Source organism: Betta splendens, chromosome 4 (assembly GCF_900634795.4).
Source record: "Betta splendens chromosome 4, fBetSpl5.4, whole genome shotgun sequence".
NCBI classification, from domain to species: domain Eukaryota; kingdom Metazoa; phylum Chordata; class Actinopteri; order Anabantiformes; family Osphronemidae; genus Betta; species Betta splendens.
The window spans coordinates 29,902,147-30,024,042 of NC_040884.2; the positions used below are offsets into that span (position 1 = coordinate 29,902,147).

General features: G+C 39.7%; 6 protein-coding genes across 17 annotated transcripts; 4 read left to right on the forward strand and 2 right to left on the reverse strand.

Moving 5' to 3' along the window:
• Positions 1-5,742: 5,742 nt before the first annotated feature.
• tgfbr3 (transforming growth factor, beta receptor III) lies at positions 5,743-71,553 on the reverse strand. Of its 2 annotated transcripts, none has more exons than XM_029146273.3 (18): positions 71,414-71,553; positions 61,870-62,027; positions 49,641-49,828; positions 41,014-41,151; positions 34,905-35,088; positions 33,079-33,241; positions 32,521-32,668; positions 31,074-31,263; positions 30,669-30,940; positions 29,952-30,107; positions 28,376-28,522; positions 27,728-27,913; positions 25,147-25,437; positions 22,885-22,993; positions 19,060-19,116; positions 18,759-18,803; positions 18,493-18,600; positions 5,743-9,339 (listed from the first exon to the last, which is right to left on the reverse strand). In XM_029146273.3, exons 2-18 carry the CDS (start codon positions 61,928-61,930, stop codon positions 9,221-9,223), a joined length of 2,562 nt encoding a protein of 853 aa, XP_029002106.1. In that variant the 5' UTR covers positions 61,931-62,027; positions 71,414-71,553; the 3' UTR covers positions 5,743-9,220. The 2 variants fall into 2 exon arrangements, with proteins under 2 accessions (XP_029002106.1, XP_029002105.1); XM_029146272.3 differs by lacking the exon at positions 71,414-71,553 and adding an exon at positions 65,048-65,311.
• Positions 65,914-86,328, forward strand: brdt (bromodomain, testis-specific). 5 transcript variants are annotated; one of them, XM_029146270.3, is made up of 20 exons: positions 65,914-65,932; positions 73,717-73,980; positions 74,168-74,305; positions 74,622-74,760; positions 75,005-75,123; positions 75,375-75,710; positions 75,794-75,922; positions 76,809-76,967; positions 77,049-77,227; positions 77,333-77,619; positions 77,727-77,840; positions 77,949-78,086; positions 78,430-78,482; positions 78,574-78,736; positions 78,890-78,960; positions 83,224-83,284; positions 83,376-83,494; positions 84,745-84,935; positions 85,065-85,254; positions 85,344-86,328. In XM_029146270.3, exons 2-20 carry the CDS (start codon positions 73,792-73,794, stop codon positions 85,407-85,409), a joined length of 2,841 nt encoding a protein of 946 aa, XP_029002103.1. In that variant the 5' UTR covers positions 65,914-65,932; positions 73,717-73,791; the 3' UTR covers positions 85,410-86,328. The 5 variants fall into 5 exon arrangements, 4 of the variants coding, with proteins under 4 accessions (XP_029002103.1, XP_029002104.1, XP_029002102.1 ...); XR_008694636.1 differs by lacking the exon at positions 65,914-65,932 and adding an exon at positions 71,687-71,971 and having other exon boundaries at positions 84,745-84,844; XM_029146271.3 differs by lacking the exon at positions 65,914-65,932 and adding an exon at positions 71,798-71,971 and having other exon boundaries at positions 78,926-78,960.
• Positions 86,329-86,750: 422 nt separating this feature from the next.
• Positions 86,751-94,192, forward strand: ephx4 (epoxide hydrolase 4). Its single transcript, XM_029146274.3, has 7 exons — positions 86,751-87,329; positions 88,720-88,805; positions 89,900-90,057; positions 91,527-91,655; positions 91,939-92,042; positions 92,389-92,537; positions 93,284-94,192. The coding sequence occupies exons 1-7, from the start codon at positions 87,087-87,089 to the stop codon at positions 93,522-93,524; spliced, it is 1,110 nt and encodes a 369-aa protein (XP_029002107.1). The 5' UTR covers positions 86,751-87,086; the 3' UTR covers positions 93,525-94,192.
• Positions 94,193-95,245: 1,053 nt separating this feature from the next.
• On the forward strand, positions 95,246-112,721 carry btbd8 (BTB domain containing 8). 6 transcript variants are annotated; one of them, XM_055508623.1, is made up of 19 exons: positions 95,246-95,366; positions 96,223-96,341; positions 97,157-97,336; positions 98,411-98,535; positions 98,868-98,985; positions 99,681-99,770; positions 100,257-100,346; positions 100,450-100,546; positions 100,873-100,961; positions 101,868-101,970; positions 102,442-102,624; positions 102,708-102,875; positions 104,150-104,279; positions 105,086-105,147; positions 105,651-106,152; positions 106,640-106,727; positions 107,669-107,793; positions 107,870-109,747; positions 111,868-112,721. In XM_055508623.1, the coding sequence occupies exons 2-19, from the start codon at positions 96,238-96,240 to the stop codon at positions 112,365-112,367; spliced, it is 4,632 nt and encodes a 1,543-aa protein (XP_055364598.1). In that variant the 5' UTR covers positions 95,246-95,366; positions 96,223-96,237; the 3' UTR covers positions 112,368-112,721. The 6 variants fall into 6 exon arrangements, with proteins under 6 accessions (XP_055364598.1, XP_055364601.1, XP_029002625.1 ...); XM_055508626.1 differs by having other exon boundaries at positions 102,451-102,624; XM_029146792.3 differs by having other exon boundaries at positions 100,266-100,346.
• A 148-nt stretch (positions 112,722-112,869) lies between these two features.
• LOC114853434 (protein SPO16 homolog) lies at positions 112,870-114,353 on the forward strand. 2 transcript variants are annotated; one of them, XM_055508627.1, is made up of 5 exons: positions 112,870-113,135; positions 113,340-113,433; positions 113,603-113,774; positions 113,885-113,963; positions 114,055-114,353. In XM_055508627.1, exons 1-5 carry the CDS (start codon positions 113,070-113,072, stop codon positions 114,181-114,183), a joined length of 540 nt encoding a protein of 179 aa, XP_055364602.1. In that variant the 5' UTR covers positions 112,870-113,069; the 3' UTR covers positions 114,184-114,353. The 2 variants fall into 2 exon arrangements, with proteins under 2 accessions (XP_055364602.1, XP_029002630.1); XM_029146797.3 differs by having other exon boundaries at positions 112,899-113,135; positions 114,076-114,353.
• On the reverse strand, positions 114,315-118,876 carry LOC114853435 (glomulin-like). Its single transcript, XM_029146799.3, has 18 exons — positions 118,680-118,876; positions 118,431-118,556; positions 117,507-117,617; positions 117,304-117,412; positions 116,891-117,140; positions 116,562-116,652; positions 116,310-116,476; positions 116,154-116,207; positions 116,046-116,076; positions 115,884-115,973; positions 115,634-115,675; positions 115,472-115,545; positions 115,291-115,375; positions 115,094-115,203; positions 114,966-115,026; positions 114,743-114,878; positions 114,528-114,616; positions 114,315-114,453 (listed from the first exon to the last, which is right to left on the reverse strand). The coding sequence occupies exons 1-18, from the start codon at positions 118,719-118,721 to the stop codon at positions 114,358-114,360; spliced, it is 1,764 nt and encodes a 587-aa protein (XP_029002632.1). The 5' UTR covers positions 118,722-118,876; the 3' UTR covers positions 114,315-114,357.
• Positions 118,877-121,896: the final 3,020 nt, after the last annotated feature.

Sequence of the window (121,896 nt, forward strand, 5' to 3'; positions counted from 1 at the left end):
TACATTCGCAGCTACAGTGGCTGCGGCCTCTGGCTGTGTGGTGATGCTCTGTGCAGCCACATGCAGCTCACCCTCATGCAAAGACTGTATTTGCTTTACAGTCTGCTCCACAGCAGCAACGCTGAAAAAACAGAATGAGGAAAGAGGAAGAAACATGAGGGAGGTCAATAGAGGAGGAACAAACATACGGTAATAGCAGTGCAGATTTTCCACAAGCTGTGATGCATAGCCGTCACTGACTCTATGACTTGATGGAATAATAAGATTACAACTTGTTTTGATGTGAAATAAATAGATGATAGAAGTTAAAAAGTTGTGTATTGAACCCGGCTGACTTTTAATAATAACCATTGCCAACAGAGAACACCTGATTTATTATTCATATTTATTTATTGATTACAAAAATAACACTCTGACATTCTGTTGACTTTAAGGTTTAATTGAGTCAGAGGAAATAGACCCAATAGAGAACAGGATAGCACTGAAGTTGGTTTTAGGATCAAGAGGAAGTACAAGAGGAAAAGGTTCTACAAAGAAAAAATAAAGCACAATACAGGAACACAATAAATCCACAGCGCCGCCAGCGGGCCGGAGGGGGGACTGTAACATTTATACATACTTCACATACACCACTTCCATTTTCTTCACAATGAATCAATGTACAGTAAATCATATGTATTATATATTTATATGTATTTTATCCTAATGTGGTTTTACTGTTACTGTGATCCGGGTGGGTTCTTTGAGTGTTTGAGTTGTGATTCATTGGCTTCCATCTTACCCACACTCAGCTCATTTGTTCACGTCAGGCTGTCACTCATATAAACAGTTTGCCGTTAATCAGATCTGTTATTTCTGGTAATTCGAAGACAACTTCATTCTAGTCACTTTGTGTCTGCGGGGCTTTAAAAACACTTTCAAAGTATTGCCTTTAGTGGCAGAGTAGGGCAAAACCGCCCAGTGTAACTTTCCTGTCCACTCTGTATTTTACTCTTTTCTTTAATTACACCTCTGCTCCATTCACCGTCCAGTGCTGCCTCGGGCTGTGAGTGTAATTTCTGTGCACATCTGTTTTGTGGATGACTTTCAGCGATCAGCTGGGGCCTGCACCAGACCAGTCATAGAACAGGCAGGTATTTTCTCTTATTATTAGCTCAGGGCAGACATCTGGTTGCGTTTAGGAGCGGGTAGTTGGCCCGGGCTTATTTGGTTTGGTTGCAGTGAAGGTTTGAACTCTGGAGGCCTGGTGAGGTGGTTCTCGATGGAGGATCCTGGCTGAAATAACAAATCCTAATGAACTTTGGCCTTTTCTCCTGTAAACCTGTCAGGCGTGCCACTAGTGGGCCCTGGCAGCGTGGGCAGCAGTGTCCCCCAGGAAAATTTGAGGTAAATTGACCAGAATTAAGTCTCAAAAAGCCATTTAAAATAATCACCCATTCTTCTGCATTTGGGTGATTACTTTTGTATTACATCATTCTTGTTTTCATCCCCAGTGACCAGAGGGAGAAGTGTCAAGTGTAAAAATAGCTGAAATGACTGTAGTTTAAAATGCACATTTATAATATTTATGACAACATTTTGAATTTTCCACAAACAGACTAATCCATTGGCTTCAGTTAATATTAGAATTGTCATGGTTTCGGCAGGAGTACCAAGGTGAGGACTCAAACGCACAACACAAGGCAGGACTTAAGTAAAAACTAAGGCTTTAATGAATACAGCACCAGAACAGCAGGCAACACGATGGTCAGGCAGGCAGTGATCAATAAAACATTTTAAAGCCATTTTAACACACAATTTGGCACCATCCGCTGCATAAATGTCATGTGCGCCACATATGATATGCTTGTCTTGGAAAAACCTTTAATCCAGAGATCCAGCAAAGGTACAGGCAGGGATAAGGCAAAGGCACGGTCAAAATCATGGACTTACTGGAAGGCTGAACAACAGAGTGTGTAACCAAACAATCTGACAAGGAGACACTGTGAGTACTGGACCTTAAATAACCGACCTGATGACTAATTGACAGCAGCTGAGAATCACATGACAAAAAATAAAGCCTGAATTGACTGAAACGGAAACAGCAACTAAATACTGTAGGAAGTTGTCAAAATAAGACTGAAAATGACTAGAAACGAGGAGAAAATGCACAATTCATGACAAGAACACACAACACTTTGCAAACTGCACATTGCTTTGATTCAACAGGACCTGCTCCCTGCAGGGGTGACCTTATACTGGAGTTGGGGTCAAGTCCATGAAGGCCCCTCGAACACAATCCAGCTGTCACACAGTAACTAGATATCTTCTCCTGTGGACGTATTTGCAGTCTCTTATCTGCACTATGAACAAGAATTCAAGTGTGTTTAATTATTTGATGACACACATAATGTTCAAGGTCCGGTGTTTCTTACAGTAGAAAAAATCACAATCATCAGTTTGGCACTTTGGATTCATCTGCCCTCATCACCACATTTTACAAACACCTTCACCTTCATGCAAGTTTGGTAAACCAGAAATGATCTCAGATGAAATATGCATTTTTAAATCTTGTATTATATTCTCAGTAATATCAAGTCATGATTAATAAGTACATTGGTGTTTTAACACAAAATCTGGCACCATCCGCTGCATAAATGTCATGTGCCCCACATATGATATGCTTGTCTTGGCACAGGCCCAGCACAGCGCAGCAAATGCTCCCTCGGTTGAAAGTAAACACAGGCTGACATTCTCTCGACGAGAGGAAAAACAGTCCCTAAACCCCTTACAAAAGTTTAAATGCACTGGTTTTCCCAATGGAAATAGTAGCAGTTGCTCAACTGGGTCACACACCTCTGTGTGACAGAGGTAAGAATATATGTGGATTTATATGCTAATCTGTTCTGGTTAAAAGCTGCCTCCTATTTGAGCATCTGAGCCACTTTGGGACTGACGTTGCAACGTGCAAGTTACTGTTTGACTTGTAAACATGCCCTTTAACCAGACTTAAACAACCTCAAATGAAAGTTGTAATGGTAGTTGTAATGGCCGTGTTGCAGCCAGGCTTCTGCTGTGAGGGGCATGTGACTAGAAATGAATATTATGTGGATGCACACGGCCTAAAAGAAGTAGAAGTAGAAAAGAAGATTTATGTGACAAGTCTGATGAAGTTTTTCCGCAGATCATCCAGTGCACGTTGCGCAGCGGTAACTCTGTGCCGTGCCTGTCGCCGAATTCATTTTGTTGCCTCTATATGAAATGAGCTGCTTTTCAAACGAGACAGTTCGTCCAAACAGGACAGAAAAATGACCTGAGCGAGCTTGGATTTGTGGCTTGGGCTGCAAATCAGGTCGAAAAATGAAGTGCCTAGAGGAAAAAAAAATTGTGCGTGCGTGTGTGTGTTACAGTACATGTGCATGCAACGGCCTAGAAATTAAAGATGAAGAAAAAAAGAACTTAAACATTAATTGGTTAAAACATGATTGTGGTTCTTGTGATTGAGCTTTTGTTCTTTATAAGCTGTTTCATTTTAGGCTTTTTCCTTTTTTCAACTGGAAACACTTGAGTGTTTCCATCGGTAAGTATGGGTTGGCCTCAAATATCTAAAAGAAAGCACACACACATGCTGTACCCATGTGCCACAATCAAAACAGAGAGTGCAATTCAGCAAAATGAGGCAGTCTTATGGATTTTGGCAGCCATATGAAACGCAGAGTAGTTGTATGTCTGCGCAGCGGAGGAACCAGCTGTGATGTGAGGCTAAAGTTAGCCTCCAGTTTCAGAGTTCCCCCAGCAGGAAAACATTGCGATCTGGATCAGATAAACACTTTTATTGCTCGATAGGTTTGACTTATTTAAGCTCTAACTCAGCAGAAATCAGTTGATCAGAGTTATGAGGCGACACAGATTGAGAAACATACCGCAGGACTGAAGGCGTCATGTCTGTGATGGGTAAGTGTCCTGAGCCGATAGTCAGGTCATTACAGCATCGCTGATAAGTGTGGCATTTTTCTTTTTCTCCAAGCAGAATCAAACGTCTGTTGTCTAAGATCAATAAACAAAGCAGCTGGCGCAGGTGATGGTGCCCAAGGACACCAGAAGGGCCTGGGAGTTGACCCTGCACTCAACTGCTCTAACTACAGTAATATAGTCAAACCCTGTACACAATGAACACCCAACAAACACAACGAGAACAGCGAGTCCACCAGCCAGTGACGTCTTATATGATCCATCTGACCTAACTTGATACCAAGAGGGTGGTGGCCAAACTCAAACCACAAAGTCCGAACCCAACCCAAAGCGTTTGAGTTAGTGCAGTGTCGTATGATCCATGTATTCGCCCTCGATGACTCTGAAAACAAGGGAAGGAAGCTTTAGAATTTAGTACATTTAACACTGGATTCTGTCACTGACCAATAGCACATTATAGTTTCACATACTAACTGCAGACTTTCAGGTCCCATATTATGCTGAATTATGTGCTCTTCTTTCTCTTTCTTGTTTTTCGTTTTTTTAGAATCTAGTCTCAGAAAAGTCTATTTAGGGGTTCTCTTTTTTTGTGATGTCACAAATGAAGCAGTCACCCACCTGGCTGTGGCCAAGCCCTGTCCACCACATCTTACAGAGACTCTGTGCCCCTCCTTATCACCAGATGTATCAATATAAAAATACCATAATTACAGTGATACATATTGGGACCATTTTGAAGCATTTTCGGATAAACACGTCGGATCGTGATTCAGGAAAGCTCCATTCCTCTCTCTCTTCATGTCATGTTCCCATCCCAGCTCCTTGGATGTACAGTACTGTTACTCCTCACCACATTAGTGTAGTCACCCCGTGTTAGCGCAGGGACAGTGCACAGCCAGTCACACCCCTCTCTGATCTTGTAAACCAGCCAAAAGTCTCCAGCTCAGATAATCAAGTTTAGGACAGAAGGTCTGTTTAAAATTAGTCTACCCTCCTGAGCATCAGTGCTTGGTGCTCAGTCAGCCCAAAGGAGCCAAAGGCCCCTTTTAATTGGAGCTTGTGTTGGTCATGCACCGTTGTCTGGGACAGACTTAATCAGTGACTAAACGGATTAAGTGCAGAATTAAGTTAAACAACAACTTGGTCTCTCATGCTCCCAAATGTGACAACTCAATATTAAAATACTTACATTACAAAATACAATATGACTCAGGAGGTGGATGAGTATTTGTTTCAAATTTTATTAAATTAGTCATAAGTTGGAAAGGGACTCACAATATGACGAGACATAAGTGATGGCAGCGTTGGAAAAAAGGCAATACAGATACAGAGTATGACATCACAAAGGCCTTAAGGGGGTCAGGAGGATCTGGAACATGTGGACCAATCAGCACAAACCTGTGCTGGCACAGAGAAGCTCTGCCTCACCATCAGGTCTTGGCCTCTTTCTCTCATACTGTAATCACAGACCTTACGTTCTAGTCCAAGACACGCGGCTTCTAGTTCTCTCCAAAGAGCACTAATCAAAAGCAAAGACGCGGGTTGAGAGGGAGAGGAGGTGAGGACTCATGCATTACACTTATCTTAGTGGTCTCCCCCTGAAAGCCTGCAGCCAGCGGTCCACATGGTCTGTATCATTTATGATCTCACCAGAAACCAGTCATGACTTCACCGCAACAGGCCAAAGTCTAAAACATCATTATTCCAGCGTGTTGTTCAAGACTAAGCCCATGAAGGTGGTATCCACAAATGGGTATCCTAAAATGGACTGAAAAACAACATGAAAGATAAAGAGTATAACATGAAGATTTATTGGACATAATAAGTTTACACGGTTCATGCGTATTTCCAGCTATAAAAGTCTTTAAAATCCAAAGGATATAACAGTGAACCAAAGATTTTACACATGTACATGGCCCCAAAAAAATAAATGTTAACATTGTAGGAAGCATTACACTCTTTATTATTAAAATATTAAATGTGAACTGTAATAAAACCACACTGGGACTGTGGCATCATCCACAGACAACAAAGAAGCAGAGAAAATTCTCATGCGCACACACACGCACGCACGCACGCACACACACACAGAATGCACATTCAAAAAACACGAGGTAGTTAAATGGTTAAAAAACACAGTCATTCATGTGATTTATTTGTTCACTCTAATTGGATCAGCATGTCGGCGTAGTGGAACAACGCGGCATTGTTGTGATCATAGCATATACCTGCTTCTTTCTATTTGTGGCACAAGTGAAAAGCGACAGGATGTTTACCCAGAATGCACAGGGGTAACGGAGGCAGAGGAATGTTGATGGCGAATGTTGAACAGCAGCTCTGAATTGTATTGTTGGGTCGAGTGAAAGAAAATGCTCAAATTATCTCAAATGAGAAGATTAGATCCAGATCATAACTCTGGGCTCCAAGTCTTGACACGGAGGGGTGGAGGGGATAATTACACACGGGGAGACGGGATTCGCCACAGTTGATAAGCAAAACCACACAACTACAGGAATGTCAGAAAGCTTTAATCCCACAACGGCCACTAATTATAGGTGGTGGTGCATTTCCACACAGCAAAACATAGATCTTTTATTAAGTGACTCGTGCCTATACAGTGGGATGCAGCACTGTTGGGCACTGCTTGACAACAGCAGCGGTGCCCAACACTGTCACTGTTGCCTCTTTACTGGTTTTAACTGAGTTCTGGCCTGAACACACCTGGAAGGAGGCCCAATAAAACAAACAATATTAATGTTGGTCCTAAACCAAGTGGTTCCAATATGACAATTATTTCTCAAGTGTTATTGAAAACAGTTGAGTTTCCAACAACATAATGAGAGAATTTAGTTTTCTTCCCTCCACCCTAAGTGAGCACATGCGCACTTTTAAAAAAGTTTTCCAAAGTTGGTCAAAGTGCTGTACAATCAGTGGTAGTGGAAGTGGAGGCATCAATACTACAATGATATCAGTTGTTGATTCCAGATTTATTAACTTTATATAACTTTATAAACTTAACTAATTTTTTTGCCAAAATATGATTTATATCAATTGACAACATGTGCAGCAATGAGTCATTATTACCATGTAGGAAAATACAATTTCCACTCAAATAATTATAAAACAAAACACAACAAAAAAATAACCTGCTGGTAATACTTGCAGTACTTAATTAAAAACTCATAGCATGTTGTATGACAACTTGTTCATTATCAAATTAACATTTAAAAATGCATTGTAGTTGGTAAAACCATCCAAAATTTTGATGTAATTTGTAATAATAGATTTGTGATAAATAAAAATAATTAAAAATGTTTTTGAACATGTGTCATAAAACATGTGGTAAAGTTTTTAAAAAAGAATCATCCACAACAAATGGTTATATATGAGGATGTCCACAGTTCACAGTACTTACACACATAGAACAATAAATTTATCTCGGTAAATATATTCCAAAATATAATTTTATACACAAATATATATGTTTTTACTCTGTTTCCTCTGTAGAAAGCTTTATACATGTTTACATATAAAAGAGATTTACATTCTGTTTATCCTACTCTTTACCAGAGACACGGTTGAAATCTAAGCCTCAGCTACTCCCACACAACGCGTACAGGTTAATATGGCAAACATTCACGTCACTCTGAAACGGTGGGGTACGCATGGTGTGTCACAAACATGAGCTTCAGCTACAGCTACAAACACACGCTCAGTGCCAGGATTATTACAGAACAAGTGAAATAAGTAACACCAAACTTTCTTAAACTCTGTAGTAATAAGGAAATAGTGCTCTTTAAGCCAAAGGTATTTTTTTACAGCTACCCCAAACCATAGTGTCAGTCTGAAGCTACTGTACGTCCCTAAGTTTCCATATTCAAAACTTTTAACACACATTTCTGTTGAACATTTGACATTTCTGTTTTATTTAATTTTAAAATGAGAAACTACTTTTTTCTGACCAATGACTAACCCAGAAGTATGAAATAATGAACCTGCTCACACGCTCACAACATCTTTACAATATTTACAAATATACAGGTCTTCAACATATGGACCAACATTTACCGTAGGGGAAAATGTTTGATTCCGGAGGGATAAACCATTTAAAGACTGACGCAACTGCTACGTCTGTGGGATGAAGGGAGGCAATTAGCCTCTGTATATACTACAGTACCATACTGTAAATACTGTAGCCTTAAATGGTACTAATAGCACTAAGCGTCACCAAAATGTCTTTCCTCCTACACTCAACACACAAGATCTACAGAAAGTGTGCTCAACTTAAAGCCAATGAGGGGAAAGAGTCTTGGTTTTGGTTCTTCCTGCTTACAAGCTTTACACTATGCTAAGCTACTTACATCCCATCTAACTTAATTCACAGAAAGGAAGGAATGTAATGTGACAAAGCTGTTTACTTAAAAACATTTAAACATACCGGTAAGTGTTTTTTCAAAGTGCGCGTTTGCACTTAATGCCCTCAAATGAGAGAGAAACCAACTTTTCCATCTATACTTGGGACGGAAACAAACACATCTCCCAAAATGATTTATCATTTCTTTAACAGCTACTAAGGAATCCATAATGCCCCTGTCTACTGTACTACATGAAAATGAGACTTAAGCCTAACAGGTGACATACGTTTGACCGTCTTGTGTGTTAGAATAAATGAAATGAGTATGTTATCGTTCACATTTCAGTTTCACATTGTTTGACATTTACTCTGTATACATTCTTTAATTACACTGCGTTGTCTAGTTCAAGAGTCATTATCTGTCTGACTCCTGTTCATACTGCACATTCATCCCTGCCCTATTAGTGGTTCTATTGCTCCTCTACCATCTTGAGGGTTTGCATGTCATTAAGTAACATGTTACAGTCCAGCCATCAACATCTCACTTAAACTGACTCGCTGCTATTGCTTCTCCTCACTGTTGAGACCACACCTGCTGGTCACAAACATCCCAAATCAAACTGTTTAAGGTCAAAACCAAGGGGTAGGTGGAAATAACAGCATTTGGATTGGAAGTAAGTAAAAGCTAACTAGTGTAGCTTTTGTGCTGCCAAGCTGGGTCTTGCACGCTGAAATATAAGGACAGTACATGCACACACATAGTGGCACGATGGGATTTACAGAATAACAATAGGATACATTGTGTTTTTCTTTCTATCGCAGCCCTAACAATTTCCTTTCATTCAAGGAAGTGATAAAACCAGTCCCTGTGAACCGTCAGGCCCTTTCCTGCACCACGGTACAGCTCATTGGGGGCTACGCTGTGCTGCTGCTGGAGCAGGGGGTGCTTTGGGTGCTGCCGACGCTGTGGGCTGCACTGCTGTTCTCCGAGACAGGTTGGGACTTTTGGACCTGCTGTGCACCAGCTGTTTCACCTAGACAAAGAGCAGGAGAGGAAGGGAAGAGAAAGAGTTGATTAGACCAGATGGAGAGAGAAAATGCATATATAAATTAGAGAAACAGAGGGAGTAAGGAGCAACAGGACAAAACGAGGTTAGATTTAAAGTTAACCTGCCAGTTTAGATGCTGGAGACTGGAGCGTCCTTTGCTTCTCTGTGCTCTTACGCTCTACAGGAAAAAGCCTACTGGAAATCTTCCAGCGTTTACTATAATCGTGAACCCTTGACATAAACCTTAAACTATAAATCTAAAAACTCAACAGGATAAACTTGAACTGCAGCAACATGTTATCTGGTTATTTTCTCTTCAGAACAAAGTAACTGGCAAATGGTCAGTTACACGGGAGGAAGTCTGCACTTGATTTGCCCTAATGTTTACCATCTTCAAGCATAATCTTCCACAGATTTACGTAGTGCTTTTCACTGCTGGACCCCAGAAGATGTCACCTCCAGCAAGCCTAAAACAACTGGTCACGTCCTTCTTGAAAGACACAAGAAGGTTTACTTTACATGGAGTTAATTAGTGGGAGAGCTGAACAGCTCTCACACTATTGATATCTTCGCTCTTTATTAGTGGGAGAGCTGAACAGCTCTCACACTATTGAGATCTTCGCTCTTTATTATTAGTGGGAGAGCTGAACAGCTCTCACACTATTGATATCTTCGCTCTTTATTAGTGGGAGAGCTGAACAGCTCTCACACTATTGATATCTTCGCTCTTTATTAGTGGGAGAGCTGAACAGCTCTCACACTATTGAGATCTTCGCTCTTTATTATTAGTGGGAGAGCTGAACAGCTCTCACACTATTGATATCTTCGCTCTTTATTAGTGGGAGAGCTGAACAGCTCTCACACTATTGATATCTTCGCTCTTTATTAGTGGGAGAGCTGAACAGCTCTCACACTATTGATATCTTCGCTCTTTATTATTATTCTTATTATTTCGCCCCGTTTTTCGGTCGCTATCTACTTCTCAACGCTTCATCGCAGAATCATCGTTCAACGTTCTAAACGTGCGTCATCGTTAGACGATGCAGGCTATTACTTTTCACGTTTTCAAGCTTTTCAACTTTTAACATTATTCAACGTTTTCCGTCGTTTTTTATAATGGTCGTCTATGGAATCATCGTTCAAACTTTCTGTCAACTTCCCTCTTTTCATCAGCGTCTATCATCGTCATACTTGGCGTAGAAACGTCATTTTAACGTCAAAAGCGTCTATCATCTTTCAACGTTCTCCGTGTAAATCAGCATCCTCGTATCTTTTATAGTTTTCGACTTGTGAGCGTTTAAATATCGTGTGGTTTTTGTTAAATTTTCAGCTTTTCCATTAGTGTGTGTTGGCTCTGCTAGAGTGCGTGATGTCACAGCTACAGTGAGAAGGTGCGCTTTTTAAGACAGAACTTCTGTCTCTAACTCGTCACTACAGCCACAATTTTTACTCTAATCAACATAAGTACTTCACTAAATCGTAGTCATACTTGTCTTCTTTCTAATGATGTGTCTGGATATACCCTCAGACCTATACTTTAGTCGCTATCAACCTCAAAGCGCAGAGAGATCCCGAAATTCTCCCATTGACTCTAATGATAATTTTCGGCAGACGTCTGGGGAAAAAAACAGAGGAGACATATTTTGAAATTGCGACTGTGGCTACAAGCTTTTGTCCTTAAACATAAAATTCACACCATTTGCTCATTGAAGCCTTGGGACTCGTAAAATGAAATAATTTTTGTGATAACTATCATGGTTTAGCTGGAACAAGCCTGTTTATACAGGGTGAAACTCTGCTTTTACAGAGCAGAGTGAGCCTGATTTTCCCGCCTTTCATCTCCATGGCGACGGCGCGCTGCAGATTTGACTGACAGGTCAAACTGCTGATGCTCAGTGTAGACAGCAGTTCCATGCTTATTACTGATTACTCAACTACACTATTGGATTGTGTATTAATTAAGCACACACTTCCTCTAAATCCTTTCAAAATAAAAGCACCAAGCCAAATAATTAGCTTTAATAGCATTATTTCAACTTTTAGATGGGTAATTATGACTATTTAAAGATAGATTAACAGTTTAGTAATTACCCACACGTGCTTCCTCTACATCCTTTCAAATAAAAGCACCAATGCCAATTATTAGCTTTAACTGCACTGTTTTTTGCCTTTGAATGGGTAATTAAAGACTAATTGACAGTTACGCTATTACCCCCCACACATTTCCTCTAAATCCTTTCAAAATAAAGCACCAATTACAATTTATTACCTTTAATGGCAAGATTGATTAAAAAAATTTGTGGTTCTGAATACTTACCAAATCGTTAATGGGACTACTTTAGAGTTCAGTAAATAGCCACTCAAACTTATTAGGGTGCTTTTATTCTGAAAGGGCTAAATCTAAATCTTTTGCTTTAATAGGGCTATTCTTGCTATTGAATGATAAATTATGACTATCTAATGACTATTTTATAATTTAGTAATTGCCCACACACAACCTCTAAATCCTTTCAAAATAAAAGCACCAATGTAATTTATTACCTTAAATGGCAAGATTTTTGTTTCTGACTGGTAAATTTCTACTAGTTATTAAAATATTACACAGTTAGGTAATTATTTACCAAATACTTTCTTCAAATCAAAAAGATAGTCAGCTTATTTATGATTGTCAACAATGCCCCTTGGTCAACTTTTAATCTTTGACATCTTTTAACCGTGGTCAACTTTTGAATCATTGTCATCTCTTTAATATTGTCATAGTATGACCTTGGTCATATTTTTAATCATCATTTTTTTAATCGCCATCTTTTGTCATCGTTTTAATCTTTGTCAACGTTTTCTCGTTTTCATCGTTTTCATCGTTTTGCCGTAGTCAACTTTTTGACGTCAGCAGCTTAATCAGCGTTTGTCATCGTTGCGGCAGCAGATCAGCTCTCCCACGTAATTTCTCGAGAAATTACTTTTTCTAGTTATTATTCTTATTATTTCACCCCGTTTTTCGGTCGCTATCTACTTCTCAACGCTTCATCGCAGAATCATCGTTCAACGTTCTAAACGTGCGTCATCGTTAGACGATGCAGGCTATTACTTTTCACGTTTTCAGCTTTTCAACTTTTAACATTATTCAACGTTTTCCGTCGTTTTTTTATAATGGTCGTCTATGGGAATCATCGTTCAACTTTCTGTCAACTTCCCTCTTTTCATCAGCGTCTATCATCGTCATACTTTGGCGTAGAAACGTCATTTTAACGTCAAAAGCGTCTATCATCTTTCAACGTTCTCCGTGTAAATCAGCATCCTCGTATCTTTTATAGTTTTCGACTTGTGAGCGTTTAAAAATATCGTGTGGTTTTTGTTAAATTTTCAGCTTTTTCCATTAGTGTGTATTGGCTCTGTTAGAGTGCGTGATGTCACAGCTACAGTGAGAAGGTGCGCTTTTTTAAGACAGAACTTCTGTCTCTAACTCGTCACTACAGCCACAATTTTTACTCTATCAACATAAGTACTTCACTAAATCGTAGTCATACTTGTCTTCTTTCTAATGATGTGTCTGGAATACCCTCAGACCTATACTTTAGTCGCTATCAACCTCAAAAGCGCAGAGAGATCCCGAAATTCTCCCATTGACTCTAATGATAATTTTCGGCAGACGTCTGGGGAAAAAAAACAGAGGGAGACATATTTTGAAATTGCGACTGTGGCTACAAGCTTTTGTCCTTAAACATAAAATTCACACCATTTGCTCATTGAAGGCCTTGGGACTCGTAAAATGAAATAATTTTTGTGATAACTATCATGGTTTTAGCTGGAACAAGCCTGTTTATACAGGGTGAAACTCTGCTTTTACAGAGCAGAGTGAGCCTGATTTTCCCGCCTTTCGTCTCCATGGCGACGGCGCAGCTGCAGATTTGACTGACAGGTCAAACTGCTGATGCTCAGTGTAGACAGCAGTTCCATGCTTATTACTGATTACTCAACTACACTATTGGATTGTGTATTAATTAAGCACACACTTCCTCTAAATCCTTTCAAAATAAAAGCACCAAGCCAAATAATTAGCTTTAATAGCATTATTTCAACTTTTAGGATGGGTAATTATGACTATTTAAAGATAGATTAACAGTTTAGTAATTACCCACACGTGCTTCCTCTACATCCTTTCAAAATAAAGCACCAATGCCAATTATTAGCTTTAACTGCCACTGTTTTTGCCTTTGAATGGTAATTAAAGACTAATTGACAGTTACGCTATTACCCCCCACACATTTCCTCTAAATCCTTTCAAAATAAAAGCACCAATTACAATTTATTACCTTTAATGGCAAGATTGATTAAAAAAAATTTGTGGTTCTGAATATTACCAATCGTTAATGGGACTACTTTAGAGTTCAGTAAATAGCCACTCAAACTTATTAGGGTGCTTTTATTCTGAAAGGGCTAAATCTAAATCTTTTGCTTTAATAGGGCTATTCTTTGCTATTGAATGATAAATTATGACTATCTAATGACTATTTTATAATTTAGTAATTGCCCACACACAACCTCTAAATCCTTTCAAAATAAAAGCAACCAATGTAATTTATTACCTTAAATGGCAAGACTTTTGTTTCTGACTGGTAAATTTCTACTAGTTATTAAAATATTACACAGTTAGGTAATTATTTACAAATACTTTTCTTCAAATCAAAAAGATAGTCAGCTTATTTATGATTGTCAACAATGCCCCTTGGTCAACTTTTTAATCTTTGACATCTTTTAACCGTGGTCAACTTTTGAATCATTGTCATCTCTTTAATATTGTCATAGTATGACCTTGGTCATATTTTTAATCATCATTTTTTTAATCGCCATCTTTTGTCATCGTTTTAATCTTTGTCAACGTTTTCTCGTTTTCATCGTTTTCATCGTTTTGCCGTAGTCAACTTTTTGACGTCAGCAGCTTAATCAGCGTTTGTCATCGTTGCGGCAGCAGATCAGCTCTCCCACGTAATTTCTCGAGAAATTACTTTTTCTAGTTAGTGGGAGAGCTGAACAGCTCTCACACTATTGATATCTTCGCTCTTTATTATTATTCTTATTATTTCGCCCCGTTTTTCGGTCGCTTTCATCGTCTCAACGCTTCGTCGTAGAATCGCCGTTCAACTTTCTAAACGTGTGTCGTCTTTAGGGGATGGGGGCTATTACTTTTCACATTTTCAGCTTTTCAACTTTTAACGTTATTCAACGTTTTTTCGTCGTTTTTTTATAATGGTCGTCTATGGGAATCATCGTTCAACTTTTTGTCAACTTGCCTCTTTTCGTCAGCTTCTGTCATCGTCATACTTTGGCGTAGAAAACGTCATTTCAACGTCAAAAGCGTCTATCATCTTTCAGCGTTCTCCGTGTAAATCAGCGTCCTCGTATCTTTTATAGTTTTCGACTTGTGAGCGTTTAAATATGGTGTGGTTTTCGTTAAATTTTCAGCTTTTCCATTAGTGTGTATTGCGTTATTTAGAGTGCGTGATGTCACAGCCAGAGTGCGAGGGGACGTTTTTTTAAGATAGAACTTCTGTCTTTAACTCGTCACTACGGACACAATTTTCACTCTATCAACGTAATTATTTCACTAAATCGTAGTCATACTTGTCTTCTTTCTAATGATATGTCTGGCTATACTCTCAGACGTATACTTTAGTCGCTATCAACCTCAAAGCGCAGAGAGATCCTGGATTTCTCCATTAACTCTAATGATAATTTTCGGCAGACGTCTGGGGAGAAAAACAAGAGGAGAAGTATTTTGAAATTGCGACTGCGGCTACAAACATTTGTCCTCAAACATAAAATTCACACCATTTGCTCATTGAAGACTTGGGACTCGTAAAATGAAATAATTTTTGTGATATCTATTATGGTTTAGCTGGAACAAGCCTGTTTATACAGGGTGAAACTCTGCTTTTACAGAGCAGAGTGAGCCTGATTTTCCCGCCTTTCGTCTCCATGGCGACGGCGCAGCTGCAGATTTCACTGACAGGTCAAACTCCTGATGCTCAGTGTAGACAGCAGTTCCATGCTTATTACTGATTACTCAACTACACTATTGGATTGTGTGGTAATTAAGCACACACTTCCTCTAAATCCTTTCAAAATAAAAAGCACCAAGCCAAATAATTAGCTTTAATAGCAATATTTCTGCTTTTAGATGGGTAATTATGACTATTTAAAGATAGATTAACAGTTTAGTAATTACCCACACGTGCTTCCTCTACATCCTTTCAAAATAAAAGCACCAATGCCAATTATTAGCTTTAACTGCACTGTTTTTGCCTTTGAATGGGTAATTATGATTATTAATGGGTAATTAAAGACTAATTGACAGTTATGCTATTACCCCCACACATTTCCTCTAAATCCTTTTCAAAATAAAAGCACCAATTACAATTTATTACCTTTAATGGCAAGATTGATTAAAAATTTGTGGTTCTGAATACTTACCAATCGTTAATGGGGACTACTTTAGAGTTCAGTAAATAGACACTCAAACTTATTAGGGTTGCTTTTATTCTGAAAGGGCTAAATCTAAATCTTTTGCTTTAATAGGGCTATTCTTGCTATTGAATGATAAACTATGACTATCTAATGACTATTTTATAGTTTAGTAATCGCCCACACACAACCTCTAAATCCTTTCAAAATAAAAGCACCAATGTAATTTATTACCTTAAATGGCAAGATCTTTGTTTCTGACTGGTAAATTTCTACTAGTTATTAAACTATTACACAGTTAGGTAATTATTTACAAATACTTTCTTCAAATCAAAAAGATAGTCAGCTTATTTATGATTGTCAACAATGCACCTTGGTCAACTTTTTAATATTTTAAACGTGGTCAACTTTTGAATCATTGTCATCTCTTTAATATTGTCATAGTATGACCTTGGTCATCTTTTTAATCATCATCTTTTTAATCGCCATCTTTTGTCATCGTTTTAATCTTTGTCAACGTTTTCTCGTTTTCATCGTTTTCATCGTTTTGCCGTAGTCAACTTTTTGACGTCAGCAGCTTAATCAGCGTTTGTCATCGTTGCGGCAGCAGATCAGCTCTCCCACGTAATTTCTCGAGAAATTACTTTTTCTAGTTTCTTTTGAGTTCTGGAGTCAATTAGCCTAGCTTTAGTAGATAATGCAGAACAAACACAATACAGGGCCTTCTGACTGGAGCTCAAACCACTGAATGGTTTATTGTTCTATGTCTGTCTAAGCATTTTTATTTTTTTATAATGTCGGGATTTGATAGTTAAATGATGGGGCACATAAAAAAGTGCCTGCATTTGTTTACAATAATATCTATGAAAGACAGAGAACAGCTATTGAAACTGATCCAAGACTCAGTTTAATTTGAATTTTTGGCCACAGCTGCTGAAACCTTCCCTTGGTTGCTTCATACTATAGCTTCATCACTCATGAAAAAGTAGTAAGATGTACCCAGTTCAGTGTGTGCTCGAAGTAGCGTTTGTCTGTGGAAATTCATGCAAGCATGACAGACACTGTAAGTGTCCACAGATTCTGTTTCCCTTCTCTGAGCCCCTGAGTTCTGCTAATGTTTAACCGAGCTGAGCTGCCAGCAGTCCTTTCCTCACAGGACCAAGCACTCCACAAACCAAAGGGACCTGGATCCATCTCATCTGCATTGGGGAATATAAGTCCAATATTATCTTTATTGATAGGGGAGATAAATGGCGCTTTTATGACTCGGAAAAATTCTGTGTATGTAAACTATCAGTTGCTACAGACTTGGAAACAATTTAGTGTATCTTGAACACCAGAACAGTATTTCCAACATTTAATGCTTTAGTGTTTCTAACGTGCGACTTACTTACTCCAGATAGATAGGAAACATTGTTCAGGTTGACACTAAGTGTCTGCTGAGGGCAGTGTGCCCAGTTATGTTTTTAATTTGGGAAAGGAAAGCAGAATTATCAGTGGAAAGTGTTAGTGTTTCCTACTGGTGTGACACACTTGAAAGAAAACCATTGCTTTGACAAAGGTTGTACACTAGCATTTTGAATCTACCAAAGTGAGAAATGTAAATGCTTACTGTCAAAAACATTATAATTAGGTCAATACAAGTTTGGACAAATCAAACCTTTTGAGAGACAATAGATTATCTCTCAAAAAAGACAGATTTGACAGATAGGTACAGAGGCAGAAACTTGTAGTTTTGTAGCATGTTTAGTTTTAAAGACATTTAAAGACAGTTTTTTTAACATTTCACAAATTTGACTAATGGTGACTTCAGCTTGACTACAGGGACTTTCTATAGGGCCGCCAATGGAAATATTGTGACGAAGATAAGGGTACTAAAATCTGACAGCTGATCTTTCCTGCTCAATGAAATTCTGTCCAGTCGACATTTTTAAAGGTAACTTTGTCTGATTTAAACGGTTTCTATATCTAAAACAGTTCAAAAGTATCCAGACTGCTTGAAGCTACCAGCTCTACGACTTTGGCCCAAGTGCCAAATGACCTTCCAAACTGTAAATTGCATGAAGCGAAACACTCACACTGTTTTATTTTCAGAAAGCTAAGCTTCTAACCTCAAACATCCTGACCCCATTAACACAAAGAGCATAGACTAAGAACACATCAGAGATGGTGCAACGGGTCAGTGGCATAGCCAATCACCCTTTGAACACTGAGGGCAAAATGCATACAGGGCAGCTCCATGTGGTGGTGAACTGCTGGGAGTGCACTTCCTCTCAGGGGTGAACTGGGGTCGGCATGCTGGGGATGATGGGGAAGGTCTTGGCATCTAATGAACAGATTGTGTGTCTTTTCCTGTGAGCGCCCACTAAACCCAACAAGGGGAATTTCCAACTGGTCTCCAGTCATTGTACTGAGAATATTTGCTGACCACTCCGCAGCCCCGAAAAACAGTCAAAAGCAGGAAAGAGAGGAGCTCTCGCTGCTCCCCAACAGGATATATTTACAGTAGAGGAGTCAATACGTTATTGTGAACTGGCCTCTGTCAGCAGCAGGATGTCTGGCAATCCAAGAGGCGCATTTCTGGCATAGAGATGATTGAACATTCCATTCCTATCTTTTCATTAACTAACACAGAGAGTTGAGCTGTGTCCGATGAGCCGCAGGTAAAGGACCTACCTGTGTGCGAGTAGATAAACCACAGGGCTCCAGTCAACAGAGCCCCTATAACAAATGCTGCAAAGGCGATTCCCACCACTGTTGGAGTGTCCAGCAAGAACAGTGTTCCTGGAGGAGAAAAAACAGAAAATGTAATAAATATGTCAACTCCACAAATTGACATGTACAAAACATTTTGAAACAACCAAAACAGACTTCTCTCCTGTTAACTGAAGCAGAATATCACACTGTACTGTACAATATGACATTTCAGTAAGACAACTTACGATCATCAGGAAATTTACGTGGATCGATGGGCTCCTTAGGCGTAACTACAAAACAAAACATCATTTACTGTATGTTTGCTTGAAAATCATGTTCTGTGTGTTTTATGATCATTTTGATACACAGACAATAAATTTAGGGCATATGATGAGACCAAAGTCTAAAGCCCAAATTATTTATTTACAAGTTTACCCTATATATAAATACAAAAAAACCTAATAATTCTAATGTTCTTCCTATCTTATTGGAGCAGAGAAATACAATTAGTGAGACTATTACATGACTGACATTACAGTAACTTACTGTAATCAATATTTGGGGGACCATGTGGACCTGGAAGCGGTTTGTATGTAGAAGTGCCTGCAAAAAAAATATGTATCGTTATATACAAACAGTATATGCATTTTTGCTTTTATCGTGTTTATTGATGCAGAGTATAAAACACTTTTTATTTAATGAAGACATATCACAATACATGCTCGGAGTAAGCCTGTCAGCCACAGACCATCCAGTGTCTGTGGATTGCAGTTATTGCAGTGTGTTGATTAGCAATTCTCTGTGGAATGTGATACAGAAACCTGAACCAGGAAAATGCTGAAAGAGCAGCTATTCTGGAAGCTGACATCTTCCTAAAGGATAACCAGTTCTGCTTAGCCATTTATTCCGGGCCCTCCAGAGCTCAAAAAAGCAAAATTAGCTGTAATGATGTCCTAACAAAAAATATAAAGGAGCTTGTGTATGGCCGAAGTGAGCCTGGGATCTGTCTAAGGCTCCAGGACAATGGCCGCTATTCTTGGAAGGAACACCTTTAAATTTTATTCTCTTATAATGTATGCTGACAGGTCATCACAGAGAACTTTAATTTCACAGGGGATGACGGCCAGAGAACGTCCTCTCTGCCATGCTCCACCCCCCAACGCTCCAGTTTTATCTGTCCTTTATGACCTGTTATACTAAGAATGCAGAAAGTGGTTTGACACTTTCAGTGTAACAGACAGAAGAGAGATGAAGAGCTGAACTAAAAAAGATCTCTTTTGAACAAAAATAGTTGTCAACCGTAGTTGTCGAGTAGAAAATTAAATGTACCATTTCAAATAATGCCTTGACGTCTATAGGAAAACACACTTTGCAAAGAGTCTTACAGTAAGTCGCCTACTTCAACATAACCAGCCAGTACTCTGTAACTCTGTACTCTTCCGTAACTGCTGACATCTCAACATCTCATCATTTGTTTACGTAAGGTTGCTTGCGATGGATGACAAAGCACTCCTTTGTAAAAGCTCTTTTGTTTTTGGTTCAACTTTGACATTTCCTCATGGGGAGCTGAGACCTCTGAGGTCATTTATTTAATTAAGTAGAATATTAGAGTATTGCAGGTGAGGGTGAACATATTCACTTGCATGGTACACTTTATTACATAGATGGTGTAATTACATATATAATCTATACTGCCAAGCTCTCAAATAAATGATGCTGTTCAACTTTTCCTGAATGTTACCTGATCTATAAAATCAGAATAAACTTTATTAAGGCCGTGAAGCTATAAATATACATGTGATGGCTGGGCTTATGAGCTGTTATGTTTTTCCATGCTGGCTACAAATGTCCTTCTCTGATTTGTAGATCAGCTTTAGGTCTTTGGGAACCTGTCCAGTGCAGAATTGTGGCCCTTGAAAAGATCTGTTTTGTTTGCCATCCTACCATGAAAGATGCCTTTGTGTTAGAAAGCACAGCCTTTGAAATTTAGTTCCTTTTTTCACGATGTTTATTGCAAATGTGTGTTGACTTAATCTCCTCCATGGAAAATGAACCCAGTGCACTGGGATATTGGTGTGAGCTGTGCATCTCACTGCCCACTTTCAACTAGTTTAGCTTACTCTCACTCATTACTCCACATTTAATGGTCTCAGTACACCAATATTTTCAGCAGGTTCTATAACATCAACACTGGCACTGGTTTAAAGATGACTGCATCTACACAGTCTTCCAATGTCAAAATAAAAGTTAAGAACAAATCCTTTAACTCCTCAGAGTCCAGTATACAGTAATAAAATAGCTGATTATTATGAATGTTAGAAAATAATAAAAAAACTAAATGACAATTTCTTAAAATTCAAACTTATGCTGTATCTGTCTATGTACAATATCTTATAATATTGTGGAAGAGGACAAATATATTTACGGATATATTATTTAAGAATGAAGCAAGTGAGACAGTATGTGAAAACTTACTAACTAAATGCATGTTTTACTGTAGCTCCACCTGTATGGGGTGCCGAATGTAAAAGGAGCACCTACAGTATAACTAGTTTTCTCACATTTAACTAAATGACACATGATTTCTCACATTTAGTTAAATGTGCAAAAGTCTAAATGTAAATGTTAAATGTAAATGTTAAATGTTAAATGTAAATGTTAAATGTAAATGTTAAATGTAAATGTTAAATGTTCGCCGAGTGTAAGCTGAATATTCATGAATGTGCAAGTAGACTCCACCCCTACCCTCAAACAGCGCTGGTCTAAGATCAGACACGCGAACTCAATCACCTCAAACAGTGCGCGCAAACCCCGCCCACTTCTGATCTGGAAAATGTAGTTTTTAGCCTGGACGTAACTTCGGCTAGCTAGTATAGTTAGCCAACTAATTCTCCATCGGCGCCACAGAAATATTCTATTTAAACCTACTTAACTCCCCATTAATGGTCTTTACGACAGAACAGCAGTTTGAAGCGAAGCCTCAGCCCGCACACCTGCCGTTACAGCCCGTTTAATCTCCCCCAATGGGAGGGAGTCGGAGCTGGCGGCCATGATGGCTTCGGCTTCAGGCTTCTCTCCAGTATTTTCGTGCACCGATCCAGAGTCAGATGTGGGCGGAGCTATGCGTACTGTTTGATGTGTTTGAGTCCGCGTCAATGATCTAGGATCATAGGGGGTGGAGACTACTTAAATATTCAGTTCGATCATTTAACATTTACATTTAACATTTACATTTAACATTTAGACTTTTGCACATTTAACTAAATGTGAGAAAACATGTTATGTCATTTAGTTAAATGTGAAAAAACTAGTTATAGGTGCTCCTTTTACATTCGGCACCCCATACACCTGTGTGGAACTAGACAACTCATCAGACATGATTGGCCACGAATCTGCTACTTCAAGAATTTTGTGACATATTACAAGCTTACTGTCGTGAAGGGTGGGTGTTTAGCCCTCAAGTTCCTACAGCAGTGGAGCTTTCAGAACAATCAAGATGTTTTTGACGTGCCAATAAAACCTCAAACTGTCTGCTGATCTTTAGTTGCTGTCATTGCTCAGAGGAACTGTTGCATTGAAAAACAGTCCACTACACTGTACATTAGGTACATGGGCATTAGGTCATAATTAGTAAAATGTGATAGCAGTGACCTCAGGCCCACCTCCAGACTGGTCCTTCCCTCTGATTCAACTCGTAGCCTGGGACTTTGTGATATGCTAAGTAATTGAATGAGTGACTAAACAAGTGATCATCAAGTGGTCTTTAGGCCTTGGCTTTACTCCCAAAGCTGACGAGGGGCCCAACCCTCGCCTCACACACTGTACACTCTCCCAAGACTCTAGTGGGAAGGGACCACAACGAAGGAAACTACAATAAGTGAAAACAACTGTAGCTTGGTGCTGTATGATTCTCCTTTTTCCACTTTTCCCTCAGCATGGACTGAGGTCCAGTCCAGTTCTCTGGACTGGACCTCAGTGTTAGCACACTCCCCCGTACCATATTGAATTATGTGCTAGTGTATACACACCCTGAAACACACACTTGTGTATGTATGATCAGTGTAAACAGACATCTACGCACACTCCACATGTGCATACAAAGGCACCCACATACACAATTAAACCCCAACACAGTCACACACCACAGTTAATGATGACCAGATGTAGGGAAGTGATGTGCACTGCTTTGTGGTGTGCTGTAATCTCTAAAAACTGGACTGGGCTTTCTCTGGCGCCTTCAATTTTAGACCACTTTTTTCCTTTACTGCAGGTTTCATACCACACTCACAGGCATTGGAATCAGGCCTTAAAGGCACAACTAGCACATTTTCTAAGTGGGTGAAATGTGTGTTTTCTTCTGCTCTTACGAACCTGATCCATCAACCACGACCAGCGGCTTTGTAGATACTTTGCTGAACATCATCATCTTCAGTATATTGTCAACAGGAACAGAATCACAGGCCTCAGCAGCTTGTAAGCACTGTGTAGGAAATATTTGAGAATGTAAGAACTCTTTAAATGTACAAATGCTGCATTTACATTGGAGACATTCAACACAAAATAAACGTCTGTGTTGTTCCCTCAACAATTATCTAGAAATAGATAAGAAAAACATTTACATTTTACAGCATCAAGAAAAGGCTCACTGTCATGCTTGACTATAAAAAATATTCAGTAGTTATATATATATATATATATATATATGAATATATATATATATATATATATATATTCATATATATATATATATATATATGATATATATATATATATATATATATATATATATATATATGATATATATATCTATATATATATCTATTATATATATATATATATATATATATCTATATATATATATATATATATATATATATATATATATATATGAATGCTTGGAGCTGTACAACATCAACAGAACTCTAAGGGCCTTCATTGCAAACTCGAGAGGTTGTGGAGAACCACCCTTGAAGCCAATGGGAAGCCACTTGCCCAAGTATTCATCAAATGTGGCATATACCAAGGAGATGCACTGTCCCCACTGCTGTTCTGCATAGGTCTGAACCCCCTCAGCCAAATAATAAACAAGACTGGCTATGGATACCGACTCCGGAATGGGGCCACCATAAGTCACCTCCTTTACATGGATGACATCAAGCTGTACGCCAAGAGTGAGCAAGACATCGACTCGCTGATCCACACCACCAGAATCTACAGCTCGGACATCGGAATGTCATTCAGGCTCGAGAAATGTGGGAGGATGGTGACAAAGAGAGGCAAGGTAATCCACACAGAAGGGGTCTCACTCCCAAAAGGAACAATAGCAGACATTGAGGACAATTACAAGTACCTTGGAATACCACAGGCAAACGGCAACCTTGAACAGGCAACAAGGAATGCGGCAACAGCCAAATACCTCCAACGAGTAAGGCTAGTCCTAAGAAGCCAGCTCAATGGCAGGAACAAATCCCAGGCAATAAACAGCTACGCCCTGCCAGTGATCAGATACCCTGCGGGAATAATAAGGTGGCCAAAGGAAGAGATACAGACCACAGATGTTAAGACACGAAAGCTCCTCACCATGCATGGAGGGTTCCACCCCAAATCCAGCACCCTGAGACTATACGCTAGCCGCAAGGAAGGAGGCCGAGGACTAGTGAGCGTAAGAGCCACTATCCAGGATGAAACATCCAAGATCCATAAGTACATCAAGGATAAGGCTCCGACAGATGACGTGCTGAGTGAATGTCTCAGGCAGTGGAGAACAGAGGATGAGATGCTGGATGAGGGACCATCATGGGAGGACAATCCCTTGCACGGGATGTACCACCGGAACATAACTGGAGTGGCTGATCTCAACAAATCCTACCAATGGCTTGGAAGGGCTGGGCTGAAGGACAGCACAGAGGCACTCATCCTGGCTGCACAGGAGCAGGCACCAGAGCCATAGAGGCCCAGATCTACCACACCAGACAAGACCCAAGGTGTAGACTGTGCAAAGAGGCCCCTGAGACGATCCAGCACATAACTGCAAGGTGTAAGATGCTGGCAGGGAAAGCATACATGGAACGCAATAACCAAGTGGCTGGCATAGTATACAGGAACATCTGCGTGGAGTATGGACTGGAAACCCCAAGGTCAAAGTGGGAAACACCTCCCAAGGTGGTAGAGAATGAGCGAGCCAAGATCCTGTGGGACTTCCAGATACAGACAGACAACAGATCCCTGGAAAAACAACCGAAATCTCAGTCCAGAAAAGTGCAGTCCTAGGAACAGCAAGGATACTGCGCAGAACCCTCAAGCTCGCTGGCCTCTGGTAGAGGACCCAACCTTGGAAAAAGTAGATGAGACCACTCGCGGAGGGTGAGAATAGAGTGGTATATATATGTATAAAAAAAAAAAAAAAAACTCCCTTCTCACCCCACGCGGGTGGTCTCTCCACCCGCGTGGGGTGAGAAGGGAGTTTTTTATATATTTTTATATATATATATATATATATATATATATATATATATATATATATATATCTATATATATATATATATATATATATATATATATATATATATATATATATATATATATATATATGCAAAACATTAGAAGTAACTTGGAGAAGATTATACTGCATACCAGTGGTAACTCTTGGTTGCTGTGAACTGTCTTGGAGCACAGACACATCTTGCAGTGCAGGAAAAGCAGGGACATGTTAAACCTGGAGTTGAAGGTGAAACTGAAACTTTTCGTATTAATTTGTGTGTGAAGGAATCCCTTCTGAGGATAGAATCTGACAGAGTTATCTTTGGGGCAGACAGTCTGAATGAGAGTGTAGTCTGTATCCAAATTGCTAGGGTTGGAGTGGGGTGAAATGAAGCACGACATGATGGTAAGCCCCAGATTTGGATCTGAAGTGGCTGAAGTGACCTGAAAAATATGAGACAAAAAAAATTATTCTTCAAATATAGGGATCATCTAGATAAGTAGGTTTGTAAGATTAGGTCATGAGAATAATGATCAGCGATGTCTTTACAGGAATACTAGAGTTTTTACTTTCACATCCAGACTAATACAAATGTTTACCCCTCTCGCAGTACTCAGAAACATTACATTACAAGCTAGAGTACAACCAGGATACAATACAGCTTAGCTTGGAATTAACATCAGTCAGTGCTTGGGTAGAACCATATTTCACCAAATGTTCCCCAAAATCTGTCAAACTAAAAACTTTTTTTTCCAGTTTTAGTTTTGCTAATAGTAGTAGAAATATGATAACTGATCGCTGGAAGGATGTGCACCACGTTAACCCCATTTCAGTGAACCACTAGTGAAACTGTAGTAGTAAGTGTCTGGAAACCACATAGGTGCATAAGCTGGTTATTGACACAATGCAGGAATTCAAACAAATCTCTACAGTGTATTTCAGTCTCAGTTTAGATGGTACATGTAGTAATATCTTTCCATCCATAACCACAAGTTAGTCCCCTGAATCATTATTCCTCAGCTTTCCTGTGTTTGGCCTGTCAATGGTGGTATCCTCATTAGTGTGAAGCACACACCCAGACACATACAAAGGATGAAACAATTATACAAATTAAAGTTAGCTTTAGTTTTGTTCTTCTTAAAGTGTATTTCCAGAGATATACATTAGCATACCCTACTGTGTGTGCATACAGTAGTTGGTGGTTTTGAAGGAACAAAAAAAACACTCTCTGAGCATCAAAGTACACTTGTGCACCTTTTGGCTATGCCTCAGGTCAAGTCTCAGCACAGTGTGAGTTCTGACGAGAAGGTTACACCACAGTCTTATACACAGAAAACCCTTTGTAAGTTGCTGCCTCTGGGTCCACGCTTTCAGCCGAGGATCCCTACTGATATTAATGGCATGAGGACCATCACTGGCTACAAGTCCAGCAGCCAGGTGACCGAGGGTTCTGTGGACAGGGCCACTGAACTTAATAACTTTTTTAACAGATTCCAGGTTGGGCCCATAAACCCCCCGCTGCCCATGATAGAACCCCTCACATCACCCACAGGGCTCAGTGAGGATCATGTTCTTTTATTTCTCTAGTGCATTTAACACCATCCATGGTGTTATATGCACCCCCCCCCCCCAATCTCATGGCTCATGGACTACCTCACCAACTGCCCCCAGTACGTCCGCCTGCAGAACTGTGTGTCTGACACCGTGGTCTGCAGCACACATGCTCCACAGGGGACAGTCCTGTCTCCCTTCCTCTTCACCCTGTACAACTCAGACTTCAGGTACAACTCAGAGTCCTGTCATCTCCAGAGGTTCTCTGATGACTCTGCTATTGTAGGACGTATCCAGGGTGGTGATGTCACAGAGTACCACGGACTGGTGGGCAGCTTTGTGGACTGGTGTGGACAGAACCACCTCCAACTGAACATCAGTAAAATTAGGGAGCTGGTGATAGACTTTAGAAAATCTGTGAGTGCTGTCACCCCTCTCACTATTAAAAATGAAAAGGTGGAGGTGGTGACCAAGTACAAATACCTGGGAGTGTACTGACAATAAACTGGTCTGGAAAAATAACTCCTCAGCTGTGTACAAGAAGGCTCAGAGCAGAACGTATTTCCTGAGGAAACTCAGGTCCTTTACCGTCTGCAGCACCATGCTGAGGATGTTCTATGAAGTGTGGTGGCCAGTGTTGTTGCTGGCTGGACAGAGGAGCACCTTCAGCCAGAGGCTGATCAGTATTAGGAGCTCCACAGAACGCCACCAAAGATTCTTCCTACTGGTGGCCATCAGTCTGTACAATTCCTCCTCTCTCTGTAAGGGTTGATCTTCATCCATGCAATAACATGTATAATAAAACTTTAGCTAGTAATTAGACGTAATTAGACACTAGTAATTAGACTTGATGTGAGTGTGTGTAGATGTGTTAGCATTCTTATTTTTAATCTCCATCCTTCTTGTGTGTACCTCCATCTTTGACAGCGAACAAAGTGTGTAAAATAATTTCCCTCTGGGATTAATAAATTTTTTTGAATCTTGAATCTTGAGTTAGCCTTTTAGCCCCAAACACACACAACACAATGTGACCTTGTGGATGCTACAGAAAGATCAGGGCAGCAAGGACTGACTTCTCTATCAGAGAACACATGGCACAGTTTGCTCGGTTTTTAAGAACATTTCAATTTAGAGCGTTAAACAGCAGGATATTAATAATTATTAATACAACGCAAAGTGTACCTCAACAAAGACTTGCTGATTCTGTGAGACAGTGTAGAAGGGCTGAAGTGAAGAGCTGTTGTGCGCCAACGTGTTGTACAACTCCATATTGAACGTTATGTTGTCAACCGGTTGCCTAGCTGGTCCCGATACAATCCTGGGGCGTGTACCAGAGGTTTCCTGGTTCTTCCTGTATGTGCAATTGAACTAGAAAAGAACCACACAAACAAATCCAACACAAATATCAGCATGAATCTGACATTAGATTTCAATGCTAAGCTCTCTCTACTGTGCCTGAGTTTGACCCCATTAGGAAAAAACAGAAAACAGGGTAAAAAGCTAGGGGATACCATATGAATTACAATGCCTAGGAGGTTAGAAATAGGTGAAGCAAAGGAAAATAAGTTAGGGAAGATGGAAGAAGATGGAGAAACTTAAAAATGGAAAACATCAAAATTAAAAAAACAGAAAACATGGAAAGATAGTGACATTTTAGGAGCCAGATGAGTTGTGAGTAGCACTAAGAGACTCTGAGAAATGCTGTTTCCTACAGCTGTGTTTGATTAACATAGAGATCTAGATAATCAATGGTCTCAACTTGTCAACTTTCACCCTGCGATAAACTGCAGCTGTCACAGAAAGAGCACCACAATGAGCCCAGTGTCTTACCGATTTTGCCTGTGTCTCTGTAGGTTCTGTCCTTATTACGTCCACTGGATCTGGAGTTCTCTGGAACAGCAAATCTCCAGATTCCAAATCCTCGAAACTAAGCGGGCGGCCACTCCCGTCCCTTGTCTCAGCAGGATTTATAAAAACCTGTGATTCACAGAGCCGGCCATGAGTTAGTACCTTGCACAATTGCTTTCCAGATTTTTTGTTTCAAGTATTCCTGCTAGTAGTATTACTAAAATCCAACGAGGGCTGGAATGTTTGAGGTGAGTCACTAAAATATTCTGGTGGCCAAAGACTTTAAAATATACCCAGATAAAAAAAAGGTTTTTAGAGTTCAGAAGTTATCCCTGCAACCACGTGCAAACACAAAAGACAACCTTTGCAATGTACCACGTTTTCAGTCTCCAACAGATTAAAGTGCTGTTCCCAATATTCCCCATAAAACATTTTAAAAGGTTGGGGAGGATGTGATTCATCTTTGCTTGTTAGAACAAACACAATGATTGAATGCATTGCATAATAATAAAGGTTGCTGGAATTGTCTAATGTGAATGTTGAATCCCTTTAGAAACAAGTGTTCACCACGACATACTGTAACGTTTAGAAATGAGTTCCAGAAAATAGAGAAGCAAAATAAAGTATCTAAAATATCCCTTTCATCTGTTTTAGATGATTCTAAAATGTTTAGGATAAAATGACTGGGTACGAAATAAGCTATTCTGAACCCCAGGCAGCATTGCATGAGAAACTGTCATGCACGTTCAAGTTCTGTTGGCCCCAGCTCCTGTTGGCATGAAACCATTATGATTAAATTCAGTGCTCAGATGAGTTTGTGACAGTTTGTTTTAAGGAAAAATTGATGCCAGATTCTCTGTACTAAAGACACAATCCAGTGATGCTGTATAAAAGCCAGCATCTGTGATAGTTTGGGCACACGACACTGGAGACTTGGATAGAGTGTGTGTAAAGATACTGTGCCATTGTTGCCATGGACAAACTGTACTCTATGCTCTCATCAAGGCAATAGCTCTTCCTGCTAAACAAGAGATATTTCAGCAGGACTAGGTCAGGTCTCATCATGTACATGTACTGTAAGGTACATCAGTGTGGCTTTGTGCAATGCACTGAGTCTCCTTTGTCTCATTTTAAAAATGTATTGTACATTATGAAAATAAAACATGATAGTAGCTGAAGTCTAGTGAATTCGTCAAGATTGAAGGAAATTGCTAGACAACACAGACTACAAATTTAATGGATTTTAGAAAAAGTCCAAACATTTCAGGAAATGTGGTTTGTACTGTAAAGTCACCAGTTCTCAGTCTTTGTGTAAAAATATATAAAACTTAATGACACTAGTCCATGTTTTCTATTTTCCAAAATGAAATTATTATTTTTTTAACATATTTGTGGAGTGAGTATAGACGTCAGAGGTTTGAGTGGATATTTCCTATTGCAGCAGCTAACTTTAGGAACACACACTGTGTTTGCATTAAACTGTAAAATGTCTAAAACTTCGAGGAGTGGTGTCCTGATACAGGCTACAATGTACTGTAATAACAGGTATTATACTCACAGAGTTTATGTGGAGGGCCATCGGGCTGCTCAGCATGGGATATACTGTGGTCCCACAGCCAGTCAGAGGAGTTTCCAGTGTGTAATGGGTGGCATTGACTGTTGCTTTGCATTTTGGATCTTGGAGAGTAAGGTTGACGTGCGTAAACCCATTTGCCTGAGAAGACATCAAAAATGCCACGATTAGACATAACTTTTTTATTGTCTTTATTAACCAGATTTCACAACTTTAAAAGAAAGACAAATGTTAAAGCAGTTGTGTGAGACTTTGAGTTCCCTGGAATAAACAAACCCTACAAGGTGGTCTAGCTTCAACCTCAGCTTCTCCTAATTACAGTTTATGCCAGTTTCCATTCTCTGATGTGGGCTGATGAAGCTGTCCCTGCGTACAGATCCCAAATGTTGGGAACAGTCCTACAGTAGTTGCTGCAGTGGCAGACCTTATAAACCAGGAACCATGGTGAAGAAAATGAAATAATGACAGATTCCAATTCCACCTCCAGTTACATGTATTTCACTTTTGTAGACCTGAAATTTCTATTAATGACCCTCCTAAGTTGATGCCACAGGTGACCAATTGACCTATGTTTAAATGTGTTTTTACTGATTGTCTTTTACCAACCTTTATATGTTTATAAAATTTAAAGACTGTTTTTGTTAGAATAAATAATGTGTCTTGGTTGAGTGCGTGATCAGTAGCATTATGCTATCCACTCACCTGCAGGCTCTCTTTGTCGATGCTGACCACCATCCTCGTGTCCTCACATTGCACACTGAGGCTGACATTCAAAGTGCCCTCTTGATCATCAGGTGCTTCGTTGTCCACCTGCCGGTAGTCAAGGGAGGAGGGCAGGCTTTCAGAAATGAATGGGGGAAAACGGAGGGGCAGATCGAAGCGCCGCAAAGCAGTTCCAGGTCCTGGATGAGGATTAGACTCATGGAAGATGGGGGGCCCTGGAGGGAACATCCTCTCCAGAGTATCCACCATGTCTGGATTTCAAACAAAGTTAGAACATTGTGATGCTGTTTTCACAGGCAGGAAAACTTCACAACACAACAAACAATATTAAGCTTTAAACACAAAGGAGTAGAGACATGTTGTACGCTGTTTGCTTCAGTTTACCTGGCTCTCTGAGTCGAATATTAAAGTGACTGGCCACAGGTGTGCTGGTGTAGGACGTGACTGGACTGTGGACATGCTCTTCTGCCCATTTGATCAAAGCTTGTGACCCTGATGGTAATTGTTGCTTGGGGGATTTTGATACTTGTATTAGTTTCTCTATATCGGAACTAACACTGATGGTGTTAGACGCCTGTGGACATAAAAGCAGAGGTGTAATACTGTAAGTTTCTTCATATAAATATATAGAACTTCCAAATGATTGTGATCCTTATTCACACAAAAGATATAATTTACTGTTCAGGAATTATTACTGATTTTCAACATCAAGTACAGTCCTGCACTCATTCTGTGTCAAGTGTGAGTCATCTGTTTGACTATGATATAATAGGCGTGCTGCAGCTCGATCTATGTAGAGACAGAAATATTTTAGTTCTCTCATGCCCTGATTCATGCCCTGCTCAACAGCATACACCTGCTCTGTGTGATTGGAAACTAACTCTCATAGCAATTTCCCACAAAATCTTTAGAGGCCATCACATCACATGCATAAAGATGAACCATGATTCGCAAGAATCACAGTCCTGCTTGTTTTCCAGCTATCTCTGTCCTGTTAGACCGTGGAGTAGGTCCAACAGATTGTACAGGTTCCCCTTGATCAAGTAAAAAATGACTTTACTGCACAGTACATCAAACATTGCAGCTTTTAGTGCCAGAGCTTAGAGCTACATCAGCTATAGTATGACACACACTGTTTGCTATTTAATGGGCTGCTGAACATGACAACAACTCATTTTTACACATTAAAATGGTGAGTACTGGTTACTCTAGTGATCCAAATAGCATTACATTCAGGAGAAATGCAATGGCTTACATAGGAGTATATGGAATGACTTGAATTTCTGCAGCACCTACAGTTTTAAGATCAAGTGTTTATGTACTGACATTTTGTAAACATTTTTTCTGTAAAACACACTTTATTGCACTAATGAGCTCTTTCGTGTGTGGTAAAGGGTTTCCTGAAGCTTAGTAAAGTACTTGAAACAGGCGCTGCTCATAATTCACTGACGGTAGGCAGCTCAGTTCAGACTCTATCAGACTCTATTTGCAGCAGCCTTGGCCTTGAAAATATGTGATTCCTCACCACTCCTGCTCTTGGCTGTCTGAATGTGATGACAGTCCCTGGAGCTGCTACACTGAAGTTTCACAGTTCTTCTTAACCTGTTATCTCCACCTTCTCCTGTATAGTGGGGCACCAGGCCCAGATTCAACACACATTCAGATGTGACAAATTCTTAGGTCACTCGTGCAAAGTGATGACACTTCTGCCTATGTTGTAACTTGTAATCAACTGTGATGTGTGATAAAACGATGTCAAACCTCAGTGGTGGAGTCTGTGAAGGTAAAAAAAAAACATTTCTAGGTGTCTGCTGTCTCGTGGCCAGCTTACCAGCACACGGAGATTGCCAGTCACACGATGGGCTTCAATGACCCAGTTGACAGACTTGGAACACTTGAGCACTAAGACAACATCACGATGCAGAGGGGCATCATCTTCCAAGGGTCGTAGATTCACTATGACATCCACCTGTAAACCTCTGGATAAAGAAAGAAAAAAATAATTCTAGATGGTTAGATTGACATAGTGCTGTTGTGCTTTCTTTGTCTGGCCAACTAATTAAAAAGCTGGACAAACTCCTAAGAAACACGCAGCCATATGCAATACAAACCAGATAGCACTACATTGAGATACAGATCAGCTACCAACACATTCCAAGATTTGTGGTCTTTTGGGTGTACAGAATACGTACTCCACTGGGGGAGTGAGAAGATTATCTGGCAACCTGAACTTTAAGAACAAGTTATGAAATATCTTTCTCAAAAGAACCCGTGTTCATGTTAGTTCCCATCCAAGACAAACTCTATAGAGATTAGTGAGAGAATTTTGACCTCAGAAATAAACTATGACAACACATATTCTTGACTTTTGACCACTTTAGCTGCTCACCTGCTGGAGTCAGGTGCATGGAGATCAATGATGTGGACTTCTTGGTCTTTGTCAGGTCCAGACAGGACACATCCCTTGGATGCCTGTGGGTCCATGTACCCGCCCAGGTAGTTCAGAGACAGGAAGTTGGTATCAATCTTGCAGGTGTCAGAAAACATTGAATCTGTAAGTGGAGAGATGTTTGTGTTTCTAGTCAGGGGTTCTTTATGGTTACATCTGATCTCCAGGAGGCAAAATACAGATTCTTTTGAATCAGAACTTGAGGTCATCTACAGAACAACACCCCCTGCTTCCTTGAGGAATTTAATGTCAAATTCACAGATACTTCAGTAGGGTGTATGTTTGCTTTGAATAGAACTGTTTTCCTGCCACCATGCACAGTATCTGGTATTTGCATTGAGTCCCATCTAATAATGCAGCACTATCAAGGCCCAGTCTGTTTTAGGATGTGGTGTTCTAGTTGGCATGGTCTGTCTTCCTATCAAACTAACAACACGGAAAAATGTCTGTTCATCTCACGTGGAAAAGCTAAGGCAGAATTCTTACACAATAACAGGACAATGATATTCATAAGCACACTTAATCTACTGCAACCTTCCAGGGTTTTTCTCCTGAAGACTGTTCTGAAATTTGTTAACTAACCCTAGAGAACCTTCAGAATATACAGCATAGTCTAAGTTAGAATCAGGAGAAAGCACAAGACAGACTTTGTTATCGGGTAAACAGAGATTTAGGTAAAATTTAGACTGAAGGTTGGCACCTTCCTCTCCCATAAAAATTGTTAGGATTGACCTTGGCTTCTGACATGAGTGAAAATCTGTCCATCTTCACGAGAACACTACTAATGATATGAGGGAGTAGAAATCTACAGCTCTTTGCTTGAAGTAAACATCATGGCACATTGGTCTTCTGCCAAACCAGTCTCTTTATGACAGAAGCCAAACTCTTGAAGGCTCAACAACTGCATACCTCTAAAGAGCAACTTAAAGAACAGAAGGAGAGAGGGGGAAGAAAACTTAGCGACAATTTATCACAGACAGAAGTGAAGCCATTATTTCTCATGGCATGGGTTTTGCTTTACACATGTGGCAAAGGATGCTCATTAAAAACAAGATGTCCTGTCTAAGAGCTGATGTAAGGAGAATTGGACGTGCTTTCTGTTCACTGCACACCAGAATCCAAGAGTCCTCAACTTAAACATTTGTGAACATTAATCATAGTCTCTCATGAGACCCCAGGTCTTACACACTTTAAAAGCATTATTAAATGTATGTATTCTATTCTAATAAGTAGAATAAAAATTTTAAAAGTATAATTCTATTTTAATAAATATAATACACAGAGTGATGTGAAAGTATAGAAGGAAAATGTTTTTCACTGACATCTGTTCAACCTATGCATGCCCTCTGCAAAAACGTGCAATGTTACAGTTACAACATGTTGATCATTGCAGTGCAGTAGCTTTTTTTAATCAAATTAGTGTTAAAGTGTTCTAAATTTAAGTATTTACTTAAAGTGATTAAGTCTGCTAAAATCATCCAGTGTATTAAATAATATGTCCATAGTGCCATAGTGTCAAAGACATTCGGTGTGTTTTTTTGGTCGAACATGTCTTAATTGTACAACCCAGAATTACCAAGGGTGTTAAATTGTGTAAAAGGGAGAATGTTGGGGGAAGACAATTTGTTCCAGAACAGCACACGTAAACCTTTAGCCATGGCTCAAACACAAAAGCTAAGTAAAGTTATGAAAGCTAAAGGGGAATAGAGAGGAGTGCCTTGCAGAATAAAGCTATGTTTGGGAATTTGGGGGAATCTACTGCACACCTTCTCCAACTTTGATGTAGATGTCTTGGGTCATCCTGAGCTCAGAGAAAGAGGTGACTGCCTTGAACTTCTTCTGGGCCCAGTCGAGCAGATGCATGTTGCCATGGGGAAGGTCCTCCTTCTCAATCTGGCAGGAGAGGGAAAAGTTTCCCGGCTGAAAGTGTACCTCAGAGCCCACAGATACCTTATGGAGAAAAAAAGACAAAGAGACTGTTGTTATTTTAGCTTTATACAAAATTATAGTAAAAGCCAAAATACAAAAGGAGATAACTATACAGTACGTCTTCTGCAGTCCATTCAGCTTTAACAAGGTCAACCATACATTTCTGAAGTACTTAAATAATAGCAGCATGCTATAATCAAAATTCCTAACATCTGTATTGTCGGCTGCGAAATGTACAGTATGCGAGTGCTTTTACTAATGACAGCTAAAATGAAACTAGATTTGACCTGACAACGAGAGCACCAGACCACTATACACAATACTACTGTGGAAATATTTTTGGATTTGGTGAGATTGTGTTTGAATAAAACACACAGCTACAGTAGAGTGCTAAAAATATGGAGGGCAGAGAAGTTCAGATGTGAGTTTTAGGAGGGACCACCTTCTGGCACTTAATAGAGCTCACTCCATGTGCTTTATTTCAGAGAGATAAACATTCACATGTGCTTAAAACCAACTGCCCAAACAATAAGTCCAAGGGCACAGTCTAGACAGCCTACCTCATTTTATTTCCTTGCTTATTTTCCTTTCCTCTAAGGTATCCTATTTGTATGCATGAGCTGAGCCAGTACTAGTAAACTCAATTAAAATTTAAAATCCATTTAAATCCAGGACTTCGACTACATGAAATCTATTCTGTGTGACAATGTTATGAAGTTGTCCCTTAATTGTGATGATGCTTTAATGGCAATACAAAAATATCCCTTTGGGATGTTTAGGTATCTCAGACATAACTATTCAGATCCCCTTATGCGCAGCATCTGTCTGACCTCTGGACGCACCTCTTGATGTTCCTGGCATTGTCACCAGAGGCAGTAAATACTGAGGCAGAGTAGACAGACACTGTCGAAGAATTCAGGTTGATTTTATTTTTAGTATTGTTAGCTACAATAAGAAGGGAAAAGAGAAAGATGGAGAAGAGAAAAGATGTGGTGCCCTAAGCCGCCAAGGAGGGGCTGGTACCTTGCCAAACTCAGCAGAGTTTATCAGCGTAATTGCAGGAATACGAATGTAATTAGTCGCAAAGAATTAGAAGGGAAAGCCTGAAAGCCAAACTAGCTTCAGGCCTGCCAGAGTACGGCAAACCTCAGGAATCTGAAACAGGGAAGTGATAGACCCACTGCAGGCTTTAACAACATCCCCCCTCTCTTTCTTTTTTTCCTCCATTTGCCCAGTTTACTACAGTGACCCTTTTTTTTGTTTGACTGTTAGATAAATTAAATAATTGTAAAAAAAAATTAAAGCCTTGCTAAATTAAACTTTCATAAAAAAAGCCCTTCTTTTGTCATATTAGCCTTTAAATTCAAGACATTGTTTTATTCTTTTATTTTTGTGTTTAATCTTTTACAGAGGAAGAGGAAAAATGTATATGAATATAACTATTTGCATTAGCTGTCAATCAATACACAGCTTTTTGCGAAGTGTGGCTTTAGTTGTAAATTTAAACAAACTACCATCAAAAAGTAATTCTGACAGGGTGCACTGATAAATTAATTTTGTTTGTGCTTATGCCAGTAGTTTCTAGAAGAAACAACAACAACAACTACACATCTTTCCAAGTCTTTCAAATGAGTTTTTTGTGGTTATCGCCAAAAACTGGATGCCCTGACATTAAAACATATAAAACTGTGTTTATGGTATTTAATGTAATATATAACTTGGCTGATGAGGCTAAATAGAAAAATTGTTGAGAAGTCACTGTGAACTCTTTACTATTCATTACAACTGAAGGATATCTGCCAGTGCTGCCTGATTTGAACCAGCAACAACAGGCAGCCCTTCCTCTATATAAGCATCAACATATTACAGCCACATGTGCAGTAAAAGAAAAGGCATGCCTAATGTTTGAGATCAATTATGACTGAGCTGTAATCCTCCACTGCACTAAGCAACGCTCTAACTCAGAGAAGAGATATATGAGAATGCAAAACTCTGTGGTAATATTAGTGTAATAAATGGCTTTGTGGCACATTTTATCTTCTCATTCTTGAAGCGATACAGGGAGCTAATCACGCTGCTCCCTGCAGATGTGCATGTGTTCTTGTGAACTAGCAGGGTCTGTTGTGGAGAAAACAATACCATATGTCTCAGCGCCACTCTGGAGCATTCCTCTCCCATTCCTGTGTCCAAATGAAAACCAAAAACTGGCTACCCTTGTTTTCCATGTAAAAGTACACAGAGAAAAGAACCTGTGAGCAAAAGAACTCTACAGTACTGTATATGATAAGCTTTCAAGTAATGAAAGAAATACAGGAGTAAAAGAGCAAGTTTACATCATCAACAGTAAGTTTTACAGTGTAGCTCCATCAAGAGTCATTAAACATATTCTCCAGATCCACCCATACAAACATGCAGGACAACTCTCCTCCCCTAACCCTCAAATGACCACCAAGTCAACACAGTGCACTTCAAACCTTAATGTCCCTTGGTAAAATAATATTTTGCTTAATTTCATTGTTCACATTGAATGTCATTTTAAGCCCCTAATGAATCCTTCCTGCTGCTCACTGACAAGAACTACTGCCGAGAACATATTTAACAACAAAAAGCCAGAAGAGGCCAGTGGACAACATCCATAGTGTGCTTAACATGTTTGAAGCTCTTCCAGGCAGCCCATCTGTGTCTGCAAAGCCCAAACACTGAGACCAGGAAACAAGGGCTGGCAGAGTTGTGTGGGGAGTCCATTTAGCCCCGGGAAACTGCACCTTCCATGGAAAGTCAGTAAGGGATGTCTGGCAATGTTTCTTTGTTCCTTAGTCTTAATCCCAAAACCATTACTAAATTACAAAATTGTTTTGGGGGTATCATCTGGTGTTCTTTGTTATGTGTTGTGTTGGGGTTATGAGAGTTCCTAAATGTAGAGTGGGAGGAAGAGCCTCTAGCGACCGAGCTCCTCTTAGGCTTAGGCTGCTGGCGAATGTCCTGTCTATACTGAGCTCCTCTGTTTTTCCATCTATTTATTCAATCCACTGACCTGCTACAGTAAGTAAAATTGTTCTAATTTTCACCTGTACAGTAGTTGTACTTCTCCCTCATCTACAGTTATTTTCAGAGTCTGCAGTTACTGGTCCAACCATCCTACCTGTGTGCTGTTGGTGCTTGTTGTTGTTCTTTTCTTTCTATCCCCTCACCCCAACTGGTTAAGAACAACAATTAATAATTTAATCAAAGGTAAAAAGTTATTATTATTTTACTTTGTTGTGATTTGGCGCTATATAAATAAAATTGAATTGAATTGAATTGAATTATTACATATGAATATACAGTATTTGTATATATGTACAGTAGTATATATGTTTTACATTTTATTTATTGGCTACAATTAAACATTTGCTTAAGCAAGATTTGTTGTTACCTTATAAAGTTAACAACAACTTTTGTTATGAACTGGCGCTATATAAATGAAACTGAATTAAAAAAATAAGAAATTTTATAAACTGAGCAGCCAAGCGGTTATATATTTTTCCCTTGTGATACAGTACATTTTACCACTGCAGATTGTTGTTTATTTTCATGCATTCCACATTAAATAACTGGTAAAAGGATACGTGCAACTGTTTTGTGCATATTTGCAATATGGGAACTGAAAACCAGAAAAGAAGGTGAAGGTGAAGTGTCATCTCATCATGGAGAGAACATTAGCAGAAGTGCAGAATCTGGAATTCTTCTGAGTGGTAGCCATTAAAAGGGCCTGCACCACCAGAGGTCTTTGTCCTGTCACTCAGAGACAGAAATACTTACATTAACACCTAATTCAGCAGGCGCCTGAAGTCAATCAAAGCCAATACCTCAGCTTTGTCTCACTGTAGCGAAGTCCTTCATCACTCTTAAAACTCCCTTTTCCCTCCACTTCCCCTTTTTCTCAACTTTAAAACTACACCTTTTGGTCAGATGAGTATGTTTATAGGGGGCCAACAATGGTTCTATATTATTATGAAGACACATGTCTTTTTGTTTGTATGAGAAAAACAAAAGCAGCTACTTTACACATAAAATTAAAAAGCAAAAACTTATTCTGCAAAATCGCTGAAGTTCAACATCATGAGTTACACTGTACAAAAACAGCTCTTTCTTCACTCTTGGTTTTAATGAGGGCTGCCAGCTGTTCTCTATCGGACAGCAGTGACAAGGGGAGACATTTAGAGTGATAATGACCTGATGATCTCTACAGATAAACCCATCTCAACTAGCTTGAAAAAATACAGACGGGCCAGATGCTCTCCATGACGGCCTTTTTGACAGGAGAACACTTCTTTCGCTACAGGAAATAATAATTTAAAAAGCATTTGGCACTCAGGCCTTGTGTTCAAGCTACAGTAATATGCATGTTGCGAAAGACGTTTTTGGTTTGTGCAAGCTCACCGGTTGAGTCGACAATATCATGCTAATACTTTACCCTCTAACTAACTGTTTTCTTGTACAGAAAATATTTTTGATTCAGTGAGGTGATTTTGCTAATAGGTCTGCCTGGTAAAAGTCATAAAGTAATTTTGTCAGGAATAGGCATACTACTGAGGTAGTAATGTCAGATGGGTGATGAACTCAAACCTCCTTTGCCTTGTGAGATTGGTTTTCATGGCGGGATGTTTGGCTCATGAGAACTATGCATGAAAACACTCAACCACATATGGAAATAATCTGTGTACCTGACACTGCAATCTTACAAAATGCTGAATGCAACTGAAAATGATCACTACTGTAAATGATTGCAACGACATAGCAAAGCCTGCAGAACAGAACAGAAGAGAAGCAATGAAGAGGTCAGTAGCATTGTATCATACTATAGTTAAGCTGCAGCTAAGGCCTGAGGGTCCCACTTTGCTGTGATTTTCTCATGTGATCCACAGGTTTTGAACAAGGGCACTGAAGCAATCCATTTTTAAATTTCTTTAGAGTTTCCCAGCGAGGCCCCTTGGTACCTTTACTAAAAATGGCTAGGTCTCAAGGGGATGTGCCTCCAACTATAACCCTCACAAAACATCTTCTCTTCTTCCTCCATGTGCAGCCTGGTGCCAACCACTTTGCAAAGTTACTTTTAGAGATTCTGTTCTGTTAACACAGACTGAAACTAACCAATCTGCTAATTTCATGACTACTTTCTCCCGTCTTGTGCCAGTGATGTTAAACTATATTTTAACGTGTTACCAAACTAAGATGATGAAGATAACCACAAAGATGTCTTTGAAGTTTTTACTGGAGAAAATCATGTTAAAAAAGCAAGCTGATTATGCCCTTTCACTGAATGCAGACTGGGTACCAACTGTAGCAACTCACTGTTCTTAAAGCAAAGTCCAGTAAATGGTAGTAGATATCCATCCAAAGCAAAGCCTCAGTGCTTTACTGTGCTATCACACATTCCTGTTCTAAGTGTTTTGGTGGTGTATGGATACGCCCCGTCTGATCTGAACAGCTGCCAAGCTATCAACAGGAGTACTTAGAGGGAGGGAAGCAGTGAGGTCCTGCGGTTGTGTGAGTGTGAATAAAGCTGACAAAGTACATTTTACAATTTTTTATAAATAAATGTTAAACTGTCATGTAGACAAAGAGTGATAATAGACAAATGCCTTTAAAATATGTATAATTTACATACTAATCAAACTTGTACTACCCTTATATATTGTACTGTACATGTACATTATTTTACAAGCATGCAAAAATGTTGCGAAACAGTTCAAACATTACTTATGTATATGCTGAGGTCATTGGAACATCGCAGACGTGTGCAGTCAAAAAAATGTTAAAATGGGAAGCAACTACTAGAATGTGAAAATTTACATCACTTCAAGAACAGGGCTACTGAAACAAAAATACTGTTTAGCCTGTGAGGAAATGAAAACACGGTTTTGGGAAGTAGGATTTAAATGCATTTAGTGATGCTGGACTCACATGAAAGGTCCGTCTGATGCCCAGGGCCAGGTTCTCTGTCCTGATCTTCCAAATCAGTGGTTGGGGAGAGTTGAGCACAAAGACCAGGGGCTTCTGGTGGCGCATCAGAGACTGGATTGGCTTCAAATGCAGGTCAACCTGGTAACAGAAAAAAAAAACGGAAATCAAATATAAGTCCAACTGACAGGCAACTGACAACTAACCATCAGTATACTGATGGAAGTAGAAGGACCGACAGAGAATTCACTGTGATCAGTCACTGTACAGTACATAGCATGGCTAAAGAGAAAACACTGTCCACCAAAATATAAACACGATTATTAGGCAACAAATAGTTACTATGTGTAAATGTAACTTCAACACTGTGGACGTTTCTTTTTTATCTCACTTTGTGGTTATTTATGTACTGGCTCTGCTGATAAACTCACTAAGGCAATGTGCTGTACTGTCCCTAAAAGGCACTTGCTTAGGTTTGTATTGTACCCTCAGCGGAATCTGAACTTTCACACAATGGTGTCTTTGTTAATAGTGGAAAAAAAACAGAAAGTGTTGCTTCTGTTGCCATCTCTACATCATGCAGCTATGGTTCTCAGGCTGCCATTAAAATAGATTTTCACAGTCTGCTGGTGACACGGCAAAAACAAATGTGCTGTTTTGGCATCTGAGCTGTTTTTTTCCCGTTTTCAGGGTTGGATGTGACTGGCTCAATTTAACCAACTCTAGTGAGGTTAAATGTTACATAGCAACTACGCCTTTTATCTGAACTTCAAAACACAAATGATAGAAGTGACATTTCTAAAAACAAAACCTTGTTAAACTTTTAGTTGTTCCCTAAAGCTTAGTCAGAAACTGCAACTCTTGCGGATGAGCAGATGCGCTTCACATCTGTATTCCCAGGCTAATTATATTAGAACCATCCTGTGTGTCAGCACTTAAAAGCTGTATCTCACTAATTCAACCCACAAGGCTTTGCATTATATAACGATCGGCGCAATAACTCAATCAGTCATGGCTTGCGAAAATATTGGCCTTTGCTTTCAGCGGTAAATATTGTAGAAATATTGCCTTTGTTCTTCGACTGCAGCTAATGGTGGAACAAACGGTCTCTATATTACAGTACCAGCAATGGAGATTGTAAAAAATAGTGACAGTTTAATACCAACAGCATTTAAAGTGTTTGTATGATTTAGACCAATGAATGACAGGAGATTATGTCCATACCTGTTGTTTTGATGTGGTAATGGCATTATGAAGACATATGCAAACCATTACATTTGACAGCGAGTCCGCTGTACTCACATCTTCTTTCTTTGGGCTACTATAAATCACATTACAAACAATACTGTGCATTTTTAGATGATAATTGTATAACCACTAAAACCACATGCAGCCTAGGCTCTCAACCAAACAAAAAATTAATAAATTCAATATATCTTTGATGTGGTAAGGTCGAGCTTTGACAAAAATGTTTTTTAGCAGCTGTTGATTTTTCTGGTTACTGTCACAAGCAAAATGAAAATGAAGTCAGATGCCTTTTATTAGCATTATTCCAGGAATTGAACAGAAATCTACCTTAAGTTCCAATAGGCTGTTTTTCTAAAGGCTAATTAATATGTTCCTCGCATGCTTCTGTCTGCACTACTTTAGTCAAGAAACAAGACAGGCAATTTGCTCTTATAAAGTACAAGACTTGTGATTCTTTACATAAAAAGTATATGTTTACTTTACCAGCTTGTTACCCAAAATTACCAGGAGCTGCAGATAATGAACATTGTTCTGAATTTTCCAGTTGAACTGCAGAGCTTTTAGTTCACAGCCCTAAAAGCTGTGGAGCTGCTCATCCTGTCATTCTGTGAAGTTAATGTGAGCTAAAACAGCTACCCTGCACAGCTGTCAACAGTCTCATTACAGGTCCTCAGCCAGATCCAAGCTGTGACTAACACTGGAAGAGTTGACATACATTACTGTACTATCAATTTCTCTCAATTACGTTTTGTAGGTTTAAGGTGACAACTTTTGAACGTTTCTAAAGATTATTTGATTTTATCTGCATTCAAACTTTATCCTGAAATAGTAGTGTAGCACGTACATAGTTTATGTGCGTGCAGCCATAGAATAAGTGAGAATAAGTTGTTTCCTGTCTCAATTTGTAGAGGATCAACAACCAAGATATAATGATACTGGACTTGGCTTCGAGGACCTGGCTTAGACAGATGGAGAAGGGAGGCAGAAAAAAGGATTAAACTGCGAGAGGGAGTTGTAAAAAAGATGAAGAATTTTAAACCCAGACAGAGACACTTCCAGAAGACGTGAGTCACCTGCAAACACACAAATAAACAGAGTACGGAGGTGAGAAAGTGCCAAGAAGCACTGAAGGAGGAAAAGGGGAACGCTGTGGCAACTGTTACTATTGTTTTTCAAATATTACTAGGTAATCAGCCACAATACCAAAACCAGTACTGCAGAATCCAAGCAACAACAGCTGGTGCACATCTCAGCCCCCGGATTTGCTGTCACGAAGTCTGTTAAGACTGAACATAGCAAAAGACCTTGTCATGCAGCCAGGGTGTGGACAGAGGAGGTGCAGAAACGCCAGGCATCAAAGCAGTTCTAATACTGTTCACAGGAATCAGGTGGTGCTGAGTTGTTCCTGGTGCAGCAGAAGAACCTGCAGAGAGGCTCTGCTAGGGACGCGTGATTGATTATCAGGGGGCTGGCACAGGGATTTGGGGGTCCAGTGTACATTACAGGGGCACATTTGCCAGCACCAGGAGTGAAGGCTTGTCCGAACCTATCATGTTACTGAAATCAAACTCCACACAAGGGACGACAGCTGTAGCAGGATAAGCACATTCACAGAACTTATCATTAGTGGTGGTAGCAAGTGCAACAATTGAAGTATTGAAAAAAACAATACAGCTTCAACTTTAGGCTCAATCAATCAATACTGTACAACAACAATCGCAGCACCAACTGGAATATAACACAAATAATAAATCATGACTTTGTTGTACTTTAAAGCATAGTACACGTCATTTTCAAGTTATTTGTTTGTCCTGCCTTAAGCATGTTATTGCAATTCCATGAACTTTCAAGACAGTACAATGTGATGCTTTCTCTGTCAAATATTGTGCCCACTAATGTAACCAGCGGTGGCCCTGCAGTTAGAGCAGTCAAAGTATCAGTGCAGCAGGAAGAGAGAGTTTCCTTTATTGACAGGGTTAATTAAGTGCTTGATGATCCTTGCGATTCAGAAAAATCAAAACATCCTTTAATTAGCCAAAAAATGAGCCTAATCTGGTAAGACACTCTCCCTCCCCAGGAAATAATAAGACAAAAAAATGCTACGTGTCCCATGATATAAGGTAAAAAACATGCTCAGGTCTGAATACCAACAAACTTTCCCTGCATGCTTTAAAGACAGTAGTATTGAGTGTGGGTAGATTATAGACAAGCTAGTGTGTGCGGAATTCAGGAACACCGCACGTTTTGAAAACAAAGAGAGAAGCCTAAGAACTACAAACACAGGACTGGGGGAGAGGGAGAAAAGCTTGGCGTCTGGGACCCATCATACAGTGTTATCTGATGTGTCTATATATGTGCATGTGTCTTGTCTGTCTGGATCTTGGTTCTTTCTGGATCATAGAGAGTGTATAGGGAAGTGGGAGCTGGGGCAAAGGCGCTCACTGGCAAAGGGGAGACGGGCCAAAATCTGTTGACCGCTGTTATCAGTGCCTCCAACATACTTAGGCATAAAAGGGATGCTACCTGGAGCTTCTCTTGAATGGTGATGACAATCAGTCTGCCTTTAGCTTAGCGCTAAGCTGCAACAAAACAGACCGTAAATACGTAAAAGGCAGACAGGACCCCTGGATAGCAATCTGAGTGATATGGAAGAATGGCGGGACATGCTGGAGAAAAATAACACTCCACTTCAGCAGGGAACAAACCAAGTGCACATTCTGATTAGATTAAATATGATCACTGAAAAAGAATCCAAAAAGAATTCTACACTGATTCATAGTTCTTTGGTTTAAACTGCCTTTGCTGTGTCGTCTATAGAAGTATTTACTGTGTGTCTGCCACTAGCAGTTTAACTGCTGGGGGGTAAACTCTTGACATTGCTCCACGCTGTGATCTGCGACAGCAGGTACATTTACAGGACTACCTTTTGTTCTGTTACCCACAGCTGAACCCATAAACACGATGCAATTAAAATTGGAGTTCCAGTTACCAAAAAGCACTTGTGTTGTGCACCTGCAAGGGCTAGTACAAGTATCGTTTTACTGTATAGTATAGGAACTTTAAGCAATATATTTATTAAAACAATGTCCTTCCAATCTAAAGAGGAAAAGGTTCAATATATTCAAGAACAGTAAAAGAACTGTTTGTCTGGACTCCTGTCTGTCCGTGCTCTCACTAGGGTAGATGCCTGCTGAACACTTCCAGTGAGTCACTCACCCAGTGATAGATATCTGTGAATTCCAGCTGATAAAACAATCATCTGCTCTGCTTCACCCTGATTCAGAGCCAGTGGCTGTGTTTGATGTTTGTCTTCGGTAAACTGAATAGGGAAAGTAGTAACCCTTAGCTGTTTTGGTTTATTTTTCACCTTAGAAACCACATGAATGCCCAGAGGGTGTCTATTTCTGAGTTTTTTTATATTGTGCAGCAACTTAGGAACAAGGTGCCTGTGATAATACAAGCTCTGCCTTAACACAGATGGGGTGGTCACTTATTAGGAGGGAGGAAAATGTCACTTTTGGCATGTAGCAAATGAAACACGTGGAAAAACGTTTGGATTGGATACCAATACTGCTGAACCAGAGCAAGGGAAAAGAAAAAAAACACTACAGATGAGGTCATTGTTTTGGTAGAGCTTAAGTGGCAAAATACCAACACCTACAGGTCAATACTCAACCCACAGAAAGATATTTTACCTTAAAATCCCAAAGGTTTAAAAGCTTGGATGAAATATGAGCAGTAAGTCTGGTCATCCAGCTCACCCTGACTGTAACAAATCGTATATTTGTTAATCTATAGGACTTTATTTTTATAATGAGTTAAATTTGTAAAATTATCATTAGAATTATTTAAAGAACTGAAACACATGAATTCAACCAGGCACCACGTATTTAATGTGAATTGCAGGCCCATCCTACAATCACTTTAGTAAAACCCTAAGACCCATCCAAGCATACTGCCTTTCCAACCTGGCCAGTCTTTCTATAGAGGCCCACATGAGTATTAGGAATAAAAGCTTTGATCAGGACCACTGGAGCTGAAGAAATCATCACTCTCTACTTCAGACAAATGTCAATACCACTTCCGAAGCAAGATAGCATTACCAGTACTAGTCATTTTACAAAAAAAGTCTTTAAAAATAACCTACTCCCTAGAAGAACATCTGTTAATGTCAACATCTATAAAATAAAAGAACATCTATAAAATGTCAATAAAAAACTTTAAAATTCCAAATTAACAGTGTCACTAACCATTCTACACTGTAAACTGACACACTTGTTAATTAGTACACACCTAAAATGAATCACAAGGATTATTAGTGAAAACCTTTGCTTACATTATATACCAATAAACAGGGGCATATCTTTTGGGAACCATGAACACAACAAGCACTGAGAAAGAAAGTGGTACCGTATAACAGGAAACTATTCCTAGACCTACAGTACATCTTAATGTGTAGTTAAAACAGAGGATTACGAAGATCACATTTTATTGTGGCTATATAAAGAGGAATAAAAAAAAAGATATGACATTGATTCATTTTCTTTAAACCACATTTTAATTGAAGACAGACTGGTGAACCATTTTCAGAGCAGCTATAAACACATGACTAGAATACTAAAATATAACTGTGCATGTTTACAGATTTATACTTTAATTAATAATTACCACATTTACTCCTTCTGCTGTGTAATTCCGTGGTGATTACAAGCTCTGTGTGTGAGCATGTCCCAGACAAAGCACTATGCACAGTCACTACTGAGGTGTTCCATCTAATATTGGCCCGCAGCCAAAGTTTGTATTGAGTCAAGTCCAGCTGTGCCTTTCTTTCTGTGGTTAACAGTACATACCCCTCCATTACTACCAATACAGAAAGAGTTTAATGGCGCAGGCAGGAAACAATTCATTTTCTCCTGTGCTGTCTGTAAATATGGACAAGCTGCAAAATGTACCTTGACGTGACGTGACAAAGATGTGAAGCAGACCTCACACACCGCAGCTGCAGAATGTGTGCCTGTCTAGGAGTATGTATGAGAGTCTAAAACTGACCATGTGATCCTCTGTACTTGCCTATGCACACACATGGTCAACAGCAGATTTATTTCTCTACCTGGTCAAGGCCTGTTCCCTGCAGACAGTTACTACAGAGTCACTGGGGCACAGTGACTCTCCAGCAGCACCTGAACATGCAGAGCCAAAGCACAGCCACAGGCACCTCTTGTACAACAGAACATCATCCAGAACATCCAAATACAGTCTGTTCTGTGGGCCAGACACCACTTCCTCCCCCATCAGAGGTGAGAAGGAGAAGTCAGACACTAGACCAAGCGCCTCGCTGCTGACTTAGTAAATAAGCAATGGCTGCATGAGCCATAGAAAACCAGAGGAAATTACTGAGACAAATAAAATGTTGCCTTTCCACATAAAAAAATGTAAATGGATTAAAATACTAAAATGAAGAGGGTGACATCAACCACAAATACAAACTAAAGTTACAGTTAAAAGTTATGACCACCAAACAAGTTATTGTTTATGGTCTATTATCTTTTCCCCATAGATCTATAGTTTTATGATGGAGTTTACAGTATCAAACTACATCAAATAAAGATATAGAAATACAAACATGCTTCAAATATGGAAACTAATGGTTTTTTTAGCCATAGTTTCCAAAAGTATTAAAATATATGTTGCTATATACTGGCAAAACTGTTGTGGGAAAACTGTATGTAGGGAATTGTGACATTATTTTATTTTAAAACTTCCCATATTGGCTTATTTTGCAAAGATATTTTAGTTTTTTCTGCTAGAGTATTACTGTACCTTCATCAAAGACCAAGGGGAGACTGTGTCAGTGAGACTTTCTGAGGCATGCCCTCCAACACAGTCTGGCAGCAGCAAGAGGCTGTTTATGTCTGTTCAGACCAGTCAGTGCCCACATCTCAGGGTGGAAAAGCAATCAAGCACCAATGCATGGTGCATTGTCCTTTAGGTGATCTTATCTAATCACAAGCAAAAATGAGCTTCTACGTGGACACCTAATCTCTGTAGAAGGTAAAATGTCCTTGTGTAGCCAGACTGAAGGCTATAAAACGGTCAGCAGGATTTGTACCCTCTCTGCCCCTCTGACAAGCACTCAGTAGGCCATGGAGGTGAAGGATTACCAGACATTGACGTCAGTAGGTGGATTTCTACCAAATTAAAGGACCATCCAACAGCAGTGAACATGCAGCTCTTCTTATTATTGTAGTTGGGAGAGTCGTATGAGCTTTGTTATTATTTGTATAAGTTGTGTAAAATAATGGGTTTTAAAAAACATACAAACAACTCTGCATTGAAGCTATATGATTGGCACACATGCTGTGTTGCAATGCAAATATTGTACATTAATTAAGATTATGAATGAAAGAAATAGATACTTCATTTCTGATTAACAAAAGTCACAATATTATATGAAAGATGATACCTGAAAATATATGTCACAATTCATTTAGAAAATATATATATTTGAAACATTAATTTATTTATATATTCATTTATTAATTTATCATTCTGTATAATATATTCTATTAGTTATTATCATGCATGTTTAAAATATTGTACTGTACCATGTTATCAGTACCTTTTTGGTATATACTGTATTGTAATGCAAACATCTGACAAATCTCACGTGATGTAACAGCTTCAGCTCCTTATTGTAACATTGTGTAAACAGGACAGACTGAACAAAAAACCCTTCTCACTGTCATGATAACAGAAACCTATCATTCAGTAGCGAAGTCCATGTAGTTACAGTAAGCTTCAGAAAAAGCACAAAGCCACTGAAACCAGAGAGTGAGTCTCGCACACCCACAGACTGTGCATTTGGTCTTGGCAGCTTTTAAGTACCAGCAGAAAAATTGCAATGGCAAGCCTATACATGCTGCTTTGAAACTACTGTGACTGTAGGCGATGGAGATAGTTTGGAATACAGACAGATAGAGAGTTTTAGAGGGTGGTGGGGCCGTGATTCATCTTTAAAGTATGGCTAAGAGTGAGAAGTTCTGCCTTTAAACATGTTGCACTTCACCAGATAATAGGCAGTGGTTTTAAAACTGAGTTTACCTTTAGGAGATGTGCTGAAAGTTTGAACTTAAATGTATAGAAGTAACAAAGGCAGTACATGGAACATATCAATCATACATTATTCACCAGTGACACTGAGGAAGGAAGAAAGCTATTTTTTCAATTAATTTTAAACATTACTAGAGAGGTTCTAGACGACAATTTTAGTGATTCCTTTGAGTGTATTATCATTATTTTGGATCAAAGACCAAACAGATAGTTACAGTAGGTTTGGCTGTAGATACTACATTTAAACTTTTTTTCTTTTAAAGATGACTCACTTCTGCCAGGGTGTCGTCTGGCCTCTCTGGAGCATGTCCTCTGAGGTTGATGATGTGGACCTCCTGAGGGAAGCTGGTGGTGCCCTTGCTTGCACAGCCTGACAGTACAGAGAAGCTCTTCAGCATAGCCTGCACTGGATGTCCCGTCCCCACTGGCAGATGCTCGCATGGGCTACGAAACAAGGGTACTACAACATAGAAAAAAAAACATCAGTTAATACATAAGTTACAGATTCAAATGTCATGTTGCTGACTTATGTCTTGTGGCTATTAAATCTCCACATAGCACAGCACACAGGGAAACAACAAACAAAACACACTAAAATCACATTATCTTTATGGGTACCTCTAAACTGTGCAGAACAAGAGAATTGTTACTACAAAAGAGGTCACCTGCCATATGCAGGGTTTTCCCCATTGCCACTCAACAAACTCTTTACTGTATGTGACTTACACTGACAATCACTCTGTCTCATTACACACTATTATTTAGCTCCATAGAAAATGCATTCTTTATTACTAGAACATATTTATGTACTGTAGGTCCAGTCTGTTTGGAAAGAGCCCTATTTTTATTGGTTATTTATCAGTAAATGTCTACTTAACTTAAAGACAGATTCACAAAATGTCTATATGGTCACACCTAATTAGGTATTGCATGTTATGGAACTTCCTTTCATAAACCAAGAACTTTTATGTGGTCTACAATGTTCACCACAGCCTGAAATCGTCCTATAGAACTTCCTGTACCCGTTACGTCTGTATGACCCAGTTTACATGAAGCGTGCAAGTCAGAATGCCAAAAAAGCGATAGACAGAGTTTGAACAAAGTACCAAGCAGTTCTTTTTTTAATTAGAAAGCCCTGTTACGATATGCTGACGCATGTGGCCAAGTTTTATCTTAAGGTCAGACCTTGTGTTTCACCCCACAGCCTTGTGCCAGCCAAGGCCTGCTCACATTTCAAACACATCACACTAAACACACAGAGGTTGCCAAAAGCAATCAGATTTGGACATTTGGAAAGGATTAAAGTCTTTGTGAAAGACAGTTCGATAACAATTTTAAATTCTCCCCAACTGAGTCTAAAACCACAGTTCCTCACCACAGAGGTTCAGCTAGGGGAAAACATTTATTTGCTCTTAACACATACTGTAGCTATTGTTTCATCTTTGGATCAGCACAAAGCAAGAAATCTTGTATGGAATGGCCTTGTAAAAAAAAGATGCTTCTTTGTTTCCATATTTGTCTCTTGAGACATATTTCGAGCCTTTGACAGAGGTCTCAACCTAGACTTCATCCTGTCTCTTTACTTTACTACAAGTTCTGATAGATTAAGTATGACGCTCTTATTGAGGGCACACATTCATATATTAAAACACAAAGCATGGGCCATAATGTCAAAACCCTGTGGTGCATCTGTATTTCAACCCCAGTTCAGGCCCCCCACCTCCTTTTTCCTCCCAAAGGACCAAAGCCTTTTCCCTTTCTAACCATGTCATCATGTTTTACTCCCACAAACACGTCTGAGGGCACTCCAGCTCACTTTTTCCCCTCACACATGGAGAATAACAAATAAACGCCAGACAGACAAAGAGAAATGCAGTTTTTTCTGGTAGACTGCCAAAACATTACAATACTACTCCAAGATCTGATCTCGTAAATGCAACAGAGACAGAACAAGGAGACATATACTGAAAAAAACGTATTTAAAAAAAGTAGGACACTACTACAGTAGGATGCATTTCATGGTCGTTTTATTGCTGGGCCTAAAAGCTGCCAGCCAGTCAGTGTGTGATACTATTTTCCAAAAGCAAAAAATATATTTTTAAATTTTTATATTTTTATTAGAATTTGAAATAGAAATGCTGTGTATCTGGCTAGTTGTTCTCAACAGCACATTTGGTGACACTACTGTATATCTGCAGAATGCACATCTTTACCAAAATCTAAACTAGCTGTGTTTCTGGGGCCCTTGAGGGCTGCAGAAAGTATGGAAGCACAGCATTATTTCATATATTATTTAAAAAGTTCAGTTTTATGCTTTTTCGTAAACAACATATTGATGTGCCACACTACATTCACATGTACAGTATGTCATCTTCATAAAGTTACTAGGCAAGAGTGAAGGGGAGGTTTTTCTGACCAAATACTTGTTTATGGGTTAAGATGATCAAATGGAAATAAACTCCAACATACTATATACTGTAGGACCCCTAATGAATCAGCTGACTTTACCCAAAACCATTTCTTTTAATCACAATGAATGACCTCTGAGGACAAAAATTAATAATATAAATGAAATACAGCTTGCATCTGTTGGTGTCCTCTGTCACGTTGTCTGCCTGCCCATTTCAGTCTCCCATCTTCTCCAGCCATCTTTTCTGTTTCCTCTGTCATCAGATGAGTACAGAGTACGTCCTGTCCAGCTGCCACTAGTGCCTTTTAGCTGGCCGGGCCAAACGCCCACAGCAAAGGAATGAGAGAAGCTGTTGTTCACTCTCCCTGAAAAACAAGTCTAGCTTGAGCCCTCAAGACATTCTGCAAACTATATCAAGTATTTCCTTAAGTTATAGCTAAATCTGATGCTGATATTTTAGTAGTAGCACAAATTCCACATTTTTTAAAACCGTTTAAATGAGATACAACTACATGTGTGTGTTTGTGTGTGTGTTATACTGTAGGTAAGATTTAGTAGTACTGCAGCAATATGATATATATATATATATATATATATATATATATATATGAAAATGAAAAGCTGTAACTGCAAAAAAAACAAATGTTTCAGGTACAAATTGGAAAGCTTTGAAAGTGTCAAATATAAGAAACACAGAGGCCAAAAAAATACTACTTCACCACCTACTGATCCACCACAACTTGTTATATCCTGTGGTTCACTTCATAGTAAGTAACATTTTTTAAAAGCTAACACACCTGAAGCAGAAAAACAGTTATAGCATCCTGAGACATCCCTGCATGACCATGCAAAAAACAATTCTGAGAGTAGTATGTAATATCAAATGTGTTCTCTACATACTTCAGTTAAACATTAGGCCTGCAAAGTGGCAGGTGTCAGAGGTGCCAACAAATGTCACAGGTGCAAGAAACCACATGAGACAAAGAAGAAGCATTGTGGTTTATATTAACAAACAAGAAACTAAAGGGTAGCTTACTGGAAAAAATGACAGACATATTCATTTCATAAACTTTCACTGCCAAACCTCAGGCTGCAGGTTGGTGTATTCAGGCACTTGCTGTGATAAACTATGATATCATATACTCTGACTAAAGCACCTGTACCAAAGTATGTATAATATTTATAACCATGCACGTTTGGGAAGACAAATATTTTTTTATAGCGGGAAAATTCCAAAATGTGCAACAGGTTGTTAGGTGGAGGTTTGTGATAAAGTTTTAGAAGTTGATTGATAAAATTTAACTGAATTTTTACTGAAATGTTATCAAAAGAGTCAAAGGAAGAAATATAGGTAATATGAGTTTAAAAGTTGCAGAATGTAGTAGTAGTGCTGCCTGTGGATGGTTCAGATCATAGCTCCCATTGAAAACAAAAGAATGCCTTTAGGACATTGCTAAACTGAGCAGCTACTTCATAAATAACTTGTGATTGTTATTTTATCCAATAATTATCAGTTAGAACAACTTGCAGGTAAAAACTCTTAATTTGGTCGCAATTTGTTTGTTTGCATGTCTTTTGGTCGTTCAAAGCATCCATTCATACTGTAAATGCTATAAAAGTTACGCATTACAAAGCCACGGCTGCCCTGACCACAATCTTCGAAAGTAAGCATGATAAAGACAGGTGAGAGAAAAGGTGCACAGGGTGGAAAGTAGTGTTCATTGCAGTTGTCATGTTGCTCAAGTTATTTTCTAATTAATGCTTTGACTAGCTGTAAACACACAATGTTATGCCACCCGCTTCGGATGTTATCACCCATAACAAATGGGCTAAACAGCCCATTCGTACGGGCCAGTAGGTGCCTGCTTTACCTACTCGCTAACAGCTAGCATCTAGCTAAGTTGCTACGTTTAACGGCTTCAGACGTTAAATTGTGGTTAGGGTTAGGGTTAGATAACAGGTGGGGGGTTCAGGTTACGGTTAGCTAACACAATACAGCTAGCTACTTGCTAAGTTATGCTCGCTAATAAATCAAAATCAAAAACTTTGATCCTCCCGTCTGAACAACAACCGCGCAACAGCGCCCCTACTGACTTTGCTGGTTAAATCATCCGAGCCGTGATCTACCTTACGGATCGATGACGGCGACCTACTGCACCTATTGATAACCACTGATAATGACCATTGAATGGCGTGATAACGTCCGAATGTCCAATTATGCTTTGGCTTATGACATCATAGTCACAATTTTGACTTTGCAGTGAACTAAATATTTAAAATTATTTCAGATTAAGATTTGAAAGGTAAACTCTGGAAGTCCAACTGACATGTTGCATTTACTGCACATCTCACATTGCAGTGCATTTTGTAAGCCTAAATGTAGGACATCATTCATGGAATAGAATTATATACTGTATATTGCATGTATACCACGCAAAAGTAGGTGTGTTTGTATGCAACCAACAATCTGAATGCATGAAGCCAAAAACAAATTATGTTCTCCTATATAAATTACCATAATCACTCTTATTATTTTAATAGGTCTCCATTATAACGTTAAAGCCATTGAAGATGCCCCATTTCCTCCTTAAGTCCATAGTAATTACAGGCTGCTTTATCTTCACCATCCTGTCACACACCAGCTGTAACTGTAGATTACAGTGCACCAGATACCATATCATAAAATATGTTTGGTGCAATGCTTGTATGTTTATGTTAGAAATGAGCAGCATACAGTATACAGAATAAAAATAAAAACACTTAGTTGGCAACGCCCAGGTGACGTGAAGGCCTCACAAACGTCCTGCAGAGGAAATGCTGTTATGTTTGACTGATATACTGTATAGTAAATGTATAAATACAAATACTCACTTTTTATACAGTGTATTTGAATTTGTGTGTGTGGTTGTCTTTTGGTATATGTATCAGATCTCTTTATAATATAGTACTCCCATCTGCCAAAGGCTACGGTAATTAAGCTAATTTTAGAATCACTTAAAATGGCATTAGATAAATATCTTCAAAATTTGTAGTAGTCTTTCTGTAAGGTGCATATCAGTGCAGTCTCCTCATATCTTGCTAGAGATAAACACTTCTGTTTCCAGAGAATGTACTTTGTTGCTTTCCACGGTGTGGCATCAGACCAAGATTTGGTACAGGAAGTGAGGTCAGGCTGTGTGCCAGTTAGAGACAAATCTGAAATTCCCACAAAGCCATTTCCAAACATAAACAAATAGAGCCTTCCCCTTGTGTGTGTACTGTACAAGTACTCACATGTCTAGTTCCTAGTATCCTTTAACAAGCATGACTGTGTTTTTTTAATATACTGTATTCTAAGAAGTGAGGATAATGTCACAATTGGCAACACTTAATTGCAACAATATAATTAGCAAATATAATAAAGTTTAAACTTGCATTTTGACTACGTTAGTCTAAAATATAGAATATCCATCCATCCATCCATGTTCTTAACCGCTTACTCCCTAGTGCGGGGTCACGGGGGTGCTGGAGCCTATCCCAGCTGGCTACGGGCGAGAGGCAGGGTACACCCTGGACAGGTCGCCAGTCCATCGCAGGGCAATATAGAATATAATAAGTCAAATTTAATATACAACTAATGGAGCATAGCACAGCTGGGCCTCAGTGTTTAAATACATCTCTAGCTAAGAAATCCCAGTTCCCATATGAAGTATAGGATTAAATGAATCCTCTGATCTCTTTCTCTTTGCTGCAGGGCATGATTCCCATGGACCATGAATCACACAAACCAGGTTGTGGAACGTAATATTGTGCCCATTTTTGTTTTCCTAACGGGCTTTGGGCTAAAGAACCACTAGTTCTGCATTGTTGACATTAGCACAGCCCTCTTACCCCTGAACCTTAAGCCACTACTACTACAGGAAGTGAGTAAAGTACTTCATAAGGGTAGCAAAAGTTGCCTATGAGAAGGATTTCTCTCTGAACAGTAAAAATGGAAGCAGGACAGGAAGAAGCTGGAAGGGAAATGGGCAGGGATGAGCCCAACCTCTATTAGGAAAGGGAAGCTTTTCCGTCAAAGTGTCAAATCCTGAAACTCAATATTACCCATGTTCTAGTAGTTCAAATTTGTCAGTTGTTTGATGACTGAAGAAGCAATAGATGTTATTTTATCCACTGTATGTGGGGGATGTGAAGCAAATACAAGTGTGCATGTAGGCTAAGCTTAAGTATGTTAACAGGTGGTCTGACAATAAATTAGAGCCCTACAGATGAAAAAACCTCACCAAGAGTAAAGGCTTAGAAAACAAGATGCCAGGAAAGGGCAATTGCCGGATTGCAAATGGTTCTACATGCTACAAAAATTAACAAATAACTTAATTTTACTCAATATATTTCAATAGCACATAATTTAATTATAACATATTGCTAAATATGTAAATATGAAGGGTTGTAGGTTGCCCATGGTGTAAAAGTGTAGAACAAGTGCCATAAAAATTTTAAGTGTCTGAGTGAATAGAGCTTAATGGCAGCTTTATTGAACTGACACAGTAGTAAATGTGGGTACAACAACTCTTATCGCCCTTATTGGTTAACTATTAGCATTAGTTGAAAAACATACATGACCAGTTAGAAGCAGAACATGAAAGTGCACCATAAGGCAGAAGATGGACATGGGTGTATTTCGTCTACCTATAAATGCTGACATAAATCAGAGGACTTTGAAGACATGGTTGACAAGACTAATTCTCAGAGGACCACAGGAGCTACTGTGTAAAGTGAGACAGCTGGGAGAAAACAAGCATGTGTGCATATGACTAAAGACTTTACTGGCTGTGTTACAACTCTATGTCTTTACTGATGGGTGCTGACATGTGCTGTCTGGGCCTATGATATCAAAGAACACAAAGTTGTCAGCATAGACACGAAACAAGACTGTTGTGCATCCTAAAAGCAGTATGTGGACAATGCCGTCTGAGAACAATCTGATCCAATCAATAAAGGCAACCAATATTCACTCTTTTGCACTTAAACAAATCGCATTAGGAACATGACATTATTATTATTTGTTCCTCCAGTATGATTATTATTCGTAATGATAAGGCAATCAAATTAATCACAACACAAGCCAAACCAAATGAGCACATGGCTTTGTTGGCAAAAGTTAATAAAGAATGCACCAAACTTGTAATGGTTTAGATACATAGTGCGTAGTTACATGCAAAGACCTTAACCAGACATGACTTGGTTGAAAAACCATAAAGAGGCATGAAACAGCCATTCACTCAACACAGTGCTGTATTATACTGTATTACTCAGCAGAACTGGCCTTGTTGGTAAACAGGCCAATGCAGACAAATGTCTGTCCTGCTACTATAAGGGCAAATCCCTCATCAATCATAAATGCCTGCAAAAGCCCAGGTCCCTAACAGCAGCCTGCTGGGGGTTGGAGAGCAGCCATTCCTCCAGTCACAAAGACTCAGCCTCAGTAGGGTACGTGCACCCTAGGATTACGTTTCTTATAACACCCGATCATGCCCTTTTCACTCGAGGTGGATGCTGGTCAGATGCTTGGTATTTAATAAAATCCACCTGTACTATGAAAAGCCTGATGGAAAGTTGGGAAACATTTGTTTCATTTGGGGATTTGAGCTGATGACATTTGCAAGTGAAACAATAAACTTCAACCTTGAATTTACCATGTTTGATATTGATATAAGACAGAAATTTAATTGTGAAAGAGGGAAATACCTACAATTGTAATATCCCACATTAAAATATACCACAAAGTATTTTCCTCACTTTGTTTAGAAACATACAGTACATTTTTAGTGTTTCTTATACTGCATTTTACCCTCTGCATGCCTGAACAGGCCTCAATCTACTGTTCCACTGTGAAAATGTAATCTTGATCAAAAGACAATGTGCCTGAGGATCAAAAAAAACAACATAATTAACCATTTGTAAACTCACCTAACATCCGAATTAGGATCTGCAAATACACACACCCTTTAATAGCCAAGAAGCCCCTTATCATTAGTCTTACTGCTTTGCTAGTGGCATGAGGAAGGGATTTAGCTGAATCAAGAAACAAAGCACATTCCTTCTTTAGCATTAAACAGCAGCCTTAATGAGACATCTTTATTTCTGTGCTAAGTTACAAAAACATCACCATTCATATGTGATAATGGGGGCTGTGTTACAAAGCGCCAGGTTGCCATCAACATAGAAAAATGGTGAGTGAAGCAATGCTGTGCCTTTGTGCCAGAGGTGAGAAAGGGCACGGCACTTTCACAAATGCTGCAAAAAACTACATTCCGCAGAGATTCTTCATCTCAGGGAAAGAGAGGGCAAAGAAGAAGAATGGCCTGTCAAATGCTACAGGGTCTTGTGTTTTAACATGTTCAAAAGGACACTAGAAGGTCCTGCACAGTTCAATACATAGTTGTGTTGGAAGGAAAACATGCAACAACACAAACACAGAAGGGTATATTTATAGTACAGTATATTTTTAATAAATACTGTGGTATATTTTTAATAAATACTGTGGTACTAGTGTTTTTTTTGTACATCAGAGAGACCATAATAGGCTGCTAAATTCCTGCTAAAAAGCAATATTGATCTGAAGAATCTCAGAGAATAGGCTTTTGTCATTGGTTGGCCCAGCACTACCAAAAGACCAGCCAAGAATTAGGACATGGTGTTTCGGCACGACTGGAAATGGAGTGGGGAAGGTCGGGAAGCACTGCTCTGGTGAAAGACACCACCTGGAAACCTTAATTTAACATCCCATATTAGGACTCTTATTAATAGATGCACTCCACTGTTCTGCATCATTTCTTTCCAAATGTGCCTACTTTAAACAGATACAAAATTATTCAGCGTTTTACTACGGTGACTGTGATTTTTTGTGGAGACCAATTAAGTGTGGTCCATTCCTCTTATTTATATGTGTAACACACAAAATATGCTGAACAGATAGAGTAACTTATTTTATTATTAGCCTCCTTTTTCTGTCTTCTGCATAATATTTCTTCTCCCAGTCTCCCCAGCTCCCGTTGCTTTTTTTTCACAGGGCTGAAAAACAATGGAAAACGCACGATCACCCCAGCTGTCTCTCATTACTGGCTCTGACCGACATTATTTACACGCCTGCTTACTGGAACTGTAGAGAGAAAGGGAGAGGGAAGGGGCTGGGATTCAGTTTACTCCTTCAGTTTGCGTAAGCGTCCTCTTAACGTGAGGCTAACGAGATATGATGGACCTGGGCAAAGATATGAATTTATCTGTAGAGACCTGCCCGCTGCAGCTTATTCAAGTGCTTTTTCTTGGTCTGAAAGTATGTGAGTACCCTACACTTCAATTCTTGCTGGTAATTAAAAATAGGGACACCAGGCTGAACTTAATTCAATAAACAAAACACACAAGCCAAGGCCAGAATGGTTGTCTCCTCCTTGACAAGATAAAGGCCACACCATCGAAGGGCAACAGACCTGTACTGTAATTAGACACACTATGAACTCCTGTTGCTATGTAAACATCACAACCACTCTACCTAGCAGCGCTGTGCCTCTGTCCTGTGCTGATCCAAACCCTTGCATGAATCAGAGGGCAACATCTGGTTTAGCATGCTGGAAGAGACTTTGTCGGTTTGGCTAGGTGTATGTGTGTTGAGTGTGTCGATTTGGACCAGACGGCCCACGCCTGCGGCTGCCTCTCTCCTCCCCCTGGCCACTCTAACTCTCAGATTACAGCGGTTGCACAATGCTTTTTGGCAGTCCCCCTCTTTTGAGCCCATAGAAAGCATAGTGCATATATAGACTAATATTTTTGCTCATCTGTGGGGATAAAACATTAAAACCACTTTTCATATCACAATGACTCGTGTTTATCAAGAATATACAACTGTGAAAACAAACGAAAGTGGTTTACTTTTCTGTAAGCTAAACATACTGTATAGACTGTGAACACAAGCACAATGCCACCCCTGTTTCCAGTTACTGTTTCTTTCTTTTAAAGTCTCAGTGGGGTTCTACATCAAGCTAAATAAGTAAAATCAGGAAAGGAGAAGGAGAATGGCCTTTCCTTTCAGTAATACTAGTGTGGTTTTCAATGAGATATCAGCAACATTGTTCAGAGTCATAAACGTTGCATAGCTTTAAAATCCTTCTGGAGCTGCAAAACAACTAATTGTGGGAATATAATCACAAAATGACAATATGTATCTGGAAAAAAATAAGAAGGTAATAAACTTATAAGAAGGTAATAAACTTTCAAAACCTAAGTGAAGCAAGTAGAAATTTGATGGACATCAAGGTTCTATTAGTCTGACTCCTAAGAGTTATGGGAGGCCCAGATCCTCGACTGCATTAGGCTGTGAGGAGACTCTTTAAAGACTGATCTAAACATTACTAAAGAGTTTTGACAAGTTTAGAGAACAGATGTGACTGTTTACACAGATCCCACGAGATGATGGAGGAAGAAAGAAAAAGTACCTAAGGGATGAAAGTTGTGATGAAGGAACATTTGCCGCTGGTGGTTAAAAATACAGTAATTACAGTTCAAATATGTTATTTGTCCTGCATTTTCTGAAACATCAAATGCATCTGAAGATAAGTTCATTTGTCACTGAGAAATGACTACCATACATATTATAAGGAAAAAACATTTAGTTGTCTAACTGTAAATATCTGTCCCTAGTGACCACTGAAGAACAATGTGTCTTGGAGTATGAGGAAGAATTTTTGGAAAACTTCATTTGTGACTTCATTGTGTTAGAGATCCTGGCATTGTGGGAGAAATCATGTTTGCTTTGCCCACAGTCCACTGATTGCACTGCTATTGTTTGACTAAAGGTCGTAATTACCTATGGCCGATATGCCAACTAAACTTTTGGAATGCTAGTTATGCTGTCTCCTACTAGGTAATTATTTCTATGCTACCACAGAAACAACATGGGATGCTGGAGTGCTCCAAAGCCACAGGGCATCTCACATACACATCTGCATATTCTAAGCAGATGTGTATACTCTGTGTGTTTGATGCCAGTCCATAGCAAACATGACATATTTTAGAAAAAACTTTTAGAAAACTGAACTATTTGCTCAAGTATATAATCAATGAAAGCTGATGTTCTAACAGTGACAGTTCATTCAATTAGGTCTAGTGAAACATCTACAGAACATCTAGCCTGTATTATTATTATTATTATTATTATTATTATTATTATTATTATTATTATTATTATTATTATTATTATTATTATTATTATTATTATTATTATTATTATTATTATTATTAGACACACTGGTCAAACTAAACTAATGTCTCCAGCTTTTTTCTCATGTCTAATGCCAAAATCTAACAGCTTAACATTTTTCTAAAGGCATTTCATAGCATAGTTATGTCAGTCAGTCATGGCCTGCCAGTATCCATGCAATTTAAGTGACAGTAGAACAATTGCAACAAAAGAGACTGTGACAAAGTAATGTCAGTGGTTAAAACCACATGCATGCACACACGCACGAACACACAGACATACACACACACACACACACACACACACACTTCCTGTTTTCAGCTGTAACAATTGCTCTCCTTTCTCTATCGCTTCTATCTCTTCTTTATGTCAGTTTACTGGCTGTGGTTTACTTGGTATTTGGCAGTGAATAATCATTAATCTGCAAGATAGATGTCTGCTCAGTGTTAGTGTTTTGAGACTTGTCAGCACTTTCCTAAATGTAAATCCCCTTTACTCATGACTATGACATTCATTGTGAAGAAAGGCGTGCACACAGTGTGGAAAATCCCACAGAGTGGGCATAATTGTCACTGTCCAACAACACAACAATAAAATTCTTTCTCTTTTCAAAAGACCAACCTGTGCCCTGAGTCGGCTGAGGAATTCTACTTTAATTCTTAAGAATAAACTGTATGTCATTATACTGCTGATCTTTACTACAGCAGCACCTTAACAATTGGCAAATTAATTGGTAAATCATCATGCTGCAAGTGCTCATGCACTTTCCCCTTTTTCAACATACTACACAGAACTGATTGTGTCATATCACGCATAACAATAATAGATAGAAAGATAAGCAGCAAGAGAAACTTACCTGCAGATGCCAGGCAACATATTTCAAGGAGTAACAAGGCAATGGGGGGTCTTCTAGACATTTTTTCATATATAGCAGCTTCCAACAGGAGAAAGATGGATGAACAACTCTTTCTTCTGATTTGTTTACTGTGAGGTGGTCAACAGGAAGAGCTCTGACTGCAAAATGAACAAAAGTAAAGAAAGTCAACCATAGGATTGCATTTAAGCATGGACAAACAGCAGGGAACTAAGCTCTGCTTTATAGATTTCTTGGAAGCAATGAGATGAGACAGCAGTTAAAACACCAGGGGATTAATCAGACGGGGTTAATTGAGGGTCATGCAAAGACCATGCTGCACACACATGGCCAGTTCGAAGACTGTGGGACAGCTCACTTACTCACTTGGTGCTAAGCAGTTTGAAACACGCCACAGGTTATTAGTGCACTTTAATTGAGAGCGTCAGGAAACACTGGAACCTCCAGTGGTGTCTTGAGTAAACAGCTTAGCACCACAGTAATCAAGGATGACCTCGCCTGAAGACTTAACCTTCTAATTAAGTAATGCAACCCAAACACTGACTGCTACCATGCCATGGCGGGGCCGAAAAATAAAAATGAACAATAAGGACATTTAGCATTATTACATACTTAGAGAATTTTATGTCGTTTTTTGGTACTCAGCCTATTTCTTGTCCAGAATGAACAAAAAGTAACTAAATATAGTTTGTCTTAGCTAGCCTTTTACTTTCACCAATAAAAAGTAAATAGCGTGATGATTCGCACTACATGTTGGCATGTTGGTGTCGGGTGGGCTGGATTAAAATGCTTAACCCAATACAGTTGTTTACTATAACAACTGAAAACAAATACACAACTTAAACAAATATGACACAAGACATTGCTGCCTCTTCAAAAAGCAGTTAATTCTGAGGATCAGACTATGGAGGAGCAGACAATTCCAAGCAGATTAAAGTCATGAAGAGCAGTTGTTATTACATTCTGAAAAGCATAAAAACAATGTAAATGTAAATTTGGGGCCTAATACCTAATAAATACTACAAGTGCACCAGGAACAATGTATACAAATGACTTATTGACTAATTGATGAAGAATATCTTCATCTTTATGGCAACAAAATATAACTAAAGCTTCTGTCTTATCTAATCTCAGATCCATGTGGTGAAGGTGTTGTGAAAGGAAGTGCACACAGTCACAATGTAAAGGTTGAGAGTGTGAAGAGTAAAGTACAGTGTGGAAGAGGCAGATGTGCATCTTTATGACAAGTACTGAACTGTGGAAGGTCTAGGGGAAGTGATGCACAAACCAAAAGGTGCATCGCTCTGCAGTGCAAAGAGCTTGCAGAGGACAAAAGAGCCTTTCACTGTGAGTGCTACAGTGCTTGGGCAGTCATTTTGGAAGATCATGACAAATATTGCACTTTCAGCAAGTAAAGGAAAGCCAGGGTGTTCTATTTGATTTACACCACTCGTTGAATTCCATCTATCTACTGGCTAAATGATGGTAAATTCAACTGCACCCAGTGGAAAATCCAAATAAAAAGACTCTCATGGCACATCACGGATTGGAATATAGTTTAAACTGAGTTTTTTATATGCTGATGGCAGGCCCCAGCCGTTAGCGTCGTGCTCCTGATGCCCAGGTCATGGGTTCAGTCCCCTCAGAGAGGGGTTGCATCAGGAAGGGCATCTGGCGTAAAAACTTGCCAAAATCAATCATGCAAATCATTCGCAGTGGCGACCCCTGACGGGATAAGATGAAAGGAGTTATGTATTTAATACGCTGATGGGACCGTATATCAACCATATATTTTTGGTTTGGTTTGAGTGCAAATAAGGCAAAGCTCTGTGCCATGGTCCTGGTTTTGTTGCAGCAACAACTCAAATCACCTCATGTGACTTCTCTTCAACCCTGACCATCTAAGCTGAACAACTTTTTCACCCATAGTAGATCTGGAAAGTACATCACAGCATGCAGACCCCAGACTGAACATACCACATATAACGGAAACCAAGCTGCATACTCGTGGTCACTTCAACACTAAAGGTGTGGTTTACATGCATCATCAAATATAGATACACAACATTTATGTGTTGTTAAACCCAGAGGGAATATACAACATTATGACAATGACAAATCATATATGTATAGATACAAAAAACACATAAAGGGTTAGAAGATGCAGTGCATTGTGAGGTGCAAGTTGTCCATATGCACTAATCACAAGCCCTACTAAGACCAGTTTGTTTCATGCATTAGGTCCTCTATCTGTCCAGGTCATCAGATAACCTGGTGAGAAACCTTAGCAGACGTCCTCTTCGCTCTTAGTGTGAATGGATGACTAAAATGCTTTCTTACAAAGAGAGACAATCTTTACCACAAAGAAAGATCTTCAGTTTATGATGGGCTACAAACATCCTAATCTGAGTTCATGCCTGTGCAGACTACTGTAAGCATTTGCATGCAAAGTTCTGCATATATTGTCATACTGCAAGTGAGTAAATGGTGGGTAAATTAATCAGTGGGCAGAAAGTTACTACAAATGTTATGATCAACACGCATAAAGCTTTTCATTTCTGATAATGTAATCTAATCTAATCCCATTTAATGTACCTAACGCTAACCTAACCTAACCTAATGCTAATCAGCAACCATCATCCACTCTCTTCTGAACCCAAAACATCATCCCGTTACAGCAACACTGACTGAGAGTATTGGACCCAAATTACTTGCATCTCTCGTATTCGTATTGTCGCGTTTAATGCATGTACTGTACTGACAGTGAATACGTTTACGCTGCCCTCTCAGAGGAGCTCACAGTGTACAGTACGCCTGTAGTACAAACACTCTATACAAGATCGGTTAAACTGTGTTCCGTGTTTATGTTGTGTTTACACATTTAATAAATTGTGACATTAACGGCACGGACGTGTTTATCAGTGTGACGAACCAACAGCTAGCGGCGTGAAGGATAGCTGCGTGTCGACGGGTTTAGCAGCCAGATGTTCAGCTTGACGTAAGGGTGGTTAATCAAACACCGTTAGCTACAAAATCGTTTTACACTCCTTATAGACAACGCGAAGAATGGCAGTAATTTCATGACATACACACACTTCTTTAATAGGAAACCAGTCGGTAACTAGTCATAACGTAAGCGTTTGAAAGCAAGCGGACGTACCATGCACGAGCTCCCGAAAACACCGAAGTTTACTTGGTAGAAGCTGAAGTTGGATGCGATTCGATCTGGAGCGTCACACCATTCCGCTGTTGAGGAAGAAAAACAGCGGCGCGAGACGCTGACGTGATATTTCAGCGATGTTTAGTTTAACAGCCGTTTTCCAAACACAGCCGTAAAGTTTTAAACACTTTACTACTATTTGTCTCTCCTTTTAGTGAGGGCTTTGTCGGGGGGCGGGTTTTGGAGGGAGGAGGCTGAGCTGTGCGCGAGACAGACTGCTGCACAGCTTCCCAACGCGGGGCGCACGGGCCGCTCAGCAGCCCCCGCACGAGCGCGAAGAGGGCCGTCACCTATTTGTTCTTACAAGCCATAAACGGCGTCTATAAAACCGATTCACTTCCGTATTCATTTATCGCTTCTTATTCTTAAGTTATACTAAATATATACAATGCAACATTAGGATGCCTAGGTAATCCACTTTAAAAAGTGGATTAATTAGCCTTTTGAATCCAGAAGCTGTTTTCTGAGGTTTTTCTGAAAAATGGCATAGCTACTCTACCAATCTAAACATATATGAAATTGTTCATTTGTGTCCACCATGTCCAAATCTGTCGCTGTACAGGTCACTAGGGGGGCAGGTGTCTGTACAGCCATATGTCCACCTAGCAACAACTGACTGTAGCCAGTGAAGTGTCTTTTTACTTGTTATAAACTATGGTATTAGCCTAAAAACACCAACAGTGTAGCCAGTAAGAATGGCTGAACACGTTTTATGGCCCTGGTGCAATAAAAAAATGTCACCAAACAAGCTGCCAATAAATCACTTTAGACAAGCTCTGTGGGATTGCTAGAGAGTAACAGAGTGAGTGAGTAGCCTCCCAGAAGGTAGGAATAACAGAGAATGTGATCAGTTTGTCTTTAATATGGACTTTGTGTAATGACATTTGAATGTGTGAATTGTTTATTTTGCTAGCGATTAGCTTAGCATATGTCATATTTTGTCTCATAACTCACCAGATGTGATAGCTAGCATGCTTGGTGCATATCCTTAGATTCCTTTAGATTAGAGCTTTCATTTGAGCCCTTGTGTATGTGTGCTGCATGAAGTATCACAGTGGTAGATCCATAAATGGGTCACAAAGTAGCCAGGGCTAGCTATAATGCTAACTACATGCCAATGATTTATTGTATCATATCTTCATCTGTGTTTGAGGCACATGAACAACACTGTACGTAGCATGTCTGTAGTTATATAGTCAGCCATTTGAACCCCAGGGGCATCGAATTTGGTTACCAACCACATGCTAACCTAATCTGAATAGAATCTAAATTATAGATCAGTATCATATAGAATCTACAGCTTCCCTGCATCACATGCTACTGGTAACAAAAAAGATGCAAAGAAATCTGTAAATTGCCAGAAAACTTACAGTTATCTAAAAGAAAGTTGAGTTGCCTGATGACAGCAAGGACGAACATTTTGGCCATCATATAGAAGTTAAATATGACTAGCATTAACCAAACACTAAACATCATTATAAATGTAAGAAAGCTGCTTATCATCCAAGGAAACGTTCAAAGTGACACAATAAAATTATATTATCAATGAATCAGAGCCAGGTTATCAATGGAGAATGTGTGGCTGGGCTCGAATCATAAACTATCTCGACATACTGTACAGCAGCCTGAGTGTGAGCATTACTACGAAGACAAACCCAATCATGCACAGTATGGAAAGATGTGCTTATAATAAGTAAATACTCATTTGAAATGCAGAATGCCCTTCCATTCAGTTCCAAATTACAGTGAAGACAGATGTGTATTATCATACAAAGACAGTGTATGGGGTTCTTGTAGGTCAGACTTATCACATGGGGGCCCAAAGCAAGATCTTTATCGACATGGGGGACCTTGATGCCAGATTATATAAATGTCTGGCTAGGCAGGAGTCTCTTACTGCAACCAGTCTTGGTTGCACTAAGAGCATCAATATTACATTATTAGTATTCCAGGCATGTTGTGATGATGATACTATCACCTGACTGATATAATAAAATATCAGTAAAAATAAAGCTAATAGCTATGTGCATTCATCCCTCACTTTCTTGCTCTATCATCGGCTTTTTATCAGCAGTATACAACCTGGACAAGTCGTAAAGACATCGCAAGGCCCCGCATAGACAGACTACCATGCTCTCACAAACATACACTCACAAAGACACTCCAATTAACAAACTGCATGTGTTTGGATTGTGGGAGGAATCCAGGGCACCAATGTGCCTACATCTAAATATACCATAATATAAATGCATATAAAAAATATAGTAGAATATTCTATTTTGGTTTATCTGGACACAGGCTCCCCACCTAACTGCTTTTACCCAGATGTGTGAACAGGAGGAATTCAGAACCTTCTCTAAGAATAAAATATGACCTAAAGCAGCTGACTGGTGCACACACCAAACAGGTACATGACATTAAAAAATACAGCATAAACACTGTACTTGAGTACGCGCTGCAGCTTAAGCCCTGGTTAGTAAATAAAAGTTAACTTAATACAATGTTTTTCTCTGATTAGGTTATTAAAGTCAAGTTTAATTATTAAATCGCAATCATCACGTTCATTTGCCAGGTGATTCTTGTGCCAACATAAAAGTGGCAAATGCACTAACTCCCTAAAATAATTGTAGCATTACTGCCACAGAGTAAGCCTTTCCTGTACATAAAAAATTATTATTATTATTATTATTACGTTGTTAATATATTGTATGGCTTCTAATATTAGGACTAATATTTTTTTACAACCCTTACAAGATGTTTTTGACACATCCTCATATTTTACCACCTCACAACACGAAACACAAGCTCTAAACTGTGTGCTGAGGGCTTTGTGTGTGAACGCTCTATTACCCTGCTAAACAAACACTGTGATATGAGGCTTCCTCTGCAAAAGGAGATGGTACACGAGTGGGTACAACATAAATGTCAGCTTAGTGATTTACTACTAATGAGACAGCACCTGTGACAAGAGGGAAGGAAACTTTTGTTGTGGAAAAGACACAAAAACACAGTGATGTGTTGCCTTTGAGCGTTGACAAGAGAATGCTCAAAGGGATCAAATAATGTTACATCTCATACATATGCATGTCTGTGTTAAAGTGCTCCACTTTGTTTATTTACACTGTGTAAGGGTTGCAAATACAGCTGAGATGAAGGGGAATAGAAAGTATAACAGTGCATCTAAGATACCTGCAAGCTGACAAATCTTCAAATTTCATTAATGTAACTCAAGTGCTTCAGTCTCGATTGACCTAGTTGATTGTACTCGCTGTCATACGTGTATCTAACCATGCACTGTCAGAGGTAGCACGTTATTCTCTGTGCAAATGCCACCCAGAGTTTCCACATGCATGTAACAACAAATGAACTCTGCATTGGGTTTCGATTGCTCTGGAATCAATACAAATGCAGCATTTTTAGATGAATCAGGCTTCTGGAAATCACAACGTGCACAAACATACCTTAAATGTCCAGAATAATTTGTAGTAGGAAATAAAACATTAACACTGTGAGGTAAGATCAGTCAGAATGCATTTGGGCTAAAATTCCATTAGACTGAACTCTTGCATGACCCGGTCTATAAAGAATGCAGCAAAAACACATTTAATAATTCTACATTTCCAGCTCATGTTTGCAGTGCTTCCAACTTATAGGGTTAACTGAGCAAAACCTTTCAAAAGATTATCAAAATACTTTACATAAACTATACACGTACAGTAAGTCACAATGAATGGTTAATGTATAAACTGGACTACAGTGTATATTGCAAGAATAAAATTAATAGCTAGAGTCCATACTGACTAGCAGTACACATGTACAGTTTCACTTTAGGAGTTTGATTTACTCATGGAAATTATGAAGGTTACTTAAACGATATAAATTAAAAGTAGCTTCAATAGACCTTTAATAAACTTAATCAAGACACGGACATTAAAAATAAACATAAACATAAGTATTAAATTAAGTAATTAAGTATTAAATATATATTATGCCCATAATCCTAATGATAATGCTGTACATGCTGTACATCACAGCCTCCTAACCCTGAATGTAGCAGCCCTGCTCAGAAAGAGTTTTGATGCATGCTACTTTAAATGCCTCAACATTTCTTTGGACATCCGGCCTTTATATTACATTGAATCAGGTTGATCATTTATAATGAACAGAAGAACTTACAGAAAGATTCCTTCATCGCTTTGCCTCTTTGGGTGTCTTTAAATATTTCATTTGGGTGGGGATTGTTATTACTCTGCTGCTGACTGGAGTTGCAGGGAGTTATCAGATGTCTAGAGCCATGAGGGATCTGCTGCCTCATACTTTCTCAATCACATAAAGGCCACAAAAAAGGCTATCCCAAGATTGAAACCTTCATCCAGCTGGCTCTTTGTACCACATGATGACTTTGTATGGAGCACAACAGTGTCTCATGTGTTCTTACTTTAATTTTAATACATACTGTAGCAGTAGCAGATGGGCTGCTTTTCAATACTGGGGAGGGGCTTTTGTAATACAGGGTTTTATTGCAATACATCAATTCAAAAACACACCTGAAATCTATTAATTTATGGACCTTCCTTATAGAATGACTCCAGACATCTACAGGTATGAACTGATGTCTATGTTTTAATACCAGCACACAGGGGACAAACACATTAAAAGTTAGATAATGTTGGAATCCTTGGCATACTGCGGCTGCCACTTTTTAATAAGTAGGCTCTGAATCAGACATGTCCCTGTCAGCTCTGTACTGTATGCGACTGGTGTAGAAATTAATCATCATAAAAATGAAATACTGAAATAAACGAGTAGCTTTGTCTTAACTTTCCATGTCTCCTACTTGTTTTGATGACTTTACATATACAAATTGAAAAACAAATATCCCATGTTACTCCTCACATTTGAAACATCGGGGGCAGAGTCTTTTCCTCTATGACCTCCTCCCTTCTGAACTAGCTTCCTGCCATTGTCAGAAGAACAGACAATGTGTGAGTATTTATGGTGTGATGCAAAAGTCATTTAAGACCTCTGACAATATGACTTAGCGCCCATTTGTTTCACTTTCCGAACTTCCCTAAACCTCCAGTGTTTATATTTACTGAGCTACTGTTGTACTGTACCACAGAAGGCAAAATTTAATGTCTGTGTTAATGTTTAAATGTCCTTGTTTTTACACAGCATAAAATGAAAAATTGTGTTTAACCATTATATATATCTTATGGTAACATACTGAATTACTAGCAGCAACAATTTACAATATTGACTTAAGATAAGCTATATTTTTCCACCCTCTTCCGCTTTCTCTGGTCTGCTTTCAAGAGTTAAAAAACATTATGTCACATAACAGTGTAAATGTGTGTAAATGAATTTCATCATAGTCTGCACAAAACTGCAAACATTATAGTAAAACATTAATGGGTATTAAAAACATACTTCCATCATATATCCTCCTTCTATTTTTGGAATGAGCACGTTTGACAATGACACCATCTTGTGGGCAAAAGATGCATGATAACCTTTTTTCGTGCTCTCCAGTGGTACGTATTTCAGAACACTGTCGTCCAAGCCACTTTTGCTTATTTATCTTTTTATTATGTTAAAAGAACATAGTACTAATCAGTAGTAGACATCATATATGAATTTATACATACACACGCACACACACACACACACACACACACACACACACACACACACACACACACACACACACACACACACACACACACACACACACACACACACACACACAGAGCTTAACTGTTGTAGATAAAACATTAGAGATGGTTTAATGACAACTAACTAACAAACTAACGAAGTGATTCAACAACCCAAACATATAAGAGCCCTCAAGGAACCATTTAAACTGAGCTTAAAATTTATTTCATGGTACGAATATTACCAATTCCTGCTATGTAATATTTTGCTAAAAATGGAATACTAAATTTGGTTTAAGTTACATAACAAACACAAAAAATGTAATCTCACAAAACTAACAATAAAAATTGAGATTTAGGGTTTTAAATTACTTTTGAGTTCACCGGAAGTAACCAAATGCACACTTCAGGATCTGTTTGTCAATTTCACAATCACATTCCTCAATAAACACTTAAACTCCAATAATAATAAAAAACTCGCATTGAAAATATTTTTAACAAAACGCTCGTAATCATTAAGTGGTTTGCATTTACGGATGTGAAGTCAGTACAAAAAACAACTATCGTTTACAAATGTTCTGCTCTTTAGAGTAATATTACACACGCGCGTTTAAAAAATAACAAAATAACGGAAAACGTCATTTTTACTTACCGTTTAAATAATGACATAGTAGAAAGGACAACAGTCAGATAACTCATGATTAACATCTCACAGTTAATCAATGAAGCCACGTTTTCCGCTTGTGGGGCGAGTATTAAACTCATTGCTCCGCCCAGACTCATGACGCTTTTCAGACACTTGCATGCATGCTGGCTGCCCCAGACCGGCTCAACAGACAGACATAGACTGACATGAAAAGGAGATCTGACTTTTTTTCTCCCAACTACTAGGCAGTACTCTAATCAAGCGACAATATTTTAGTATTATTCCTTGAAACCGAGTCGCCATTTTGTTTGGAAAAACCTGACATTATTTACCTAGTTGTGCTTTAAAACATTAACCTCCGCTAGTAATTTGCAAGGTAAACTGGGGTTCGTATTTTTTGCAAAAACGAAATACTTTCAGGTACCTGTCTGTGCATATAAGCACATCCATACGAGTAAGTAGCGCCTAACCAATCAGTTGTGCAGCCGTGAGCTGAGGGGTATAAAATTGAGGCTGTTGCCGTAGAGACGTCTGCCACAGAAGAGTTGAACACATGAGCGCGAGGTAACTCTTAAGATAAATCTAGCACGGTGTTACATGTCTTGTTTGCTTAATGGACTCGTTAATGTAGTTGTTGTTAGTCAACGATATAAACCTTAAGGTTGGCAACTATCTTGACTATAAATGCAGGCACATTTTAAACGCTAGCCGATTAAGTAGTGTAGCGTTAGCTACGTTAAATGTTCTCGCATTATGTTTTGAAGAAAACCGCAGCTAACGCGTGGACTTTGACTTGGTACAGTAGGCAGCGTTACAACAAAAGCAGACATTAGAAGGTGCACATAGCTAAAGTTGAGAATCTGGGGAAGTCTGCCTGCAGCTAGCTGACAAACGTCTAGCAATGTTAGCATTTTTCAACGTAGATCCCCACAGTAGCTAACGCTTTAATTGTAAATGCGTCCAATGAAAGTGCCAGTTACACACACTAACCAAGCTCGAGAACGACCCACGTTATGAACGATGTGACCTTCCTCCTTTTTAATGTTACAAACATACTCCCTAGTGAAAGCTAAACAGCGAGCTAATATCGTGTTCTAACCGAGTAGCTAGCCGGTGGGCGTGGTGGCAGCGGCTTCACGTGCTTCTCCGAGCGATGTCAACATTGCTGCATGCTGACATGCGTTGTAACTGTGGGGAAAGAAATACGTAAGAAATTGGGATATATTTGGTAAATTTGCATCTAAAACTAAACTATTTTTTTATGGTAGATTTAAACTGATTTTTTTTTCTCAGAAAATGCTATATTAGCTACTGTAGTGTTTTAATTATAGTGTGTGTGTGTGTGTGTGTGTGTGTGTGTGTGTGTGTGTGTGTGTGTGTGTGTGTGTGATTTTTCCAGATTTTTGTTTAACTGTAATCTAATAATCTAACATACATAGTAACTGACCACTCTTACGTTCTAATGCAATACATCCATCAACCATTTATTCTGCTTTTACAAGGTTACCAATGATGAGGTAGCTTGTGGAATGAGGCACAACTAGTAAATAATAGTTTATAGAAATATTTACATTTAATATACATCATATGTGCGAAAGCGCCAATTCTGGCATTTTTATCATCCAAATGTAAAATAATGTGTAATAAAATAATGTGTCATATATATCTTCATTTACCATCATCTATAAATTAAACAAATACTTGGAAATATACATTATTTGGGTTGGGTTGTGCAAGGCAAGAGAACTTCACATTTGTGTTCTTTGCAATGTGACTGGTGTTATTACTGAGAGATACTGCAGGTGTCAGTGTTATCCAGGTTTTTGAAGTTACTAACAGTGGTATTTACAATGTTTTGTCGTTGTATGAAACATTGATAATGTAATCAATATTTAAAAGTTGCAAATAAAACTGGAAACACATCTCCACCTGTTGGTAAAACATAATTTTTTTTAGCCAGACTTGTTTTTTAAAACAGGCAAAGCCAGTAATGATCAAGGGGTGTTAATTTATTTTTGATAGTAAATAAAATATGCACTTGCTCATCTGTCAGTGCTTTACTGTAGAGTACACATGAATATTGAGTTTCAGTCAGTCACTAATTATTCTCTATATTTATCTTAATAGGTTCCTTAAAACTAAAAAATCTAAGGCCTGATGATTTGTCATTTAAAGCATTTTGTGACTTTGCAAGACCATGAATGTTCCTACCCAAGCAGTCGTGCTAACTGTATATGGTTTTCTGTCTATTCTTAATGATGCCAGTACCTTACTGTAACACTGGAAACTACTCTTTACTCTTTGTTCAGGAAAGCGAGTGATGAGCATTAAGTCTCAACTAAACAAACTCTGGCCCTCCTTTCACTTGGCCTTTGGACAGCACAATGTGTGACATGAAGGCCTATCCCACGAGTGGAAATCCACTACCACCAGAGGTCACAAATACCAAAAGGCCTGGACGTGTAACCAACCAGCTACAGTATTTGGAGAAGGTTGTGATCAAAGCTTTATGGAGGCATCATTTTTCATGGCCCTTCCATCAGCCTGTTGATGCAGTTGCACTTCGCCTCCCTGTAAGTTGATCCATTGTTATCATTTCTGTACCAAGTGAGGCTTCACGGCCTACCAGTGAAAGTGTTAAGGTTTTCAATAGTGAATTGTTTTTCCAGGCGCATATTTAATGATGTCTCATTCACTGCTATTACCACTATCATATAAACAAAAGATGATTTACATGCACTTGTCTTTGTTTTCCTTCAGGATTATTATACAATCATTACAAAACCTATGGACCTTGGCACAATTAAGAAGCGTCTTCAGAACAAATATTACTTCCAGGCACTCGAGTGCATACAAGATTTCAACACTATGTTCACTAACTGCTATGTGTACAATCGGGTAAGGCAATACTTGGGTTTGGTGTGAAATGAAGTCTTACCATTTACTGCCCATAAAAATGCAAAACTGTATTTCAACAATAATATAATACGTAAAAAACGTTTGCTATAAACTATATTGTTATGCAAAGGTTTTCGTTGTATTGCTTCTTGTATCATACTGTAATGCACAAAAGTGATTTATGTTCAACCTCTGAGTAGTATTTTAACAGTGTCATAGTATATTGAATTTTTTGGACATATCTCTGCAGTTCAGGCAAGTGTGTATAAGTTGTGAATAGTGCCCTGACAGTAATGGGATGCATTTCTTTCCACAGCCTGGAGATGACATTGTTTTTATGGCTCAGACATTGGAGAAGGTTTTTTTGCACAAAGTGTCTCAAATGCCTAAAGATGAATATGAAGTGGAAAGCGTTACGACAAAAGAACAAGTAAAGGAAAAAAAGACAAACTCAGGTATCTTTTTATGGTAAATAGTAAACTATGCATAAACCAGCTGAAGCAAACAATAAAATGATTATACTGATTCAACAGTTTATTGTGGAAAATATTTAATCTATCCATTTGCACTAGTGTTTAGCCATAATCTGCTGTTGTTGCCACAAATGTTTAGTAATATTGTCTGCATAGGTACTGATGTATTCAACACTAAAAACCTTCTCGATTTCTCATACTGTGTTTGTTTCCTCCTGGCATCCAGGTGCCTTAAATCAGACTCTAGTGTCTGAGGTTGTTCTCCAGCAGACAGTAACAGTCATTCCTCCCGATATGTCTCAGTTCAATCAACCATTACAGCTTTCAGCAACAATTGATGCAACAGTAAGTATCTGAACATGAAAAGTGAAAACATTGATTTTACTTTCTTTAAATGTTGGTTGATTGCTATAATTACATACTTTCAGAAAAATACAAAACCAAAAGTATGTTAATAGTAATCAGTTTCAGATTCACCAAAAGCTAAGGAATGTTTTTATCAATTGTGTTTTTTTTTGTTTTTTTTTTTTGTTTTTTTTTGTCATATTGCATTGTGGTTATTTAGTATTTATAGTGAACTTTCATTAAATATGCAGATAAAAAAAGGTTTTAAGAGGAAAGCCGACTCCACAACCTCAATCACCACAGCAATCATGTCTCCTGTTGAACGTTCGGCGCCTTCTACATTATTATTAAGGAGGGGCAGTGGAAGGCCCATCAACCCTCCTAGGAAAGATTTACCTGCTTTTGACGACAAGAAGGTCAGACTGTCTCATCAGCTCAGGTATTGCAATGACATCCTAAAGGAGATGCTCTCAAAGAGGCACTGTGCATATGCATGGCCCTTTTACACCCCCGTCGATGCAGCGGCTTTGGGCTTACATGACTACCATAATATCATCCAGCAGCCTATGGACCTGAGCACCATCAGGGTATTACAATGATGCCAAGTAGAAGCAGCATGGAACATTATGTACAATACACAGTCAGTTTGATATGAGTGTTGTTTCCCCAGAACAAAATGGATCAACGAGAGTATGCAAATGCCAGAGAATTTGCTGCAGATGTCCGACTGATGTTCTCAAACTGTTACAAATATAATCCACCCGCACATGAAGTGGTCTACATGGCAAGGAAACTCCAGGTATAGATGTATTTATTACCGTATTTTTCGCCATATAAGACGCACCCAATTTTAAAGGAGAAAAATCTAGAAAAAAAAGATTCTGAACCAAATACTGTAGTAAAATATTTTATATCAACTGTATAAAAGTTAACAGCAGTTTAAGAACAATTGTATGCCTAACATGAACAGTCAGTAAACAGTGAAAGAACTCACGGTTCAGATCGTTCCACGGATAAGGAGTCACAGATCGGATCTTTTTCAGATCAGTAAAACAAAAAACAAGACAAACGATATACGTGTTGTCTTTGCCCCCACTCATCACTGTGAAGTCCACTATTGCCCCCCACTCGTCATCACAATCACTGTTCCGCTCCGCGGATCTCTGCATTTGCCGTATAAGACGCCCCAACTCTTCCCTTTCAGTTTTGGGGAAAAAAAGTGCGTCTTATACGGCGAAAAATACGGTATATTGTGCATGTGTTTTTATTTGTATTTAAATAATAAACAAACACATTTTTTGCTCAAATGTTTTTTGTGTTAATGGTGACCATTTATGTGACCCTGTTTGCTATCTGTATTTTAATGTCACTACTTATATAGTTTTTAGTTTATTTTTATGGCACCAGTTCACAACAAAACCTTACATAACACCTTACATACACAAAATGTAAAATACCCTACTTGAACCAGCACTAGGCGCTTCCCTAAAGTGAATTAATTTTCAGCAGAACCATGCTCAGTGTGGGCAGTAAATCTGCCTCCAGCGGTTGAAGTCAGGGAGGGGACAAAGAATTTGAGGTTGTGGTTCCTCATTGTAGATATTTAGCTTGTTCCACAGGATCAGGTTTAGTATCACCATAGTGTACTTTTCTGTTAATACTGCTCTCTGTGTTTGAATTAAAAGGATGTTTTTGAAGCTCGTTATCTTAAGATTCCCCAAGAACCAGAAGGCTGTTCCCTGTCTCACCTGTCAACCTCAGCAAGTTCTAAAAGTGATAGCTCCTCCGAGGCAGAAAACTCATCAGAAGAGGTGGCCAGTCAGCTGGCCAACCTGGAAGAGAGGGTTAGTTTTCTACAGAAAGTGACTGTGCAAACAGATACTCTGTTATCAACCTAATAGTCTCTTTAATGATTGATCTCTCAGTTAAAAGCTGTCCGTGATCAGCTGAAGAAACTCTCCCAGGACCCCTTAAAGAAACCAAAAAAAAAGGACAAGTCAAAAAAGAACAAGTGTAAAATAAAGCATATGGCTCGATCAAAGCAGAAATCGGCAAAATATAAGGCTGTTGTAGAAAAACCCACCAAAGTCACAAGCTCTTCTTTGTAAGTAATGAATACATCATATAATTTAAGATTTTATACTTCATGTAAGCAGTTTTGCACCTTGTGTGCTACAAGTAATATCAAATGTATTTTGTTTACTTTTAGGCATGACAGCCAACATGATTTTCACAAAGTGCCCATAAAATGGAGGGATGAAGGCTCATCAATACCATTGACTTACCAGGAGAAGAAACAGTTGAAACAGGACATTGACAAACTGCCCGGTTACAAACTGGGCAAGTTAGTGAGCATCATTAAAGCCAGGGAGTCTTGTCTGCAAGGTTCTACTCTGGAGGAGGTTGAGGTTGACTTTGAAATACTCAAGACTTCTACACTGAGAATCCTTCAAAGGTTTGTTGTAGCAAGTCTGAAAAAAAGCGGCAAGAGTGACAGTAAGTCAAGCTCAGTCTTGGTTTTGTTTTTTGTTTTTTACCTCTTGTTGTCAAGGATAATGTATATAATGTATATTTGCTTCTATTTTTTTTTCCTCAACCTCCAGAGAAAAAGTTGGTGAAGCCCACAAGAGGAATTCAGGCAGGGTCACTGAAGGTTGCGGGGAAATGTCAGGCTGTCAACAAAGAGCAAAATTTGATTAGGAAAAAAAAGCAAGTTGGTAAGACCTGATTTTTAGGTCTGCTGCTCGCTGTCTTTTTACTTTCAATTAAACACAGAAGTCATTGTGTGTAAGAATTTTTATATAACCTTTTGTCCCTCATTACAGCTAAAGTCAAGGCATCTCCTGACTTTATCTTCCTACCGTGCCCCAGTGAAAGCAGCAGCAGCAGCAGCTGGTCCTCAAGCTCCAAATGCAGCAGTAGCAGTCGTTCCAGATTTTCTGACAGCAGTGGCTCTGAATCAGGTTATCTGTTCAGCTCACATGCCTTGTGTGTAGATTTACCTGTAAGTGAAACTACTGCCTGACAATCCCTACAAGCAAAATGTCTTTAAGACACATCTGTCTTAGTCATTTTGTAAAGTGGGCTGTCTTCAATCACAAAATGATAAGGACTCACTCTGGAGATTCTGCATGTGAAAAGTTAAACTGCTGGAAATCTGCAACATACTGTACAGTAAAGTTGTTAGCTACTATTTGTGTGTTCAAAATGGGTTGGTTCATTTACTGTAATGTTGGGTCATGTTATTATGTAAACTTATGTGAAGTACATAACTTGCCTGGCTGACTTGATGTGTATATTTTTCAGTGCCTACAATAAAAAAGAAAAGTGAAGGCTCGTGCCAGAAAGCAAAGAAAAAGGTAAATTACATATTTGCTTACAGTAATTAAAAGATATAATGATAAGACAGCCTAGCTGGTTACAATTCTAAACATGTTATTTCTTCTGTAGCCACTGGTCAGTCATGCTGAATGTGGAAAGCAGGCATCCGTGAGTAAAGATTTGGTGAAAGCCTCGGTCCAGACTGTTCAACCACCTTCTGCTGCACAGTCCTCAGCTGCACAAACTAAAGACTATCCCGTCCACCAAAATGAGCCAAATTTATCACCTCCAGGTAATGCATATGTTCATTCTTTCAAGTAAATAAGATTTGCTTAAAAAGCACGGCTAATGTTGAATAAACAACTAAATAAAAATCACTTATAGTGCCTTGCCTCACCATCATGTTTTGGTTAAAAATCAGTTTCTGTTGTCTGGTGTTTGACAGATTTGTCTGCTCTATTATCCCCTATGGCCTCTCCAGGAGTTCTGCTGGACTGGGCTACTGCCAGATTTGAGGTAGATCTAATGAAAAGACTTGTGTGTACATTTCCAATACCAATTAGATTTGGATACAGTGTATGTACATAAGAAGGAATTTGTTCATGTGCATTTCATAACAATAGAACATAGAAACTTTGCAACTAAATTAACTACTGTATTTAAGGAAAAAAACATCATATACATATTAAAAACGGTCACAGATGCAAAAAAGTTGGGATGTCAAAATATACAGAATCCAATGATTTCTTTGGGGGAGTGAACCCACATTTTATTCATAGCAGATTAAACAACATGGCAGGTGTTGAAACCGAGACATTTTACTATTAAATGTACTGGCTAGTGATGGGTATATGAGGTGTCATGAAGCGTTTCGACACATTGCAAAACTGTATTGATACTGTGTCACTGAATACTGACACCTGCTGGACCTTTAAAAAACAGACTCAGCTGACACTGATTTGATGACTTAATATGTACAATAATATAATTTAAACCATTGCATTTTATATAGTAGTATTTCATATCTTTATTTAAATTTAAAATTGAAATTTTTATATACAGTCTATAAAGTGGACATATATCATAACGTGAAAATCTAAGAACATGTTGTGAATGAGGATGCCTTTTATTTATTTATTTATTTTTGATCTGCCTGCCCACTGCAATGAGGATCTTGCCAAAGGTTATCTAGAAACAACAAATTGTCATTTTAGTACACACTTTCTAAACAACAAGAAACAAATAATGCTGAGTAACATGCCTGAAGTGGGTGTAGACAGCTGCTGTTCTGACTGCAGTCTACTGATGGCCTCATTGCACTTGGAGGAACTGCGAAACCAGTGATTTAAATCTAGGGTCTAGAAGTATTGCTGGGGTCAACACACTGTGAGGTTGTTTTGTTTAAATAGGAACGTTCTGTCGAACACATGCAACATTTAACCTACATTAAAAAATATGATTAGGAAACTAAGAGTCACTTTGAAATTAATCTGATAAATCAAGTGAAAACGTTTTTAAATATTTATTTTATTAATACACTTTCACTTCATTATAAAATTAAATTTAAAGACACATTATTTTCCGATAGGAGATGAATTATACGAGATGAATAGACAATGAACGGCAAACGCTCAGGGATTCCTTTTGGTAGATGCATCCCGACACATGCATTTCCTTATAAACACAGTTTGGTGCGTCAGACATTGTTGAATTTCCCAACGTAAGATACGCACCGACACAGTGTTTCGCTGTTGCCAGACCTATCACTAGTACTGGCTCATTTTGAATTTGGCAGCAACATGCCTAATGTCTGCAAACATCTGGAAAGTGAGGAGACCAGCTACTTGAGTTTTCCTATAGAAGAGGAATGCTGTGCCATTGTTGTCTAATGCAAGACTACATCAGTCCGATTGAGCACCCAGATTTATGATGGATGTAGTATGTGGTTTAATATTGAAAAATGCCTTTCCTGAAAGAGACATTGTCTGCATGGGTTAATTTGTGCTTTTAACCCTGAATGGAGGTTTTCCAGGTTTGAAAGCTAAAGATATCTACAGATATTTTTGAATTGTCTGCTGATAATCTGATAGTGAGCTGGATGGTTTTTGTCCACTTTATTCCACAGGACATGACTCAATTTTTTTTTTACCTGCTTCACTGAACACATGCAGTGATGTCAAGTAGAGAATCATACCTGTTTTTGATGCAGCATCAGCTAGTGGCCAAAGATCTTGCACACAGATTCTTGATCTTTGTCCTTGTTCCTTGTACACGAAGATTGCTCCTGTTCCTTTTAAAATTTTTGATGAAGATATGAACTGTAGTACTGCTGCCATCACATTCAACATAAGCTCATATTTTCTATTAAAAGAAAAAAACATCTCATGTTTACTTGTGAACAGATCTTGGATTGTTATCTAAATAATTTATTTATATGCAAAATTGTATAATTCCACAGAAAAAAATCAACATGTGTGTTTGTTGGTGGGAAAATCCACAACAAAGTTATTAGTTGATCTAACTACTGTAATGACAAATAAAAATGTACTGAAACTTTTCTAATGAAAATCAGACATTCCAAGAAAGAAATCAGTGTCAAATCAAAACATGCTTTGCTGTTGAAGCCAAGGCCAAAGAGTTCTCTACTTGTGAAAGTACTGTAAAGTACTGAGACAAAATTAGCAAGTCATTTTAGCTTGATGTTCAGAGATGCACAAATAGAACATTGTACCTACTGTAAAATCTGTGTTGGTTATGTTTTGCCGCAGCTTTGCTCAATGTGATTCTTCTCTTGAATCTGTAGAGGTTACAATGAAATCTCAGAATTAAATTCACAATATTTTGAGGCAAAAGTTATGCAACAGGTCATAAGTTCTTCAACAGTGTAATAATCCTAATTACAGTAAATGTCTTAAACGCTCTGTGTGGCTATGTACAAGACATTGAACTGTTCCAAGGTGGACTTCTATGGGCCCTAGTCTAATTCCTGTTGAAAATCTGTGGAAGTAGACTAAACATATAGTCTGAGAAAGAACCTTTCAAACCGGGAGGAGCGGTTTGCTCACAGGGAGTGGGCCAAAGTGTCTGGCTATTAAAGATATCCATTGCACCTTCTTGTGTGACCATGCTAGTACAACCAACAACATTGAACATGAGTGAGTATGTATTACAAATGTATTTAGGTAAAAGTCTTAAAGTATCTGACTTATACTGTTTTACCTTATGGGCCCAATGCCTGTTTTCTGGGTTCTGTCTGAAGAAAATGCACTTTCAGGATGAATGTCTCTATAAATAAATAGCAGTTAAAATAGCAATAAAATTGATCAATATATCCAAATAATGGTTCTTTATACTCTTCTTGACTAAATCTAAACAGTGCACAACTATTGTCTAGCGTGTCTAAATTTGTGACATATGTCCACCAGAGGGCAGGTGATGGGGGGGGCTCATATCGCTGCCGAGCAACAACTGACTGTAGTCATTGAGAAGTCATTTTACTCATTAGAAGCTATGCAATTGGCCTAGAAACGCCAAGCCAGTGAGAGTCACCCAACACGTTTTGACCAGAAAACGTGACAAGTTGGTGGTCCAATAAATGCCTTCAGACAAGCTCTATGGAAAAGCTAGAAAGTAACAGTGATTGGGTAACTTCCAGAATGTAGAAATAACAAATATTGGCATTGGTTCACTAGTATTGTGGACTTTATATGGCAATACTTTTAATATTTGTTATTTATTTAGCTAGCGATTGCTTTGGCACATATCCTTGGATCCTTAGCTTTCATTTGAGCTGCAGATTTTCCAAATCTAATAAAAACCTAATAAAGTATCGTAGTGGTAGCACCACTGAAGCTTTGTGTGGGCTAACCCTGGCAGGGCCTGATGCTGTTGGTTATCGTCTTAAATCTACATTCTGGGGGCTCCAGTTCCCAGTTCCAAAGACGGTCATTAGTGTTCAAATACCTTTTCACTTTATTCATTTGTGCAGCTCATACTCACGACCTTCTTTACTGGGATCACCAGTATCCAGTCTAGTCTCCTACTATTCGCTGATTTCAGATTTCTTACTCATCATCCTATGGTAAATGTGCAGAAAGTTACTACATATGTTAATTTTACTTTGATAATATCGTGTTAAAATGGGGAAGGAGCTGTTGTGCAACAGTACTGTTTACCTACTGTACAACCTGATGTGTGTATGTTTTATTGATTCATGTCTATTTTGTAATGGGCTTTTATATTCTAATTTGTAATTGTCAATTGGTAAAACATATTAGTGTACTACAGTACACTACATATTTTCTTTTTACTGTTTTCTCCTAAGGTGCTTACTATGTGATTTTTAGAACATCGTCAACCTTTGAGTTGTTGGAGTAGAGCTGGCTAGTACATAATGTACAGTAGTAGCTGCCAGGCTGGATGTATTCTGTCTCCATAATCTGGAATATATTATAGGAGAACTGAATGCACTTCTACACTGCTGTGCAAAGGTTACAAAAAGATGATTTTGCATAAACCAGACACATTAAAATGTCATTATTTCATCAATCTCAAGTGTTTTCAGTGACCCTTATGACTTTTGTTTTCTTAAAAGGTTACCACCACACACATAGGTGTGGTACTTCCTTAGTCCATGTTGTACTTAATTTATTTTAGTATAATGATGAGCAATATTCTGCCGTTCAGTTTTTTTAAACATATTAAATATTTAGATTTATATTTTGCATTTCTTTTTCTTGTTTTCATTATTCCAAAAAATCTTGTGTTACATTTTATCAGGGCCCAGTGCTGTCCCCCCTGAGAGACAGTCCACTTCTAAGCAGAGAGGATCTAGAGTCTGGTGAGTTTCTACAAGACTCTTTACTTTGGCATCACATTTGTTTAAAATACTATTATTTTTATCATTTTGTTTGTTTGTTTGTTTCTTACAGTAATTATGCCAGACTTGACATACACTGATGATTTCTTGGATAGTCAGTTGACTGGTGTGCCTCACACTAACCCAGCAAGTAGATCTGCGGAAGAGGAAAGACCACAAGCTCCCAAAACGGTTAGCATTGTTAACACCCTATCTCCCCTGGTAGAGCCCCGCGTGGCTCCAACGAACGTAAGAAAATAGGATTCGGGGTAGTGTGTTTATCATAATATCTACAAAGGTTATGACTATGCCGTTTTACCCTGATTATCAAGAGCTGAGCAGAGCTTGGAAAACTTACTGATTTCCAGTCACATTCTAGCTTTAGCTTAGGTTGCACAGTGTAACTTCAATTTATAGTTAAGGCATAAAGATTAATCTTTTTTATAAATTGCAGTTTAATTGATAAGACTGCCTATACTGCTTTTCATCAAGAATAGACTTTGAGATCTCAATAAAGGTTTTTGTAAGTTGTTGTCTAGCTGAAGCTAATGGCTAAAGTTGAGCTAATGGCTAAAACCACACACAGGTGGTGGCAGGCAATGCGTGAAGCTGTGTCTTATACCAGACAACACTGTGGTCTCTAAGCCGTGGAAGCAACCTTGCAACATGGCAATAGCTCGCTTGGTTCAGTGCCCTGTTAGCTGTTAGCAGTAACTGCACCAGCATGATTAGCTACACTTTAATTAATACCATCTCAGTACATATTAACTGTAAGTACATGCTTTATCCATCAACTAACTACCAAGCATGTATTTACTGTTGGAGGAGCATCTAGTTAGAACAGCCAATCCCTAAGTAGCAGTGAAATGGTTTGTCAGAAGTCCAGTTTTGGTTTGGTGTTATCGTAGGGGGTGGTGTGATCCCTTACAACATAATATGAATGAGGAACCCAGAAACATACGCTCCTCAACCTGGTTGTATGCAATAGAAAAATGTGAAAATGAATCAAGGAATTATAGTCCTACTATGCTAATGTGTGTAAACATGAACCATACAGTGATATGAATGTTCCAGAATGTCAACTTTTAATGCTGCAACCATTCACGATAGTAGTACACACTATACTACACCACCTTTTTGGTAATGCCATATTATGAAACACTAGTATTAGGCAGCATTTTTTCTCTACTTGCCCTAAATTACAGTAACTATCAACCACAGTTTTCTTTGCCTAGCTGATTTCTACCAGCCTGATGATGTCTGTCACATAACCCACTGCTGAAACTACAGCATGCATGCAACCATTGCTGTGCTCCTTATCTGCATTGTTTTACAACATTTGCTCTCTTTTGAAACTTGAGCCATGGTGATGCTGAATAGAATACTTTAAATGAATGGAAGTTAACTTTATCTTATATCTTCTCATGTCTTCGTTTGTTCAGAGCATTGTTTTAAAAAACGCTCAGTCCTGGGCGCGGCTGGTGAGACAATCAGTCAGTGCAACTGCAATCAAGTCGTCAAAAGAGAGCTTCCAGCATTTCCGTAAGGCTGCCATAGAAAAAGAGGAGCGTGAAAAAGCACTGAGACAGAAACAGGAGGAAGAAAACCGACGGGAGCCTCTCCCAATAAACATGTATTCACACAAAATCAGTGCATGCACTAAAATACATACCTCTGAGTTTAAACAATGCCAAAGCTGTGTTTCATCAGTCAAACATTCTTCAAAATCTTGATTTAGTGTTGTTTTCTTTTTTCGTTTCAGCCTGCCAGCCTCATGTAAAACAGAACCAAATGTTATACCAGAGAACCTTCACTCAGAAGCTATGCTGGATGCTTCCAAAGAGCTACAGAATTCCTATGATTACACAGAGCTTCTAACTGCACAGTCGCCACTAGATGGGGAAAGAGAGAAGGCCCGCAAAAAGGAACAGGAGCGTCGCAGGCAACAGGCTGTGAGTACAGTACCTCTGCTTATGATATTGGTGTGACATTGTGCATTAACAGTTAAATAAAGTTTTAACCTTTTTCTGTCTCATTGTAGATGACTGGAATTGACATGACTATGCAACGAGATATAATGGCTATGTTTGAGCGTAACCTGGACTAAAGTCACCTAGGATTTACTGGAATTTGTGCCAATAACTTTTTGCCATAACGTGAGGTGCTGTCTCTTTCTGGGGACACAGAGGTGTTCCTGAGACATTCATGTTATTAGCGACATGCCTTCAAGTCTGAAAAATATCTGCACTCTGTGATTGGGGTGAAGCACTAGTATTTTCACATTTTAATGCTACTACGGCTTCCCATTCTGTCTGTAGCTAACTAGGGCCTACATACGCTGCAGTTGAAATACCTCGTAATTGTATTGTTTGCTGAAATGTGCAGTGTTTTTTTCCTGTGCTTGATATTCCTGGCAATGACCCCACACTTCACAAAATTACTGCACGTAAAAGACCATATAATATTTGAAACAGGGATTGAAGTTCAATTTCACTAACGATTCCAGTGGTGGATTGTATTGTATTAATAATCTCAGTTCTTTGTTAACTCGACAACAGTACTTGAAAATACTAAACCTTGTGTTAACTGAATATGCACTTTGTTGTTCATGCAGTTCTGGCTGTTCCAAAATTATTTTCAGACATTATCAGCATATTTTTGTATGTTACAGTTAGTATGTTTCTTCTTTTTTTACTTAATATTAAAGCTGTTTTCATGACGCAATCTACATCACTTCATCACATGCATGGAGTGCAAGTGCTTCACTCCACTACAACATACTGTACAATTTGCTTTACAGTAGGCCTGTTTGAGTCTGCAGTTTTTCTCTTTTCCACTACTGCCATGCTTTTGTAATACATGTTGAAAACCTTTCCTGAGAAGTGATCATCTGGATTGCAACATATGTTGGGTCAAAGGTTGCTTTTACCTCCAGCCTAGCGGAGGCAGAGCTAATGAGAGGAAACTTGGTTTCCTCTTAAGCTTAGGCTTTTAATAGCCTGCAATAAAATATAATTTCAAAGCTTTATTATATCAGAGTAACTGCTTTACACAGGAGTTAATCTATTTACTGTGTATTTATAGCCTTTTGTCACATCTGGCTCCATATTTGTAGCACAAACGTTAAAGGTATTGATCTGTTACAGTCACCTGAGGTATGATAAGATTATATTTCGTCCACTCTGTATTTTCAAATGTTAAAGGGCATGCATACTCAGTGACGTGACGTGAGGGGTGATTAGATTAAACTTGTACAATGAACGACGCACTAGTCCAGGCACTAATCAAATATCAATGCGCTTCGAAAACGCGTTTAATGATTAAGCTTTGTTTATTTTAATATAGTATGGCTAAAATAACAATTAGCAGGCTTTAGGAGCAGCTGATGGTGCTCTGCTGTTTGTTTGGTGCTTTGCTGCTTCGTAGTGATTTTCGGGGTGTCCGTTCGCATAACAGCGCCTCTCCTCCGCACCGAAGCCGCTCTAAAAGCTGCGGATCGAGCGGCTGCCTGCCTGCCTGCGTTCGGACTTGCCTTGTATAGGCAACAACACCGTCTCCTGCTGAACAACCGCTGCTGTCACACGCAAGCGTGAAATCTGACGTGATGCTCTCGCCACCGTCCCATTCAGCCGTTTGCTGGGATCCTCCCTTCAGACAGTCGTGCGTATGCGCTGGTAACGAAACAACGACATCGCCGGAGCAGTATTTAAACAGAAGCCACCAGTTAACAGAAAGAAATCAATAGGTAACGTGATCCGCATCGATTTCATGCGGCAATGTAAAGATGGCGAGAGTGCTCCACAACTTGCTGTTCTTTCTAATTAGACTTGCGCTGAAAATCAGAGTTTTGGGGTACTGGTCATTGATATACGGTTATTGTGCTGTCTGCACCGTCGTAGCTCTGCTCAAACTTTGGTGGAACATCATCTTGAGGCCGACAACAACCTTTCAATGGGCGATTCGTGAAAGTCCCCCGGCTTGTCTGAATGACACGTCCTTGGGAACCCACTGTTACGTTCGGATCAAGGTAAGACACACGCCCGTGTGCTTGACATGGAAGGTGTCTGGTCCTGTTAGAAGGGAGGTGGGGGGTCCATTGTGTGCGAGCGTGAGTGTACGTGCGACTCCTACTCATCATGCGATGCTTATCAGTGAAACGCAACAACACCTTTGGCGTCGTGAGAAGCCAAACAGGCCTGATGTTCGAACAAATCAAGGGGCGACTGCGTGATTTTAGGCGTTTTCGGTGGAATCACAGTCATACGCTCAGGTTGCGGTGCTGAAAGAACAGCTCCTCCGCCTCTTGTCGCTATGTGCGGGATATTACGGGCGAGAGCAACCAAGGTGTTCAAGATTATGTAATTAAAAAAGCATGCATGTCGATGGCTAATGCAGAGCCTTTCGTGTCAGCGTTGGAACAATGATCCACTTCAAGTGTAAATAAAGGAGCCGCACCATGTACAGTACTTGGGTAAAAGGAGCAGTAGAGCAGCAGCCCTCACTACCCCTTATTCAAGTCCAATTTATTTAAATCCATTAAAAAAGTTTTTATTGTTGCACCAAATATACTTCTGTTAAGTGTAATGTGTATTATACAGTAGAACGTCTCTAAGACATAATATGTAAATGTAAAATGTAAAAGTATTCTCATAGCTTACAAATATATGCAGTAGCAAAAATGACGATATGATGAAGCAGTCAAACTCTCAAAGTAGATTAAATGTATTGGAAATAAAATTGCTAAAATTGAATATTGTCTAAGGGATGAGTAAAGTCAAGTCGAGCTACAACAAAGAGGAGAACAGGGAATCTTTGCTCATACATGCCAATACATATGAGCCCCATCTTTATTGTCTATAGCTAAAACAGAAAGATTCATCAAAGATTAGTTGACATACGCCAGACCTGTCCCATAAATACTGTATAAACAATAAATAAAAATGAGCTATAAGTGCAGCTGCGCTTAGGTCTCATCAATCACCATAAACCTGTAAATCACAGCCAGAGTCAATTTACTCTACAATATTATTTAGGGTTTAAATGCTCAGCGTGACTCAGACAAATTACTGAGTTGTCTACATAGAAGAGGAAGAATGTGCACAGCATTTCCAGTGTCGTCTGAACATATTAGAGGACGTAAAATCATTCTTTCCTAGGACTTTGTCAGGTTTTATTTACGCATCAGTGACCAGCTTTTCTAAAAAAAAACATGCTTGTGGCGTCATGTTATACCTGAAAACCAACGTTTGGAAGCATTCAAATAACACACATACACTAGTAGCTAGTTCTATCAACATGGCTGAGATGTATTCATGCCATTGAACGTTGAACTCAGCAACAGGCCTTTCTATTATATCCACTGAGTGATTTGTGACTTCACTCTAATGTTAATCTGCAAATGTTTTCCTTGCTCGCAGGAGTCTGGCCTCCGGTTTCACTATGTCGCTGCTGGAGAAAGAGGAAAGCCGCTCATGCTATTTCTACATGGCTTCCCTGAGTTCTGGTAGGTTTGAGAGAAATCTGAGTGGCATTTAGCATTTCTGCTGTATTGGTCACCTTCTAGACCCCCCTAGACCCCCCCCCCCCCCCCCCCTAGACACCCCCCCCCCCCCCCCCCCTCCATCATTAGGATTCCTCTGCTCTAATGTTTCATCCAGTCCAGCCCCTGGGTTGCAAAAGCAAATCCTTTTTTCAAAGACACATGACTTGCCACGGGGGGAGAGCGGTCCAAAGCATTCAAGATCTCTCCCTCCTGATATGAAATGAGAACTGGTGATGTGTGCTGCTCCTGGGTTGGTGGCCATAGAGGTTGTCAAGAGCTATAAGCCCACTCATATCTGTATCGGCGCATCTCAGCTGCAGACGGGACAGGGATTAATTAACAGTACAGTGGAGCCCTTTCTGCTTCACCTGTCATATTCCTCACGAGTGATGAACTGTGCTTAGCCTCATGGTGATGGTTGGAGAGAATAGTTACTTAAAATGTTTTACCCCCCCCCCCTTCAGAATAGAGAAAGATAATGTGGCTTGCTTTGCTTTAAACCTCATCCATATTCTAACATCTCTGGGTTCAGTGCTGGGATCTTACCCTGACTCATCAGAAACGCAGCCAGGGCTCTGCATCCTGCTTACTCTCTGCTCTGTGGCAGTGGAGAGGACTGTATGTGTGGGGAGGGATTTACTGCAGAAAAGAAATTCAACTAGGATGCCATCCCAGTCCACAGTCCTTGATCAGTGGGTGATTTCAAATCTAAAACAGCTTCTCTTATACTGCAGTGACCTTCACTCACCTGGAAAAGGGCTTTCAAAAGATTTGCATAGTTGAAAAAGGAACAAACAGACATTTAAACCCATCAGCAGGTTCAGTCTTTTGGCAGATTGAAACTGTGTTATGTGGCTCTGGGTTTAATCTGTTTCAACCCAAATACGCATTAAATGTGAAGATTTACACAGACAGTATTATGGGAAATGCACAAGGCAGCATTTTATTACTTCACTGATTATTCTTGTTGTTCTTTTTCAAATCGGAGACTGTTAAGACTGTGATTTTAATAAATAAAGCATGCACCCATCTTTTCTTCTGCCTGTGTGCCTCAGGTTCTCTTGGCGCTACCAGCTACGTGAGTTTAAGAGTGAATTCCGTGTGGTGGCCGTCGACATGCGGGGATACGGGGAGTCAGACTTTCCCCTCTCCACTGAAAGTTACCGCTTTGAGCACCTGGTTACTGACATCAAGGACATTGTGGAGTATTTAGGTGAGCTTGACTCTACAGTAGCCCAGATGAGTGGGCACAGTCAAAAATAACCAAGTTTCTCAGTCTCAACCGTGCACCGAGAGCCTTTGGGCCTCGCAGCACGATATGACAAACTTCCTGTGACTCATCCCTACTTTGTGCAGTACGAGAGCACCATAGCCTGCTGGCAGGATGCTACTGCTGGCAGGAAGCTGCAGCCCGAGGCTGCCTACACACACCGGCATCTGCTAATGATTTTCTGGCCTAAGTGAAAGAGATTCATGCTTATATTGTTTTAGTAAAGCCTACATAGGCATAAGATCACCTGTCTTATCGTGCGTGGGAGTGAAAATCATGCAGCAACTCAAAGCACAGGCTTGAACTTTGCCCCAACACCTGTCATAGTGTGTATAAATATGTTAAAGCTACTGCTTTGGTGCTGTTTGCAGGAAGCCTGAAGTCATTTATAATGCACCCCAAGTGTTCAGGCTTAGAGGACAAGTTTACTGCGATTGCTTATTTACTGGTACCAGTTCTGCTTTATTACGTACACGCACACATTGCATTTAAAGTCAGACCTGGCCTAAAAAAGCCTCACAGTAGCGCTACTCCTCCCTAATGTAATCTCCTTTACATTAAATATAAAGCTTTGATTAATATGAAGAAGTAGTCAGTGATTTAACCCTTACTCCTGATTGTCTAATCAATGGAGCACATGCCCTGTTCGTGGCATTGTGATGGCATCGTGATGATCAATATAAAGTGTCGTCAAGTGACGTCGTCCACATTACGCTGATTTATTTGCCCTGTTGTAATTGTAACTAGTGTGATGTTGAATTTAGTCGTAAAGGGCATATTCCACAATTTTTACACAGTAAAGGTCCATAGGAGCTGTGATGGTGTGTAAATATTCTCAAGTGTCCTTTGAAAACATTCCTTATAAAAAATTCACATTCCTTTGCAAAGTGCTTTTGAGAAAAGCTGAGTGGTTGATATTTTGCAGTGTCTTCCGTCGCTTTGGCTCTTGCTGTTAATTTCTTAATAGGCTTTGGGGAGCTAAGCACTCAAGAATGTATATTGATGTGTTCTTAATGGTCGTTTCAGTGGAGGAACGAGGCTTTGATCGTGTGGTAACTGCTCTACTGCCATCTGTGATTGACTACTTACGGGTGAAGCCAACGTGGTTCTTGTTCCAGTCCGTGTTCAAACTCAGCCAGTTAGAAGTTTGAGGCGACGCTCCCCTTTCCACGTTTTCACCCAAACGCAGCACATGACCAAACAGTTATGACTGTCTGCAGCGTTGAGATGAGCTTTAGAATAACTGACCTTCATCTGCATTTGGCTAAAGGTCCTCAAAGGCTTGTGTACATAAGAGAGGATGTTACTGTCGTCCTGATTATTAGTTCCTGAACAGCACAACACCAGACATCGGTTATTAGGAGGCTGCCTCACTTATTGCCCCTCTATTTGCATTTACTGTTTCTTTCAAGGTTACAACAGATGCTGTTTAGTCGGCCATGACTGGGGCGGGACCATAGCATGGCTGTTTGCCATTCACTACCCGGAGATGGTGACGAAACTCATCGTGCTGAACTGTCCCCACCCCTCTGTGTTCTCAGGTAAGACGTCTGTTATGAAGGACGTTCAGGTTTACACCTGCTAAACGGAGAGTCTCTGCTTTGGCTCTGGGATTATTACTGTAATTGTTATCGTTAATTAGGAAGTAGCATCGCTTCAGCTCCATGATAGCTTAGTAAATCCTCTTCAGCCAAATGAGGAAAATGATGAGAAGCTAATTGAGAAGCGAATGGAAAGCTGGAACAGTTAGTTTAGCTGCTGCAGATAGAGATACAATTATGTCCACTTTAATTACCAAACTTCTTCCTCCTCTTCTTCCTGCAGACTATGCTCTCCGTCACCCGAGCCAGCTGCTGAAATCCAGCCATTTCTTCTTCTTCCAGCTGCCTCGTTTCCCAGAGCTCATGTTCTCCATCAGTGATTTCAAGGTGGTCTGTTGTGTATGAGCTTGAGCCACTTCAAGGTCAAAGTTGTGTGTGTGTGTGTGTGTGTGTGTGTGTGTGTGTGTGTGTGTGTGTGTGTGTGTGTGTGTGTGTGTGTGTGTGTGTGTGCAGCGGGTGGGTGCATCCTTATGTGCTCATGCAGTGGTGTATATTACTATATGTGAAGGAGGCTAGTTGCAGTTAACAAAATGTACATCTACTGTAAGTGAAATCATGTAATCAAAATATTATTTAGCTGCAAGGCTTTGTTTAATGTCCCTTTTTTGCGCTGGTATTGTGTTGTACTGATAATAAATGTATCACACTAGCTTTTCTGCTGTGTCTGCTTTAGGCTCTGAAGTCTTTATTCACCAGCCGCAGCACAGGGATTGGGAGGAAAGGCCGATGGCTCACTGCAGAGGACTTAGAGGCCTATCTGTATGCAATGTCACAGCCGGGAGCGCTGACCGGAGCCCTCAACTATTACAGGAATGTTTTCAGGTAGGACAGAGTTTCATCACACTCAATCATTACAAGAAACATAACAGATTATTGAAGGGGAAAGAAGATTTTATCATTTATTTTAATATATGTTGGATTGTGTTTTTACGGTGTTTTTCATCCCTACTTCAAATAAACCTGTGTGGTCTTTGCAGCTTCAATCAGACTTACATATTTACTGTGTACTAATATACTTAAACTTATACTTATACGTAAACATGATCATACAGCACATGTTGTCATTTATTAGCGCCATCTACTGTTTGAACTTTTAAAGAGCAGATACAAACAAACAAACAAACCAAGAGCACAACACAAACACGTATTTACATGTGGCTCATATATCAGCTCTTCCAAGTGAGACTGACAAGTCGGCCAAGCGTGACTGACACAAAAGAGATCAAAGAAAATCTGTGTTCATGTATTTTTAACGTGAGCGTTGTGCACGCGTGGCTGCCCACGCCATCTGCTGCCTTCTCAAGCAACGGGTTGTCTCAGAATAGCTTTTATATGCTTATGTAAGAGAAATATCACTGACCCAAGTCCAATTAGTTTTCCCGAAGCTCTGCACCGAAACTCAGGGGGCACACGGCAACAGCCACTTACCCAGTGTAAAGATATATTCAATATTATATACACTGAGTGAGACATGAAGCTACATAGTGTAGGTCATAATGTATTTGACTGGACACACTATTTTATTTTGGAGGAGCTCAAGTCCTTCTCTCTGTCTCGTCTCTATGCAGCTCCCTACCCCTCAGCCAGAACCATGTCAGGTCTCCGGTGTTGCTTCTGTGGGGCGAGCGTGACGCCTTCTTGGAGCAGGAGATGGCCGAAGCCTGCCGCCTCTACATCAGGAACCATTTCCGTCTTAACATCATTTCTGGTGCCAGCCACTGGCTGCAGCAGGACCAGCCCGACATTGTGAACACTCTCATATGGACCTTCCTCAAGGAGGGAGAGGGACGGAAATGCTATAGGAATTAAGCCCACCCTGCAGCCTTCTGCAACACTTCTTGCCCCTTTCACTCACCACCAGGAAGCCTGGAATATGCCTGTGATACCAAGCAGTGTAGTGATAATGCAATCATTCTTTTAACTTTTCACATTTTAAATCGTTTTTTAAAGGAGTGGGCAGTAAAGGATAGAATCAAAGCACACTTCACCAGAGAGGACACTAAGACGTACGTGTGACACATACTCAAGATGTTTTTTGCACATGACATCCGCCTTAAAGTTTGTCAGTTACAGCATTGCAAACGTGTGGCAAAATGTCCTTGTGACTTGTTTTGTGTGGTGCCTTTTAGCGTTCCGAGTTGTTGCAGTGTTAAGATGTCCTGAGAGACTGGGATGTGGCGTCTTCTGCTGTACTTGTGTGTTTCACTAGGTCACTCCACTCTACTGTACCTTGGGCACAGTCCTTTGGGAGACATGACTCTCCCGCTTCCTTTATCAGGTAGTGTCGTCTACAGGAGTTTTTGTACACTCGCTCAAATGTAGAGAATGTTGTGATCTTGATCTTCCTGCATAGAAAATGTCAGTGATGGTTGACTATTGTACTATTTTGTAACTTCCTACACACCGCATTTTAAAATTCACTGAGCCAGGTCTACGCCATCCTATTTTATAAATAAAATACATGTCAATCTGTTGGACCACGCTGACCTGTTTTTAATACAATAATAACAATGATGTGTCTTTGAAGCCATGTGGTGCATTTCACGCCCCGCTGTTTATCTCAGAACACTTGCTCTCTCGCTGCTTTTAGAAGAGATGAAATAACACCAGAAATGCTGCTGGATGGGCTGTTAAATATAGCTGAGAGTGACACAGCACATCGCAGCTGGTTATTTTAAGTCTGTCTGTAGAACAAACCTTTTTGATATTTTTTTAGAATCACATTTATAACTTCACTGCGTGGTCATATTCCAACAGAAACGCTGATGTAAAATTACATCAAAACGTTTATTCATGTGTCAGATACTCAGCCTCGCGTAAATAAGCTTTAGTGCTGTGTTAGTACAAACACGTACAGAGAACACACACAGTCACTTCTGCTCCATCTGAGGATTAGAGCAATCAGGCAACGCATGAATAATTCTGTTGAACACCAACAGACACTTACAGAATTAAAATATTATTGTATTAAAATATGTTATATTTGTGTAAATTTTAAAATGGACATCAGTTATGCAAATGTTGTCTTTACAGGTGACTTATTATTTAATATTCATTAGAAATACTATTACTCCACTCCTTATTCCCAACATTTCCAGTTTTATTTGCCCTCATAGTAGAGGAGCCAACACACAGGAATGGACAATGACATCACCTCAAGTTAAAGGGAACGGTCTTTTACTGCTTTCAGGGGAATCAGTAAAAATAAAACATCACAGTGATGCTATGAACGACCAACAATTTAGACTGAATATTTTTTGTTTTGTAATTACACATTGAAGTGTAAAGAGTTAACATCTTTTATATAACAGCAGGATTGATAATACTTATTGCAACTCTACTTTTTAGCCATTCCTTTTTTCTATAGTACGTAGTTTTGTAGAAGATGTGTCTTTGAATCACCACATATAAATCTAAATATTTAATGGATTATCAATCTACGGGCGCGCTGTATACAATTCACCTTCACGTTTGTCATAGGGACGACAATAATAGGAGAATCACCTGAACGCACCATTTCATCGTACGTCATTCTCTGACAATGCGCATGTGCACCAGCTTCAGGGGCGTGACTACCCCTCCACTCCTTCGATGTTTTGGAAACCGTGTTCTAGTGGTGAACAGCGTGCAGCAGCGATGTCAATAACAGCGGTCAGTGGGTCAGTCCTATTAGCGTTGTAGTAATTGCGAACGAAGCTCACACAAATAACGGTTTGCAGGTCGTTTGTACAGGTTTGTGTTCATCACCCAGTTTGCAGGATTTTAGTTTCAAGCAGACTGCTGGTTAAGTGACGGGAGCTAGGGTTAGCTAGCGCAGTATGCTAACAGTTGCAAAAGGCAAATTATAGCACGATTTTGCCTTAACAGCTACAGCCTGAGATCGGCCCTGCTGCAAAGGGGGAAATGCTTGTGTCTTTGATTTTGCTGTTGTGTTTATTTTAATCAGAGCTGCTTGTGAAGAGATAAAACTCAAGTACGTGATAATCAAGAGAATCTGGATATTCTTGGTAATGTTAGGAGTCGCTTTCTCATGGGAGCCAAAGGGAATCGTCGTTTGTTGCTTGTACTTTTATTCGCACTGTCCAATAGCGTACCTGCGTATATACTAAATGCATTAAGTGATTATCTTCTTGCGCTGTTTTGGTCGAGTTTCCATTTTCATTGATTTACGGTAAACCGGTGAAACAGCGCGACCCTGACTTGCATTGTGAGATAAACGTAAGGCCACGTGTGTGGTGAAACACGGTAGTGCACCCTTGTCATCTGAGGTAATCATATGAAGTAACGAAACTTAAGTTGGCATCTTACGAATTAAAAATAGAAAATATTTGTAATCATAAGCACTTCCGTGGACTAACTGATTTTGAGCCGCACATGTGACCAATTTAATTGCATTTTTACCTTTTAGACAACCTTTGAAATCGTTTTTTGGGTAAAATTGCTACACTACACTGCTGAGTTTTGTCTAGAGCTGCTTCAAGACGATTATTTTTTGTCTTTGCCTTAGACAACATAATAAACTATGATCACCACAGAAGCTGCAAAAGATTTCCACACCAAGCACCGCAAGTACAAGGAACAGCTGAAGAGATGTCTATCATCAGCTTTGTCTGCAGATCTCAGCAGGTGAGGCTTTGCATACTACTGTATGCAGAAGATGGCAAAACCCAGGATTAAGTGTTGACAAATGTCAGTTACAGAGCCTTACAAGGTGGCATGGCTCCATTGCAGTGAAGGCAATAAATGAAATTGTACATCCTGCTGGTTCTGCAGCTTCTTTTACGGAAACCTTATTGATCTGCACCCAGTCAGCTTTCAGTTTTCATCCAAATGCAGAGAAAATTTTAACACTGGAAAAGAAGGACTAACAAAGGCGCATTTTGATTTTGAATGGTTGGAGTTGAATGCCTAGACATTATCTACTTTCCCAAGATTGAAAGACCTAATTTTTGACAGGAAACAGTTTCAATTGGTGGATTCAAGAAATTCACTGAGCAGCTGAACTCCAGCCACCCTAACTATAATGTTGGCTATTTTGTATGTCAATCAGATCAGTCACTGGGACTAGCTGAAACTTAATGATGATGTTGAAGTTGCCTCGAGTCTGGGCCTGTGTTACTCTCAGATGGGAAACTAGGCCATCTGATTAATCTTAGTCTCATGCACTGTAGTTTCTTAAGAAGGTTTAGTAATAGCATTTAAATTTGCAGGTAAAGAAAGTATTCAGACCCCTGCCCTTTATCCTATACAGTATTGTATTATGTATTATTATCATTATACAAATATAAATACAGCTCTGGCATTGGTGTGTGTGTGCTTGAATGTGACACAGTATTAAAGAGCCACTAAGTAAAAAAGATTTGAAAAAAAAGTTGTAAAAATGTAATCTGAAACACACATTTATAAAGTCATGCCTGATGAAATGACATGCGTGTTTGCAGGTTACTGCAGGAGGAGCTGGAAGCCGACGTTTCTCTGTGTGCTGGCTCAGGTTTTCTCCGAGCACACAGATCCGTACTATTGGCCCGAGCTCCTCATCTCCTTCAGGGACAGTTGCACAAAGATCCCACCACCATCCATGTGCCTGGTTATGAGCTGTCTGGGTTGAAGGATTTGCTCAGGTAGGCCGTGGGTTCAAAGGATTCTTCATTTACTGAATATTCTGTGAATTTTCTTTTTTGCATCATTTACACATCAGTTTTTTTGGTTCTCAGTGTTTCATACAAAGCTTTAACGACATATGCCCCCCCCCCTTTTTTTGGTAACATGCAAGACATTATTTGTTTCTCTCGGTAAGCCACCATTTCACCATCTGTCTGACAGGGGGCGCCAAGCACACCATTCATAATATGACCTGCAGGCCTTGCTGGTGTTTGAATGTTGGTTCAAGGAAGCTTTGCAAATGCTGCATCTTTTAAATAATACATTGCACATCACATTTTCCTGTTGAGGCTGACATTCGAATGTTTGATGTGGCATAACGTGTAGCAGTTGTGTATGGTCTCGTTTTCACTTGAAGAGCTGAACGTTCCTGGGTTTAGTTGTCACATAGGTGGAGGTTTTTCACTCTTCCAAGAACCCTTTTACAAAAAGTCATCCATGACATGCTGCTGCATACTGGTGGAGTGTAGCAAAGGGCAGAGGTGTACAACCTATGATACTAGTCATTACAAAGCCCTGATCGTTACTGAATGGTATGCACTAATAACACCTTCTGTTGCTGCATCTAGCTAAATTAAAATCACTTTTGGGTGGTTTTTGCATGATTTGCAGTTTTTCTCTGTGAATTTAGTCTTTTTTCTCTTGTATGGCAATTTTGATAATGAAACTCGAATACGCAGTGCGAGAATGTTGATAATGTAATGTTCAGATCTTATTGATGCACCGGTGCCAGCAATCGGTGTGAAGCAACCAATCTAGGACTTATTTGTGTTTAAGGAGATTAGATCTATCCGACACCCACTTGCACAGAAAGGTAGGGTGCCTGGATTGAAGATAATTTGCATTGTCAAACTGTTTTAGTAAATTGTTATGTTGCCAGTTGGCCAATGACACATCAAAGCAGAAGCAGTTACCATAAGTAAATTTGGTAATTTGGCTTTGCCACTGAATTCACAGCGCATTCAATCAAATTCCAATTTAAATAAGTGCAATAGGTCCCGTTTTAATTAACCTTCAGAGTTCCCCCCCTGCAGGCGGGTGTACACAGCGGAGCAGAGCCTGCGTTCGGGTGTAATAATCTCAGGCGTGGAGGGGTCTGTGCCAGAGAGTGCTCTGACTGTTCCCGACCCAGCAGACCTTCCTAGCTGCACTGACTCAGGTAAACAGATCAACAGGCTTTTCAGTAGCAGGGTTTATTCTAGGATATGTGAGCGTTTGGCTGTCCTCCCCTCCCCTCACATTATGTTACTTCAGCCATAATCCACTTGAGAGCTAATCGCATTTGGATCCCGGTTGTGGGTAATGCTAATAGTAGTTTGTTCATACTGTCATTCAGCTTTGTTTTACCTTACGTTTTTCGGCACTTTTAGTTAAGTGAATTAATAACAGATCCCACAATCACACACATGTAGCCTCCACGTGGTAATGCAGGTGAATGCTTTTAATTTTGTGTCCTTCCTACAGTAATTGCAAATCTCAAATCCTGTCCAGGTGCTGTCGTTCTTGAGCCAGCGTCAGGGCTCGGAGCTGACTTGCTGGATCTGTACCAAAGAGGAGAGCAGTGTGACATCACCATCCAAGTAGGAGAGCAAGTCTTCTCCTGCCACAGGTAGAAGTACCGTATATATGACCTGTTCACATATCTGCTTCTAAAAGCATCGTGGTAATTGGCAGCGTGTAGTCATTAGTACATCACAGCTACATGTACCAGATGTAAAACATTACAGAGGTCTTACAGCTGTTGTTGACACTTGCCAGAGTCGAACAGCAGTGGGTGGTCACTCAACGATGTGACGGTAGTAGCAGCAGCTAGTAACCATGGAGACAGGTTTCTTAGAGCTTGTGCTCAGGGCAGTAGCCAGGCAGTGAATGCTCGTGAGACTGAAGAATCTGGGTTATTCCTTAATTCCTTTGCAGCAGTGATCACAGCTCAGTGTTGGCTGCTGCAGTTCTAACCTACAGTAGAAGCTGATCAGGGCTAATCCAGCCCAACACCCATAATTTACCACATCTATTTTGTTATTCAAATCTCTTAAGATATTGAAGCCCTTTTACACAGTCTGTTATTTACTGATATATTTATGGAGCTAATTGATTGCTCTAAACAGTTGGCTTTTATTGTATTTGCATATCAGCGACAGTACCATCCATTCCAGAGAATACAACACCCACAGTTTAATAGTTTGTCTTTCTCCGTGTCACTTCAAAGCCACATAAGTAAACATGGGGCTGACAGATGACAGGTACAATAATAAAATGGTGGGTGGATCTAACATACTCCTGCCTGCTTTATTGGGTTTCTAGGGCAGTCTTGTGTGCACGATCTGAGTACTTCAGAGCCATGCTGAGCGGTAGTTGGATGGAGAGCTCCAGACAGTGCATCACTCTACAAGGGTAAGACCGGTGAATCAGCATCATCGAGCAGCAGGTCACACCTCCACATCTGGTGTGACCTGCTTTCATCTACGTGTCATTCCAGAAATATATCGCTAAGTTAATGCTCTCGTTGGTCATGCAGTGGCACTGCACAAAATTGGCTTCGCTCACACTGCCATGTACAGTATGGGAACACACACGTAGGCACCCACTTCTAGTGAAATTACTAATTGCTAACCATGTTTACAGCACCCTCACTCACCTCCTTGCTGCCAGCCACCTTCCCTTTTCAGACAAATGACTTACATACTTCCTCTGGGGAGAGATGTGTCACTCACCTCACCAGAATTACTGATGTAAGGGTAACGGGCATATACAGGTTTTATGCTGTATATGGATATGCAGCGTAAGCAAGAAAACAATAATTTACAACCTTCCAGTACCTGCAGTCAAACCCTAATGTTAACATGTTAAATGTGGCTTCTGAGCAACTAACCATATTAGCCCTTCCAGCTTAGGACCAGATGAGATGGACATCTTGCTCCAGTTCATGTATGGGGCCATTTTAGATCTACCCCCTGGAGCCAATGCTAGGTACGTAATGTGAAAAAACATTGTTCAAAATTAGATTGAATATAAACAAAAAAAACAACAAAAAAACAGACCTGTCTTACAATATGTGTCTCCTCCGCTGTAGCCAGGTGGTGCTGGCAGCAGACATGTTGGGTATGGAGGGACTGAAAGATGTGGTGGAGCTGGTTCTGACCAGAGACTACTGTCGCTTCTTCCCTAAGGTCTGTTCTACAAAGTCGATCCTAATTCTGCAGCTTTTGCTCTGACAGCTCCTCAGTCCAATAGAGAAAGGCTGCTACTTTTTGACCCAGAATATTAAATCGTTGCATTTGTGTTTTATAATTAATAACTTATTTGTATCATCACTTAAGTGTCTAAGGTCACAGATTAAAACACCAGTCTACCTGTGTTTATTGTCTTTAAACAATGTTTTCCTCTAAGATATTTTCCTTGCATTATCTTTTTATACATATTATATACATTCCCAGCTCCTAATTTGACTTTAACTGATTATTGTGAGAAATAAAAATGTACCTTTCCTTTGCAGCCATTTGATGGAGTTCAGAGAACAGTTCTTGAGTGCCTCTCACTTACACATGCCTTAGGCCTTCAGAACCTTCACTTGCTGTGTAAGAGGTAAGTGTTGGCCTGTAGGGCTTCTAGGAAGCTAGAGGAAGATGAAAATCAAGTGTGACACATGTGACATCAGCAACAACACCTTGTTACTAGGTAACCAGCACATGTTTAAATTTCAGCTGTGCTTTCAAGTAAAAGGTAATAATATGCATGCACACACACACACACACACACACACACACACACACACACACACACACACACACACACACACACACACACACACACACATGGCTGTGTACCCAGTGACAGGTCCAAGTCCATACAGCTTCAATCCTTTAACTGAAATGGCATATTAAGTTCTCTAGCTGATGCTACAGCAGGCATCGCTCTTGCTCACTGCAGTGAGGAGACATGAAATGTGTAAATGTAGGTCAGGGAAATGGGGTGTGTTGAGCTGGTTATGCGCAGACATGGCACTGTTTTTGCTTAGTAAGTTAGTCACATGAGTGTGATGGTACTGTAAACTGGGTTGAATGCAATAGTGCGTTCATGACCATTTTATTCTATTTGAATTCCTCCTGAGACTCTTAAGGCAGAGTTACACTGCAAACACATGTGGCGCTTCTTTTTTCACATCAATACTTTTACATGCTTCCTTGACTAACCTGAATACTGGGCCAGATATCAATGTCCTCTGACATGAAGACTAACCAGGCACTCCAGTGTGTTCCTTCACTCTGTTTAAGAGAATTGACCATTGAAATGCGATCATCAGTAACTCATTACATTGGTGCAGTGGTATTTGGTTCAAAATAGTTTTCTTTTTCCTTATATTTTCGTCTCTCACTGTAAGGAGCAGACATGATTGAGAAAATTAAGTAAATTTTTATATTAGAAGCACCTGTGAAAAAAGTCTTTAATTTCACTCACACTATAATTTCACTCTACAATGGATGTTTTCAGGTGGGTTGCTGAACATTATGTGAAAACCTGGTGTGAGAGAAACTTTTCCCTCCTGCGTCCCGAGCTCCAAAGAGCCTGTTTTACCGCTGTAACGGACAACATGGTGAGTTTTTTGCTTTGACGATCATTAAGCCCAGTGTATCATGTTGTTGCACAAATATCATTAAGGCATTGCCCAGTGTTTTTTCTCAGGAAGGAAGCTCAAACGTTATCTAATCAAAGATGACCTTTATTAAATTGTCAGTTATTAAAGAAGGCTAATTTAAGAATATAATGTGGATGTAGACAGAAGGGGAGTGATTCAGCCTTGTAATTGCTAATTGAGTCTTGAGTCTGTTTTTCATTGCTACAAACATGGTGCATTCTGTGAAGAAAGCAAAACAAGCTGTAGCGCTCTTCACTCCTGGCAAGCGTTGAGAGCTGGCCAAGAAGCATTACACAATTCAGGGAATACTGCCACTGATCAATAGAGGTTAACAGTGTGAGTTATGAAGGCTTGTGTTCATTCGACTTTGTTTTGTGTTGTCATGTACTGTAGAGAGACTTTCCTTAGTTGATAGCTATTTTCATTCAGACTGTGCAGAACGCAGTGACGATGCTCTGTGGCACTGAGCAGTTGATCGGGAGTCTCCCGGAAGTCAAGTGGGCACAACAGGTGAAGAGTCTTGCCACAGAGTTACAGGAGGAGTGCCTGCATGTCATTGTCCAGCACCTATCTAAAGTCACCCGCACCCAGGCCTTTACGGACCTTCGCAGGGTAAGAATGGGTGGATCCAGTGCGTTTAACGTCTCCCACAGCAAACATCTTCAGATTTTCACATTGATGTCCGACTTTTACAGAGAGAAGAGTTCACCCGAGAACCCACATTGTTGAGGAAGCTGTGTTCAGCCATAAGGGAAGGTGTGACCGTGGACAACTGCTGTGAACTTTTCACTGCTGTGAATTATCTGTGTGGAGATGACATGAAGGACAACACTCACCTTGAGGAAGGGCAAAAACAGGAGGAGGTAACACGTAGCAGATTCCCTTTACTTTCCAGTTTTGTATTTATATATCTTATGTATTTTTATTGTATATCCTGTAACCACAAGGCTGAGCTGATGAAGTGTGAGTGAAAGTAAAATGTCAAACTCATTCAGCCAGAGGTTGTTAGCTGTGCTCTTACTCGGGGACTGATGGGGGAGTCTGGTGCTGCTTAGCTGCTTTCTAAAATTACTATTGAGCTGCTCTATACATTCAACAACTGGATGCGAGCCATGACTCGCTGAGCTAAGCAGTTTTCACCACCCTTTATAAGATGGAACAAAAAAGGTAATTCATATCCGGATGGTAAAGTGTGAACAGACGTTTGTGATCAGTTCTTTTAAGGTGCTGTGCACATGGCAAAAACGGAGAGTACCTTTTAGTACTTCCATCAACAAGTTGTGCAACATGCATTGAAATATTTTTATATTTATATCTTAAATCCAAACCATTGTCTCACAGCACTAAACCTGGGTTTCTGTGGGTTCTCTGGCTTCCTGCCACAGTCCAAAGACATGCAGTCAGGTTAATTGGAGAATCTAAGGTATCTGCAGATGGAAGATCTGAAGATCTGAATGGTTGCCTGTCAATTTGGAGCCCTGTGATAAACTGGCGACTAGTCCAGACTATACCTCACCTTTCACCTAATGACGAATGGGATTGGCTACAGCAACCCATGACCTGCATGAGGAGAAGTAATTTGGATAATGGATGACATAAATCTTTTAATGAATATTAAAGACATGTTTTTATTTTATTTTTAAATTAGTCTATTTTAAAAAAACTGTTGAGATAAAATCACATTTAAAGCAGGTTAAGCTTGTCAGATGACTTCTTGGAGAAATCGACCCATCTGCACAGAACCCTTGTCAACACTATACAGTACGGCAGAATGGATTAGACTGAGGCTGTGACGTACGCCAGTGGCCCTGACTAATCTGACTGTGTATCTGCTGGTATGGTTAGTGCAGCGGAGGAGGTGCAGATAGCTCCTCCCTGCTTTCCAGCTCCATTTTTATAATCGGACGTAGAAACAGGAGCTTCAGCGGCTGACATCACGTTCGCTCAGGGGAGCTCAAGTGGATTCTGCAACAGAGACAGAGTGAGAGAGACAGAGAAAGGGAGGGAGGGAAATCGGGAGGAAGGGAGGGGTAATTGTTGCCATGGTAAAAGGTTCTTAAAGCAGCTGCTGATTCGCTTGTGCTGTAGCTCACCCATTTCCATTCTTCTCCATCTCTCTCCTGTGTGTCTCCGCCAGCCATTCAGGCACGAAATCTGTACACTACGCTGTCGGCTGTGGACCTTCCTGCTTCAGACCTTTTACGCGGTCCGCCACACAGAGGGGTGGGAGACGCTCTCACCCAAACACAGAGAGAAGATCCTCGCAGGTAGGAAAGGATGCGTGCGGCATTAGCCGCCTGTTTTTCAGGCACACAGAGGGCTCACACTGCAGTGTCTGTTTGGATGTATGTTGTTTTTTTCCCTCTAACCCAGCCTAGTGCTGTGACTGAAGCTCTGCATCAGTAGAGATGAACCAAAGCCCTTGTTGGAGCATATTGCCTGTTTTCTGCTTCTCTTTGGAAGCAGCTGCCAGCCACTACTTACTCATTTGTTTGTGTTTGTGTGGGTTTTTTACAGTTTAACTTGATCTTTTTAAATCTGTCTTAATGGATGTGTATACAGTAACAACATATATGCACCATGATTGAGGCTGGATTTTAGTCTTCCTGGGTCAGCACATGATTAAACTCCTCCACAAATACACAGAATATCTTGCTCCCTGTTGAGCCATTAACGTGTGGATGTGCACTACCTTAAAAATGCTGGTTCTGTGTGCCTTATATTGCTAGATTTCATCCCAGAGTATTTGGATTCTAGGTTTCACATAGATGAGTAATGCAGGGATTAAAGTAATAAAATTGAGTGTAGAGTAAATAAATTTGCCAGTGCTTTGTTTAAAATGGTGCTCAGCTGTTCATTCATTTCATTGCTTTCCTGTGGTGAAAGCATAAACACTGGGTGTGGAAACGGCAATTTGTGAATGAAAGTAATAGCTTCTTTGGCTCTTGATGAAGGACTTCCTTAAAGATTGCTGCAGCCCTTGATCTGTGTTATGCCCTCATCTGTGTTTCACAGGCATCTTGCCTGTAGACTTGTGGTGATTTTTGTGTTGTATTTTATCTTGTTTTGACAGATGCTATTGATAAAGGTGACAATAGAAGACTTGGTAAAAAGCCAGTATTCACTAGCTCCCAGGTAATTTAAGTATTTAACTTTTCCTTTTGGTTTTTCCCTTTTTTTATTTAAAAAAATAGTTTGGAAATCCATTTAGTTTATGATTAGACTCTGTGGCCATCACATGCCACATTTCATAAATGGCCTCTCACAACAGTATGCTATGAAATGAGCAGTGAACTATCTCTGAACCGATTTCTAGCAAACACATAAGTCTGGTTGTGCTGACGTAGAGATAGACCGGGAGTATTTAAACTATGAGACCTGAGGAATTGTTAAAGATCTCTGGATAGAATCAGAGCACTTAGTGACTTATTGTAGGAACATACAGTATTCTACAGCCAGTAAAGGGCTATAAGGAATTTTCATGTTGATTTGATTTCATGTTGGTTTACAAGATGACATGGAAAGTAGAAGCAGCCTGCAGATCTTTGAGGTGTTATAGTATATGTGGTGTTTTGTTTAATTGTATTTTTCAAAGATTAATCAAGTCAATTGTGCAACTGGTTATTTTTTCCTTGCAGCAAACGACTGTAAAATGCCCTTCACCTGCACCTGAGCGTCCTCTAGTACAAAGGACCCAGAGGGTGTTTGAACACACGAGCTCCTCCACTCGTAGGGTTGCATCAGCCATGAAGTCTGATGGACTGGGAACAGCTAACAAACCAGGAGATGGTCATCCACCCAAGCCAAAGAACGCAAGAAAGCTGGGAGATCGGAGTGCTACGGCAAAAGGAAAGGCAGCTGATTCACCGGTTGTCAATGGCACAGGAGCTACTGGAATCAGGCGGGATGCAGCTAGTGCCAATGGCCTCGGCAGCGCCACTGGGGCTAAAGAGCAAGACAAAAAGCCAAACCCAGGTGCAAGGCCTAAAACCTCTCCCTCGAGCTGTACAAAGGCTCCAAAAAGCTCAGCAGGAAAAGCTAATAGCACAACCCAAGCTCAGCCCAGTGCATCCACATCAGGCAGCGCCTCGCCAGAGAACAGTGCCAGCAGCCCTCGCAATGACACCCACACCGTTCCAGGTTTACACTCTTTATTGACTACGTTACATTTTATCACTTTGATAGACATTGTTGTACATCACTGCAGTCATCCAGAGCCACCTCCAGGGCATGTTGCTGTGCCTGAAATATATAGCATCTGCAGAATAATTAGTTTGATGAATGCTGTGTTGTGGCCACGGAGGATTTTTGGAAGGCAAGTGCATGTCATGTATTAATGTTGATTTATCAGGAAACAACGTACATCTCTGTCCTTGAAGTCTGCTTCCATCAAACTAACAGCAGAGGTCAAAGTCCTCTGCAGCTGCTGCAGGTAGAGGTGGAGCTGGTCTGTCTTTCTGCCCTACAGATACGGAAACGGCGTTCCTGTAGCCCACCCTGAAATGTGGTGGTTAAGCCCTGTGCTTAAGCTGATACACGTTATTTGGTTCATTTGTTAGTAAATTAAGGGTCGTAGAATATGCTGTGTTTTCACAGTTGGACATGTAGTTTGTGTTTGGTGTTTCAGGAGTAAAGCCTAAATTCCAGGCCAAGGCAGTGAACAAGTCCCCACTGACAAAACCTCCTCAGAAACCAGACACAACAAAGACCAGCAGGTGAGTCGAGGGTAAAACAGCAACAACAACAATAATAATTCTAATCTAAATCTAATTTAACTTGTACAGTGTATAGCAACTTGTATGTCCCTGTATAGCAATAGCTCAACCAGGTAAAACAAGTGGGTGGGTAGAAAATGAAGAACGGATAATGATAATGACTCTCAATGGACAGATCATCAAAGTATTTTGAAAATTAGCTGATTTGCTCAGGCAAATCTATGATTTAGTGTTTATTTCAGAATAGACCAGTCAAAGGAAACATGCAGTAGAACAGAATGTAAAAGTGGGGTGAATTTATGGGTGCTGCAGCCCAGCATCTCTTGTTTAATTTATTTAGGCCACATGTGGCTATCAGCAGGATAAAAGAGCTTGTGTAGAGTTTTCTGACAAGCCTCTTATCTGTCCTTCAAAGATGTTAAAAATATCCGTTTTACTATCAGCATCCAAACCTCGTTTGTCCTGGGAGCACATTAATATTTAATAAGGTCTAAGGAAAATAGCTATGTAAGATAGGCATCTAATAGCTGATAGCCTCTATAAACACAAATCGATTTCATCTGTGGCCTGGTCCCTTTGGGAGAGAAACATTTGGTACAGGTAGTGGATCATTTATGCATTATTCCAGTTCCACTGACCTTGACCACACTACAAATACAAAACATGCTCTTTGGTTATTTGTTTCTAAAGGCAACTTACGTTAAAAAGCACATTCTTTACTGGGACACGAGTACTGTGCAATTTGTTGTACTGTCCTTGAAAAGAATGGGGGGCACTTTGCGTTCTCCTGCTGGTGACAAATTTATGATGTACTTTCTCTCAAGCTGTTCTTGTGAGTAGTTTTATGATGACATGGGCCAGTAGTATTAATTAAAGGGATGTTGTGTAACACATTTCTGGTCACTGTTGTTTTATGGTGTTGCCTGTTTCACTGATTACAGCCCCACCAATAAGTCCAGCGTGAGAGAAAGTGGCAAAATCAAGACAGGTGCAGTGGATAAAGTGCCTACTGGAGTGAAACCTGCATTAGCTGAAAGCAAGGGCAGAGGCACACCAGACAGCCCCGGTAAGATGTCCAAATTTCAATATCAGGGAACATCCTGTAGCAAAGCAATAATGTTCTTTTATTGTGTCTCGTTTAGTTTCCAAACATGGGTCATCTGGAAAAAAGCCAGCTTCCCCCAGAAAAGAGGACAGCAAGGATGGTCTAAGAACCTCAGCACCAAACAAAACAGGCAATGAAGTTTCCAAAAAGATCACCAAACCTGTTTCAGCAAGTGCCACTTCAACTAAATCCACTGCTAAACTGACAAAAGCTTCTTTAGCTCCTTCTAAGCAGTCCTCAGTAGTAACTGCCAAGACTGGACCAAAGCCAAAAAGTTCTTCTGAGTTATCTGCAGAGAAATCCATACCAAAATCTGGGGCAACCTGTAAAACATCAGCTGCAGCTGCCTCCAAGAGGTCAGGAACTAAAGGAAAAGAGGTAGTGAATGATAAAATTTCAGAGAGTAAAGCGGAGCTCGTTACAACTGAAAACAAGGAAGTGGTGAAAGGGCAAAAAGATAATACAGAGGTGGTGGTCACTGACCAGGCTTTAACAAAGGATTTAGGTGGGTTTCAGACAGAATCAGTCTCTAAGCAGAGTCTCCAGAAAATTGAAACACTTTCAGAAAACACACCGTGTAACAGTGTCGCACCAGCAGCTGACCACAACCGTCACACTGAAGGGAGTCAGTCAAAACACTCTCCAAGTGGAGTAATCTCTGCTTATACCACTGCTCACCAGATCAGCGCAACAAATTCCCAGAGAGACCCCGAACGCCCCGTTGACACGCCCTGCAGCATGGGAAGCACTGACACGCCCATAGAGGACTCGTGGAGCAGCATCCACCACCAGATCAGCCCAGAGTCGGAGACGGGCAGCACACACACCACTTCCTCTGATGACATCAAGCCCCGCTCAGAGGACTACGACGCCGGAGGCTCTCAGGACGACGACGGCTCTAACGACCGAGGTGTTTCCAAGTGCGGCACTATGCGCTGTCATGACTTCCTAGGTCGTAGTAGTAGTGATACAAGCACCCCAGAAGAGTTAAAGATGTACGAAGGTGGGGCTGGTTTGAGAGTGGAGGTGCGGCTGCGCGGGAGAGAAGCAGAGACCACCAGCGAAGAAGAGGGACAACGGCGACGTCCTCGCTCTTGGTTGCAAAAAAATGAGCTCCCTGTCGAGGAGGACCACTCGGAAGTTGAGGCCACAGTTACTGTAAAAAGCATCCCTGACCACCAGCTCTTCTCCTCAGAGGAGGAAGATGATGACGAAGATGAGACAGAGGATGAAAAGTCAGAGGTTGAGGTTATTCCAAGCCATGCTCCACCACCACCAACTGAGCCCTCACCTCATTTCCAGGGGATTGTCAACCTAGCTTTTGATGACGATGGCGTGGACCAAGAGAATGAGCAGCCTGATTACCAGTCGACTTCTAACTTCCGTCGCTCAGTGTTGCTCTCTGTGGACGAGTGCGAGGAGTTGGGCTCAGAGGAGGGTAGCGTTCAGACCCCACCTCAGCATCCCAGCAATCCCGTCATCACTCCTTGCGATGTGTTTGAGGCAGACTCTACAGCTCCTCGTGCCAGCTGTTACCCTTCCAGTGAACATCTGAACCACCTGCCGTGCCATCCTAAAATGACAAGTACGAAGCACAACTTAAACGCTGAGGAACAAGAAGATAAATCCTCCATATTCCTTACTGAGCTCCAGGATCCCATGCAGGAAGAGAGTAATCACATCCAGGCCGATGGAGGCAAGTCCAACATTCCTTCTCCTGAGCCCGACACTAGAGACCTGCCCCACCAGGAGCGCCCGTGCCACCTTGATCTGCGGCACACTGAGCAATACAACGGAGGGTCGCGCAAACATCACACCAATCCCTCTGAAAACAAGAAGGCTGATTTACATCTAGACTTAAATGAGCCTCAGCTGACAGGGAACTCTCCTGTACATGCTGCACAATCTCCAGCAGGTAATGTATAACCTACAGTATAGAATCCTTCCTAGACCCTGAACCCAAACCTATGTTCTACCCCAGAACCCTGTTAGTGAAGTTCCAGTCTACTTCTACTGGGTTCATCTGTTCACATTATTCACCTCACAGCACACGTGCCCAACATGTACCTTAGTCCTTCTTCAGAAAAATGCGCATCGTCAGCAGTTAGTAACTAGTTAGATTTACAAGTTCATATTCGAATCAGTAGCTTTGACCTGACAGGTAAATGCTTGCTCTCACCTCAACCTGTAGAATGTGTAGCTATTGTAATTTTGAAAAGTATGCATTCAAAGACAGCCTCGTTTAAACAGCTCAACGGCTACAACTCAACTACCTTTAGTCAGAGGCAAGTAGGCCTGAACTGATCATTGAATTGTATTTGGCAAACATAATTTGCCTGTGACATGGTTCTACCAAATGCACTTTTATGTACAGAAAAATAAGATTTTTCTTATTATTTTTGTCATTTTCATTTTATGCAGTGACAAGGTCTTTGGTCTTTTTGAGCCATAGATAGTTTGACAAAATATAAGGTACTACATATGGCATTTTACAAAATATCACTGGCAAATTAATTGCAATTTGTTGGTATAATTATTATTACAGACAGACCATTGTTGACACCCCTTTGTTTCATGTCACTGATGACAGTATTGATGAAGCTAGTGTTTCTTATAATGGACATATCTCTTCTTTGTTGTAAAAATGTTTATAATATAGTTATATTTTCTTTTTATTTTTGAAGGAGAAATTTGTTTTTCTAAGAAAATCAAGCTTCTAGCTGCGTAAGATTTTCTTTTCTGGTGCCACAAGCCTGGATGGTACAAGGTTTGCTTGGCTTTTCAGCAGTGGTCTTTCTGTTCACGGTAACTACACTAACATCTCTAAATTAATTTGACAAAGGTTTGCTTGTTAAAATGCTGTAGGCAGCACCTTTTTAAGGGTTGTGTTCAGGTAAATAAATAAAAAAAAACATAATTTACTGTATGTTTGTACAAAAAAATAAGACGCTAAACTGCCACAGCTTCTGAGAATAATGCATCACAGGTTACTGGGAAGCATTTCTCTTGCACCTTCTTGCTCTCTTTCCCGTTTCTGGATTTATTTAAGATTTTTTGTTTTGTGTTGTATGTTTTTTATTGCACTGCACATCTGCATGCTACCATATGATTTGATTTATGTCCCTATACCATTCATTATTTAAGTGTATTTTCTTTTGTTGTACCTTTTGTCCATGGCCCTGTACACTTATGTCTGATACAGAGAGTAGATGTCCACTTAAGACAACGTATGTTGTCTGTGTTTTCTAAGGTCTTTTGTTGAGTGAGTTTGTGTAATGTCAGTAGCTCCTCTGTAAAATATGGGATGTGTCTCTAGAGCAGCTGTCATGGTTCTGCCATGTCTCTCTTTTTTCACACAATCAGGAAAAAAAATCTGCTGCACTATAGCTGAGGCTCAATCTCAGTGCAAACATGTTAATTGTTCTGTTTTCAGCATCTAACAGTGACCAGCTACTTTGTTGCTATTTTGAAGTTGTTAAAAATAGAACACATAAAGAATGTCAAAAGTACCTGGTGGTGTGCCATCCTGTGTGACTACTAAGTAAAACACTGTTGCTTGCATTTGTACTTTAGTCTGTTCATTAGGTCCCCCTGTTGAAATACCTGCACGTAAATCTCAACACATCACTGCATCTCACTGATAAATGCAAAGTCGACTGGTGCTGGCGATGTATGGTTCATTTTCTTTGAACAGGTGGACAAAGAGACGCATTCAGACTGCAGTCCTCTGTGCATTACCTTTAAGGCAACTGTTCACTGACATTCAAATCTAATGGTCAAACTGTGACATTTAACATGGTGTGGTGCTTTAATCGGATAACTGTCCTAATAATTATCCATAATGTGACCAGTTCATTACTTTCCTCTCTTGGCATCATTATGGGATATAATTAAAAAGACACAGTTGCATTAAGGGTAACCCTACAGTACAGTAGTGTGTTTTATTGTAGCAGACAGTGGCTAGTCTCTGAAGTGAAGAAATCTGTGTTCAAGTGAATCAGTTTGTCATTCTGCAGTATTGTCAATTGTTTTTAGGGGACAATGGTTGTGACAGATTGGATCAAACCTGCAAACATGATCGACGACCATCCAAAGCCCTCTCTCCCATTTACGAGACGGATGTTGGAGAAGCCTTTGAGCACTGCTTGGACAAGGACAGGAATGTTAAACGACAGGCAGAGGAGGACAAACAATTAAAGGAGGATGACAAAAGCAGTGAGTTTGCAGAGCGGGACTGGAGCCTGCTCAGGCAGCTCCTCTCAGATCATGAGTCCAATCTGGGAGTCATAAACCCTGTGCCTGAGGAGCTCAACTTGGCTCAGTACCTTATCAAGCAGACAATCTCCTTGTCACGTGACTGCCTGGACTCGCAGGCCTTCCTGTCCCCAGAGAAAGAGACCTTCAAGCGTTGGGCAGAACTAATCTCGCCCATGGAGGACTCCTCCACCAGCATCACTGTGACAAGCTTCTCCCCCGAAGATGCTGCATCTCCACAGGGGGAGTGGACCATTGTGGAGCTGGAAACTCATCATTGATTGCACAGGAGTGTCCCTTGAACAATTGATGCCATCTCTTTTAATACCGTTACATCAACTTAGTCTTAAATTTATAATTTAAAGTTTGTACCTGTCTCTTTTTCTGGACTCTGGCACCTTGGACTGTGCAGCTGCTTATTTGCATTCCCCATAATGCCCTTGGTGGATTGTTTATTACTGGGCTGTTAATGCATGTTGTTATTTTTGTATGTTTGATTGTTGTTGCTTTAAAAGCTTTAGAAAAATATTAGAGAAAAAATAGTTGCGCTAAATTTCTTAAAGGAAATATATAATTAGCCTACTGGCTTGCATTTGGTGTCCTAAAAATAAAGGTTTGTCTTTATGAAAAAAAAATGTCCTCATTCTGTCATACTTTTTTTATTATTTTATTAGTTTATTACAATGGCTTATTAAACCATTATACATAATTATATGGTTAAATAATGTTTGTAACCTGATTTAATTGCAGTTTAGAAGCCTTTAATTCTAACGGCACAACTTACTACTTTTGATGTTTTTCATCTACGTGCTTTAACAAGTTACCACAGACACCACAGCGACCCCTCGGGGCATTATGGCGAAAGTAGCGTTGTGTTCAGGTTCAACAAGCTAACAGCTAACGTTAGTCAGTTTGGTGGAGGTGCTAGATATCAGGTAATCCTTTTTTTGCTCTTGCAGCGAGCGGTTGGTACATGTAATGTAATGGCAGCACACAAAGAAACGACCCCTGGGTGGAAAACAACCATTATAATCAGCACATCGCTCCAGGTGCGGGTTAAATCTTCAACCCACGAACATAGTTATCAGCATGTTAGCTTAGTTAAGTTTACTAGGCTAAAAGCTTAATACATACACGTAAGAGAGTGACCTTTTTATTATATTGATATGATATTTTTAACACATTTAACATGCATTCATGATGATCTCCCTATAACAAATATATATTTATCTTTTACTTTTTGGACTAAGTAGAACCATGATACGAACAGGATCCTCCACGCTCAACAGCATAGAATCAGATTTTCAGGCTGTGTTGAGTCTGGATCCTTCATTTTTCCTCTATCAGGTAAATAGACAACAATGAAATGGAGGGTTAGTTCTGTATTACGTTTTAACTCACTTAAAATATAAATTCAGTTTGTAATGTGCTGTAGGTAGTCGTATACTCTATATATGTTGCAATCATAGATGATCTTAATGATCTTAACTGCTCCCTTTTGGCCTTTTTTTGCCAGGTACTGCATTTTTGTTGGTTGACCCTCAAGACCTTCCAGAGCCATTTGAGGAATCGGGACTCATTCAGAGGATAAACACGTTTGTGCAAGTACACCGGAACAGCTTTGTACTTCTATATGCCCTCTTTAATGGAAAGAAGGAACTGGACATTTTGTCAGCAATTCAACACAGGTAGCAACAGTATAACACACGTCAAAGGGCTGTCACTCAAAAGATGATGGTTTGTTTATAAGATTTGTCATTCTTCAATCCATACATCTAAATCTACTTTAATATCTCAGATTCATTAGCAGCAGTCTCAGGATCCTGCCTGTGCGAAACAATGCAGAGCTTGTGAAAGCAATGTTGACAATTGCCAAGGTAAGGAAAAAACAGTATACACGTATTATTCAATTATTCCAGAGATCAGATTTTGCTACTGGTACTGTAATCCTGTTGTGAATGAATTTAGCAAATGCTCCTTCCCCGGCAGGCCACTAGTAAGCCCCATGTAGACAGGATTCGGGACCAGATGACTCTGGCGCGGGCTCATATAATTGAAAACAGTCCTATGTGGGAAATGCTAAAGAACCTAATGTAATTCCAGCAGCTGAGCCAAGATGTTTTCAAACTTTTGTTTTATTTTCTGCTGATTAGTATAGTTCTTTATTTATTATATTGTTAGGTTTATACTTATGTGTTAACTAAGGGGAATTCATTATCTGATAAATGTTTTTGATTAAACAAAGTGAATAAAACAAGAGGAAATTAGTCTTTAGTCTGGCGTCTTCAGTTTCTCCTCTGTGAGCTCTTCTATACGGACTATCAGACTCTCCATTAGGTCAAACGTCACCAAAGCACTCTGCAACACCTAAGACACATAAGACTAGTCAGTTTGCTGATCTTTTAAATTACATGATAATTAAAGAGACATTGCTTCCATACCTGGTGCTGGACCTCCAGAGACGTATTTGATGCCATCTTCGGTTTAATACTTTTTACCAGTGCCATTGCTCTAGCAGCATCTCTGTCCTCTGATGGTGGACAGTAGTGATAGGTTACTGTTTACACATTTAAAACATACTGTGTACCATCGGTTAAAGTCGTTCCATTGCTACTGTGTTGTATGTTAATTGTGGCGATTAGCAATGGATCCTTACCTTTTACTTTTAGCTTTTTATCATTCTTAAGTGTCTGTAATTCAACGGAATAATATGCTCTAGATAAATTGATACAGACACGCAACATTTTTAGGTAATTGTCTTTGATCCTGCACAGCCCTTCCCACAGATCAGTCTAAAGAGAGGAGGAGTAGATCAGCTTTCAACATGAAGTAGCTGAGTTGGCAAAAAGCTGAAAAAATGTTGAAACAGGAAAACTTACACCTCTCAGTTTTACATCCCTGATCAGGAGATAACGTAGAAGATTCAGAGTCTCCATTATTCTGGATAAGGAAAGACAGGTCTGCTAAACTGTAAACTCCGGATGTACAAATGAACAGCTTTCTGTACCTGTCCATACTGTTGAGCAGATCTGTCTCAGCACCTTGTGGCAAACATAACACCGGTTCCAACAGTGAGAGAAACTCTGTTCCCAAGAACCATTTAGTGGCGTTACTGGGCTAGAGGAGAGTTAGAGTTAGAAAAGCTTGCTTAAAAGAAAAAGATTGGTCTGACTTTATCCTTACATCTTTAATCTTTTAATTTACCTTCATGGAGAAATCGACTTGACTTTTGATGTTCTTTATTATAAAGCTTTCAACTCCTGCATGGTGGCTGGTTTTCAACATGCACCTGCAAAATAAAACGATAAAGTTAATTTGGTCACCATAAGGTAAGTGCATACCAATGAATATCAAATTTAGGCTATTTGTGTGTGGTATTTCCTACCTGAAAAACCTGTGCTTTGCTTCAGCATCTAATTTGTTGATGAAGAGCTGGAAAACCCCCAGTCCTGTTTCTCTCTGTATTAGCAGTGTTTACACAGAACAAAAAACTAGTTCCACACTATCACATATTAAATTCCTTTCATCAGAAATGTTGTATACCTACCACATGCTGCATTGGACAGTCAGTAAGAACTTGCCGCAGGTTCTGTGTTTACAAAACACCACACGTTGTTGTTTAATATTTGTTGTTTATCATTTGCTAATGTGTAACAGCTCGTGAAACCTATGTTAAGACAGGTTTGCATGTAACTGTTATTTTGGATGAGTGGTTGTTCATTGTTTTGATTGCACAGATTGATAAATTATTTACTTACTAAAATTGCAAAGAAACAGTAAAGTCCTGCTTTTCTTACCTGGGGTACAGTATAAAAGCTCTGCAGTTCTAGTAGACTCACTGTAAGGCTGTTGTCCTGCACACTCTCCAGACATTTTGCATAAAGCGCCTGATGATAATACTGCAGTTATGGTTAAGAAAAACATCACTTTGTGTTTCATGCATGCTTGCATGCTCTTACCAGTCCTTTGCGCAGGTGTGATTCCTTTTTACTGTTAAAGAAACGCAATCCCAGATTAGTTTGAGAAATTAACAAGTGTAAAGCAATAACATATTTACTTATATTTACCTACTAAGCAGTTCATTGATGTAATCCATATTGCACTGAAGAACAAATACAGGACTAGAACAGAAGGAACTATATGTTTTTAAATGGTTAGGATTGTTTAATGTTTGCACTGAATTGGAATTTTTATCTGTTTGATGAGTTTATTTCTCATTTTACCTGAACACTGCTGGAAAACTATCTATGGTGATGAGCTGGACAAATAGCAGATAAGACAAACATGCTTTTGATTCTTTGGAATGACTGTTGTCTATTTGTACTCTTTTCTTCAAAGAGTCAAAGAACAGAAGGTCAGACAGGGGTTGTTGGACCGCAGGAAGTGTAACCTGTAACATTAGATTGAGAAAATGACAACGGATGAAAAATAACCAACTGTATTAAAACATGGACAAGGGAGGACCTTGATCTTACCAGTATCTGTGTTGCAAAAAACCAAAGAGATGATTTCCTGCCCTGGTTTAATTCAGCTTCTAGCAAAGGCTCCCTTAAGCTCTTTATGCAGCTGCAAGGAGACACTGATCATCAGCAAGCCTTTTCATTTTATATATATTTATTATTCACACACTGTGATCAACTACTAAAAGCAGTTACTGTTTCATGCGTACAAGACAACTTTATGTAACAAAGCATGATTATAGCAGACGCCGGCAAATACTTCTACTGTAGTAACTAAAACATGGAGGGAAATAGAAAAGCCAAACCATATAACCTCACATTAAATAAATATAAAGGAGTCTTACAACTTGAGGAGCTCAGTCTTTAACTCCTCATCCTCAGTGGTGGAACCATAGGTCCCATCTTTCTTGGTCACCTCCTCTACCACAGACTTTGTAAATTCAGCCACGGCGGTGCAGCAGCTGCACAGCCCATACTCATCAGCCTCCTCTTGTTGCTGAGTGTAGGGCACAGGCAGCCGGGCCAAGTGCCTCTGTAGGGCAGACAGAGCCAAGCCCACATAGGTTGCTTTATTATGATCCAGCTGAAATAAAACTAGAAGAAGTAGTTGTTAATATTACTGTACAGCAGGGGGAGCCAAATACCACTGTTATCAACTGAAAGCTTGAAGGTAAAACGACTATGTCTGCATCCATACAGTACATGCTCAGTAACCTTATATATAATATATATTACATTTATTACACAGTTGTTTTACCTGTTTTAAGATGTGGAACAACAGCTGTGATGTTGTCAGAAATGCCACCTGGACCAATGTCCTCAATTAGTGCAAGTAAACTCTGCAGGACTTCCTGTGTCTTGCAAATCTAAACACCAAAACAGGCATTTAATTAAACTACAGCGATACAGTGTCATAGGAAGTATGTCACTTTATGCAAGCGTTGAGCTGTGTGCGCTTACCTCGATCAGATGTGTAGTGGCAGCCTGACAGTTTTCAGCACTCTTCCGTTTTTTAGCTAATTCACTTACAACAGGCACTATGAGAACAAATCCCATAGACTTCAAAATTCCCTGTGTGCGAGAGAAGTGTGTTATATTGATCTCACTATTAAACGTATCAAACCAAACCAGCAACTAGCAAATTTGGCGAAGCCTTGCTTTGTGTTTGCATGCTAAGCAGGTGCATACAACAAGAGCATTTACAGTTTCACATGCAGTTTGCATCAGAACAGATCCAGTGCAGCTTTGAGTGTCTTCTAATGGGCCAAAAATAAAAAACAGGACTATGAGTGATGGGAGGAGTCTTCCAATTTATACAGTGACAAGTCAGGTGTCGATATCTTTATTACTAATTTCTTATAGGAAAATAAATGCATGTTTTGGTTAATTTGAGCTGTAATATTAAATACGCTAAATAACTTGATTGTGTGTCAGGGATTTTTAGCATATATTACTAATTTCCAATCATTCAAACTCAAATAGCCTCTAAAACAGGAAGGAGTAGTAGATAACACATTGGTCTACAAGTTCACTGCTCATAATCACATGAAGTGTGCAGAGATGGGAAGAATGAGGGCACTCAGACAAGTGCAGCACTAAAAATGGTTATCAGTGGAGCGAGAGATCCGAAGGAATACCTATCTGCCTGTTTCCTTCCCACACCTGTAGGTCAGAGGCCTGTTTAGCGTAGCGGCAGAGAAGTGGCTGCTGCTGTTCGCTTCAGTAGGCAGACGGCCACAGTTGCGTTTTCAGTCCCGTACGACACATTAAGAGTCAGTTCATTTATGCAAGGTGACAAATGCTAGTCAGGGTAGAGAATATATCACATCTGTCTGTATTGGTTTTTGTGTTAGTGGCTGTGTAGTGAAGTACAGTCAACTGTACCTGGTTTTTCTCATCCTGAATGCATTGTAGGAGAAGTGCACTGTTGTCCTCAGCCAAACAGGCAAATCCTAAAGTTTTCATCTGCTCATAGTCCTCGGACTTCAAATCTTCCTCTGGAGTGTCTCGCTAAACAGAATGTCATACATCATATTAGTTTTTTCACCTTAGTTGAACCATTTGAGTTACACAAATTTTATAAGATAATTATCTCACAGAATAATTACAGAACCATGAGTATGGCTCACTTACCCATCTCTGGATCACGTCATTCACCTGATCTTCCTTCATCATTGCTGTGTGCTGAGCCTTTTATGAATTTATGTTTATCTCCTTCCACAATAGAGCCTGTGTTCAGCTGTGAGAACCGATGTCAGTGTCAAAATGACCAAATGTGAAGCTTTGCTCTTGCCTCAGGGGAGTGAGAGAGACTTGGCCTGTAAGGAACCTCAACATAAACCTCTTATCTTCTTTTGTGCTCCACATGTAATAGGATTAAACCAGAGCACTTGTGTGTGTGGTCAAACGTGGAACTGTCTGGAAGGACCAAGTAATAACACATAGAGATACACACACATGCACACACACGCACGCACGCACACGCGCACGCACGCACGCACGCACGCACGCACGCACGCACTCTGGTGAAATTCAAATGAATGCCACTCACGCATCCTCTCAGTGAAATACTGTATTTGCCTAATTTCCTGTGCTGTAGGTGGGGATATGCCACCATGCACAGTCTAGTGACTGAAATAGAAGTTCATAATAATGTCACAGTAAAGCGATGATGTTGAAAGTACTGTTTTCTTGCGGCTCAGTCTTCTTACATTGACCAGAAGTATGGGCAATGAAGAAAGTTGTTTAGTGGTGTGCATAAATGAAAGGAAAACATAAGTAAGTAAAGTGACTCATGTAAGTTTATAAATCCTGTCTGCACCAGTGTGACTATAGTAAACGTCCTCAAGTAAAATGATGTCTGTGTTCGGGGCCATTTGATTTGCTGTGTCATGCACGTAATGAGCTTCAGTTCACGAGCTGGATGCAATTTTGTTCATAATTTACATTGTAGATAGATATTTATAATGTACAACCTAATTCCAATCCATAGCTCCATAAAGAATAGCTGGGTGCCCTCATGCTGAGGTGGGGAAGCAGAATGGAGTCATGATAGTCCTAATGCCAGGTTTCAAGGATGGAAAATAGTGTTTGATCAACCATTCACCACAACATCTGACTCTCTTTTACTTCCCTATGAAATGAAGTGACTGGTGCTTAATAGACTTTTGACAATGTATACTAATATGTATAAGGCCACAGCCTTTTGTTTCCCTGTGTAATTATCTTCCATCCAACATTTATTCATCCTAAAAAGGTTATTGTTTAAGACACATCTTTATTTTGTAATGTAAACTTGCTGGTGTTAATTACATTGACAAGGCCCCTAATATTCTAATTTATATCTAAATGTAGGAGAAGTTACAGCTGTGCTCCTTTTTAAATAAACACGACCTGGACTCGTCAGCGCCTCATTGTGACATGACAGTATATTGGATCCACCTGTTTACCGACTTACACCGGGATTAAGAATGCTTTTCATGATTGCTTCATGAAAACATATTGCTCCTCTGTGTAAACACAAAGGCTTCAAAGGCTTGGACCCCCACTCCACGCTCCAATGTGTGTGTGTGTGTGTGTAACACAATAGAATTACAATCACTGACTTCCTGCTCTGACCATGACAGCTTCAGCACAGGAGCAGCTCAAGTACTGATTTTGGATGAATAGGGAGGGGAGCGTGTTGTTTGAACGGTCGGATTTAGCCGACAGCTGCCGCTCAGGTTTGCTCTCTGTATTACAGTGTGATGACAGCCTCAGGCAAAAGCCACTAAGCAAATACAGGACGCCCACTCTGCGCTCGTCCCTGACTGTCATTCTTAATTAGTGGCTGACGAAGTTTTGTTTTGACAGTAAAGTAAAAGTAAATAACATCTAGAATCATTATTAGTTTTATTGCTTATGTTATTGTTTAATACACAGGAGTACTATTATTATTGATATTATTCATTTTTTAAATTAATAAACCTTTTGGGTTTTTTTTTATAAGCTTGAGAGGAAGCTACTGATGATTGATGATTAAGATGATTAATAATTATTACTTTGTATGCAACGGTGTGTTCAAATGTAAGCTCAGGTTCAGATCTTTAGTAGAAAGCTTCTTAAAAACACTTCATATGTGTAACAAATCACTAGTCCAATCATCTAGAAATAGTGTCTTTTTGATTCACTGATTGTTTTTTAGCACATAGAATGTTTATTTTTTGGAGGTGACTGAAAGCAGGTCTGTTTCTAACCTCACGAGATGAAAGCTCATACTGTTTCTATAGCTATCGAATGGACTGTGATGTGTATTATGCATGTTTTATGTTTAATAAACAAAAACTACTAACATCTACAATAATGATATACTACTCCTTGAACTAACAAGACAAATTAAGGATCTTAAGGAGAAAAGAGATATGTACATAGGAGTGTAAATTAATCTAGAATATCTGTATGACATTGCACACTAGTATTTGGGCTGACCTAAAGGTTCTGTTTTATTTTCCCACCTCCTCTTACATTTGTGTTTTGGTTTAATCATTAGTACCAATAGGAGCGGTGTAAGTCTGGCCATCAATGTGTATTGCCTCACTATTATTGAGTCTGAGCTAATTGTTCATCTATCTCACAAAATCTGCAGCTTCACTTTACACCTGCAGTATGTTCATGTGCATGCCTTGGCTGGCAGTACTGTAGATATGCATATATTCTATGATATGATCTGTGTGCTTTCTAGTCATGTGGGCAGTGTTCAGAGATATACCTCAGGTCACTGACATCAGCCATCTATTCATATTTAATCAGCTGGGCTACCAGCACAACAAATATGGGACAGACTTCTTGAAGCTCCAGTATAGTGGAATAAATGCAGTAGATGAGTTGGGAATAGTTATGATCTAGACACAAGTAAAACTGAGTCTGCTTCTTGCGTAAAGAAAAAAGCACAGGAATGAGGCAAGATTGACTCTCATTTCAGCTGTATAGCAGATAGTGCAGTATTTATGGAGCAGTCTAGTATACAAACAGGCAGCGGTCCTATGAGAGATGGATAAAGCCTCTCAACTCTCCCTTTCCATCCCATATTTCCTTGGTGACCTCTTAGAGAGCAAGAGGTTCTAAGTGAACTATTTATCCAGTGGGCTTCCCCGGAGGCCTCCGCAGACTGCTTCAAGCGCTGCTGTCTGCCCAGAACCTCCCCAGGCCCCACTGTGCTTGTCAGGGAAACACCACGCCATGTTTAGGGCCTCTCTCATGGGCCCTGCTGATTTTAAGATATTTTTCAGTCCAGATTTGCTTTTGTGATTGCTGCTTTAGCATTTGATAGAAAGGAAGTCTACAGTATGACCATTAGAAACTATTAGTGAAT

Coding starts and splice junctions, on each gene's coding strand:
- tgfbr3 (XM_029146273.3), bottom strand. CDS start 61,930: ATGTCTAGAAGACCCCCCATTGCCTTGTTACTCCTTGAAATATGTTGC. Junction 19,117..22,884: donor GGTCGTGGTTGATGGATCAG/GTTCGTAAGAGC, acceptor TTTTTTTTGCAG/GCACTTCTACATACAAACCG. Junction 18,804..19,059: donor TCCCCCAAATATTGATTACA/GTAAGTTACTGT, acceptor TTTGTTTTGTAG/TTACGCCTAAGGAGCCCATC.
- brdt (XM_029146270.3), top strand. CDS start 73,792: ATGTGTGACATGAAGGCCTATCCCACGAGTGGAAATCCACTACCACCA. Junction 74,306..74,621: donor ACTGCTATGTGTACAATCGG/GTAAGGCAATAC, acceptor TTCTTTCCACAG/CCTGGAGATGACATTGTTTT. Junction 77,620..77,726: donor AAAAAGCGGCAAGAGTGACA/GTAAGTCAAGCT, acceptor CTCAACCTCCAG/AGAAAAAGTTGGTGAAGCCC.
- ephx4 (XM_029146274.3), top strand. CDS start 87,087: ATGGCGAGAGTGCTCCACAACTTGCTGTTCTTTCTAATTAGACTTGCG. Junction 87,330..88,719: donor ACTGTTACGTTCGGATCAAG/GTAAGACACACG, acceptor CCTTGCTCGCAG/GAGTCTGGCCTCCGGTTTCA. Junction 92,043..92,388: donor TCTCCATCAGTGATTTCAAG/GTGGTCTGTTGT, acceptor TGTCTGCTTTAG/GCTCTGAAGTCTTTATTCAC.
- btbd8 (XM_055508623.1), top strand. CDS start 96,238: ATGATCACCACAGAAGCTGCAAAAGATTTCCACACCAAGCACCGCAAG. Junction 97,337..98,410: donor GGGTTGAAGGATTTGCTCAG/GTAGGCCGTGGG, acceptor CCCCCCCTGCAG/GCGGGTGTACACAGCGGAGC. Junction 102,625..102,707: donor CCTTTACGGACCTTCGCAGG/GTAAGAATGGGT, acceptor CGACTTTTACAG/AGAGAAGAGTTCACCCGAGA.
- LOC114853434 (XM_055508627.1), top strand. CDS start 113,070: ATGGCAGCACACAAAGAAACGACCCCTGGGTGGAAAACAACCATTATA. Junction 113,434..113,602: donor CTTCATTTTTCCTCTATCAG/GTAAATAGACAA, acceptor TTTTTTTGCCAG/GTACTGCATTTTTGTTGGTT. Junction 113,775..113,884: donor TTGTCAGCAATTCAACACAG/GTAGCAACAGTA, acceptor TTAATATCTCAG/ATTCATTAGCAGCAGTCTCA.
- LOC114853435 (XM_029146799.3), bottom strand. CDS start 118,721: ATGATGAAGGAAGATCAGGTGAATGACGTGATCCAGAGATGG. Junction 115,546..115,633: donor ACTGTCCAATGCAGCATGTG/GTAGGTATACAA, acceptor CTGCTAATACAG/AGAGAAACAGGACTGGGGGT. Junction 114,879..114,965: donor GGGATGTAAAACTGAGAGGT/GTAAGTTTTCCT, acceptor TCCTCTCTTTAG/ACTGATCTGTGGGAAGGGCT.